This window comes from Bidens hawaiensis, unplaced genomic scaffold, assembly GCF_021521415.1.
Source record: "Bidens hawaiensis isolate Kalapana, Puna unplaced genomic scaffold, B.hawaiensis_p1.1 tig00008376_1, whole genome shotgun sequence".
NCBI lineage: Eukaryota > Viridiplantae > Streptophyta > Magnoliopsida > Asterales > Asteraceae > Bidens > Bidens hawaiensis.
Genome location: NW_027491594.1, coordinates 335119 through 479297, shown reverse-complemented (window position 1 = coordinate 479297; position 144179 = coordinate 335119). Strand labels below are relative to the sequence as shown.

The 144179-nt window shown below is 36.2% G+C and overlaps 12 protein-coding genes and 4 pseudogenes across 15 annotated transcripts; 9 read left to right on the top strand and 7 right to left on the bottom strand.

Annotated features, from left to right (window-relative positions):
• The first annotated feature begins 541 nt into the window (after positions 1-541).
• On the top strand, positions 542-2299 carry LOC143637710 (cytochrome P450 86A22 pseudogene; annotated as a pseudogene). The gene is made up of 2 exons (XR_013154482.1): positions 542-625; positions 697-2299. The product of XR_013154482.1 is annotated as a cytochrome P450 86A22 pseudogene (transcript).
• A 9854-nt stretch (positions 2300-12153) lies between these two features.
• On the bottom strand, positions 12154-13806 carry LOC143637718 (BTB/POZ domain-containing protein At5g41330 pseudogene; annotated as a pseudogene).
• A 2006-nt stretch (positions 13807-15812) lies between these two features.
• LOC143637709 (uncharacterized) lies at positions 15813-16790 on the top strand. Its single transcript, XM_077105035.1, has 2 exons — positions 15813-16268; positions 16371-16790. Exons 1-2 carry the CDS (start codon positions 15813-15815, stop codon positions 16788-16790), a joined length of 876 nt encoding a protein of 291 aa, XP_076961150.1.
• Positions 16791-20794: 4004 nt separating this feature from the next.
• Positions 20795-22400, bottom strand: LOC143637719 (ubiquitin-conjugating enzyme E2 5-like). The gene is made up of 6 exons (XM_077105040.1): positions 22349-22400; positions 22183-22262; positions 21708-21822; positions 21582-21634; positions 21118-21246; positions 20795-21052 (listed from the first exon to the last, which is right to left on the bottom strand). Exons 1-6 carry the CDS (start codon positions 22390-22392, stop codon positions 20919-20921), a joined length of 555 nt encoding a protein of 184 aa, XP_076961155.1. The 5' UTR covers positions 22393-22400; the 3' UTR covers positions 20795-20918.
• Positions 22401-28792: 6392 nt separating this feature from the next.
• LOC143637696 (formiminotransferase cyclodeaminase-like protein) lies at positions 28793-30337 on the top strand. The gene is made up of 2 exons (XM_077105026.1): positions 28793-29150; positions 29742-30337. Exons 1-2 carry the CDS (start codon positions 28793-28795, stop codon positions 30251-30253), a joined length of 870 nt encoding a protein of 289 aa, XP_076961141.1. The 3' UTR covers positions 30254-30337.
• A 3741-nt stretch (positions 30338-34078) lies between these two features.
• On the top strand, positions 34079-36143 carry LOC143637695 (formiminotransferase cyclodeaminase-like protein). The gene is made up of 2 exons (XM_077105025.1): positions 34079-34484; positions 35624-36143. Exons 1-2 carry the CDS (start codon positions 34088-34090, stop codon positions 36127-36129), a joined length of 903 nt encoding a protein of 300 aa, XP_076961140.1. The 5' UTR covers positions 34079-34087; the 3' UTR covers positions 36130-36143.
• Positions 36144-37244: 1101 nt separating this feature from the next.
• Positions 37245-39033, bottom strand: LOC143637708 (AT-rich interactive domain-containing protein 2-like). The gene is made up of 2 exons (XM_077105034.1): positions 38254-39033; positions 37245-38099 (listed from the first exon to the last, which is right to left on the bottom strand). Exons 1-2 carry the CDS (start codon positions 39031-39033, stop codon positions 37245-37247), a joined length of 1635 nt encoding a protein of 544 aa, XP_076961149.1.
• A 7518-nt stretch (positions 39034-46551) lies between these two features.
• Positions 46552-49390, bottom strand: LOC143637694 (putative E3 ubiquitin-protein ligase RHB1A). 2 transcript variants are annotated; one of them, XM_077105023.1, is made up of 5 exons: positions 49285-49390; positions 47633-47786; positions 47183-47552; positions 47003-47112; positions 46552-46712 (listed from the first exon to the last, which is right to left on the bottom strand). In XM_077105023.1, exons 2-5 carry the CDS (start codon positions 47690-47692, stop codon positions 46680-46682), a joined length of 573 nt encoding a protein of 190 aa, XP_076961138.1. In that variant the 5' UTR covers positions 47693-47786; positions 49285-49390; the 3' UTR covers positions 46552-46679. The 2 variants fall into 2 exon arrangements, with proteins under 2 accessions (XP_076961138.1, XP_076961139.1); XM_077105024.1 differs by lacking the exon at positions 49285-49390 and adding an exon at positions 49150-49227.
• Positions 49391-55823: 6433 nt separating this feature from the next.
• LOC143637693 (uncharacterized) lies at positions 55824-58925 on the top strand. The gene is made up of 6 exons (XM_077105022.1): positions 55824-56279; positions 57839-57971; positions 58062-58183; positions 58354-58416; positions 58516-58584; positions 58701-58925. Exons 1-6 carry the CDS (start codon positions 56088-56090, stop codon positions 58776-58778), a joined length of 657 nt encoding a protein of 218 aa, XP_076961137.1. The 5' UTR covers positions 55824-56087; the 3' UTR covers positions 58779-58925.
• A 184-nt stretch (positions 58926-59109) lies between these two features.
• Positions 59110-63653, bottom strand: LOC143637717 (ethylene receptor 1-like). The gene is made up of 7 exons (XM_077105039.1): positions 62704-63653; positions 61279-61647; positions 60939-61205; positions 60725-60852; positions 59694-59888; positions 59186-59606; positions 59110-59137 (listed from the first exon to the last, which is right to left on the bottom strand). Exons 1-6 carry the CDS (start codon positions 63604-63606, stop codon positions 59249-59251), a joined length of 2220 nt encoding a protein of 739 aa, XP_076961154.1. The 5' UTR covers positions 63607-63653; the 3' UTR covers positions 59110-59137; positions 59186-59248.
• An 11779-nt stretch (positions 63654-75432) lies between these two features.
• LOC143637715 (general transcription and DNA repair factor IIH helicase/translocase subunit XPB1-like) lies at positions 75433-81975 on the top strand (annotated as a pseudogene). Its single transcript, XR_013154484.1, has 20 exons — positions 75433-75457; positions 75550-75596; positions 75897-75974; positions 76672-76840; positions 76923-77145; positions 77250-77306; positions 77418-77552; positions 77649-77729; positions 77803-77890; positions 77956-78293; positions 78372-78452; positions 78547-78735; positions 79595-79758; positions 79839-79911; positions 79989-80102; positions 80203-80283; positions 81295-81354; positions 81446-81529; positions 81606-81754; positions 81851-81975. The product of XR_013154484.1 is annotated as a general transcription and DNA repair factor IIH helicase/translocase subunit XPB1-like (transcript).
• Positions 81976-87204: 5229 nt separating this feature from the next.
• On the bottom strand, positions 87205-89110 carry LOC143637692 (uncharacterized). The gene is made up of 5 exons (XM_077105021.1): positions 88982-89110; positions 88161-88582; positions 87946-88080; positions 87716-87871; positions 87205-87642 (listed from the first exon to the last, which is right to left on the bottom strand). Exons 2-5 carry the CDS (start codon positions 88578-88580, stop codon positions 87289-87291), a joined length of 1065 nt encoding a protein of 354 aa, XP_076961136.1. The 5' UTR covers positions 88581-88582; positions 88982-89110; the 3' UTR covers positions 87205-87288.
• A 2280-nt stretch (positions 89111-91390) lies between these two features.
• Positions 91391-94044, top strand: LOC143637707 (uncharacterized). The gene is made up of 8 exons (XM_077105033.1): positions 91391-91463; positions 91540-91561; positions 92600-92656; positions 92750-92831; positions 92910-93005; positions 93090-93214; positions 93527-93545; positions 93664-94044. Exons 1-8 carry the CDS (start codon positions 91391-91393, stop codon positions 94042-94044), a joined length of 855 nt encoding a protein of 284 aa, XP_076961148.1.
• Positions 94045-108020: 13976 nt separating this feature from the next.
• Positions 108021-108530, bottom strand: LOC143637706 (brassinosteroid-responsive RING protein 1 pseudogene; annotated as a pseudogene).
• A 19701-nt stretch (positions 108531-128231) lies between these two features.
• On the top strand, positions 128232-130493 carry LOC143637691 (BTB/POZ domain-containing protein At1g63850-like). Its single transcript, XM_077105020.1, has 2 exons — positions 128232-129200; positions 129497-130493. The coding sequence occupies exons 1-2, from the start codon at positions 128232-128234 to the stop codon at positions 130421-130423; spliced, it is 1896 nt and encodes a 631-aa protein (XP_076961135.1). The 3' UTR covers positions 130424-130493.
• Positions 130494-135336: 4843 nt separating this feature from the next.
• On the top strand, positions 135337-139468 carry LOC143637705 (uncharacterized). The gene is made up of 4 exons (XM_077105031.1): positions 135337-135357; positions 135959-136160; positions 136272-138364; positions 138448-139468. The coding sequence occupies exons 2-4, from the start codon at positions 136116-136118 to the stop codon at positions 139466-139468; spliced, it is 3159 nt and encodes a 1052-aa protein (XP_076961146.1). The 5' UTR covers positions 135337-135357; positions 135959-136115.
• Positions 139469-144179: the final 4711 nt, after the last annotated feature.

Sequence of the window (144179 nt, the reverse complement as noted above, 5' to 3'; positions counted from 1 at the left end):
AAACCAATTTTCGACGGACCTTCTGTGTGTTCGAGGTTAATGTGGTTAAAATTTGGAGGTTTACGACTATACTAGCGTTTGCTGATTCTAAATTGCCTTTTGTATTTGTTGTGTTCTTATACTACTGATCTTACTTATTTTTCAATATATTTTTTCTTATCATTTTGATATATGCTTGACTTAATTAGATATAATCAAGCATGTTTAACCTATTCCTTATTAGAGACGATTAACCGTGAATCAAGAACCTCATGCATATATTAACTTAACTATGATATATATATATTGTATACCACTACGCAATATGTATACCAGACTTATAGTCTCTCTCCAACTATATCTTTTATGCACCGTATACAAATCTTTTAAGACTTTAGTCGTCTGTCAAATTAACTTTATATAAATATATATAAGTGGCATATACAGGAGGTACAAGTAAATATAATATAATGTTGTTTATAGAAGGTGTTGGCTGCCTCATTTTAATAGCCTCCTTTCTCTTTGCTATCATATATATAGATCGGTCCTCCTTATATAAATCACTCATCTTCTAACTTCCCTCTATATCTTCTTCTTTACCCTCTTGGTTTCCCATACCAATATACTCATCTCCAACCACTCATTGGTAAGAATACAAATTTAATTCATTCCTTCAACATTCTTTACGTTGTAACTTTGAATGATTTATTTTTACAGGTGATATTGCCATTGCGATTTGTGTTAGATGGATTCGTCTACTTGGTGGATTGTTTTGTCACTTATTATAGGTTACATGATTTGGTTTAAGTCAATCACATGGTCATTAAGCGGTCCACGTGTATGGCCCTTATTGGGCAGTTTACCCGGGTTAATCCAAAATGCTAATCGCATGCACGACTGGATCTCCGACAACCTCCGTACGTGTGGAGGCACGTACCAAACCTGCATCTCCCCAATCCCCTTCCTCGCACGAAAACAAGGTCTCGTGACCGTCACGTGCGACCCTAAGAACCTTGAGCACATTCTCAAGGCTAAATTCGACAATTACCCCAAGGGCCCCACTTGGCAAGCTGTCTTCCATGATTTACTTGGTGAAGGCATCTTTAACTCCGATGGTGACACGTGGCTGTTCCAGCGCAAGACTGCTGCGCTGGAATTCACCACCCGGACCCTCAGACAAGCCATGGCTCGGTGGGTCAGCCGAGCCATCAAGCTTAGGTTTTGCCCTATTTTAAAAACGGCTCAGCTTGAGGGTAAGCTAGTTGATTTACAAGACCTCTTGCTTCGCCTCACTTTCGACAACATATGTGGCCTGGCTTTCGGAAAAGACCCACAAACGTTAGCCCCAGGTTTACCCGATAACACCTTCGCCTCGGCTTTCGACCGAGCCACTGAAGCGACCCTACAACGCTTCATTCTACCCGAAACAATATGGAAACTAAAGAAATGTCTTGGGCTCGGGATGGAAGTCGAGCTAAGCCAGAGCCTGAGCCACGTGGACCAGTACCTAACTGCTGTCATAAATACCCGTAAGCTCGAACTTCTAAACAAGGGGTCGTCGGCCCCACACGACGACCTCCTCTCCCGGTTCATGAAGAAAAAAGAATCCTACTCGGACACATTCCTCCAACACGTGGCACTCAACTTCATTCTAGCTGGACGTGACACGTCATCCGTCGCGCTGAGCTGGTTTTTCTACCTCGTGATTAAAAACCCAAGAGTGGAGTCCAAAATCCTAAAAGAAATTTGCTCAGTTTTACACCAGACACGTGGCAGTGACACGTGTAAATGGTTAGACGAGCCTTTAATATTTGAAGAAGTTGACCAGTTGACTTATTTAAAAGCCGCATTATCGGAAACCCTCCGGTTATATCCGTCGGTGCCGGAGGACTCAAAACACGTCGCCGGAGATGACGTGTTACCGGACGGAACATTTGTTCCGGCCGGTTCATCGATCACGTATTCAATCTACTCAACCGGCCGGATGAAGTTTATATGGGGTGAAGACGTGCTTGAATTCCGGCCGGAACGGTGGTTGTCCGGTGCCGGAAAATTTGAAGTGAAGGATCAGTTCCGATTTGTGTCGTTTAACGCCGGACCCAGAATTTGTTTGGGGAAAGATTTGGCGTACTTGCAAATGAAGTCGATTGCGGCGGCGGTGTTGCTCCGGCACCGGCTGACGGTGGTTTCCGGCCACCGTGTGGAGCAGAAGATGTCGTTGACGTTGTTTATGAAATATGGGCTTTTGGTGGACCTTCACCCACGGGATTTGGGCCCTTTTGTGGATGACGTTGGGAAAACGCGTGGCGTGAGTGTTTGAACAATTGTGAATAATAATAATAATAATAATAATAATAATAATAATGGTGAAATGATAATATATAAGGAAAATGGCAAAGTAGATTGTGACTATACTAAGTGTTCCACAAGTTATTACTTTTTTTTTTTGGGAATAAGTAATCACACATGTAAGAATGTTGTGTTTATTGTTTATAATATTTATTTTTATATTAAAAGCATTTTCAGCTGCTCCTTTATAATATGAGTTGGTATTATGTTTTTTAAAGTGTTGTTATAAGTAATTGTAAGTAAGAGGGATAAAATGTTACTGTTTATGAGTATATTTGAAGAAAAACTATTCATATTCTGTATTTTTATAATATTTGTTGAAATCGGTGTGAGTGAAAGGTAAAAATATTATTTAATCAAAAAGAAAAAAAATATAGTAATCTTTAATTTAATTGTTGAAATGGAAATAGAAGACATGTCGGGAATGCTCTAACAATTGATTATGCTTGTAGATCATTTAAATAATTAATTATATGATTATAAGAATCTTAAAATGTACGTATATACATCTTTGCTTTGTGGATATAATATGAGAAATAAACAAATATTTACGGCTTTTAACTTGAAGCGTAGTAAACCCAAGTTAATTACCTTAATTAAGTCATATGTTACTTGTTTTTTATTTATATGAATAATTACAAACTAAACAAGTTAGCTTCTTCTTTTATATATATATATATATATATATATATATATATATTAAGATGCAATTAGCAAGATGCTAGTTGCAACAATAAACACCAAAAGGTTCATAGAATCACAGTACTAACCATGTATGTCAACTTTGATGAATAAGTCATTTTCTCTCTCAGTTTAATGTTTTTCAATAAAATCTTCTGCTATTCAGAAAGAAACTATGTATGTACATCTAACCTGAACTGGAAATAATGGGGATTATGACAGGTTAACTTTAAAGTTTAAAGTATTTACTATAGACTTTAACATTATTGTGAATTTGTGATTGAAAAAAATACAAGTTAGGTAATTTTCAAAAAAGTAAAATAAGATGACAATTGAAGTATGTAGGTGACACTTTGATTTGTTAATGGTTAGCACCTACCAAATAGGCCATTTATTGTGTGCTATAAATGCCCCTACAATAAGTGTTCATGTGCAAGTCTACTTTTTTAGATATCTAAAAGTTGTTTTGTTTATATATAAACAGGATTTTCCAAATATATTACTTCGTAAACTGTTTTATCTTTTTTTAGTTTTTATACGCTTAAAAGGTTGCATGCGTACCAATAACTATAAGGCAATAACTAGTATTCTAAACTATGTGTTATGCCATATTATAATAGTATAAGTATTCTAATCAAAGGTTAGGCTAAAATTCAAAATAAGACAACAATACGAGAATGATTTGTGGCCTCAAAATAAAACTATAAAAAAATTCAATAAAAGTAATAAAAAAATTCACTTAAAATATAAATAAAAAACAAATAAAATAAATAAACTAAAATGTTCCTCTTTTGTTCTTATTAAAAAAAAAGACACTCATAAAAGAAAATCTCGCAATAGTAGGACCCTACTATGGACATCCACCACACCCATTAATACGCTGTTTATAGAGCTATACGCGGCGTATTAGTTGGTTTTTTAGAAAACCCAACCAAATTTGTCATATTGTGTTTTTTTTTTCTTTGTTTTCTTTTCTTTTGTTATTATTATTGTTATTTATCATTATTATTATTAACATTATTTATTTATTTATTATTTATTATTATTCAAAATTTGGCAAAGGGCGTTCGTTCCAGGCTTCCATACTTCGACACGGCTAGACCGGTGCCGCCGAATCGTTGGTTCGGCGTACCCACTCATGGGCACCTAGTTGCTGAAACATACGGTGTGTGTTAGTTGTCACACCCCAACCTAAGGCAGAAATGCCGGGGCGTGATTCGATTGCTCACAACTCGAAGATACTATCATATATAAAATGTGACAATATCTAATTAATTATTTTATTCGAATAATACACACATTATCCAAATATAACAACAATTTACAAATATGAATATAAGCTCAATTAATATTTATCTTGATTATATCCTAAGGTCTTGTCTACGTGTTCAAACTTCAATCTTCAATACAAGCAATCTGCATATGCGTATAAAATGGAGTTTGCAAATATAAAGTTGAGTGAGAATATCACCAGTTTTTGACACAACAATATAAATAAGCATAACGTGATAAGTGCGGTAAATATAATCAAACCATAAACAAGTATGTAGACCGTTGCCAAGCGAATCGGGCGTTGGTCACTATCAGGAACACCCACTATATGATTGACTAAATAGTAATCCCAATATGCGATTGATTGAATGGTAACACAAGTAAGCAAGCAGCACGTATGTTTGATTAAATCGCTCACAATAACACGTATGCATTTGTTTGAATATATATATAGTATGAAATACGAATACGTACGCATATGTCCCAAAAACGTTAGAAAACAGTATATAAAAAGGGGAATGATAAACTCACCTTAGATTAAAGACAAATGAATATAAATATGAATAAGCGAGCTAACAAATAAACGAGTCGTCCACTACACGTCAAACGATATAAACAATTCAGAATCTAAGACTTTAGGATATGGTAATATAAGTAAAAACGAACTCGTTTCCGCTGGAACCAATCCAAACGGATGTTTAGAATTTAAGTTATGTTTGTTATAAGATTTAAGCGAGCTGGTACTGACCAGAATCTGAACAGTGATTCGGGATTCGGGTTTTGGTAAGTAGCCTTAAAATTTCGTTACAAGAATAAAAGTCTTCTGGACCGAACGTTGAATCCGACCAGAAGTATGAGAAATTGACTAGTTAAAGATGTTGACTATTATGCCCTTAAACGGGTTTGAGTCCAATTGACCATCGAGACTCCCTCAATCAGCAAAATTGATTGAGGGCTTTTGTTATACAGATAAATATCTACAATATTGAAGAAGACAATTTACCCGAACGATGAATGGAACAAGAGATAATCAAGGTCAAAGGGTCATGAAGCTTGAAAGTCAACGAAGCAATACGAACTTGATGAATTCTTGAAGAAACCGACAATGGGGAAAGGAATTTCGTGGGATATAGGGATGTTGGCTGGTATTGAAGTAATAATTTAGGGTTTTATGATATGCCTTTTTTAAATATTAAGGGTTAAGACTTGTTTATTAGAAAATATCTATTTTAGGAAACCGAATAATCAATAAATGACATAATCGGGCATAATAACATAGAGATTTCGACTTGGACCACAAGAAAACGTCTTGTGATCTGTAATAACATTTATTGGAGTTTAAGTTTCGTTAATTTAATCAAAAATAGGGAAGAATTGACAAAATTAGTCCATGCAGTTCCCGAAAATACGATTTTTAGTCGTTTTAAGCCATTTTAAAGGCTGTTAAGGGTTATTTAGCATAAATGAAAGTTTAAAATTATAAAATAAGTTAAACTAAGTTTAATATTAATAAATACAAGTTTTAAATAGTTCAAATGATCCGAATTACATTCTCGAATCGGTTTAAACAAATATGAAAAATCATAGATGTTACATTAGTCAACCTACACGGTAGTGACACCGAATCTTATTTCCTGTTAAGAATCGATCCTGACTTGATTTCGAATCCTATGGGTATATGCATCACTAATTGGGGAGGTGATCACTGGATATATATTAAACTGGAAGGGGATTTTCCCAATGCCGACGCCGGACCGTAATTGGGAAAGAAACGCGGACCAACAGCGTTTGAACGAGTAAAAACAGATAAGCCAGTCTTGGTTCAAGACAGCCCCTATGATACATCTAGATACCTCGTCGTAATATTATTTGTATCAACGTATATGTATAGACACACACACAAATTTATACAAGACAATGTATCAATGTATATATATATATATTTGCACACACATATACATTGAAATTTGCTTGACAATGTTGGTTTGAGAATAATACAAATAATGACGCTTTTCTCCTCTCATGCTGTCAATTTTCCCAAATAATAATAATAATATTAATTATTATTATTATTATTGTAATAGTAAGTAAGTAAGCAGCAGCAGTAGTAATAATAATAATAATAATAACTAGTAATAATAATAAATAATAACTAATACTACTAATAATAATAAATAGTAATAACTAATAATAATAATAATAATAAATAATGATAATAACTAATAACAATGATAAATAAATAATAATAATAATATTTAGGCCCCTTAGGGGCAGACGCCTCCTTATAAGGGGCCTAATACGTATTAGGCCCCTTATAAGGAGGCGTCTGCGCCCCTATTATTGTTATTATTTTTAAATTTCAAACACCCCTTTCGAACATCAACTCTATCGATAGATATTTAAACTTGTTGGATTGTTGGGATGATGGTCACTTACTATTTTCCTTCACTTTCGTCTTCAACACGCCACTAATAATCGGAAAACAAAACGCCGCCGTTTTACTGGATCCAGTCTGCGCACATGCCATCAAGTCACGTCCAATCAACACCACCGAAATCACGTACGTGTCAAAGAAATTGAATGTTGGTTTGACAATGTTTAAGAAAATATGTAGAGAGCTTAACATAAAGAGATGACCTTATAGAAAGTTTAAGAGCATTAAGTCACTAATTCAAAATGTTGAGGTAAGTTGCTATAATAGTATTATACATATATTGAAAGTTCGTTTGGCAATGTTAATTTTCCCAAATAAGCCCTGCAACTTAACGCTACCGTTAGCGGAAACCACGGATCCGAGATATTCAAACTCATCAAACTAATATCTCAATCTGGTGCTAGTTATGTTGGAGCAATGATCGAATTTCAATTTCACTGTTCAAGTTATGGACTCCATTATCGCTACCGTTAGCAGGTACCACGGATCCGAGAGATTCAAACTCATCAAACTAATATCTCAATCTTGTGCTAGTTATGTTGGAGCAATGATCGAAATCATATCTTATGTCTAAATGCATATATTATCAAAAATATATTGATTTGACATTTTGTTTTCTAGTTACTTATTTACATTTGTGTTGCTATAGTTCCCTACATGCTCTACTTTTACTAGCCATCACTAAAAAACTTCTCGTTTGAATCTTCCTCAAGAAGCTTTCATTCCTTCACCGACCATCACAAAACAAAAAAAATAAACAAACGGTCGTGATATTGTTTTATATTGTTCAATATGAAGCATTTTAGGCTCTTCTCAATTTTTCAACTTACTCGATATGAACCGAGTGTACTCACTACTTAAACAAGACAAAACTTTCAGGTTTCCACGTACTTACACCGATTCTTAATATTATCATTCAACACCGAACCTACAAAACCCCCATCTAAACATAAAAATAATACTAAACTTAAGCTTAAGCGTAGTGACAATGAATATGTGTTGAAGTGAAGACAACTATGGTTGGTGGTGGTGGCCGACGGTCAAGACAGTTGGAGTTTAAAGAAATCGAGAGGAGTTTTGAGATGCCGATAACGAAAGCAGTCAAGAAATTGAATGTTCGTTTTGGCAATGTCAATTTTCCCAAATAAGCCCTGCAACTGATTCAAGATGCCGATATCGAAAGCAGCCAAGAAATTGAAAGTTCGTTTGGAAATGCCAATTTTCCCAAACAAGCCCTGTAACTGAACGCCATTTGCCAAATTTTGAATAATTATAAATAATAAATAAATAAATAATGTTAATAATAATAATGATAAATAACAATAATAATAACAAAAGAAAAGAAAAAAAGAAAAAAAACATAATAAGACAAATTTGATGGGTTTTTCTAGAAAAACGCACCAATACGCCGCGCATAGCTCTATACGTGGTGTATCAGTCGTTTTTTTAGCAATTTGGGGGGTGGTTGTAGAAAACCCTTTTTTTAATAAGGACGACAGGAGAAATATTTTAGTTTTTTATTTTTTTTATTTTCGATTTATATTGTGAGTTATGATTTTATTATTATTATTTATTTGAATTTTTTAAGAATTTTTTTTTTCTAGCTATAAATTCTTCTCATTTTTTTTTCTCTTTTTTAATTAAAATAAGTAAAAGAAAAAAAGAAGCTACATATATGTGAATACTTCATACAAAATGATAAAAGTCAAAACTTCACTTAACATAAATATTTTTAAAACTCCTATTTTCATCTTTTTAATTTTCTTCACAAGTGATTAACTTGCTTCCCACTACTATTCTCCAGTCATCCTCATCGTCCCCTCTTAGTCTTCTTCGGTCACCATCTAACAACAAATCAAAGAAGAAATGATCATATCCAACGAGGACAGTCCATCAACCGACGAAATCGTCACTTTCCATCCCCTCACTACCCTTGCCTCCTCGACAACAACCGCCGCCACCGTCACGAATTAGTCCGTTTTATGTTCGTTAAATTAAACGAACGAACATGAACACATGTTCTGTTCATTCATTAATGCATGTGAACATTGGCTTATTTATTTATGCATGCTTACATATAAATAAAGAATAATTATATATTATCTTCAAGAGTTATCTACTTAATAGTTTTATACTTGTTCATTTAAGTGTTATTCATTTATGTATGTTTGTGTTCATTTACATTTCTTCATGCATGTTTGTTTATTTTGTTACGTTATGCTTGTTTATGCTCATGAATCGTTCGCTTATAATTTAAACAAACTAACACAAACAAGCAAGAATACAAAATATCTGTTTGATTAAGTGTTTATTTTCGTTAGAATATACATATGTAGTAAAACCTCATGATTTCTTTACACGTGGTAATACAATGATATAGAGAGACTTTAATTTATTTGGTGGTCGATACTTTTTCTCCAACTTTTATATGTCAAATCGATATCACCTTTCTTGCGAGCAATACCAGGCCATGCACACCACCAAACCACTAGCTAGCTTCTTGTATGCTTCCATATTCATGGTAAACAACTTAATCTTTAAAAGCTTTTTCTTTTTTTTAAAACGACTATACGGATGGTATTTTAGTTAATTTGAACATTTCTTTTTAAAGACGATGTATTTAGTTTCTACGTTCAATTATATTGTAGCATGTTTGATCACTAACACTTATAAATGTTAAAAATAAAAGCTATATTTTTTTTGAAATACTTATTTGATCCTTTTAATAATTATTGGTAGTGTTTTTGAATGATATATGTAAGCTATACCTCTATCCTGGAGGATAGAAGGACATAAAAAATTAAAAACGTGTGGTTTTACGTAAAACATCAAAACACATAATCTTATTATATACAATTATCACCCTTGCATTCGCTTATGTGAATGGGGGGGCATAAACGACCCCCAACATGAAATGTTTATATAGGCCAATTCAAATGGTCAAAAGGACATGTTGGACCCATAATAGGATGTTCGCATGTTATGTGTTACAAGTGAAACTTGTCACTAAATCTTAAACATGTGTGAGTATTTAATTTCAACAAAAATTAGTTTCCTAATCTTACCTTTGACCAAAATAAAGTTTCTCAAACATTGAAACACATGATATCATTTTATTATGTGTTTTTTATCGAATCAATCACCAAAATACAGAAATAGAACTTAAAATTCATTCAAATAAGGAAAGCGAAGCAGTCATACATCTAATTTCGGAAAGAGAGAAAAAATCAGGACGGGTAATGGAATGGACATTCATGCATGAAATTAGTTTTATAGGTTTGGGAAGGGTATGGTATTATATAATTATACCCAAGCCTGTATACATGAGCATATTATAAATTACATGATTATAAAAGTATGTTGTAAAGAGTAGGTGTTAGAAGTTAGAACCGAGAGGAGAGTGGTGAATATGTTCTTTTTGATTTATAAAACGTTGGAAGGATTTATTTGAAGATAATAATAATATCAAGTGAATATAATAAAGTGTAGAAAATAGAAAGATAGTGGTTCTAGGAAAGTAAAAACTCCGGTTTACGTCTACTACTTGATCACAGATCAAGAGACAAGAGTTATCTACTTATCTTCACTATCAAAAATTTGGTATATCGTTGTTACAAGTATCTTTTGGCAAATATATTTATATAATTATATTTTCAAAATTATAGAATTATTATAAATGAATTTAATTAATATAATATATTTCAAGTTAGTTTTTTTAGGTGAGATGGACATCCCCGTGTATTTTTCTTTTAACCACATAAGACGATAAATAGGTATACCCTAAACATGGACGCAACCTATGTGTGTGAGGAATGCAAACTAACGAATATGGAAAAAGCATAAGACAATTTTTAATGAAATACAAAACTATCAATTACGGGCCATAAACAGTCTTCCCATTTACAATCCCTAAATTTCTCTTTCTCAATTTAAGTTTTGGGTTTGGTATCGAAGTAGTTGAAAATCATACTTCCTTCAAAACAAATACCCAATTGTCCGTTTATTTAGTGAGGGAGAAAACCTCGAAGAGCTAAATCGGAAAATTTGAAATTCAAAACGTTTGCAATGGGTGATATGATGAGCATTATGTACTGGACCGGGCAAGAGAATAATTGTTAAAATATATAGCGGGGATGATATTAGGTGTATCCGTACAATTACCAGAAACAATCTCATATCTCAATATCCGTATAAAATTGAATATACCAATATATTATATAATACAAAAATACAAATATAATAAAGTATTTTGAAATTCTTAAGTATTTGATTTTGTTTTCTAACTAATTATTAATATTATCTTTTATCATTTATATATAATTGCTATTACTAGAGGTGCACACTGTAACCGGTTAATCGGTTTTTAACCGGATCCTTAATCGGTTAGTATCAGTAAATCTATAACCGCTTAGTACCCGAAAATAACTGTCAGTTTTTCATTTTGGCCTCATAACCGGTTAATAACTAGTTAACCGAAACATGTTTTAGGTTTTTAATTAATTTTTTTAAACCGTTTTTTTCTCCGGTTATTTACCAGTTAACCGAGTCGGTTATAACCAAAATGCCAAAACCGGTTATACCAGTTTGGGTTTTTTTTTACCCGACCCGATACCGGTCTAACCGGTTAACTGACCTTTAATCACTAATCAGTTATTAAATTAGCTGGTTTTTGAATAATCGGTTAACCAGTTTGTGTATGTCTAGCTAAGTAGCTATTAGTCTATTACTAACTTAAATATACTTTTACATATATCAGACCAGTGGACATGATATTGCAACCCTGTCTTGGGCCTCATATATGGGCTCTGATCCAAGTGTTTGGCCCTTGGCTAAGGCCTACACCCTCACCTTTTAATAGAGAACCACAAACCGGATTTTTCACGAAACCAAATCGGTTTTGAATCTTTTTGGTTTTGGTCAAGGGAAGATAAAACCGGTTTAGGCCGGTTCAAATTGAAGCCGGTTTCTTAAAGGGAAATGATCTAGACTGATTGGAAACAATTCGGCTCGGATCATGTTAAACCAGTTTGAAAAACCGGCAACTTTTTATAATTTGGAACTGTTTTCAAATCTCTCACTACTCAAAAACACTCTCAAAGTAATGACATCTGAATGTGGTCAATCATAATCTTCCATTGGTCCGGTTATTTACACCTACCCGACATGAAACGGGTACAAAACGCTTCACTTTTTTAAAGTAATTTCAAAAGAAAAAATCGATTTTCTCAAACCAGTTGCTACCAAACCGCATCCAAATCAGTTTCAACATTAATATTCTCAAACCATCAAACCGGCGGACGAATAGGGACCCTTTTTTTTATCGGTTTTAGTCATCTATGCCATCTATTATATCCTCTCCCATTCATAGATACATATTATATACATGCATATATTTACACAAGACATGTTTATTTGATAAGTTACTAACTTGTGTCATCGGTCCAGGCCAGTCACCTTATAACGAGTCCTCTACACGCTGAAGCTTAGATCTTAACTCGAAAAACCTAGAACCGGTACAACCTGACAACATAACAAGGCAAGACTAAAATATACAACATATGACATCAAGATTCAAGAACACCAACCTACTGATATCAGACACTTATCTATGCAAAAAAAAAAAAAAACAAAAAAAAAAAAGTTATGTATACAAGCAAGCAAGCAAGCAAGCAAACAACAAAACAATAAATATGAAACTTCATGATCAGCTTCTTCTTACAGAGCTTTGCCAAACCTCAACACTCTGCTGATCTTTCCTAGTAACAAACATCTTGTTCCCACCAAACCCTAAATTCGTGATCCGGTTTCCGCCAACATCCTTCGACCGACCCAAAACATTTTTCTTAAAGATTCTTTCTTCTTTACCACTTATTGATGAGCCCATTAACACCTCAGACCAAAGCTCCAACTCACCTTCTTTACTGCAAAACACTTGATTCCCACGGCTTTCGATCTTGCAGCCAATCCCTTGTTTCTTCGCATTCATCGCTTTTCGTGAATCACCAAGACAATTCCAAGAATCATCAGCTGAAATGTACCTTAAATCAATGTACGAAACCTCGCCCGAGTTTAACCCAATCTTGAAAACAGCCGAAAGGGTGTCGGAAACCGTAATATCCGAAAAGCAATCGCCTTTTTCTTTAATTTCCGAAACAAGATTCCCGGACCGTACATCCCAAAACTTTACATTTCCTGTAACCCCAGACGGACCGCTGTGTGACCCAGATGCCATTAAAAGATTAACACTCGGAATCCAATTCAATTTTGTCGATGGAATCGCGGAATCAAGATCAGCACCAAAGATTTCATTATGCGCGATTTCGGACACAACTCTAAAACCGTCATTCAAATCATATACCAAAATCGTGTTCGAATTTCTACGACTCGACTCGAAACTAGTGAATAACCAATCAGGCGAAGCCCCAATCGCTTGAACAGTCGAGCCCGATTTCGTCACATTTTCCCAATTTAAAGTCTTTCTTACAAACCCCATTTCAAGATCAATAATTTGCAACCCACAAAAGTCAGTAGCACCAGCAGCAACAATATTAGATGATAAAGATACCAAAGAATCAATAGCAGTGAACTGGGTCAAAGTGGTTGACTTTCTTTGCAAAGACCAGTCAAAAGATGTAATCTTGCTGCCATGTGAGACATGAACAGACCCATCGGGAGTTGCAGCAATTGCAGAAGGTGAGTCTCTGCCTGCAAGTGGCAAAACAATCGCCTTTTCGAGATCGAAAGGCTCGAATTGAGCCGGGTTTGATTGGGATTGGACAAGCAGGTGTTCCACCCCATAAAACTTTGCTTCAAAGACAATATCTTGGATTTCAAAGGCTTTGGCTTTTGATGGCAAATTCCCAGTTCTGAGAAGTGATAATATGATGGAAAACAGTTCAGGGTCTCTGTCAAGAAATGGGGTTTTGGTTTCTTGGATTGAATTGAAGGAATTGAAGAGATTTGAAAACAGGGTGTTGGAGCCAGCTAGGGTTAGGGTTTGTAAGGTGGTTTGGAAGAGTTGACCACCAACATCAATTGTGATAATGTTTGGGTTGGTGAAAGGTTGGGGCTTTAGTGAAATTGGTGGCATGGTTTTGGTTTTCAAGAATTGGGTGAAAAGATGAAGGAAATGATGGGTCAATTAGGGTTTGGAATCAAGTGGGATGATGATGAAACAGAGGTTGGATTCATTGGTGTAATGGTTCAAGTCGTGATATAAAATAAAGGGTATTGGTCCACGTGTATAAATGTAAATCTGAAAATTTAACTTTTTTTTACCGATCTCGAAAATCAGCATCCTGAAATTTAGAAATATTTGGTACAACTATTGAAATGTCTGGTTTGATACCAATATTTTGTACAAAATTCGGGAAATATTAGTACCGAAAACTCAAAGCTTTGTACCGAGGATACCAGTCGGTACTAGTACCGAAAACGCTTATCTCTGCTTTTTTTGTGTGTTAGGCCTCCATACTCTTCAAATTAGAGAGCCACACTACCCCACTCTAACCAGACTATATTGTCTTGACCGGGCCATGCTGGCTTCAGAGTTTAGCTTAGGCGTTCTCCCAAGAAAGTGAAACTCGTGTTTAACATGTTAGAGATGGCACGATTAATACAAGTATTAGATATGAAAGCAACTTGTTTAACATTTGGCTTTGGTGATTTAAGTGTGCCGGTTATATGTTCCAACATCAAGAATCAAGAAGAAGAAATGATGAACTTTAGCATACTAATTTTAATTATTTTTAAAAGAGTATAAAATACACGGTGTACTTTTGTGCTAAATAGGTCTTATCATGTACTAAATATGAACCCAATTGTCAGCCCTACGTAAAACCATACCGTAACTTACCACTTAACAGTCATTGTGTCCTAATTTGTTTAATGATTTGTTGGTATTTTTAAATATGTTAATCTTTATTTAGTTGTACTAACTATTTGTTTATAACTTTATATAAACATGTGAAAATCATAAGCCCTTGATTTATTTACATGAAAAACTAAGTAGATTAAAAGTTGAAAAATTGGTGGGTGATCCAAGAAGTCTTCTTGAGACAGTGTGTTTATAAACATTAAACAATACAACTTATTGAAACTTCAAAACGAAGCAAGTCGAGTGGTTTGCATTTCACACGATTTAGTATTGAGTCTATTGACAGTATAAACTGAATCAGTGATTTAATCTTTATTATTTTTATATTTTCTTTCATATTTTTAAATACATAGTTGTGTATATGTATCGTAGTCATTAATCATATTTTACCATTTCAAGTTTTTTGAATATAAACTAAGCATTTTGCAAGGAAAAAAATTAGTTCAAAGCACCAAACAGTTTTAAATGACGTGTTGAATTGCCAAACTAGTAATTAATCAGTCGATTCACTTAGTCCTCTCTAAAACCTTTCTAAAACTCTAGTACAAGACTACAAGCTTTTGGTCAAAATCAACTGAATCAAACAATTAACACCCTTATATATGATAATGCGAAGGAATAAGGTATGACCAAGTTCGGTCTTGAGGTTGCTAGCGCATCAGACCACTCATGAGTTTTACATGGATACGTCATACATCGCAAGTGTTTAACTTTATATTATATGGCAGCCACCATGTATTGCTTATATGCTATGGACTTAATAGGGGAGTGGTCCTTAACTCCCAACTAATTGTACACCTATAAAAGAAATAAATAAAAAATAAAGGAGCACACACTTATGGTATACAACTTAATAGGGAGTCTTATATTTGTTGGTTTTGATAGATTGTATTTTGTATAAGTGCAGGGACTTGTTTGGATAATTCCATAAGTTTAGGGTAGAAAGTGAAACTTCTATTGTTAGTTTGTTAGTATTAAATAGGTAGTCGTTAAAGTGTTGTATTCGTTCACTTTTAATAAAAAAACGAGTTTACCCTTTTTCATCTCTGTAACACTAATTCCCGAATTAGTTAAATCCGCCATTGTTGTTCTTTGTGTTTTCTGGTACCTTTGCTTCAATTGGTATCAGAGCAAAGGTTTCAATCGATTGTTTACTTCAATTGATCCAACGAATTGGATCTGGAGAATCGTTTTCGTCAGCAATACGCCAAAAGAAACACCATGGGAACGCTGGCACCGCCTCATCCGAGAGAGAACTACGTCTCGATTCCGATTCAATGCCCGATGTTAAGCGAGACAAATTACACCATATGGGCTGTCAAATTGAAAGCAATCTTCAATTTGCATGGTTTATGGGAGGTAATTGAGCCAACTGATCCGGCACCAGCGAATCCCGATGTAAAGAAGAATAACGCAGCTATAGCATATCTCTATCAATCCATGCCGGAAGAGATGGTTCTTCAGGTTGCAAATCTTGCAACAGCGAGAGAAATTTGGGCATCTATTCGTACAAGATTTGTCGGAGTAGATAGGGTTAAGAAGGCACGTTTGGCTACGCTCAAGAATGAATTTGAACGACTAAAGATGCCTGAAGGTGATAGTATAGATGAGTTCGCTGCAAAAATAACAGCAATTCAATCTAAGGCTAATGATCTTGGAGAACCATACGAAGAGAAGGTTTTGGTTAAGAAGATTCTCAATTCTATCCCCGAGAAATTCATTCATATTGTTGCTTCAATTGAACAATTTGTTGATCTTGACACAATGTTGTTTTAACAGGCAATTGGGCGTTTGAAAACATTTGAGGAAAGAACAAGTTTAAAGGCCAAACAAGCAATACCTAAAGATGACCAGTTATTGCTTACATACTCTGAGTGGCAATCCAGAAAGAGGGATCAAGATTCAAAGAAAAAGAAGTGGAGTACGAAATCTGGTCAGAAGGGAAAAGACTCAAGTAATGTGAATTCAAAGGATAAAAAGGTAAGTGATCGTCCAAGAAGAGATAAGTCAACAATTAAATGTTTCAAATGTGAACAAATGGGACCTTATGCAAGTGAATGTTCTGGTGTTAAGATCATGAATCAAGAAGCCAATGTAACAAAGACTCAAGAAGAAAGTGTTGGTCAAGGGGAGACTGGACCAGCCTTGTTTATGGCTCAAGTAGTTCAAACAGAAAACAGAAGAGAATTAGTTTTCTAGAATGAGCACAAGGTAGATCCTTCAAAGTATGAGTCCGAAGAAGGAAAAGAGTTGGTATGGTATCTTGATAATGGTGCCTCTAATCACATGACTAGTAACATTTCATTATTCTCACAAATTAATAAGAATGTAGGAGGTAATGTGAGATTTGGAAATGGGTCATGTGTAGAAATAAAAGGGAAGGGTTCAATTGTTTTGGAAGGAAAGAACAATGAACATAGATTGCTTACTAATGTGTATTTTATTCCACATCTGAAAAACAATATTTTAAGTCTTGGCCAGGCTATAGAAGGAGGGTGTGAGGTTAAGATGAAAGGGGATTTTTTATGGATGTATGAGGAATGTGGGAGGCTGCTTATGAAGGTTCCAAAGTCTGCAAATAGATTGTATAAGATCAGCTTGAAGATAGGTTCACCAATGTGTTTTCATGCAAAGATTGATAGCTCACCTGGGATATGGCATGGAAGACTTGGTCATGTCAATTTTGAGTCATCAAGAATAATGACTAGTAAGCAAATGGTGAAAGGTGTTCCTCTGATTTCTCATCCATCACAGATTTGTGAAGCATGTCTTGCTGGTAAACATACTAGAGATTCATTTCCTAGTCAGTCAAAGTATAGAGCTGATAAGCCTCTTTTAATGGTCTCAATTGATCTTTGTGGTCCTATACAACCTGCAACACGGGCTGGTAATAGATACTTTATGCTTATACTAGATGATTACACTAAGTTTATGTGGTGTTACATGCTGAAGAGCAAAGATCAAGCATATAGTGTTTTCAAAATGTTTTAAGCAAAGGTTGAAAATGAGTATGATCTGAAGATCAAGACATTGAGATCTGATAGAGGAGGAGAGTTTACTTCTCAAGAGTTTAAGATGTTTTGTGAAAAAGAAGGTATCATGAGACTATTGACTGCTCCCTATTCCCCTCAACAGAATGGGGTAGTAGAGAGAAGGAATAGATCAGTTCTTAATATGACAAGAAGTATGTTGAAGGCTATGCATATGCCTCAAGATTTTTAGGCAGAAGGGGTTAGACATGCAGTATATTTGTTGAATAGACTTCAAACAAAGTCATTACCAGATTAGACACCATATGAAGTTTTAAAAGTTAAGAAGCCTGATCTGCATCATTTAAGAATATTTGATTGTGTAGGTCATGTGAAAGTGACACAACCAAGTCTTAAGAAACTTGATGATAGAAGTTCACCAATGGTTTATTTGGGAATAGAGGTTGGTACTAAGGCAAATAGAATGTATGATCCAGTAAAGAAGAAAGTGGTAGTAAGTAGAGATGTAAAATTTGAAGAGAATAGAGAATGGGATTGGCCAGGTTATCTAAAGGAAGTTAGTAATGATGATCCTAGTTGGGTGGAGTTTTATGTTCCAAATGATGAAATTGAATATGAGGTTGATCAAGGTTATGGTGTGGGTTCAAGTAATGAACCTGAATTTACTCAGCAGGCTGAGTATGGTGAAACATCTAGTACAAGCCATGATGGAGCTGAGGAGACAGTAGTAAGAAGGTCAAGTAGGATCTCTAGTTTACCTTCTAGATTTGAATATTATGTTCTTGATGGCAATGTGAGATATGGTTTGTCTAGAGAAGAAGAAGCAAGCTCATTGTATTGAGTTTCTCCTTGTTCAAAAGGGTGAACTGGTATCTTATCAAGAAGCTGCAAAAGAAGAAGTATGGAGAATGGCAATGGATGAAGAGATAAAAGCCATAGAAAAGAATAGAACTTGGGTTCTAACAGATCCTCCTTTAAATAGCAATCCAATAGGGTTGAAGTGGGTATTTAAAGTGAAAAAGGATGCTTTGGGTAAAGTTACACGGCATAAAGCCAGATTGGTAGCAAAAGGGTATGTACAACAATATGGAGTTGATTTTGAGGAAGCTTTTGCTCCTGTAGCCAGAATTGAAACTATAAGATTGATATTGGCATTATCAGCTAAGATGGGCTGGAATGTTTATCATATGGATGTTAAAGCAGCCTTTTTACATGGGGATTTAAAGGAAGATGTGTATGTTAAGCAACCAGAAGGGTATGTTAAGAAAGGGTCTGAGTTGAAAGTGTTTAAATTGGTAAAAGCACTTTATGGGTTAAGACAGGCTCCAAGAGCATGGAACATTAAGTTGGATACGGTATTAAAGGAACTGGGTTTCAAAAGATGTCAGCATGAACAGGCAGTGTATGTTAAGTCAGCCAAAGATTTCTTATTGGTGGTTGGAGTATATGTAGATGATTTACTGGTAACAGGTAGTAGTCAACAAGAGGTTGAAAGTTTTAAACTCCAAATGAAGTCCAAGTTTGAGATGACAGACCTTGGATTATTGTGTTATTATCTTGGTATCGAGGTAGAACAAAAGAAAAAAGGGATCTTTGTCAAACAAAATGGTTATGCAAAGAAGATTTTGCAGTTAGCAGAACTAGAAGATTGCAATGCAACTAAGATACCCATGGAAGCTGGTTTGAAATTGTATAAAGATGAAGGAGGTGATGATGTTGATCCAACAGTTTATAGGAAGTTGGTTGGTTCACTAAGGTACTTAACTCAACTAGGCCTGATATATGTTATGCAGTTGGGTGTGTTAGTAGATTCATGCAGTGTCCAAAAGAAGCTCATATGAAAGCAGTTAAGTATTTGCTAAGATATGTGAAAGGTACTCTTGATTATGGCATAAAGTATGGGAGGCATGTTGGTGGTGGTTTGGTGGGTTTTAGTGATAGCAATCATCTAACAGATAATGATGATGGAAAGAGTACTAGCGGTAATGTGTTTTACTTCAATGATTGTTTAGTGTCTTGGCATTCACAAAAGCAACAAACAGTTGCATTGTCCTCTTGTGAAGCAGAGTTCATGGCTGCAACTTCTGCAGCATGTGAAGCTCTTTGGTTACAAGGATTAATTCAAGATATCACAGGAAAGAAACAAGAAGCTGTGGTGATTTGGCTTGATAATAAGTCTACAATAGCTTTAATGAAAAACCCTGTTTTTCATGGTAGAAGCAAACATATCAACACGAGATATCATTTCATAAGAGAATGCATTGATAAAGGTCAAATTAAGGTTGACTTTGTTAGTGGGAATTTACAAAAGGCTGACATTTTAACCAAAGCTTTGCCAAGGTTAAAGTTTGCAGAACTGAGATATATGTTGGGTGTAGATGAAGCAAACTGGCTGGAATAACTTCTGGAATTAGAGGCTGAGATATATGTTGCCAAGGTTAAAGAGCCATTTAATAAACGAGTCGACCCTTTAAAGCTTAAGTTCTTCCTAAAAATTCGTATTCAATTTTTTTCAGAAAAAAATCATTTAAAATAACATTTAAAGTTTAGTACCTTATTATTTAGTTTCTTCTCTGACTATTTATTTTTAGAAATGAAATAAATTTTCCAACTTAACCCCGTCGCTTGGAAAGAAAAAGGTAGCACCGAAGAAAGGAAAGAGCGAGATGTTGGTTTTTGTTGTTCCCACGAAGCGAGGATGATTTGACCAGCTAATGATGTGGGTCAACTTTTTGTCTTCGGCCAAAAACTTTTTATTGCAGGTCGAGCTTTCGACAAAAAAAAAAAGCGAAACGCATTCTCTTATCTAAGCTTCTTCCATGTACATGAGCTCCCCCCCATTGTAGATGGTTCAACCACGCCTGGTTCCACGAAATGATTGAGAACTACGACAGGGTCGAAATGCATTTGGTTCTAACTTTTCACCAACTCATCATTTTCATCAAGCTTATTTTTGGTAATTTAACCAACCATATAGGGAGGAATGCCACTATATTCATACCTCGATACCACTAGGCTAAAAGTCCCTTTAGCAGTGAACAACTATATTCATTACTATCAACTATCCGTTCAAGACTATAAGTGTGCCCGACTAAGGGCTTGGGTCTCCGAAACAATAAATATACAGGTCGTGTTTTGGCTCACCCTTCAAACCGTCATCTGAGACGGTTAAGGCCTATTACTACTATTACATTTGACACCAAACTTTGGGAATAAATGACATATAAACAACAGAAGTTATAAAAGAAACAAGTTTTTACAAGAATTATTGAAGCACAGAATGTTTATAACTTGAGGATACTAGTTTTGATGTACATGAATAAAAGTGCGCACTTATTTAAGGATCAGCTTTTCCAGCAACTTCTTCATCACTGGAGCCATATTCAGCTTCACTCACTTCATCATCATCACTAGACTTTTCTTCAGGCACAGCCCCTGCATCCTCTGGTTTTGCATACCTCTCGCAGTACTCTGTCAGCGGCTCGGTTTTGTCAGTTTTAACCTTTTTTTTCCAAAATTATTTTTACTAAACTTACCTTTGACTTTTTGCTCATACGCAGCTCGGTCTCGCATCATGAGTGATGCAGCATCTCCATTCAACGGATCAGACGGGTTCGGATACAAAAGAAGCTGCGGAAGGAACACTTCAAACACGTTCACAAGATCTACAAATCCAACATATCAAACAACAATACCCCTGTTAGGATTAACGCGCACACAAAACCGAACACAAACACGAGGATTTAACGTCGTTCGGTCTAAACGGGCCTACGTCCACGAGTGACAAAAGACTAATCTAGGGTTTGTATCTAATTAAACAAGAAATCTAACTGGGGTGGGCTTGGGCCTGACCGCCGCACCCGTCTCCTCTTTTGACTTCATATAATAAACCGGGCCAAACAAAAGGCCTATGAACCCAACCACCCCATCAATCCGCCACAAAAGATTTATTAAAACCAAAACAAAAAACCAAATACTATAGAAGGTAAAGATGATCTACCAAACATCGGACTCCATGTCTGATTGATAACATCCAAGCAAACCGACCCCGACCTGCAACAAACCCATACGTGTTCTCGATTAAACAATACTTATACGTTAACTGTAACTATGCTAAAAAACTCACATTTCATCCACATTCGGGTGGTAAATCTTGTTTATAAATCCAATCGAAGGCGACTTATACGGATATGCATCCGGCAGCTCCACCCGAATTCTCCAAACACCTCCGTAATACGGGCCTGCCTCACCAAACCAAGATTATGCAGCATTAGAACCGATCTCACAATATCACACAATGTTCACATGACTCAACAAACACCCGCGATATTCACATGGTTCAACAGCTTGCTTCTGACATTTAGATCCATCATCCAAATAATACTAACTCTAAAACAAATCAAAAAAGAACCCATTTTTCACAATATAAACCCTAATTCCTAAATGGATTGAATTGGGTAAAACTTAACCTAACATAAAAACACAAACTTTATGGTAATTTGAGAACAACAAAGGTATAAAAAGCAATAAACTTTAGGATCATCAAATACCCAGAAAGATAATAATAATAATAATAATAATAATAATAATAAGGAACGTACTGTCTTTAGGACCATGAAACTGGACATAAAACTCTTGCATACCATCGTTGATCATCTCCACTTTATAGTCACCCATCATCCTAATTTGATACAAAATCAACCACAAGATTATTATTATTATTGATCAAAGCTTAATTAATAATAATAATAATAATAATAATATTACAGCTTCATCAAATCCATCTCTCTGCGTTTGCTAGGGGAAGACATTGTTGCTTTTGCTTGTTGCTTGCAGATGGTTGTTTGTGGGTATGAATGGATGGATGGTTGAGTTGCAGGAGTAGTAGTAGATAGGTGGGTGGGTGGGTGGCGTGCGCGTAAAGGAGATGAGGATTCTTTAAGGCGGTTCAATGACTCACTCACTCACTCACTCACTCACTCTATTTCTTTCTTTAAGAGTTTTCCCTGGATCGAAAAGCGAGTGTATCTTGAAGTGGTGAATTTAACAAGTAACTCATTTGGAGGATTTGTTGGTTGTGCAAAAATATATATATGTGTGATTATGTGTTAAAGCATTTTTAACAAGGTAACGTAAAGGAAACACGTGGAGCGGTGTGGAAAAGAGAAGGAGAATGGAAGGCGGGTGTGGGGATGTGGTGAGAAAAAAGGAATGGTGAAATTAGTGAGAACGAACTATTTGAGACAATAAAGTTTAATTAGAGAATTAGTTGGCCTGCTCAGTTTAAAGTTGGTGATATTGAATGGTACCGATGGAAGTGGGGTAGTAGGAGCACCGGCCACCCCCTTTGTAGTGATGAAAATGTCACATGCCTAAGTAGTACTTCATGACTTGTTTTGTTGGACAACGGCTATATAGCCGTCACAATTTGACCGTTGGACTTGTGAAATATATTATCAACAAGTTCAATCGACTCATCGTCTAGTTACAAGTATTTGTACCTAACAATTTCTCTATGCAAGTTGCTCATGATCGACATGTGCAAGATTACTTTGTTGGATATCTGTTACTGGGCGATGTGTTCAAAAGAAGGTTTTGGATGAGAAAACTACTTTCGTGAATACTTGGTGATATGGAGAGAAACTTTGAATATTTTCAAACTACTTGAGAAGCTATAAAGAAAAGAAGTTTTGCGATACTAAAAAAATGTACACCTGCAATACGTCAACTAACACACAAAAATGTTTCTAATAGATATGATGGGTACTTGCACATGCCTTAAAGAACCCACAACATACCCAACTTAGATGATAATGGAATTGTAGTGCTAAGAAACCCATGACACCCTTTGAGTTGATCTCTTGAAGCCTATTTCACATACTAACGTACCCAATCTAACAACTAGTTTTAATTTTTGTATTTTTTTAAATTTAATCTTGTAATACTTTTTTTGATTTATACACTTGCATTTTATATATTTTTTTTATTAATTTATATTAGTGTTTATGTATTCAATAAAATAATAAAAAAATGGTTTACGAATGAACAAAGATGGATACATGTGTTTAGGTTTAGAGAAGAGACAATGAAAGTCTAATGTGACGCTTATTTGGATGATAGAAAGTTTAGAGGTGTTCGAAGAATAAAAGATGGATTTCCTTAACCTTGATGAGCTCGGGTTATGAACTTATAATCCATAATCCATATTGTGATTATCAAGTTGATTCTATGATTATAAGTCCATTGACCAAATTATGTTACATGCATTCTCATTGTGAGAACTGAGAAGGGTCATTTGGGCGTATCTAAACAGAGACCATGTTTATATATGAATGCAACATAACTTATTTAGATGCTATGCTTACATTTGAATCCAACGTAACTTACATCGACAGTGATACTAAAACACAAATATTTTAATATAATAAATTGGTAAAATTAAACGTAAAATATGTATTATTTTTCAGGTTTTGTATACAAGACAAATTTTACGTGTCACCCAGCTATCACAAATTCATTATTTCAAGAAACAAAAATAGTGTTCACTAACGGACATATCATATAGGCTGTCATACAAATGACCACATATTTTTCATTTTTTACGTACGAGCTTCAAGATTTCTGAATGTCGATCTTGAAATTTTTAAACTTAGAAAAAATAAATCTATACAAGTTGTATTTGAAAGAAAAAGTGAAAGGCACAAAATTAATACCAAATTCAGTTAAATATTTAGGTTATTATTTCTATACGGTTATCGAATGGTGCATTAAATTTTTGTTATCATGATTGCAAATTACAACGACAAGTTATCATTATTTATTTATTTATTCACGTGACAAGAAAATTGGATGTTTGTCATGTTAACAATTTATTTTATTTACAAACGCTGAGTGTTGTAAACTCAAAAGGCCAAAGCTAACCGGTTAACCGATTGCTAACCGAAGCTAGAGATGCACAAGCTAACCGGTTAGTAACTGATCCACCACTAACCGGTTTATACCCAGTTCTACCACCTGCTAGAAACCGGTTTATATTATTGATTTACAAAACCAGTTAACTGATTTTTTTATTAAAATTTTATAAAAAACTGTTTTTTTTCGGTTATTTACCGGTTAACAGGTTTGGTTATACCCGAAACCAGTTATATCAGGTCGGGGTTTCTTGTCTCAAAACTGGTTAGTACCTGACCTGATTAATCGGTCTAACCGGTTATTTCCCACCAAATAATTAACGGTTAGAAAATTAACCGGTTATCGATTAACCGGTTAACCGGAATGTGCACCTCTGGGCCGAAATGACGCTGGGTCTTTATTTAGTGGGTTCAGCAATAAGCCCAATCGCTTGTTCATTTAAACCCAAAATGACTGAGCCCATTTAGATGTAAACCCAAAATGATTCAACGATAATTTGACTTTCATATATTTTTTCTTTTTATCATGCATTTGTGATTTGTTCTGTTTGACTTTTATTTTGAAGCGAAATATATTAGAAAACCAAAGAAAACTACTTAAAAGAGGCTAATAGCCTGCATACAATGGAAAATAAAAAGAAAAAAACTAAATAACAAAATAGCAGAGGCAAGCGACGACCCATTATATTGGGAAGTTAACGAAATTGAACCTACACCACCTCTCACAATCTAAGTCTGGCCTCTTGCTCCTTTGTTTAACCCATAAGAAAGACGCCAATTTGATCTCAAGAGCCATCTTAGACATTGAGAAGGAGACGATGTTAAAAGTTATATCATTCCTCGACAACTATATCAACCGACATTTTGACATGCTGTTATCAAAATAGACTGAACCGCCAAATAAGTTTCATTGTACTTGATGATTTTACTTGGAAATTCCATGATTTCTTCAAATGACTCAAAATTCGTTCGCACAGGAAGCTTCACCCAATCAAAGATAATTGCCCAAATATCCGATTTAATTAAGTTTTATTATGAAATCTACAACAAATAAAAAGAAAAAAAGCTAATAATAATATCTTTTATAAACATACTAGCTTGGCTAGCTAGAAACTGTGTACACAGATTTTCTAAAATATACCATTTTTCATTTGGATTATTAGATGACATGTAATATTGTCAGAAACATGTAATCAAAAGCTTCTTCCAATAATCACACTAAAACAAACTAATACAAATGAAGAGAAAACAAAAGGGACGAAACCCTAAGAACAGCGAAGAAGATTAGAGACTACATTGTTGATAAATCAATCATCTGATCAGCATGATGTGAAGGGTGATTATCAATCACTTGTCCGAGTATATTAGGCAATGATCAATCAACCAATTAGCAGTCATGTACTCCAACGGATTCATTCCATCTTCAACAAGAACTGTGTTGGAATGTATTCATCAGAGAAGGTGAACTAAGAGGAAATCTGGACCATAAAGAGACCTAGATGGGCTTCAATAAGATGCCTCAAGACAGGCCTAATATCCAGGAAGCCAATATGCAACAAAACAAGAAATAACATTAATTAGAACAAATAGAATGAGAAAGGATTATTAAATTGGATTACATAATTTAACAAATACACTGAAGCAATTTAAGAGTTAGTCCGTTCGGGTTCAGTTATCTTTTCTATGAGCATTATTTGCTACAATGCTGGTAACAGATGGGACCTCAACACGTTTTTACAAAATAATGAAAAAGACTACCAGCTAACATTTCTTACAAACGTCTTTTAAATTCTCCTGATATAATAAAGTTTTTATCGGGACTTTATTTGTTAAGAAACATGCTCTATCACATTTTTAATGTTAATATGTACATCAATAATTCTATACTCGTATTGTCTCCACTGTCATCTCATATTGAATTAGTGATTCTTTAAAAGAATATAAAAAAACATGCAAGAAAAATAATGATACTAACAACACCCTTTAAAATTTAAAGTTTTAAACTTTACTTAAGTACAAGATAATGAAACGCAATTAGCGCATACGTTGGATAAAGTGTTCATTAACCTCCCCAAAACCATGTGCCCATCAAAACTACTTTTCCTTTATAAGATTACAACAATATTTTTTAAATTAGCGAGTTAGAAAAATCAATGTTTTAAAAACCGCTTCAAACTGATTGATATTACTAGTTGTACAGGCTATTGAAGACATTGATCAAACCGATCAGTATTATTGGTTGAACCGTCCGATACAACCGGTTGAACTGTTTCTGAGCCAGACCCCGGCACGGTATAAAATCTGATTTTTAAAACATTGGATTTTCTAGGTAACATAAAATAAGCTATAGATGATAACATAAAGGGTATGTTTGGATGAAGGTAATGGAATGAAGGGGGAATGGAATGGGAGAAGGAATGGAATGGACAAAGGAATGGAATGGATCATCACATTCCTTTGTCTTGTTTGGTTCTATGAGAATGAAATGAATTATTACTTTATGTTATTTAGTATTCAAAAAAAATTGTATAAATGATATAGAAATAATATCAACACTCCTATCTAAAAAAAATATATATATATATAATAGCGACGGTGGTAGCTCCGACGACGAAAATGGTGGCGGCGACGATGGTGGTGGTGGTGGCGGTGGTCATGCGGTGGTAGCATTGGTAGTGATGGCAATCGTATGGTGGTGGTGGTCAGACAATGACGGTGGTGGTGGCGGTGACGGTCAAGAAACGACGGTGACAACGATTGCGGTGGTTACGGCGACGTTGTTGGCAGCGGCGGCGGCGGCGGTAACGTTGGTGGTGGTGATGGCGGCGACGATGGAAGTGGTGGTGGTGCCGATGGTAGTTGTGGTGGTGGTTGTTAGGTGGTGGTGTTGAGAAAGTAGGGTGAAGAAGGAATGGAATGAAAAAAAAGAAGGGGGGTGGAAATGAATGGTTTTGATGGAATAAGATTCTATGTGTAATAGATGATTCTATTCCATTGAGCAACCAAACACCAATTTTTTTATTCCCACATAATAAGTCATTCCATTCTCTCTGTCATTTCTTGCGTATCAAACACTATCAAAATGTTTGTTTTGAGTGTGATGTAGATAAGGTCTTCATACATGACGTGTATAAACTTATAAAAAGTGATGTTGATGTTTTGTTTGTTATTGCTATTTGTTGTGTGTGCAATAATTAGTTTCACACGTGAATTGTGTGTGCAAATTTATCCTTTCATCTAACTTTTTACTTGTTTGCTTTACTATATGTGAAATAATAATTCATTTCTGTTGGGTGTCAAATTGAGATTAGATAAAACTTGATTTGTGAACACTAATAGTTGTTGAGTGTTAAATAATACTTGCGCACGCTTGTATCTAATACTTGCGCATGCTTAGATACAAGAGCTGGCAGTGATGCGTGGTGGCATTGATGATGGTCAGATGGTGACATTGACGAGTAGTAGGTAATGATGGGAGATGCTGATGATGGGTGGTGGACGGGTGGCGACTCATTTGGATCATTTTTGGTTTATAAGTTTTACATAATAAAATGCTATTATTATATAATTTAAGTAGATTGTAACAAATTACCCAATCAACCCATTAATTATCATGTGTAGCCAAAGATAATTATAGTAACTTGGAAAAACTAAGAAAATCTAGTTATAAAATAAAGAATATTTTAAAAGAGTTTATTTCACGTGAACAATCAAAATAATTGTTAATTTAGAGCTGTAAATGAATCAGGCTGAGCTGAGTTATGGTGAGCTCAAACTCAACTTTTTTTTTATCTTAACAAGCTGGAATGTTGAGTTGAGCTTCGCTCATTAAAATCTAAAGCCAACTCTTGTATTTGAAAGTAAATTTATTTTACAAAATTAATTATAAACTACATAATTTATGATTTATATATATCAAAATTCGGGTAATAACTTATACATATATTAAAAAATTGGGCTTTAGCTTTAGCCTAAGCTAGCCAAACGATCCAACTAACAAGCAACCTTATTTTATTCAATACTCGACTATTTTATAACAAGCCATTTTCAAGCAAGCTTTAGACGAGCCTCGAGCAGTGAGTTTTCTCATGACCTAGTTTGCTACCAAGGGGCGAAGGGCATGTTAGCTCTTGCTATATCTCTGAGTTAAATAGTTGGTGTGAAAATAAAAATAAATAAAATAAAATAAATTCTAATATTGAAAATTAGGTATATAGAGGCCATATATATCAATGATCCCACTCACCAAAACAACCCATCATACACAAAACTTCATAGTACCAAACATACGTCTGCTTCAATGCTTTATTGTGGCAAAGTTTACATCTCCGGTGCACGAAACAAGCCGGCTCTCGGTTCGATTGAGCGAGCCGCTAAAATGTTTCCCGATACCGCAATTGTTAACAAGTTTGAAGATGAGACATACAATAGAGTTGGCTACACTCTTGTCTCCAAATCATCTGATTCTTTGAAGAATGCGGTTTTCTCGATGGTCAACGCAGCTTACGAAGCCATTTACTTTGACCAACATAGTGGAACTCACCCTCGTCTTGGTGTCGTTGATCATGTTTGTTTTCATCCTTTAGGTTCCACAAGTGTTCAACAAGTTGCATTGATTGCTAGAGCTTTAGCTAAGGATGTTGGTTCTATACTTAAAGGTTTGATTATTTATATAACTTTGTCTAATAATAATTGTTATTATTTTGAACGGCATTATTATTACTATTACTGTTGTTATTATTATTATTTTGAATGGTGTTATTTTTAATATTAATATTATCATTACTACTACTTTGAATGACATTATTATTATTATTACAAATTATTATTACTAAGCATTATTATTACTACAATTGTTGTTGCTTGTTATTATTATTTTGATCGGTACTATTATTATTATTATTAGTATTATTATTGTAACTGCTACTACTGCTACAAATTATTACTACTACTACTACTTTGAACGGCATTATTATTACTATTATTGTTGTTGCTTATTATTATTTTGATTGGTATTATTATTATTATTATTGCTACTAATACTGCTACAAATTATTATTACTACTATTGTTGTTGCTTATTATTATTTTGATCGGTATTATTATTATTACTACTGCTACTAATACTACTACAAATTATTATTACTACTGCTACTGCTACTTTGAACGACATTATTATTACTACTATTGTTGTTTGTTATTATTATTTTGATCGGTATTATTATTATTATTAATTAATGTTTATTGTAGTCCCTTGCTACACATATGGAGCTGCTCACAAAGAGCAAAGATTGTTGGATGCGGTCCGGAGGGAACTCGGCTACTTCAAGCCGAATGCGACAGGACAAAAGTGGTCAGGTGGGCTAGAGTCAGAGGTTCTACCACTCGAACCAGATGAAGGTCCAACACAAGTGGTTAAAGCCAAGGGTGTGGTGGTCATAGGAGCAAGTGGATGGGTGGTTAACTACAACGTGCCAGTGTATTGCAAGGACCTTGGTGTGGTTCGCAGGATTGCGAGTAGAGTGAGTGGAAGAGGCGGTGGGCTTGCATCGGTTCAGTCGATGGCTTTGGTTCATGATGATGTTATTGAGGTGGCTTGTAATTTGGTGGAACCGAGTCAGGTTGGTGGTGATCAAGTTCAGGGTGCGGTTGAACAGCTAGGAGCCGAGGCGTGTGTGACCGTTGGGAAAGGATATTTCACTGATCTATCGCCCAATGACATTATTCAAACCTACTTTAAGATGATTTCTTCTGGACAATGAAACAATTTCATTGAATTAATCTTGATCTTTATGGAGTTAAATTGGATAATTAAGTGGATTAACAATATCCACATGTGTGCATGTAAATAAAATTTGTAGTTTGATATGCATCAATTTTAAGACATAAAAGATCAAGTTGATTTTGATACGCATTCTTGTTCATGAGAAATTCAAAATCACTATATTGTCCTCGCTAATTATTCAAGATAGATATTAAAAACCATATTGAAGAAATCCTAGCTCAACCCAAAGGTTAAACCTTAATCAAACCTAAGGGGTAAATTTATGTCTCAACCGGGCTTAGGGTCAAATCTGATCTTCAGGCGTTTTTATCCGTCAAACCTTTAAAACACGACATTGTGAGGTCATTATCGTAACCATCCTCCGACGTGTTAATCAGTACAAATTCTTAGAGAATAATCGTAAGAGTGAGAATCCTTTAACTGTTGATTTGAGTGTGGTATTTATAGCCAGTGGAGGTGGAGAAGGATTGACCAAGCTATCACTATCAGTAGAACCTTCTATTTTTGTGGGGGAGAGTTTTATGGACATGGCAACTGGTTATGGGAGATACAGTGTTGGTGTTTTGTTATTGGTGCATTGTGCAATCGTGGTTGTCCTTCGTCCTTGAGGAATCTTGAACTGTGATTGTGTAACATCCGGCCCCTCGCATCACCAATATTGTCCGCTTTGCCCACGAAGAGCTTATGGATTTGTTTTTGTTTGCCCAGATGGAGACTTCCTACGAGGTCACTCATCCTGCTACTACTCCCATCTGAGCACGCTTAACTGTGGAGCTCTCCTCTCGTTCACTACCATTAAGCCCAAAACGCGTTAGTGATTTAAGAGGCGGGACATTTACTTATGAACCAAAGATCTCTCCTGTCCACGGCCGATGTGGGATTTGCTTCGGGTCTTACAACCCCCCCCCCCCTTTGGACTCATCGTCCTTGATGAGGTTTGCCCCACCATCCAATCCAGGATGTGGGATTCACCTAAGGTGTACCTTGCGACACCCCCGGGGACTCACCGTCTCTGATGAGATTTGCCCCACCATCCCGAACGGCACAAGAGTGGATCTGATACCACTTGTAACATCCGGCCCCTCGCATCACCAATATTGTCCATTTTGCCACGAAGAACTCACTAACTTGTTTTTGGTTGCCCAGGTGGAGACTTCCCAGGAGGTCACCCATCCTGCTACTACTACCATCTGAGCATGCTTAACTGTGAAGCTCTCCTCTCATCCACTACCGTTAAGCCCAAAACGCATTGGTGATTTAAGAGGCAGGACATTTATTTATGAACCAAGGATCTCTCCTGTCCACAGCCGATGTGTGATTTGTCTAGTGTGTTACAGATTGACTATTGGACTTCCCTGTATGCATTGTTTGTCTCTTGCCCGCGGGCTTCTTGTAAGTTGACAAGGGCGGATCCATGGGTGGTAAGGGTTGTTTCTCGGACACGTGGGAGATATCCAAGACCATCTCATGGTGGATTTGGATCCGCGAATGAGTTTAAAACCCTATCTCTTCCGATATAAATTAGCCCAAAATGTCCCCACCCCCTCAAACAGACTCTTAATGTGACTTCTTTGTCACCAACCAGAAATAATTAAATAAAAAAAAAACACTCCAAAACATCATTTCATCAAGAGCAATTTTGTCATGATACTCAACATCATTCATGCATAAAGAATATGAAAAATGAAAGTAGAAATAATGAAAGGGTTATAGGTCAACATCATTGGCCGTATCATCAAATTCACGGGTTGCTTATCTAGTCAGACCAACATGCATGTATTATCTAATATGTATAAGCCGACGAAAGAGTACATATGAAGTGGTACATTATGATATTTTGACATAATATATCTTTTACATTATTTAGTGAAATATAATCAAATGTGTTGTTCATAGGTGTACAATGAAACAAAAAGATGATAATAATAATAATAATAATAATAATAATAATAATAATAATAATAATAATGTGGGCAAAAGAAGGGCAATTCAATCAATCATACTCACGGCATGTTGGTGTTTATGAAAAGCGATAAATGAAACTCTGCTTAATGGTTGATCAAGGGAGTCGATTAACAGATTCAAAGATGACAAAATTAAAATGATTATCGTTTTTATGGGTCAATTACATGGAAGAAATGGTGGGGGCTAGATTGGGAGAAGTGATGTTCATTTACGTTTTGAATAATCTTAATGTAATTCAGTGTTACGGTTGTATTCACCTATTTGGATGTAAACTTGGTGGTTACTAGTGACTTACTAGTCGCAATGCTTAAATAAAAGTTGCCCGTTAAAAAAACGTAACTCATATCCTTTTTCATGTGTATATATATATTTTTAAATCAAATGATTTATATTCATCTTCGTCAATTATACTGAATTCATTAATCAAAGAAAAAGTCCACTGTATTTTCTCGAAAAATCTACTTAAATTTTACAACTCAATTATCTTAATTGGTGTGTTATCCAACATTTAATTATGTGACACATTTAATTGTCACATTAAAACAATGTCCTTTACCCTCTGGCATGTTTCATTTCATATTAAAACTGGCATCCTTGTCAACATATAACCTAGGTATAGGTACCACCAATCTCATCAATACCCAAAATGAAGCATACACTATTACACCCATTAATCACCCTTTATCACAATTTATTATTTTCGCCATACACGTAATTCACACAACATACAAGTCATAAAAATCCACACATGATTCACCAACACCATTCCTGTGATCAAAACCCTTGTGAATCAATATCAAATCATAATGGGCCAACACACTTTTCATTCCCATTTATAATTGGACACGTCCTGTAGCATATGTAAGACTATGTGTTGTCATTGAAGTCATCCCCTGAATTCATCCAGTATTATTGTGCCATGTAGTGCTGATTGAACGTTGATTGTACACTCGTTGAAGTCACTGGAGCCTGTTGTGGTTCAAACGAACGGGGGCTTCAACGAATTTTCTGTTTTTTTTTTCTAAAAGTTTAAGACAAAAATGTAAATTAAAAAATAAATTTTACAATAAAAGATATAAATATATAAATAATTTTATTTATTTATTAAACCATCTAAAAACAAATAACTTACTAAATTGGGAAAAAATACACAATAACTTAATAATTTGGGCCAATAAATAAGAATGAACAGATTATAGAAAAAACAAAGCCTAAAAAACAAAAGCCCACAAAAAAATACATCAAAACACCTTGTCCAATAAAAGCCTTTCACTAGATAACTCTTTCTTTCTTTGTAACTTAGAACCTCTCCATGTAAAGGATATACAAAATTACACTTGTAACGCATTGAATAATTTTCTTTAATCAAGTCGGCATTCTATAGAACTATTCGAACCCTAGTAACTTTCTTAACTCAAACATTTAGAATTCCAAACACAACCCTTCGTACTCATCTCAATCACCAGAGGTGATCACTACCTCGATTAAGTTGACGTATGAGATGATCACTAACAGCACCAGTAAGCCGATTACTGGTGACCACTTTCAACTTGTAACACATAAGAAACAGTGCCGGCTATGAGGAATGGCGGCTTGGTCGACCGTCCCTGGCCAATCACCCAAGTAGTGCCGGATTTTATTTAAAAAAAAAAAGTTTATATATATTTTTTAAAAATAATATGTATTCCTAATGTTTATTTATTAATGTTAAAAAAAGAAAAAACAATTGTTATAATTCCCAAAATATTTGTAAGGTCAAATTCATTTTAGGGAATAGGTATGGATAACAAAATATCTATCAATCAATCTTCACACTTCCAATCCGTCACAATTGATGGTATCACAAATGCTCAAATCGACGCTATCTTGTTGCAAAATTTACATCTCCGAAACACGAAACAAATCCGCACTAGCATCAATCGAACGAGCCGCCAAACTATATCCCGATGCCGCCGCAATTGTTAACAAGTTCGAAGACCAGACTTACAACAGAGTTGGTTACACACTCGTCGCTAAATCGACGTTAACACCAGATGATGATGATTCAAGTTCTTTGAAGTGTGTCGTTTTCTCAATGGTGAAAGCAGCTTTTGAAACCGTTGACTTTGACCACCATAGTGGAAGTCATCCTCGTCTTGGTGTCGTTGACCATGTTTGTTTTCATCCGTTAGGTTCAACTTCTGTTCAACGAGTTGCGGTTACTGCGAAAGCTTTAGCCAAGGATGTTGGCTCCATACTTAAAGGTTTGGTTAGTACGGATTTAGTCAAACGAGCCAGGTTCGGGTTGACTTGTTTAACCGTTTTATAATTGTTTTTAAAAAATACGTGTTTTATTTTATAACTTAAATAGGTGGTCATATTTGAGTTGACCTGTTTAATTTTATATAATGTGTTATGTTATAACGTAAATAGGTCGGTAAGAGTAAACTGTAATTTTGGTCCCTGTGATTTGGTGAGAATTGCAACTTTGATCATTTTTTTAGGCAATGTTACGCTTTCCATAACTTAGCGGTTTAGCTATTCTATTAGTTTGAAGAATATTTTAGTCTTTTGGCATAGTACAAGATATTTAACTTTTTGTTTGACGTGTAAACCTTGTATCTTTTGCATTGATATCTTGTACTCTGCTGAAAAACTAAAATACCCTTTAAGTAACAGAAAATTTAGATGGAGTTAGTACGCTGAATAGAAATGACAAGTTCTAGAAAGGACAATGTGTCATTGGCAAAAAAAATAAAAAAAAAGGATCAATATTGCAATCACACCAAGCCACAGGGATGAAAAAGCGCGGTTTATGCTATAATTAAGTAGGTTGTTTGTCTTAAAAAGAGAAAGGATTACTAAGTTTTATAGTTTAAACCAATGTTTTCATAACTGGATTGGACAGCGAACCGAACAGGCGACCGGTTCCCGAACAACTTTGGTAGAAAAACGACGGGTAGGGCTGGAAAAAAGATTTTTCAAAAAAAATATTTTTTTCATAGTAAACCGATTCAACCAGTCAGGTTTTCCGTCAGACCAGTGGAACCTCGGACTGGCCGGTTCTCTGGGACCCGAGCGAACTACGCAGAACCGGACCGGTTAGTGGACCGAAACCCGGTCGGACCTGTTCGGTTTCAACAACATTGGTTTAAACACAATTGTTTAATATACATTTATAATTTTAGGGGTAAATTTGTAGTTTTAGAGTATTAAAATGTAAGGAAAAAAAAATCGGATTGAACGGGTTGCCTTTATTTAAATCCGTCAAAAAGGTGTCGTTCGGATTACTATGTCTGATATGATTTTCAGGTTTGTGTATGTTCACGTCTATTTGACCCACCAGCCCATAAACACGACCCATTTGACAACCTACATTTAAGTTCATAAACATGCCTTGCAGTCCCTACATACACATATGGAGCTGCTCACAAAGAGCAAAGATCATTGGATGCACTCAGGAGGGAGCTCGGCTACTTCAAGCCGAATGCAGCCGGACATCATTGGTCAGGCGGGCTAGAGTCAGCGGTTCTACCACTCGAACCAGACGAAGGTCCGGTCCAAGTGGTCAAAACCAAGGGTGTGGTGGTCATAGGTGCAACCAAATGGGTTGATAACTACAATGTGCCAGTGTATAGCAATGACATTGGTACGGTCCGCAGGATTGCAAAGAGGGTGAGTGGGAGAGGCGGTGGGCTTGCGTCGGTTCAGTCAATGGCTCTAGTTCATGATGGTGTTATTGAGGTGGCTTGTAATCTGCTTGAACCGAGTGTGGTTGGTGCTGATCAGGTTCAGAGCGAGGTTGAAAGGTTAGGAACCGAGGCCGTTGTGACAGTTGGGAAAGGGTATTTTACTGATTTATCTCAGGATGAGATTGTTAAAACTTACTTGAAGTTGACTTCTGCTTGACAAGTTCCTGTCACTTATGGGTTGTTTATTTTTGAATCTTGACACTTGTAGTTAAATAACATGTTCATATGTAATTTGTTATAAAAAACTATGCATGTTAACATAAAATGTAGAAACCGGTAAGAAAATCAGTGTTTTGAATGATGGACCGGACGTACGGTCAATTCGAATAGGTAGATTGGACTGTTTTGTTTCGTTTTGTAATGTTTTAAAAAGATGTAACTAACAAAACAACGTAATTATATTAAATATTTAATTATACTATATAACAAATAACAAGTTTGGTGCTGCAGGTGTCCTGTTGGGCCACTTGGTTGCACCGAACTGGCCTGCAAATTTTGTTTTTGTGGGTGGTGGACGGTGGTGGCGGCTAATGGTGGGTGGTGGTGGTGGTGGTGGCGAACGGTGGGTGGGTGGTCGATGGTGGTGGTGGTGAACGGGGGTGATGGATAGTGGTTGTTGGTAGGGTGGTGTTTTAGCCCTCTGTAGACCTTAAAAGATCTAAGAAGTGGATGGGCCAAGTCTGCACCAAGAAGAGCTTGCGCAGACGTTTTTTAATTAAACGTCTTTGAGAAAACAAACAGTCTGCAGATGTCGATGCCTGCGCGTAATCTGTGCGGCGCGGCGCAGACAAAAGAGTACGTAGACCTTTTTCAGAAAACAACACCTAAGAGGTAGCAATAGCATAGTGTCTCCATTCGGTAACTATATGTATATATTTATAATGGTCCTTATAAAAGTATATAGTGGTATACGTATGCTATATACCTGCATAACATATGATTGATAAATTGATGTGATGGCTGAACTGTCCCCTCAAAATGGTTGTTCTTTTTGGATGACCCTTGAATATGCAAGGTTTTAGCAAAAAAAAAAGCCATAAGCACAAGCTAGAAAACGAAGTTTCTTAAAATGGTTAGACATCATTGAACCACAAACAAACCAAAACAATCACACTTCATGGTACCTAGTACCGCGGTCTTTCATAACATTTTCAAAGTTACGATTCTACACGAAACAAAATTGGTTAACACCGGTTTGCAAATATGCACTCAACCCACTTATCAAGTTTCAAGATCAGGTAAAGCATGGATCTTTTCGTACTAAAAAACATTTCAAACACACCCCAAGTCATGTTCGTCAAGATTCATGCAGTGTGCGTTCTTGATAGATAAAGCATCGATCTTTTCATGCCCCACGTCCTGTTCATCGTCGTCACTGTCTATATTCTCAGGCATAACGCGATTCTGGAAACTTCGTCGTCTAAGCATAAAAACATTGAAGTAATACCTCAATAATAAATCTTTTGTTTTACAAGGTATCGACTCGGAAGCCCTTGTCCAAAAGTTGCTCATGATTTCATGCCTTGACTTGCTTTTATCAGCCAACTCTTGTCTTGCTTTCGCCACCAAACTTTTAAACTCGCTTTCCTCTTTTACGCTCCACGAAGAAACCGCGGCTTCTTCACCCATATGATGAAACTTCCATTTATAGAAAAGTTGACCGAGTTCACGTTTGACTTTCGTTCTACTTTCACCAATGTGAACCCTCACACAGTCAGCAGACCCGCGAACCAGACACGTACACGAACTTTTCCTTCCTTTCCCAACCACTCCAAAACCCGCGTCACATTTTCCATTTTTGAACTCGGGTGGGGGCCACATCCGAGTACCGAGCCACTTAAGGTCACTCTCGGAAACAAAGCCTGTCCACTCGGGTACTTCTGCTCTTACATCAACACTTTCTGTTTCTTCATCTTCACACGTCTCGTCTTGTATCTCAACTGTTGGCAAGATTTGAGGGGTCTTTTTGACACGTTTGGTTCGAGAAGATGAGCACGATGTACAGCCGGGACATGAGCATGATTTTATCGAACTGACCCTCTGGCTGCACCTCATTCTTTTTGAAGATAAGTGAACGGGAATTTTATCGTCTTCATACATAGACGGATGCATCATGTGTCTTTTCTTCTGCATATTTCAAAACACCAAGTTTGTTTCGTGAATTTATCGAATTTCTAAAGTCAAAATGATAATATAACATAACAGTTAACACTGCAACTAATTCTCTTTCATTTGAGTAAAGATTTTAACTAAAAATAAACAAACCAAAAGAAAGTTATACCTGCGGGCCATACACTTTATTGCCCGAATTGACATTCAGTTTTGCAAAAAGTTTCTCTTTTACACATAAAACCTGCTTCCACACTTCATTTCCCTTATACTTCTTCCACTTGGAACTATTTGGTATGCTTCCGACATCGTGCGGATTTCTTGCAGCATTTGCTACCCAATTTAGCATTTTTGACAACGATAAAGATTCCGCCTGTTTCCTCTTCTGAGAACTAACTACATTATTGTTATAGTCATTGTTACTGTCATTGTCACTTGTATTCTTGAGCTCTATTTTTTTCTCATCTAAACCCCTTAATTTTTCATCTTTTTCGGTTTTCGCGACATCAAGATCCAATTTTTCGTTAAACCCCTCATTGCCCACATTACCTTGAACCCCTTTCAACTCGCGAAACAACGAATCCAACTTCTCGAGCACACCAAGATCCCCATTATCCAACTTCATATCCCTAAACCCTCCATGGGTCAACCACTGATCCAACTCTTTCAAATACTTAATATAAATGAGCTTCAACGACGCCACGTGGGCGGTACCCAACCCGCATTCCTCGGCAACAAACTCCCACAACTCATTCTTGGAAACCAACTCATAATCCCCTATCTTCCTCACTACCCAAAACAAAGTGAACAAGTCAGCCTCCACACCATCACTAAGCCTAGGTGGAAACCCCCAAATTACATCCTTATTAATAGACCAAAGAACTTGATCAAACAAAGATCTTAGCCTATCAGTTTTGACTAACTTATCTTGAAATTCAGTAAAATGGGCCATCTTTTACAGTCAAGATTCTAACTTTATTACAAGGAAGCACAAGAAACACAAGATAACATAAACCCTTATGAGATATTAAGCAAAATGGTCATAAAAATTGAATCTTGAACAATCTTGCAGAATCTTGGATAAGTAAAGATTTTACCTTGTACAAGTTTTAATTGCTAGAAAGTGAGATGAGTGAGATGGATGTTGAAATGATTCTACATTAAATATGTAAAAGAGGGTCGACAAGTGCCAGAACAAGAAATAGCCAGGTAAACATTCATTCTTGGAAAATATGAAACAAAAAAAGAGGAATGATATTGAAATGGGTCAATAATCAAACAACAACAATAATAATAATAATAATAAGTAAAGTCATTAAAAGTTAACCATTTATGAGGGATTTATGCGAAGAAAGAGGGGTACATGGGTTTGTGATGATGATGTGGGTGTACCAAATAAGCCCACGCTTATATATTTCTATTTTTATAATAAAACCTAAAATTTAGTCCTTTCACTCATTGTGTAATGTAGGTATACAAACGAGCCAAGTCGAGCCCGAGTTCGATAAGACTCGTTTAATTTATACAAAGCTTGAGCTCGGCTCATTTCGAGCTATATTTTCAAAGCCCGAGCTCGGCTCGTGAGTAGATTTTAAAGCTCAAGCTCGACTAGTTTTTATTTATCATTTATTTTTATATAATTATAATTATTTTTATTATTTTTTCTATTAAAATTTATGCATAAAATAGTATATATTATTTAGTTGTTTTAATTAATTTTGTCATAACATTATATATATTAATTAGTAATTATTAAATATATATTTTAAAAAATATATAAAAAAAGGCTCGTTTAGGCTTGCGGCTCGAGCTCGATAAGTGAAGCTTGGGCTCGGGCTCGTTTATTAAACGAGCTTACTTTTAGGCTCGGGCTCGGGCTCGATCGAGCTTTTTAACAAGCCGTCTCAAGTAGCTCACGAGTGAGCTCGGCTCGTTTGTACACTTAATTGTGTGTGTAGGTTTTTCCTTTCTTTTAAAACGACGACTTTCTTGTAGGCTACCACACTTTGTAAATTTGAAGAGCTTTGTTACCCCACTCTGACTAGAATATGTTGTTTTAGCCAGGCTCACGCTGGTTTCAGACAGGCCGGCCCATGGGTGTGGCTGGGTGGTCGACGGCTACAGGCCCGACACCCCGCTAGGCCCGATTTTTTTTTTTTTTGAAAAAAATTATATGTATTTTTATTAAAAACAATATGTATATTTAATGTTTAAACACAATTACATAACCACTAGCTTAGTCTAGTGGCAAATGGGTATTGCTCATAATCAAGAGGTTACGGGTTCTATCTTCACTTGAGACACGTTTAATTTTTTTTTATACAAAAGTTTTTTACACAACCTAAATTATAACCAAGTAAGCATATATAAAAATTAAACTGTTTAAACCCAACAAAATACTCTTTTTACTTAAGGCCCAAAAAAATTTTCGCCTTCGGCCCAAAAATTTTTTTGCTTTGTCGGAGCCGGCCCTGGTTTCAGAGTTTGGCTTGGATGTTCCCCAGAAAACTATACCGTCAGCTGCCACATAACAGTTGTTGGTGCCGTCACAAAAAGCATAACGCACAGTTAGACGAAAACTTGGGTGGGCTCGGGATTCGACTGACAATCTCATTAGGCCTAGCCTCTTTAAATATACCTAGCATATTATTTTTTCAGTTTTCTAATACATAATTAGTTTTAAGTTAATAACTATGTGAATTGTATGAACTATTATCTTTCGTTTAAATGTGATACATAAAGGTTTATTTTGTTATATTCGGAAAAAGGAGTTGATTTATTGGCGTAAAGCATAATAGAAATAAATTTGTTAAAAGAATTAAATGTTGCACACAAATATAAGTGTTTATATGTGCTCAATTATGCTTATGCTTTTTTAAGTTTGTTTTATATAAACATTTACTTAAAGGCAGAAAAGGTAGAAAAAGTTGGAACTACGAATAAGCAACTTTTTTGGTGGTCAGTATCAAGTCCACTTTAAGTTCATATGGTAAGAGAGGTGTGTGTGGTGTGTGTCTTTAAATATGTATAATTTTTTGTTGTATTCATTTTTGGTACAAACCTATTTAGAAAATGGAACCGGTTATATATATTATTACAGGGTTATGTTCAAATAAAAAGTTTGATTGTCCTAAGAAGGCTAGAAAGGAGGGTATTTTTATCTTAACACTTTTATATCAAAACTCACTTACTTTAATCTCAAAACCCACTTACATTAATTTCCAAAACTCACTTACATAAAACTCACTAACATTTTCACTCATCTCCTACATCCACCACCACTCCACCGCCCACCGCCACCACACCCGTCACCCACCGCCACCACCTCGCCGGAAAAGTCCGAAAAAACACAATGGAAAACACTATGAAAAACACAATGGAAAACAACACTATGAAAAAAAACACAATAATAAAAACACAATAAAAAACACAATTGCATGACACAATGTAAAAAACACAATGAAAAAAAAAACACAATGAAAAATACTATTGTATAACACAATTTGTAAAAAACCCACTATTTTTTTTAATTTTTATATTACAATATGGTACTCATATTAAAGATAAAAAACCACTTGTTATTATGGTGAATTTGTTTTTCAATAAAAACGTAGTAAAAAAAAAATTATGGACGTTTTAAAATGATGGGGAAATTTGACATGTGTTTTGCATGTAGAGAGAAAATCAACAAATGTGTTATTCCTTTTATACCATTCCCCTTATGTTCATACTTGATTTCCCCCTAAACTAATCTCAACCCTCCATGTTAAATATCAATGACCAAGATTACTTCTTATCCTTCCTATAAAAACTATACATTCTATTATAACCTAACCCTATTATTATATTTGGTTGCACCGGTTGAATTTGACTAAAAACAGATAACGTAATAATTACTTTTAAAAAATCTTTTATATGCTTCTTTTGAAATTTAAATATTTATTGTTTTTATTTTAAGGAATTTAAATAAATAAACGAACATTTTTGTAGTTTAGTTTGAAACCATTCAAGTTTGTAATCTATAATAATAATTTTTATTTTAAACTAGCTCAATTGTCACCACCTGTCATAAACTTGCCAATCCAATTATCAATTTACCTCTTGCCAAGTGAACCAGCTAATTACAAGTGTTGATACACCACCCTCACGATTCTATACGGCTCGTATAGACCATACATGACTAATAAATGTACGGAGATGACACAAAACACAGCTTTTTGCAGCCAATATAAGCCGTATAAACGAAAAGTGATATGTGAAGATCTATGATTGTGTATGAAGATATCATGCCATACAAATTCTCATCCATATCCAAAATTTGAGTAAATATTATATATTGTTATTATAATTAATAACCACTTATGTAAATTAGAACTTTGGTGTCGCAAGTGTCCCATTAGGCCACTTGATGGCACAAGTCCATGAATTTTGTTTTTTCTTTATTTTATTTTATTTTATATTGGGTTTTCACCCTTAAACTTTACCAACGATGTCTATACCCTAACGAACTTAACTGATACTAATCGAATTCGCGTTGAATCTTCGTCGTAACGCTCGGGTTTTACCAACGTCCGGTTTTCAACGCTAGAGTTTTGCTATCTGCCTCAGCACAACGCGCATGGTAAAAGAACTATAACATAATAATGCTAACTTGTACAAAAATCATATTGTTTAACTGTCAAATCACAAATTTAACTAAATCAAAAGATTACAAAACTCAACCCCTAATAATTAATTAAATATTATTATTATGTTTTTTTTATTAATTACATTAAAACTTAAAATACACTTTGAAAGTGAACAAAGACAGAACTTAATCTCTTCCACCATCTTCTTCAGAGTGTAGTTCCATTGGTTTTTAATAACGTTTCTGGTCTGACTTGTCAAAAGACGAGCAATTGCCCGGTCCTCTTCGGGTGTGAATGCTTGGTGGTCCACCTGCGACGACAGCTGGTCAAACCACCGTTTCTTATATATTTGGCGGTTCTATCAGGGGCAAGGTACGCCTTGGCTGATAAGTGGCCAATTCATCTTCCTCTGGTATCCAATGAGATCTGACCCGACCAACATCATTATTTATTACCTGCCATAATAATAATATTAAAAATAATAATAATAATAATAACAAAATACAAAAATTTGTTGATTTTGAGTGAGCTTAACAAGGTTGTTGTTAATTATGCGACATAAAAAAATAAAGTCCTTAATTTTGTTACCTTTTCAAATGATAATCATCGATATGCTGTAAACAATCAGCATGTTATTATGCCCTCCAAATTGACTAACCAAATTTGACTGTAATGTGAGATGTGCAACATCAAACCTAGCATTCAAAAAAGCCAAACATGTTAAATCCCCAAGCATACCAAGTATGGAACCAAAAAAGATAGTGCAATTACAAATTAATTATGCTTCAGTTGTTTGCGATCTATGTCACAACATGTTTGTAGTAAAGCAAAATTCCCCAAATGTTCAATAAAATGTATATAATAATAATTTACTTCATTTCTCAGACATAAGTAAATATGTTACATTAACACCAACAAAATCAATGGATATATGTCCATAAAAATACCAAAACTAAAAATTCCTAAATCCGTAATTTTCAAAACAAGTTTTGATTTTGAATCATGTAAAGAACGATTATGAGGCAAATACGATTTGGTAAAACATAATTAAAAGCGCTTACATTGATCTCTGAATAAGAGATGTCGTCTTTGGATTCGGCATCTCGATGTGAAGGATGCGGCGCTAAGTAAATGGTTATAATGGAGATGAAATCTCATTAGTTTATATATAGAAAGTCTGTGTAACCCTAATCCAGATTTGCTAAAGCTACCCACGACAGCCCACATTCGAGAAAAGATTTTGGATAGGGCCCAAAACTTTTAGCCCACATAGAAGTTGTTTCATAAATACATGAACTGACTTTCAGGGAAACAAAAGGGTTTCAAAATATATGGAAATGTAAATTTATCAACAGATATAATATAGGCTCATTTAAATACTCATGTTCCATTTGATGCATCATTCTCTAAGTTAACCAGAGGAGCGACTAATTGTTAGAATTTATTTAGAGAATAAACACACTTTTTAAGTTTACACAAGCACAATTACTTATAATAGTTCCTCCACGGAAGCTAAATGCAACCTCTTCAATACTAACAAGATTAAACCATAACAAGTTAAATGCATACTAATAATTTGATAACTGACCTTTTCATATATATTCCGTTAAAAATAACAAATATTCTTATAATGCTAGGTGTAAAGAAAACCATACATGTAAAAAAAAAAAAAAAAAAAAAACCTATCATCATTCAGTCTCAATAGGAAAAAAAAAATGACCATGGTTGAATGCGATGATTAATAGCAATTGAAAGGAGCAATGAAGTCAGTAGAGTGAAATGGAGGTCGCCAGACAGTGGCCGGCATGTATGAGTTATAAATAAATATAAGGGCGTCTCATGGGGATTGGGTTAAATTACCTTATTGTCTATCCAACATGCTTTGCAAGTTAAATATAGATTAAACAAAAACTATTAAGGTGGACAACCAATGTCAAACGATGTTTTATAATTTGAATCGTGAAAACACTTTGAAAAATAACTAATCTTGACTTGTGAAAATAATTACAACAAGGAATGACCACTTTGGTTTATTAGATTCTTCAAATATTATGACTCGGTCACGTTTAATGGGACGCCCTTAACATGGACTCTACGTGTAGCTCAACATCAAGTGATGATTAAGCAACCCAACTTAATTGGTTCTATTAACAAAATCACCAATCCAATTGAAATAGAAAAAAACTAGTTTAAGATATTTATGCTAAAAATGATATATTCTGTATCTAAAGGTAAGCTAGTTAATTATTAAAAAGGAAATTGGAACTAAAAAAACTTTATATATATATATATATATATATATATATATATATATATATATATATATATATATATATATATTAATTATATCTTAAATATATATAAACAAAACATTTAAAAACTCTCTGGTGCTCCCTACATTCTCTCAAGCCACGGCCACCAGATTGCTCTATTTATAAATGGAGGAATTTCATGTATTTGACCCTAATTCACGGGTATGAGTCTCACCAAACCCATATAGTCCTTAAACGAGTTATAACATCTTATTAAATTAAAAATTAATCTCACCAAATAGTTGATATGAAAATCCTATAAAATAGGGATATAGTAAAAATTAATATCTTTTTAAAAAAAGATATTATAATGATTAAGAAATAATTTTATAGTAAAAAAATAAGCGGGTCATGGGTCTCACCAAACCCAGATAGTTTTTAAACCAGGTTATAACATCTTATTTATTTGTGAACTCTTTTATCATCAAATCCTAAGTATATTATTAACTATCTTACAATAAATAAAATTAAAATTCAAAAAAATATATAAACATTAGAAACAATTAATGTAAAACAACCCCTTAGTTATGTATAATGTGAATATGCAATTAAGATGCTTCATGCTAGTGTTTTTCTAGTTTTAAATCTGGTTTAAACATACAGTCCTTTACAAGTCTTGTTTAATTCTAAAGTATACAAATTAACTACACCGAATCCTTTAAAATAACTGAGATGCATTTATAGCATAACCTATTTCAATTAATTACTTTATTTATAAAACTAAATATATAAATTTGCCGTTCAAAAAAAATTTATAAAACTAAATACATATTTTATCATTACTTATTTCAATTGACAAGTGATAATCTAGAATAAGAACCTAAAATTCGTTGTGTTTTTTTCTCTACAAAACCATGGAGGCATGAACCAAGAGACTTAACAGAAATCAGAATCAATGGCTTGAATTTGAACCGAACAAATGCCACGCAGCCCACATGCGTGCTTATAAACAGTTGAAAAGTTTCACAAATAAATGAGATCCAAACGGCTTAACTCACAGGCCAGTAATCATAGTTTAGCCGCTTTAACGACTCAGTCCCATTTGAAAAATGAAACCCGCAGTTTAAACTTGTATCATTTATTCATTTATATACTTTTGTCGCTTTTAGAATGTGTAGTTTATGTATATGTATTATAATCACGAACCATCTCATCATTATAAAAATTTTAATGCCAAGCAATGTCTAGCAAAAAACCGTCAAACCATCAATCAAACCGCAAAACCAGCCGTGAAGTATCCCTACTTCACATCTCCTAAATATTCACACACACACACACCAAAAAAAACAAAAAAAAAAAAACAACTTGCAATTTACAATCCTACAAATGAATCAATTCATCAAGTTTCTATAAAATAGTGTAAAGAGACTAAACTGAAGACTCTTGAATATAAATAAAATAAAATAAAAAGAACAAACAAAAGGACCAGTTCCAACCATCCACAACTTCATTTTGAACCCATGTTGTCTTTGAACCAGTAAGCCAATGATCCTGAAGGTTCAGTTTCTATTTGCAGTATTACTTCTTTCATATTTTTTAGTTTCTATTTCAAATTTGATATGTAAAAAACACTCTGCATTAAAAAATTAAAAAAGGAAATAAGACCTAACTATACTTGATATTGATGATAGCAGCCATTCCATTTGACAGTTATGCAGCTAGTTATCGACCGGAATGCTGACTTCCATTACCTGCCCACAGAATACAACCCAAAATTAGTACAAAAGTAAAAATAATACCAAAATATTCTTTAAACTGTTACAAATAGAAAGACTATTGATTAATATGGGTTCTCAAATTTCTCTTATTTGGTCTTTGCAGAAGGATATTATTATTATTATTATTCTAGATATATGTCACATAGTCAAACAATATTCTTAAACCATTAAAGTTCAAAGTTCAAAATTTCATACCAAGAAGCATTACTTTGAAAAGTTCACATTTTTCATATAGAATTGTTCAAACTGAAATTTAAACCAACCTGATCACACATGGGGCAAGTTTCACTCCTTTCCATCCATTCAAGAATGCACGACAAATGAAAATGATGATCGCATTTAGTAATTATTTTTGGATTTTCTTCATCGTATTCTGCACAATAAGAAAAAGTTAGTAAATTTAACAATTAAAACGGATCAAAAGAGGTTAACGAATCACTAACCTTCAAGGCACGTAGGACACTCCTCAGGAGCAACAAAAGGCGTGTTTGATTTTTTTATTTCATCATCAAATTCTTCTGTTATAACAGATTCAACTGCTTCTTTAGCTACATTTTCACCACCGCCACTAACTTTTGTTTCGGGTTCAGAATCATTTGTTTGCACAGGAAGATTATTCTTGTTGGCTGAGTCTTCTCGGTTGTTTGGTGGACCTTGAGGATTTGCATCATATGGTATTGGTGCTGGTGGGAGCCTATAGGTGTCGGGTATAGACGTATCTAGATTTGTATCAACTAACAATCCTGTTGGAATAACTGCAGCAGCACTACTCCGGGCTGGTAACAGCTGGCGCTCTGTAGATGCTACTGGATACTGCATAATCAAGAGTTTGAAATGTTAACAGTTAAACTAAGAAACTATTACTGAGTTGAAAGCAAAACAAGTTCACTAACATGATGCAGTCTGGATGAATCGTTCCATTCTACTCGGTTTGAAGAGCAGCAGCAGCCCATATATACTGATTTGTGTATTTTATTCAACTGAAGCTATTAAAAATAATCTCATTTGTTTCTCTTAGGCGATTATTTCATGTCATACTCATTTAATCTGAACATTCAAAACAAATTTGATATTCAGATCATAGTGTTAACAAATTTGATCAGTAATCCATATGTAAACGAACGAATGCTAAAAAAACACATGCATCATCATTCAGATCACATCATTAATCTAAATATTGAATATCCTAAAATCCTAATCATCATACAGCATCTGATTACTCTTATCAGCAGGAAAAACTGAAGATGTAGACTCATAACAATAAACCTTCAAAATCAACATTCAATTCAATATATCAGTATATCACCTATCCATAGTATGCACTTAACTCAATTCACAAAGCACGATTACTATAATCGATAGATGTCAACATCAATATACACCGGCTCGATGCAAAACTGTAAATCCTTCATGATTACACATCGTGTGAGCATAAACAATAACCAAAACCTAAATTCAGTCTCTAGAACAACCTGACTGTTGCAATCAAATTAAACTACTACTGCAACTTCATAATCATACTTGATTCTCTCTTAATAACACATCACCTATCCATAGCATACACTTTACTCAAATTCACAAAGCATGATTATTATAATCTGTATATGTCAACATCAATACACGCCGACTCGAAGCAAACTCGTAAATCCTCCACAATTGCACATCATGTGAGCACAAACAACAATTAAAACCTAAATCCAGACTCTAGAACAACTTCACTGCTGCAATCAAATTAAACTACCGCAACTTCATAATCATACCTAATAACAAACACATCACGAAACATTACGAAACAAATCGAAGTTAATCAAAACCTAATTCCAGACTCTAGAACAGCAAATTAAGCTACCGGTAGGAGTGTGAAAGAAACAGAAAAAACCAATCTGAAACCGAAAAAACCGAAACAAAAACCATCGGTTTGGTCTTATGTTTCTGTAGAAACCGAGCTAGCAGTTCGGTTTTGGTTTTGAATGTAATAGAAACCAAAAAATCCGAACCGAACCGAACCGAATTTGTAGATTTTTCTTTTTTTATTTTAAGTAATTTCAAAGAATTTAATAAATATGCAACACAAATACTTTTGGCCAAATGTATAATAGTCTATTAGTTAACAATTAACAATATTATTTATAACTAAATTCATTAATCATTATCTCCGGCCAGCTTTCCTTGCGGCCTAAAATTTTCAAGCTCATGGACAAAAACCGAAACCGAACCGAAACCGAAAACACCGAATTTTTGTTTTCGGTTTGGTTTTAGCCGAAAACCGCACCGAACCGCACCACGCACACCCCTAGGCGTGCGGCTACCTCAAAATCAGGCAAACATAACAAATGAAATCGAATATAATGAAAACCTATACCTAAATCTACAACAGCTGCACGTTTGCAATCAATTAAGCTACGGCTACCTGAAAACCAGACCTAATTTCTATAAATAACAGATGACGGAAACAATAGATAGCAATTAAGCTTCGTAAACTACAGGACGAATAAACACATAGTGAAATAATAGTAGGTATGTATGTATGTGTGTGTGTGTATACCTTCAATGGAGTCGTGTACGTTCAGTTCAACCGAATGATGTGTATTCAGTTCCGTGTGATCGAAGGATTTCAAAGGAATAATAATAATAATAATAATAATAATAATAATAATAATAAAATTAAATATAATATAATATAATGCTTTATTATTATAATGAAAAAAAGTATGAAATTGTTATGAATTACCATTTTATTATTTGGATGACACCAATTATTTGACCTCACCGACAAACCTTTTACATGCACCAATTATGTGTTTTTTGTCCCCTCCCAAATAGTGTATATACAGTTGATTTTGTACTATAAATACGAGGTGATTGTAACGAAGATTTGCATCCCAGTAAGACTAATAATTCTTACTTTTCTTATTCTCTTGTCTCTTGTTAACTCCAAAGTTCATATATTATTCTAATAAGCTTGTTATAATTAGAGCTAATATTATAACAGAAATTAAATTATAATAACTAATAAGGCTCGTCTTATGAGGTGATGACGCGTGTCAATTCTGTTGAATTTTGAAAAATCAAAGGCTTAGTTGGGTGACTGACTTTTAACAACCTCTATCTCCACGCGCTTCTCTGGGGCCCACAATTATTTATTCGAGGCTTTGGATCCTTATGGTCTTAGCCTTAGGTTTGAAGTCTGACTCAAAAAATTTTAGTTTTTTTTTTATTGTGGGTTTTTTAATTGATGGTGTTAGAAAAGCTCGTTAGGGTATTTAAGGGTGGTTTCAAACGATATTCAGAAAATATCAAGGGTGGCCTCTACAACAATGTCAATTGATTTATAGGAGAAATCATTATGAATTAAACGTTCTTTATACGTGTGAAATGATTGATATGATATAGCGAGAGGTATATATCTAGTAAAAAAATAATTTTGGGCGTTTTCTGTTAACAGGGTTGAATTTTCTTTATAGTTACGTAACTTCCGTTAGAATGTGAGGAAACAAGTTTAAGGGCTAAAACTAAGAATTTTATTAAACTACAAGGATGAGAGATATAATTAATCTTATTTTATAAAGAGATTTTAAAATTTATTTATAGGAATTTTATATTTCTTAATTAGTTACTTTGTTACAATATTGTTCTATTAAAACAACCTAAAAATGTGCTTAATGATATCAAATTCTTATTCGTGTGGGTGATATGATCGTCTTTGTTCGACTTTTGCGTATGGATTAGTGTATTCGCATTAGTATTTACTTTCAATGCTTGAGATTAGTAAGATTTTTATTTTTTTAAAACACAATAATTGCAGTGGATAAAAGTTAAAGCATACGGATCATCTTTGTATTAATATTGAAATTTTGATTTTAAAAGTTTTAAGAGATTAATACTAATAATGCACATTAAATCAAAATATTGTGTATCATGACATCAAATAAAAAAGGTTTTGAGTATTAAAATCATGGCTTGCCTAAAACTTACAGCTTATAGAGATGTAAAAGTTGAGAAAGTCAAGTGACATTAGGGTGTTCGGGGCCAAGGCCGTTCCAAATCGGGTACATGTGAACCAATTTGGTTTAAGTCCCTATCATTTCGGGTTCTGTTTTCATAGGCAATTCTCCATTGCATTTTGCCATTTTTGGTTCATCAAACGGAAAGGAAAGAGCGAGGAAGTGGGGATAAAAGAGAGAGAATAAGAAGTGTGAACCGGTGTGAACCAATTATTAAAGCTTTGGTTTCAAACTTTAGATCGTTGATGTTAATCTGTTTTCCTTTTACTGATTAACTCACATACCCATTACCCTCTAATAAATAGTGAAGACTTTTGTCTTTGGTTTTCGGTTATATGTGTTTCACTATGTAAAATTTTTTTTATGTAAATCCATTAATTTAACTAGTTATAAGTTCATAACAATGCATTTTATTTTCATTAAGTAGTTAGATTATTTTGTGATTATAGTAACTAGTAAAAAGTTATTATTCTTCATAAATTTTAAAGCATGTTAGAAATTATGAAAAAAATGTAAGTAGAAAATAGTAGTATGTTCATTGGAATGGATTTCTGGCGGCACCATGAGGAAAAACAATGTCTTTTTATCATTCCGATTCTTTTGATTTCTCGAATTGCCTCACATAAAATTTCATTATGATCGTGATGAAAATCCTGACTGTCACACCCCAATATAAGGCGGAAATGCCGGCGTGAGCCGATTGTTCACAGTTTGAAGATCCTATCATAAACAAGAATGTGGCAATATCTATTAAATTAATTATTTCAAATAACAGTGCACAAATATTCATAACACAAACAAATAATAACAAATAATCCAAACAAAGTTTAAATAAAGATCATCTCCATTAAGTTCCCTGTGGTCGTTTCTAGATGTTCTTCACGTCAAACGTCAATTCAAAAGGCAACCTGTATATGCGTAGAAAATAAAAGAGTTTGTCAACAACACATGTTGAGTGAGATGATCACCAAATTTTGGCACTAACAATAATATATGATAATAAATAATAAATGATAAATGTTAAATGCACAAACAATCATATGTGAGTAATAAACTAATAATCAATCAAACCATAAACAAACCATAGACATGCTAGTGTGCCATTTAACCGTTGCCATGCAAATGGGCATTGGTTGCAATGATTGACTGAGATTGTCGGTTTACCATCGCCAAGCGAATCGGGCTCCGGTTACTAAGATGACGTATGATCATACTGACATGCTAGACTTCAAATGGACCTCTACGAAACATGATAGAATGTAAACACATAAGCAAATAGCAAATATCATTTAATTGATATGCACGCAATAATTATCTTTACGAGTTTGTGTGTGTGTATATGATAGAAAATATGAATAGGTACGCATATGTCCCCAAAACGTTTAAAAAACAGTAAAATAAAGGGGAATGATCAAACTCACCTTAAATCGAAGGCAAGTGAATAATAATAATGATAAACGAGTTAAGGATTAAATGGATCGTCTTCTAATGCGTCGAATGAAATAAACCAACTGAACATCAAAACGTTTAAAAAACAGTAAAATAAAGGGGAATGATCAAACTCACCTTAAATCGAAGGCACGTGAATAATAATAATGATAAACGAGTTAAGGATTAAATGGATCGTCTTCTAATGCGTCGAATGAAATAAGCTAACTGAACATGAAACTTTGAGATAAGACAATATGAGTAAAAACAAACTTTTTGCCGCTGGAATCGTTCCAAACGGACGTCTAGAACTCCAGTTATGATAGATTAAAGTATTAAACGTTTAAGTGAGCTGGTACTGACTAGAACCCGAACAACGATTCGGAAGTCAGGTTTTGGTCAGTAGCTTTAAATTATCATTACGAAAAAAAAAAAGTCTTCTGGACCAAAAGTCGGTTCCAACCAGAAGCATGAGAAATTGACTAGTCAAAGATGTTGACTATTATGCCCTTAAATGGGTTTGAGTCCAATTGACCACCTAGACTTCCTCAATCGGCAAAATTGATTGAGGGCTTTTGTTCTAAAGATAAAAATCTATAATATTGAAGAAAATAACTTACCCGAAAGATGAATGGAACAAGAGATAATCGAGGTCAAAGGGTCTTGAAGCTTGAAAGTCAACGTAGGCTTGAAGAACTTGAAAAAACTAAAGAAACCGACAATGGAGTAAGAAGAATTTCTTGGGATATAGATATGGGGCTGGTATTGAAGTAATAATTTAGGGTTTTATGATATACCTTGCTTAAATGTTAAGGGTTAAGGCTTGTTTATTAGGAAATAGCTATTTTAGGAAACCGAATAATCAATGAATGACAAAATCGGATATAATAAAATAGAGATTTTGACTTGGACAGCAAGAAAACGTCTTGGGATCTGTAATAGCATGTCTTGGAGTTTAATTTTCGTTAATTTAATCGAAAATATGAAAGAATTGGTAAAATTAATCCTTGTAGTTCCCGAAAATGCGATTTTTAACCGTTTTAAGCGATTTTAAAGGTAACTAAGGACTATTTGGCATGAATGCATGATTAAAAGTTATGACATTATAACATAAGTTAAACAACGTTAAATACCAATAAATACAAGTTTTAAATAGTTCGGGAGATCCGAATTACATTCCCGAATCGGTTTAAACATAAACGAATACAAATACAAAAAATCCGAGATGTTACACTGACCATTCAGATCTCAATTTTGAAGAAAACTGAAAACTCAGACCGTGTAACGGAATTATTATGCTAGTTAACTACTATCATATTATAATAGTCAAATAACGTTTTCACAACCAATTATATCCATGGTTTTAACTTTTTAGGTTATTCCTTATTCTAATCAATTATAATGCAACTGGATATAATGTTTTATCAACCAATTACTACAATTGTATGTCTCTCTCTCCTTGTTTGATTTGATGTTACTAGTTTTATTAAACATGTATGTGATGTTTTGCCAACCATTAAATGTTGCGTGTCTAACTTTTTATGTTTAATATGATATCATAATGAGCTTTTAACACTGCATATAACAATTCTTCTAACTAAATAAGGTTATATATATTATACTCTAATACATTTAGCTGTTTTCATTGTGACGGGATGCTAACATGATTAATGTGTGAAATCAAAATTTATGGATTCAATGCATGTAAATGTAGCATTTTGTTGTTAAAAAAATATATTATAATACATTTGGGAGACATTGTAAGAATTTTTCTTTTATTTTAGTAGTTTTATAAGTTTTGATATATAGTAGAGCACTTGATGTATTCATTTTAAGTAATAACATTTTTTTAAAGGATAAATTGTATTTTATAAGCACTTACAATTCGTATAACACTAAGTACATATAATATTACAAATTTAATAAAAATAGTCATTATTATTATTTAAACAATGATAACACTCAAATATAATCAGTGTTTAAGGTAAGTCGGGTTAGATTTAACTTTTAGGTTGTGCATTGACGCATTGTGGTTTAACTAACAAATGATAGTTAAAACGTCGCATCAACACCATGTCAACCCCCAAAGACATTGAGGCTTTCATCAACCCACCCTTTAATAAACGCATTACAAGTTAACTAGGTTTAACTACTTAAAAAAAAGTTAAATGGGTGTTAGTGAGGGGTGGACCCCACCTTTTTGAGCCTTTGGGGGGATATCCGGAAAGGGGGGAACGGGGCATGATGGTGTTGGCCCAGACGGATTAAACAATCAGATCAAACAAACAAACAAGCGAACAAACGAACACAAGATATTTGGGTTGATAACCCTCGACTCTTTTCATATAATCAAACAAACTTATCAAACGAACATAACTTCATAAACATAACAAACTTACATGGAGAAGAGACTCCTCTTAACCCTCTCTAATAAAACTAATAATCTAGACATTATTTATAAACCTACTAAAGTTGCTCTCAAAGACAAACCTAATTTGGAAAATAAGGCAAATTTATTCTAGAATATTCCTAATTAAAATAAACTTACAAAACAAACCCTCAACTTTATTAATAATTCAAGATTATTCTTCGGATGGTGGAATGGTAATTAGCGTACGCACAACAATGAGACTTAAGAATTCGCTGTAAAATGCGGGCTACCCACCAGTATAACAACCATATATACCGTTAAATCATACTTTATCGACCGATAAGAATCCATATTTAAAATATGACTTCAAATTGTGCATTTCAAATTTGTAACCGAGAAATAGAAAAAGACAAAAAGATGAAACCGGTAATAGCAGGTAAACTACCGGTGACCCAATAAGCAAGATTGTGTGTGATTGACCGTACAATGTCTTATTCATTTGCAGGTTGTTTTCCAATGGCAGTTGGTAAGCATTTAGTGTATGTATAATAATATATTAATATATGAACACACACACTCTCTCTATCTCTATCTGCATTCCATGCTCTCTAAATTCCAACAACAAAATCTTACTTGATATACATTTACACTCTGCTTTGCTCAAATTCAGTGTTATTTTTATATCAGGTAACAAGTTATAATATACTTATGTTATTTTTTCAATGCACTTTAATTTATTTAGCTTAAAGTTTTTATATTGAATTAAAGTTTTTTCATTAATATTTTGTGATTGCATAATTTCTGATTTCAGTGAAATTAATTTGGGATTTATTTTTATATCTTTTAAAAGGTTTCTTATTTTTAAATGGTAAAAGAGGGTTAAAGTTAAACTGAAGTTGAGCTGCTTAAAGATCCAGTGGTAAAACTGGGATTCAGTATGCAAATTGCTTATATTTATATTATATTATGGTTATCGTGTTATATTATGTATTATATTATTAATTTATTATAATTATACCCATTTTGTTTGATTCATTTATTGGTTTCAAATTGAATCCGTGAAGGGTAGGCTTTGTGGGTCATTATGCATTCAACATTCTCTTTAAAAGTTTGCTGTCAGATGTTAAAGATTCAATTTTTAAAGCTGAATTATTTAAAAAGACTCTTGATTCTTGGTGGGTTATTCTTGATATTGTAATCCCATATCAAGAATTGTAAAAGTTTAACTAAATTTTGAATCTTGAGCTGATAAAGATTCAATTTTTAAAATTGAGTTCTTCAAAAAGACTCTTGATTCTTAGTGGGTTGTTCTTGATATTACAATCCCATATCAAGAATTGTAAGAATTCAACTAAAGTTTGAATCTTGAGCTGATAATTGTAGTCTTTTTGTGTTTCTTGATCAGGAATTGAGTTGATCAATATTCCCATTTGGGTTCATTCAGTTTCTTGCTCAATGTAATGGATTAGAAATTTAGAATCTTGGATAGAAGTAGTGGATAAACATTGAGACAGAGATTCATAATTGTGGTCCAAAATAAGATTAATGATGGAAACCGAGTTATATTCTTCTCGGGTTTTTTCACCTTTTCGTGACGAAAGTGGGGATGAAGAGCTTTCTATTCTTCCTAGGCATACAAAAGTAATTGTGACAGGGAACAATCGAACAAAATCGGTTTTGGTGGGACTGCAAGGTGTTGTGAAGAAGGCTGTTGGTCTTGGTGGATGGCATTGGCTGGTATAGTTTTCTTTATTCTTTTTATTGCTTTTGTTTACAACTTTGTTACTTTGAATCTTTTGGTCACTAATTGAAGAGAAAAAGGAGGGAAAATAGCATGCCAAAAAGATGAATATTGTACATGATGGGGCCATCAAAGTTTGGTTTTGTTCTAATAACGTTGTTAGTAGTAGTGGTGGTTTTATGTTGCAATTTTTTTAATAAGTATAGTGATGATTGTTTGTAACTAAAATTGGTTGACTCTCTGTTTTTATTTGAATTGTAACAAATTATGGTCACATGCCATGAAAAATTGTAACTTTTTGTTTATTCTGGTATCAAGATGAAAATGACACATTTGCCCCTCATCACTACTACAGATTGTTGTATGAAAATTGCAACAATTTTTTTCTCCACTCCCTTGTATCAAGTTAAAAAGACTTATTTGCCCTTTGTCACTACAAGTTGTTGATTATGTTAATTATAGTCAACTAGAATATGTTATAGGTATCAAGTCATCAAGAAACTGAAGTTCTTTTTCTTGAGATTTTGGGTTATATGTTTTATTAATTCAAAATTTTAAACTAATTATTATTATTATTACTACAGTAGAAACTCGATAAATTAATACTCGATTATTTAATAAACTCTCTAAGATAATATTTTTTGCCGGTCCCGACTCGGGGATAGGGTGCTAAATTAATAATTCGCTAAAATTATAAGATAATACATTTTTGATAATTTATTTAGACCCCATATAAAATATAAATTAATAATTCCTTATATATAGCATATTACATGAATGATTTATGAAGGTTTCTTGAAAAATGACTCAATTGTCTTTTGTGTTTTGTTGAAATAAATTTCCCCTTGAATCTCGTCTCTAATTTTCCTTAGCATGGTAAGAACTTCTGGTGTTGTTTTCTCATAGCTCAACAAGAAATTGTTCAATGTGATTGCCGCTTTAATAGCTTCGTTTCGCGAAGGGGGCTCCATTGTAGAACTTTCATCATCTTCTTCATCGATATCATCTTTATTAATTCCAATAACGCTTTCAATAATTTCTTCATCAGTCAACAACTGTGCAACTACATTTTCTTCTGGGTGAGTCAGAACATTATACTATAAATTAATAAAATATTCATTAATAATTATTAATTTATCGATTAATTAATAACTCTTTTAATTAATAAATTTTGGTGGTCCTAAGTGTATTATTTTATAGAGTTTCTACTGTATTATTCATAAGTATGGTAAAGTTTGTATACACCCGTTGTCCAGCTAACATTTGCAATAATTTCCATTATCGGGTGTCGAACGACATCAAACCAGGACCACTTATCTTTTTGGTAAACTGTCATGTGTATCGATATATTTATTCATCATTACCGTTAAATGTTAAAATTCACGTCAATATTCATTATGAGATGTAAAAGTTGCAACCTTTTCTTTTCTTGGAAAACTTGAAGCTAATATGTCTTATTTTCCCATTGTACTAATTACATACTTGTATTTTATGATTATTAGAGCTATTTTACAATTTTAAGTATTTGACTGATAAATAGTCAAACTTTGACTAGGTTCTGAAAAATGGGATTGAAGTGAAGCTGCAAAGGAATGCTTTGAGTGTTCTTGAACCACCAACTGGTCTTGAAGAAGATGATGAGTACGAATTAGATATTTCAAGCAGTGACTCTGATGTTAATGAGTTCAGTAAGTTTATACAAAGTCAAAACCTTGTGAATTTCCCAAAATACCCCTAAAAACGGTTCGGTTATAAGTTGGTTTGTTCTTCATTGACAGCCACCCCTAATGAGTTTAGCAAACTAAGCAAGCCCAAAGTTCGGTACACAAGACCGTGGGGCCCATCTCCATCTATGAAGTCTGGTAGTCAAACTGAATCCAATATGCACACGCGTTATCCTGTAAGTTGACTTTTCTGGTCAAAATAAGCATATTTGTAGCTTCAAATTCATTGTGATGAATTAAGTTATTAAGCTTTTGAGATAATTTGATTTTGACATCATACATTGTAAGACATTAGTCTGTTTGACCTGAATATTTGACCTGCATATCCAAATATGTGAATGAACAGAAAGTTAACTTCTCGAAGCTGGGAACCAACACGCTATGGCGATATTACAGTACATTTAACCTCGTGAGTCTCGTATATACAAACTATCTACACACTTGTCTTTCTTGTTTGGTATTATTCGTATAGTTCCTTTTATTTTATGATTTTTTGTTCCTGTTTTAGGGAAATAATCACTCTGATCCAACAAAGGAACAGCTGGTTAATGCAGTTCACAAACACTTTGCTTCCCAGGTCCTATTATTATTATATACAAACGGGTCGGCCTGTGTCAAAAGCACAAATTCAACCTGTTAACTTGCCAATTTTGTGACCTTTTACTGATGACAGTGATGTTTTATTTGGCACAGAAAGTAAGTGAAATGGAAGCCATAATTGAGTTCATCAATGCAGCCAAGAGGCGAAATGGAAGAAAACATAGATGTTGATCTTGATCAGCTATTTGTGTGCGCGTGCATGTTATTTGTGTGTACATACTAGTATTATCCTAATCAATTAGCGTGACTCTTAGTTGTAGACAACTTAACCAGAGATAGAAAAGCTTGTTTCTAGCTTTCGGTTATATATAATCGTTTCTTGTTTCCGTCCATGTGTAGATTTGCTCAGTTTGAGTTTTCAAGTTATGAGCATAAGATAGTGGTGGTAGTATGCATAATTGAAAGAGTATCAAAATAATATACATAATAAATTCAATGCAAATGTATATATTGATTTAAGTGATCATTATTTATAAAAACTAAAAAGTTAATTCATCATGTTAAAGCTCATTTCAAACAACAGTATCATACTGTATCATCCTGTATACATATTGCCAATAAAATACAACAGCATGCACTACAAAAGTACCAATATGTACAAGTCACTGAAGCTGTCAAAAAACCATCCTTTTGGTAGGTTATTATGCTTCATGTACATCCCTTTTATGCTCTAAAAGCTCAGACAAAGCAATCCTCATCTTCTCGACAGAAACCGGTTTCAACACAACTCCATCCATACCAACTCTCAATAAGTTCTCTTTTGCAGATTTATCCGTGTTGCCCGTAAGTGCAATTATGAGCGGTTTTTCATTGCGTTTTGGGAATTTATCTTGCACAAGTCTTGCAACATTGTAACTTTCGGTTCCAGGTAACACCACATCCATGATAACCACCTTGTGGTCTTTGGTTATAACCTGTAAGCACTCTTCACCTGAGCTAACCACGGTTACATCACAACCGAGGTGCACCAGAAGCCCCTTGGTGGCTGTTCGGCTAACCCTGCATATGTAAAGTTTAAATATGTATGTAATGTAATGTATGGATGGATGTATCAAGTATCAAGATTTGAGATATGACATGACTAACCCGTTATCATCGATGACTATAACTTTGAGTCCTTGAAAACTTGTTTGACCAGGTTTTGGCTGAAGTCTCAAATGAGGGAGTCGGGATTCGTTTAAACGTGCGGGAAATCCAAGTTTTACATAAAAGATAGCGGTAGATCCTTTCCCGATACCTTCACTTTCAATCCATATGTTACCTTCCATAAGATTCACGAATCTGTAACAACCATAACACATAATATATTTATTCTTAAAAAAGCTAAAATATATTTTTTTACAACTACAAGTAAAAACTGTATACCTGTAACTAATTAACTAACTACATATAACATGAAAAGTAGGCGTATTTGTGTAACTCACGAATACAAACGGGGGCATGTTCGTGTTCGTTCGTTTATTTTTAACCGAACAAACGATCAAAAACAAACAATTAAACAAAGTTTTATTGTTTGTGTTCGTTTGTTAAGAAAGCAAGTGTGTTCGTGTTCTTTATGTTAGCTTGTTAATAGTATAAAAGAATGGTTCACGAACGAACATAGTTGAACATAACCGAGCGAACGCCAACTAAAAGTAAAAGTGAACCTCAATATGTTGGGCTAAATTTTAATAAAACTAGACTGTATTGTAAAAGGTGATATTTAAATTTCATAAAACTAAACTAAACTAAACTGTAACGGGTCTGTATATTTTAAATAAATATATAGATGAACGAAAACGAACGAACATAAACAGGCATAAATGAACATTCATATACGAACGTTCATGAACATAGATAATGAGCGAGACATGTTTTCATATTCGTTCGTATAACAAAATGACCAAAAAAAATGTGTTCATGCTCGCTTGTTTATTAAATACACAAGCATACACGAACTTCCCGCCGAGGGGTTCATGTTCGAGTCATTTACAGGCCTGATGAAAAAACTTATTCATAGAAAGAATTTAAACTGTTGAAACATACTTCTACTACTTTTTATACATCAAATATATTTTTTTTAATTTGAATAATAATTTATTTATATTTTAGAATATTTACATCTAAAAAATAATTACCTTTTACAAATGGCAAGGCCAAGACCATTGCCACCTGCATTTTTACTTGCTGGTGATTTGCTTTCTGTAAATTTCGTGAATAACTTAGGAATGTCTTGTTGGCTGATTCCAATTCCCGTGTCTTTCACCTACATGAGACGAGTGCAGTTAATAACCGAACCCAAGACGTTAAACATGATAACCAAATCTTTAAGGTTCTTATGAAAAAACGAACCTGAACACGCATATAGAAATTATTATCACCAGGAAGCGGAAAGAAGTCGGGAGCTCGTGGGTCCCTCAAAGAATCTGGTTTTGCCATGATAGCAGAAATCGAAACGCTGCCCTCTTTCGAGAATTTAACAGCATTCCCAATAATATTTAGAATTATTTGCATAAGTCTCTTCTCATCACCAACTGCATATTCTGGTAAATCTGAAGATAGACTCAATGTTACAAACAACCTTTTCACTGATGCAACCGGCTTTATCAAGTTTAGAACCTGAGAAAATAAGTACAGATGTTAGTTATCTGATTAATTATAATCAATATCAAACAGCACAAATAAGCAATACCTCTTTGAAGAGAGAATGAAGGTTAAAAGTTGTTAAATCAAGTTCAAGGCTACCATCTTCCAGTCTGGAAAGATCTAGAACATCGTTTATTAAGGTGGCGAGTAGATTACTACTCTTGAGGATGGTTTCAACCATGAGGCGTTGCTCAGGGGTCAACTCGGTTTCTTGTAGTAATGATGAAAGTGCAATAATTGCATGCATAGGTGTTCTCATTTCATGGTTCATAACTGCAAGGAAATCATTGCGTGCACGCACTGCTGTCTCGGCTTCTCGTCTTGCATGATCGAGTGCCACGTTTTGCTCCATGAGCAAATCACGGGCTCGCATGGATTCTTCTAGAATTGCAGCATGTGAAAGAGCCACGGCCACCTAAATGATAGAACAGTTAATGATGGCATGGCAGTTGATGTGTATTAACTTTGACTGACTCTACATTTTTCCTCAATTTTGGCAACCAACTTTAACAATGGGCAAGTCAATTTTCGGCTTAAATTTCCAAAATTGTTTACATGACAATGACGTCTTATTTTTCATTTTAGTATATATGTGCATGCTATGTCGAATTATATAACATAAGTAAAAAAAAAGATCAGTTTTCATGCTTGTAAATAATTCCATATAAAAAGACACCCACTTCTTTGCATATGTGGGCATCAGACGTGGCAGTTGACATGGCGCTAACGTGTGCAAGATCATTATATTATAGGTAAGTTAGTTATAAATTATGTCAGTTCCTAAATAAGAAAATAAATTGTTAGTTGGTTTCTATTTTGCACCTAATTCGAAGTTGGTTTCTAAAACGGGAAAAGAAATTGATTGGCCTGTTTCCATTTGGTGCTGTTTTCCCTAAAATAAACCCAAAATATCTGGGTCCGGTTTGGTCGATTTTAGGCTCAAACCATACCAAAACACGGTTTTTGGGTTTTTGAAACTGTTAGGTTTCGTTTTTTCGGCTTCCGGTCTTCACAACAGTTTCGGTTTTGCCATTTGGGCTTAAAATTTTCGGGCCGAAAAATGACCCCAAAAAATGAATTCAGGCCTGAAACTTTGGGGCTAAGTTTATTGTTAACTATCGATTACTTTATTATTACATATTTGGGCCTACAAATTTTTGCTTGTACCATTTATTATCAATAAAACAATAACAAAAGCCAGCTATTTCGGTTCTTACACGTTTGGATCAATTTTTAGTACATGCAAAAGCGAAACCGAACTGGAAATTTGGTTTTTTGAAATACATAAAACCAAACTGTTGGTTTGGGGTTGGGTTAGTCATTTCAGTTCAGTTATGTCAGTTATGTTAGTCACGGATCAGTTTCTTCGGTTTCATGCACACCCAAGTGAGCGATTGACCTACTAAATACCAAATTAGAAACAAATCAAACAACACCAGCTTGAAAAAAAAAGAACAGAAGTGTTGCAAACCTGATCAGCAACAACTTCAACAAGCTCCAACTCATGAACATGCCACTGTCTTGCACTATCAGACGGAAGCATCAAAACCATTAACGCGTAACGTTTGGTCGTAAGTTCAGGCCAATCATAAATCTGAAAATTATTAAGATGCAGAAGTGGGACCCGCACAGCAACAACCTCTCCAAGAACATATCTACCAGAAGACGGACGTAACCGAGCAACAGGACTATTTGGAGAAATTTTAACCGCACGATTCGTACTAAAAACTTGATTAATTGCAGGAGACTGAATCGGAACTGTAAACCCAACGGGGTTTTGATGGTGAAGAGTGTATGACAGCTGAAGTTCTAAACCGCTTCGTGTTGGCATCCAAAGAGCACACTCTTCTAACCCTAACGTTCTCCCCAATTCAACAAGTGTAGTTTTTAAAATAGTGTGTCGGTTAAGCGTGCTTCTGATTTCATGAGTCAGCATTCTAACATGTCTCCCTGTTTCTTCTTGTGTTCTAATGATTCCCATTTCACGGTCCAGCTCAGCAGCTTTGTTTTTCAAGAATAACTCTCTAGTTTTCACACTAAGTAGATCGGGAATAATGTGAACCAACATAAGTGCAGTTGCACATGAGACTGCAGCGGTTAAGACTTTGGCAGTTGTCATAACGATACCTACTGTTCTTGTGTGAGTATTAAAGGTCCACAAGTTAATAAGATGTGTAGCTCCACATAGAACAATAAAAGCACCAAACTGAACAAGCACCCATCTATATGGAAACACTGCTGATTTCTTAACAAAATATATTAACTCTAGTGGGATTGAGAAATAAGCAAGTGCAATGAAGAAATCTGATATGTACTGGTATTTCATTAAGAGTTCATCAGCTGGCCATTGTGGCTCTATGCAATTGCAATCCATTGTAAATGGATAACTTGTGTTAGAAGTAAGCTAATTACAGTTATGAGTTATCTGCATAAGAAAAAAGAAAACAATATAAATGATAACCGTATTAATATCTATTAATACTCCACATATCAAATGCATACTGATAATAATAATAATAAAGCAGCTAGTTCTCTGTAACCATCACTAACGAACAAGTTTTTTTACTTTTTTTGGAGCGGCGACTTTCTTATGTTTAGACCACCGCATTCCCCAAACTGGAGAGCCTGTTGCCCAACTCTGGCAACGGGTTTAGGTCAAACTCAAGTAGTATAAACATTTTGGCCATCACTAACCAACTAGTATAAACATTTTGCCCTAACTAACTAAATTAGGTCAAACTGAGCACAAATTCCTAATTAAATTGCAGTCATGTAGCATAACAGTAACTAATTAGACTAGAGTCAACAATTAGGGCACCAATTCCTCACAAATTGACATAGACGAATAGTCTGATCTGGATGAAGTCAACGCAAATTAGGTCAAACAAGCGAATATGACAAGTACCTTCAAGTAGAGGTAATGAAAATGTGAAGATTTGGTGGTTGGTTGAGTAAAGACGACTGCGTGGGCTGGCTTTCATACAACTACAACTACCATATCTATATATGTCTTCTTTGGTAGTTCGGTTAATCAGACCACAAACTGGACCACGTCGAACGAACCAGCCAACCCCTCTGTTATTTATATTTATGAATGGACGGCAGGCAACTAACCAAGCTTGCTTTCGCCCACACCTTATTGATTGATTGGACATAACGCCACCTATGCCGCTTTTAATATTATTTATTAATATTACTAATTTTTATCCATGTATTACGGGATTGTTTTATATTTTTTTTCATATGTAATATTTATATGTTTTTTTCCGGATTTTAATTTTATTTATTATAATGAAGATAATAATATACTTAAAGTTTGATGATAAAAGGGTTTCATAAATAAATGAGATGTTATAACCCGTTTAAAAGTTATCTAGATTTGGTGACCCATGACCCGCTTATGTTCTTTTACTATTAAATTGTTTATTAATTACAAATAATATATTTTTCTTTTTAAATTGGATATTAAATTTTAGTATATCCCTATTTTATAGAATTTTCATATCAAATAATTGGTTAGATTAATTTTTAATTTAATGAAATGTATAACCCATTTAAGAGCTATCTGGTTTTGGTAAGACCCATACCCATGAATTTGGGTAAATCAATGAGAGGCCTCCATTTAAAAATCAAGAAATCTGGTGGCTTTCATAAAAGGGGGAGCGACCACATCACGACACATAGGATTTTTAGGGTTTTCGTTTATATATATTATAGATATTCTTTTTAAAAAAATGGATATTAATTTTTAGTAATTCCTATTTTATAGGATTTTCATATCAAATATTTGATGAGATTAATTTTTAATATATTGAGACATTAAAACACGTTTAAGGGCTATCTGGGTTTGATGAGACCCGTACCCGTGAATTCGGGTCAAATATATGAGAAGCCTCTATTTACAAATAAAATCATCAAGTAGCTTGAGAAAAAGTAAGAAACAATTAGGAAACTTTTAAAGATTTCATTTATATATATTTAAGATTAAGATACACTATGGGAATTGAACAAACATTAGGAAAGATCGATGTTATGTGAAGTTTTCTCTTAAAAAGTAAATATGATCCGAAAGACTGTTGTAAAAGGATATACCAGTCTCTTTTGTAAATATCATAATATTATTATCTATAACAATTTACAAGTTTGGTGTCGTAAAGTCTTTGTTGGGCCACTTTACGGCACCGAATTGGTGGTATTTTTTTATTTTTTTTTTCTTTTTTGTTTTATTTTAGTTTCAGCATGTAATGAATGTAATGAAAACGGATCGAATGCCAATATTGTTTTTGTTCTTTTTTTTCTAATTTTGTTTTAGTTAGTACCGTGACAAACGCGACGGAAATCAACCGAATTTGCCTAGACTCACCGTGTTTTGTTTTAGTTCTATTACCGTAATGAAAACCGATCGAATGTTGATGTTGTTTTTTTCAGTTCTAGTACCATAATAAACATGACGAAAACCGTCCGAATTCGCGTAGGCTCACCACCTCAACGTCCGGGATCGATAACGGGGCTTTACCAATAACCGTGTTTTACTGACCGAAACCACACCATTGGTCCACCCCAATTTTTATAATTTTTTGTTTTATTATTATTTTTTTTTTGTCTTAGTTCCGGTACAATAACACACGTAACTGAAAACGGCCGAATTCGTGTCGATTTACCGCATTAAAGCCTAGATTTTACCATCGCTCGGGTTTTACCGACCTGCTCAGCGCAACGTGCCGGGATGAACACTAGTTATTGATAAAAAAAGTTATTATTGTGTATACGGTAAAGATTGATGTGATATAAAATTTTGTAAACAAGAGAAGTCCTAAATGTTTGACTGATAAAAAATATAAGCCTTCGGTGTTGATTTTTTTTAATTAGTTTATCATTTGCTTAAAAGTTAAAACTTAAATAGCTTAATCGTACTTAAATAGATAAATTTATTTTATTATATTTAATATGACTATGACATTGGTATATGATTAAAAAAATGTTTCTAAAAATTTAGTATGCATTGAACTTATAACGACGCCTCTAAACTATTTAAACAATGAATCACTTCACTACGAATACGTAAAAGCCACTGCAATGATAGTAAAAATCACTACGAAGGCACGTAAAACCACTACAACAATACTAAAAACACGACAATAATTGTAATAACGTATAAAACCTACTTAAAAAACGAATAAATGTAAATCTTAAAATACACGTTTTGCAACCTAAATACTTCATATACTTTGCATTCATTTCCACTTATAAATAAAACGACTCACTCATAAATTTATGCTATCTTAAAACATATAGCATGATTCACAAAACTTACCCATTAGTATTACTTCTCCATGAAGGCATGAACAATAATATATTATCTAGCTAGAGCATGTAACAAGCTAAAGATTTTGTTTAACTTCCCACGTGGTTAGTTTTGTCAGGTCTTGCATCATATAAATTGAAAGTGAAAACAAAAAAGAGTTTTATAACAAAAGAATTATATTTGGTTTATGATACGTTTTTTATTTTGTTTATCTCTATCCCTAATTAGAGTTTATCTTTTATCTTTTTATTTTCTTTTAATACGAGGTATAGTTCAATAGTAATTAGGTATGTATATGTATTTGTATATTTCACCACTAGGATAGTGACATGTATTACACACAGGTGAAAAATATTTCAAACATAATAAGTATGTAGATATCATAAGATTAATGAAATGCAAATGTCATGTTTATAACTAAAAATAACACATACTAAATGATATAGTGAAATCAACATCCAAATTATCTTGTCTCATACTTACTAAAATCAACATTCAAAACATAGAAATATTATAAAAAAAAATTAACTTTTACGGTAACATAAAAAGTAAATACTTAAGAGAAAAACTTGCAATCTTTAAGGAATACTTGGTACTATATAAAAGTGTGCGTACAAAAGTTTTTAAAAATTTACCGATGTTAATTATGGTGGTAGATTTGATACTTGGTGCTATAGATAGAGATACAATCTATTTACCAAATTGTGATCGTGTAACATTGTTTGATGCAAGAATATCTGGCGGTGTGTTGAAGATCCAATTTACTATTATGTTTAGATTATTAGAAATTCAACTATAACAACAAATGTAAAAATGTAAAACGGGCATACTAGGGACACAATGGGTGAATGAAGAATATGTTGAATGCCTACTTAAATTTGGAATATGAGAAACACCAAACATATTATATTCATAAGTGTCACCGATTATATTAGTATAACTTACAAATGTGAATGTGAAAGCAACACACTTAAATTATATTCACAATGTAAGGAATAAACAAAATACATACATGGGACGATAACGCCAACAATAAGATATGACATGTAGTTATATGTATACCCATCATAACACATATTTGGTGTATTCTGATAAGTCATTGAGTTTGTATTATTTGAAACATCAGACGATGGAATCATTTGAGTTTGAACTACATTTGAAAGCATATTCTGTTATTAAATGTATACATACATAATAATATTAAAAATTTGAAAAACACGATTAAAATAAAGATATATTATGGAATAGGATTATACAATTTCAAATTGAAATACATACCATTTGGATTGTAGTTGTTATGAGAAGATGTAGATCCTACCGGCTTCCGCTTCTTTTACGATGTAGACATCTTTAACAAACATCAACTAAATTGAAAACTTGAAAAAACATGGTGATTTATTTATCTAGAATAATGATTCTACTTTTAAGTATGTAACATTAACTATAATTGTACTAATATTAGAAATATAATTATACGAACCCGAAACCCGACCCTATTAATAATTCGGGTCAACCCGAATAACCCGATTAACACTTTTTTGTCATATTTAACCCGACCCTAATAAGTTTATTCGGGCGGGTCAGTTAATCGGATTCGAGTATTTTAAACACCCCTATGTCTATATATGCTGGTCATGTCATGACTTTATTTATAAGTTACATAAGGCAACTTTTGTGTAACTAACCATCGTAAATAAACTTTTTTATTTTGTAATATACATAACTTTTACCGAACAGATCGATACCACCAAACATCGATGTTGATATTTATTTTTATAGTTTTTGGTTTCAATACGAGTCGGTTTTAGTAGTTTTTTTTTCACTAAAAGTACACAAGCAACTTTGTAACTCGCAACTTCATGTTTATAATAAAATATAGACAGAATTACAAATTTTGTCCTTTAAAAAAAGCCAAATTACGGTTCGTGTCCTTTTCTAAGTTTCTTTGCAGGCGGTGTACTTTAAACTTTTTTTTTCTACAAGTTATGTCCTTTACGCTAACTGGGTTAGAAAAACTCTGTTAAATCCCATCACGTGAGAAGCATGTGAGGGTAGTTTTGTCTTTTTGCCTACCTGCTTCTTCTTCTTCTGTTTCTGTGCTGCCTCATCTCACTTCTCTCTCTATGTTCCTCAAACACCATCACCACCGCCACCATAGCTCCGCCACCAGCCACCGCTCCATCTCCGATTCCCTCATCCACAATCGTCCTCAATTCTGATTCGTTTGGAATTAGGGTTCTATCACAAAACACCTGTTTTTAGGGTTTTAATTTCTGATTCGTAATCGTTGGTGGTGGGTCCGATTCGTAACCGTTGGTGGTGGCGATGGCAGCTGTCTGTTATAGTTGTCTGTTATGGTTGCTGATTATTGATCGTCTATAATTGAGTTGAGCGGACGGTGATTGTGTGAGTGTTTTGCAAGCTGATTTACGGCCTGCTTAGGGTTTTGCAAGCTGATCCTTTCTCCGATGATGACGTGGCACTGATCAATCCATCTTGACCGTCACCTTCATCGTCATCATTGTTGACCATATTTTCCTCCTCTTGCGGCGGCGCGTGAGCTACTTCCTCCACAACACTCGGCGGCGCGTGAGAAGAATCTGGAGTTGGAGAAACTTTATTCTTCTTTCTATCCTTCTTATTCTTTTTGTTACTATTATTATTATTGTTGTTAATCAATCCATCCTCATAAGCATCAATGATTTCATGAATCAGCTGGCGGTTTGGTGAGCCATCCCACCGGACCCAGTAACTAGTGTAACATGAAAAGCAGTAGCAGTTGAACCTCGGAGGGTGGCTTCCGCCGGCTCCGGTGTCGCCGGATGACGATGAAGGTGTTGATGATGGGATTGTTGGTTTGAAGTGATGTTGATGTTTGGTGGCCGGAAATGGATGCCGGAGCTCCGACGAGTTTTCCGGCGGGATGTTTCTGCCCTTGTGATGAAGAAGAAGCAGGGTAGGCAAAAAGACAAAACTACCCTCACATGCTTCTCACGTGATGGGATTTAACAGAGTTATTCTAACCCAGTTAGCGTAAAGGACATAACTTGTAGGAAAAAAAAGTTTAAAGTACACCGCCTGCAAGGAAACTTAGAAAAGGACACGAACCGTAATTTGGCTTTTTTTAAAGGACAAAATTTGTAATTCTGTCTAAAATATATAAATTTAAAAGAAGAATCTGGGATTTAACAGTTTAAAAAAATAGTTGGACAAACTTTTAGAAAGATGTGACCTCTCAATAGATAAAAACAATAACATCAATGTTACTAGGGATTTAACTGTTTAAAAAATAGCTAGACAAGCTTTTAGGCACTTTCTAAAGGAAGTAATAAAATATTGCCACATAGAGCCAAATTATAGCTGTCAATGACTCGAAAGAAGGGCAAAAGCTTAGGACAAATTCGTAGGGGTGACAAAAATGGAACGTGAACAACCAAAACATATATAAAAAGTCGCTAGTGAAATTAATCCATTTGTCAAATTATCAAACGGAATTCAATTAATTTCATAATCTTATACCTTGTGAGTTTGCGATTATTTAGTACACTTGGGAATTAAGTGGCTTAACCTTCTTAACTAACCGGTCGTTAAGAAGGTTGAGCATTTACATATGATCAACGCCTCTTAACTCCTTGCAGGCTAACAATTGCTATTAGATGGTTTAGACTCATAACTTAGTCCTAGTATATGTGTACTTTAACGATGCTTTCTCAATCAAGCAAGAGTTCTTCATCTCAAGAACTACAACAAACAACGCAATGAAAGTCATCAAGACAAGCTAACGAATTAACAACTCAAAACAATGCTATCAACAAATTGAATTTGAGCGGCAACCAGAGTTTCTCCTCCATCGACTATTAGCATATAATCGTACCAATATAATATACTTTTGAGTTGCAATACTTGTAAGACTTCAATTGTCATATTGGAATCACATGACATACATGTTGACGCCTTGTCTGCGGTGCACGCATATAATGTATATATGTGTGGGCCTTTGGGTGGGCAAAAGTGAAATTGCACTAATTTTGACGTTATTTTACTAATTTCGTGAAAATAGCGTTAAAAGTGGCGGAAGGTTAATCAGGCATCATGTGATGGCGCTGAAAGCCGGAAGACAATGATACATGCACCATTCGGCTGAGGTCCTGATGGTTGAGTGTTATGTACCTTATGTCCAAGGCTTGATGCAAAACCACTATCGAGCCGGGGGGTCTCACTGGAAGCAGCCTCTTTGTTCCTATGGAGTAGAGGTAAGGTTGTCTACATCTTACCCTCCTCAGACCCTACCATAGCTTTGCTATTGGTGGGATATACTTAGTACGATGATGATGATATAAAAATGTTGTGCAGTGCGTGAAGTTATGGGAACAGAGTGGCTCTTAAAATAGCTTATTCCCTAGCTGACCACATCTTATTCGCAAAGTATTACCGTAACAGAAATAGAGAAATGATGCTCTTTACCGGAGACGACAAGTAACATATTTACTGTTCTCACAAATAAGTATCATAAAATCATTTTTAATAATTTAGTTTTTATTTCATATAGTTGTTTTTATTTTGATTTAAGTCTATTATGGTGGTTATGATGACCAAAACCATCTTTCACCCTCCACAACATTCACATGAGAGTGAAGGGGTCATCATTATTGACTATTGAGGATCCAACGGGTTCACGGACCCAAATTCCAACCTAAAATGCTTTTGAATCTCTTTGTTAGTGTAACTAAAAGAGTTTGGTTACCATATGAGAGAAAAAAAAGGAACGATAAATTAAAGCATTTTATCTATATTTTTATAGTAAACAAGCATTAAGCATCCACGACAAAGAGATTCAAAAGCATTTAAAAACGTGTTTAGGGTTAATAATTTCAAACAGTTATGTGACAAGTGTGATATTAAATGATGTCTTGGCTGATTATTTGAAATATGCATACCTGTTTACCTAAGTATTAGGCCCCTGGGTTTTACCTAAAGTTGAGAGTAAGACTATGTATGGCGGATGGCTAAAACATTGGGGCGGGGGGGGGGGATTATTTTCGCCACGTCAATAGATGGACTATTTTCATTTTAGGGGTGTAGTGGCTTGTAGCCCAAAAATCTCCCCCAACTAATTTTATTATTATTTTCAACAAGCAACCTTAACATAGGTATGCCACCCTCTCCACAAATCAACCTTTTGTCGCTGAGGGAGGCGGTGTTGTCACCCGAAGTCCATCCCTTTTGTCGCGCACTTCGCATGGCCTAAGAGCATCCACAACAACAAACTAACACAAACTGCCACATCATCGCAACATCACACTCCAAACTTTTCTCAAAAACCCAAATTTCTTCCACAACAACAAACCTACACATACCCCATTAAGTAATATTAAACGTTGTGTATATATATGTGTGTGTGTGGGAGAGAGAGAGAGAGGGGGGGAGGGAGGTTACCACATCATTAATTTGTTGCAAGTTTGCAGCAACAAACTTCCCAAGGCAGACTTGGCTCCACAACGGTGGGGCTTGTGATGTTGTTGTCTGTTGCAGTGCCACCTCATCCGGACCTCGGAAAGTAGTGCGGCTGGTGCCTGTTGTGGATGATCTAAGAGCCTGTAGAAGTCGACTTGATTTAAAATAATATTCATGCATACCATTCAATCAGAAATCCTAAGACCTTTAAGGCTATGTGTCGTTGGCCAACTAAAAGGTGCATATCGCTCCGTTAGGCAGACAATAAGTTTTAACTAACACACTTTAACGCCCTTTTTGCTTGGAGCGAGGTGGTGTTTCATACGCTAACATGACATTAAACGCCTTGGGCGTCTTTCAACAAAAAAAAGTTGCCTAATAGGGTTACAACCGTCCCTAAGAAGAGGAAAATGAGGCAACATGCTAAGTGAACTACCAAACGAAAACATCTAAGAATGGTGACGTAAGGAAGACAAGCATGAGGACATGGCTTGGATGCTTCTATGAAGTATGAAGCACAATAAAAACATTTTCTTATTCTATGAAGTAAGAAGCACAATAAAAACATATTTACTGTTCTCACAAATAAGTATCATAAAATCATTTTTAATAATTTAGTTTTTATTTTATATAGTTGTTTTTATTTTGATTTAAGTCTATTATGGTGGTTATGATGACCAAAACCATCTTTCACCCTCCACAACATTCACATGAGAGTGAAGGGGTCATCATTATTGACTATTGAGGATCCAACGGGTTCACGGACCCAAATTCCAACCTAAAATGCTTTTGAATCTCTTTGTTAGTGTAACTAAAAGAGTTTGGTTACCATATGAGAGAAAAAAAAGGAACGATAAATTAAAGCATTTTATCTATATTTTTATAGTAAACAAGCATTAAGCATCCACGACAAAGAGATTCAAAAGCATTTAAAAACGTGTTTAGGGTTAATAATTTCAAACAGTTATGTGACAAGTGTGATATTAAATGATGCCTTGGCTGATTATTTGAAATATGCATACCTGTTTACCTGAGTATTAGGCCCCTGGGTTTTACCTAAAGTTGAGAGTAAGACTATGTATGGCGGATGGCTAAAACATTGGGGCGGGGGGGGGGGGGGGGATTATTTTCGCCACGTCAATAGATGGACTATTTTCATTTTAGGGGTGTAGTGGCTTGTAGCCCAAAAATCTCCCCCAACTAATTTTATTATTATTTTCAACAAGCAACCTTAACATAGGTATGCCACCCTCTCCACAAATCGACCTTTTGTCGCTGAGGGAGGCGGTGTTGTCACCCGAAGTCCATCCCTTTTGTCGCGCACTTCGCATGGCCTAAGAGCATCCACAACAACAAACTAACACAAACTGCCACATCATCGCAACATCACACTCCAAACTTTTCTCAAAAACCCAAATTTCTTCCACAACAACAAACCTACACATACCCCATTAAGTAATATTAAACGTTGTGTATATATATGTGTGTGTGTGTGAGAGAGAGAGAGAGAGAGAGAGAGGGGGAGGGAGGTTACCACATCATTAATTTGTTGCAAGTTTGCAGCAACAAACTTCCCAAGGCAGACTTGGCTCCACAACGGTGGGGCTTGTGATGTTGTTGTCTGTTGCAGTGCCACCTCATCCGGACCTCGGAAAGTAGTGCGGCTGGTGCCTGTTGTGGATGATCTAAGAGCCTGTAGAAGTCGACTTGATTTAAAATAATATTCATGCATACCATTCAATCAGAAATCCTAAGACCTTTAAGGCTATGTGTCGTTGGCCAACTAAAAGGTGCATATCGCTCCGTTAGGCAGACAATAAGTTTTAACTAACACACTTTAACGCCCTTTTTGCTTGGAGCGAGGTGGTGTTTCATACGCTAACATGACATTAAACGCCTTGGGCGTCTTTCAACAAAAAAAAGTTGCCTAATAGGGTTACAACCGTCCCTAAGAAGAGGAAAATGAGGCAACATGCTAAGTGAACTACCAAACGAAAACATCTAAGAATGGTGACGTAAGGAAGACAAGCATGAGGACATGGCTTGGATGCTTCTATGAAGTATGAAGCACAATAAAAACATTTTCTTTTTCTTTGTTTTTGGGTAGTACAATAATATTCCAATTTACTAAATTTTTAGTCTTTATATTTCTAATTTCTTTAGTTGAAAAAGATATATAAATTAAAATATACTAACTTGCAGAGTATAGTGTTTTCGTTCGTATGGTTTGCTTAGTTTTGCCATTTCGTCCAAAAAGAATTTTTTACTGTCATTATTGTCCTTGTGGTTTATCTTCTTGTCATTTTGGTCAAATTCACTAACTCCATTAGTTGACTTCTGTTAAGTTAGTGTAAAATTACCATAATACCCATACTAATAAAAAATTATTTATCTATTTTTGAATTTAAAACTAGCAGTAGGCCCTGCTTGTTCAACACAAAATCATATCAAGATTTGTGTCATGTTGAACATTGCCGCTAATGACGGTCTTGTCTTCCCGACTAGAATATGTGGTGTAATCGAAATGATAATCTCACCTTCCCTACCAAATAACTATTTTGTTTGATTACCATCTCTGCTTGATTACACCGCGCATTTTCGATTACCATCGTCAAGCGGACACCAAATCAATCGACTACCATCACAAGTTTGACATGACACAAATCTTGATATGATTTTGTAATCATCGGTGGTGTGATGGTAGTCGATTGATTTGGTGGCCGGTTGACGATGATAATTGAAAATATGCGGTGTAATCAAGCAAAGATGGTAATCAAACAAAATAGTCATTTGACAGTCGGAAAAACAATCTCCAGCAGGTGGCTGACAGGTGATGGTGGTGCTTTTAAGATTTTGATGAAGATGATTATCGGGTGGGTCCCATATATATATATATACACATATATTTTTTTATTGTATAACGTAATCTAATCTATAAATGGGGTTAAAAATTAATACACCTAAAAAGACATACATATCCTCATTTAACAGAAGTCAATCAACGGAGTTAGTTAATTGGACTAAAATGACAAGAAAATTAAACCACAAGGACATAAAAGACAAGAAAATTATTTTGGACGAAAACGGCAAAACTAAGCAAACCACTGGGACGAAAATCCCACTTTACTCTAATATGTATTTAGAAACCGTAACAAAAGCTTTTAGTAGTAGGAGACTGGGGTTAGTGACATTTTGGGCAGATATTGACACAGAAGGATTTAAGTTAGGCTTGCGAGGTTGTCGGTTCGGGTTTTGTACACAACCACCGTAGTAACGCACAAGTCAAGCAACACCGACTCAAGCGAGTCTATATGTATGCATATAAAGAAAATCCAGTCTAGTATTCTTGTAATTAATCTATCTGCGATACCATTTTAACTTATTAACAAAATCTTCATCATCTTCTTCTTCGATTATATACACACGTATTGTCGGATTCAGTCCACAGATCCGATCATGGGACACGGTATATATACCCCCAATTTGATTATTATTACTATGATCAAATTGCAAAACGAACGATTGTATGTAAATGTTTATGTGATTGATTGTTGACAGGTGAACACAGTGGGAGACCTAATAAGAGGAACAAACCATCATCCAAGGTTATTATTATTATTATTATTCACAACAAACCCTTGTAGTAAATTAGGTTAATTATTGTATACCAGTGACTGTTAAATCAATTAGGCCAAATAATATGGATTGCTTAATTAATTGTAGTTTCTCAAATTAGGGTTCAAACGGAATGTGAATACAATATAGGATAAGTTGGCAAAAGGGTCGGGCCGGGTTGAAACAGTTAGGGTCGGAACGGGTCAATTAAAGAAAGGGTTCTTTTGGTTTCGGTCGGGTCGGAACAGAAATTAGGGCTCAATTGAATGGATACGTGTGTTATTATGCAGGAGGACCATAGGGCTCAAGCTTTTGAGGATGAAGATGCTATTATATTGAAGAAGGCTTCAATGACGATGACCGCGATGGTACTTGTTTTAACTAATTAGGAAACAGTATGGGCTGTGTGTTAATAGGGTTCTAAACGAAATGAATCTTACCGAAAGAAGCCTTGTTCGTGTTGGTTCGTTTAAAGTTAAACTTGTTCACGAATGCTAACCGAATGGAAAGTCTTGGTTGGGTTTGTTCGTTAGGGAATTGAACTTGTTCATGAACATCTGTTGTTTAAGAAAAAGAAGCAACATTCTTAATCCAAAACATTAGACATAATCACCTTAATTAAATATAAAGTTAAGGACTTGTGATAATCATCATAAACATAATCATCCCCCATCGGCGGTTTTATTCTGATATTGTAAACGAAACACAAGTTAGATTTGCTGTTAGTTAAAGCAAACTTTAAAAAGTAAACAATTAACGAAACAAACTGAACATAAACAATAGCATTATAAGTTTGAAATATTAGGTTGTTTATTACAAATAAAATATTTTAAAAATGTGAAACAAACCTCTAACTAACGAATGCAAACGAACATAAATGAACGAACACAACCTCTGCTCATGTCTGTTCATTTATCTAACAAACAAAGGTAAACGGACTTCCCGGCGAATGATTAACGAACTGTTCACTGAACATTTGGTTCGTTTACAGCCCTACGTGTGTATATATGTTTCTTAGTTTTGACTTTTGAGTTGACCGAATGAACGCTTTTGGATTTATTTAAGGTGACGGAGAGGGAAAGAAGAGAGATTTTACTAAGCTGGTGCTTAAACCCAACCACGCCAATCGACCGTTATGGGCCTGTGCAGACGGTCGAATCTTTCTTGAAACTTTCTCGCCATTGTATAAACAAGCATATGATTTTCTTATTGCTATAGCAGAACCTGTCTGCAGGTATACATGCACATCTTAGTGGTAGTTAATAACATAATATTGAATTTGTTAATATACAATGTGAGATGCTTTGTGCTTGCAGGCCTGAATCAATGCATGAATACAACCTCACTCCACATTCACTTTATGCTGCTGTTTCCGTGGGTCTAGAGACTGAAACAATCATTGCTGTTTTGAACAAGCTTTCAAAAACCAAGCTTCCGAAAGAGATGATTGACTTTATTCACGAGTCTACAGCAAATTATGGAAAAGTAAAACTGGTACTTAAGAAGAATCGGTATCTAGTTGAATCTCCTTTCCCCGAGGCAAGATAGCTCAACCTTTCTTTCACTTTCATTTGCTCCTTTTTGGTATTAAATAACAGCTATTGATATCTGATTATTAATTTCTTGTTTGATTTTGTTTACAGGTATTGAAAAGGTTGTTAAGTGATGAAGTGATATCACGAGCGAGGGTTTTCAATGAGGTATGTCTTTATGTTTCAGGGGAATTAGTTGCCAAATGTTAAAAAGTTTCCATTTTTTTAGTTCGTCCAGTGTTTTATGGCGTTGATGTTGATCTAAGTTTTCACATTCAGGGAGGAGATGGATTCACTGTTAGTAGATCAACCGGCGAGCTTGAAGGTACACATGATGAGTTGCTAAATGAAGCACAGCTGGCAGCTGCAGCTGAAGAGAAAGAAGCTCATTCATTTGAAATTGATTCTGCTCAGGTATACTTTCTCATCTGCTTTACTTTAGGACTCTGACCCGTCTTTTGGTGACATCTGTTTAATATTTAAAGTTGATTCAACAAACTTACTTGATAGGTGGAAAATGTAAAGCAGAGATGCTTGCCAAATGCTTTAAACTATCCCATGTTGGAAGAATATGATTTTCGCAATGATACTGTAAGTTTTCATTTGAGCTGACTATTGACATGGCTTGTTATTGACATACTATTGGTTGAACCTTACATTGCAGATCAATCCAGACCTTGATATGGAATTGAAACCCCAAGCACAACCACGACCTTATCAAGAGAAGAGTCTTAGCAAGATGTTTGGAAATGGTATTGCAATAATATCCTAACCTTTGAATCCATTTGACCCGTTAATTCGTTTGACCCATATGCAGGCAGAGCAAGATCTGGCATCATTGTCTTACCCTGTGGTGCTGGAAAGTCATTAGTGGGAGTTTCTGCAGCCTGCAGAATATAGAAAAGTTGCCTCTGCTTAGCAACAAATGCTGTTTCGGTTGACCAATGGGCTTTTCAATTCAAGCTTTGGTCAAACATACGGGACGAACACATTTGTCGGTTTACATCCGATAGCAAAGAAAGATTTCGTGGAAACGCTGGAGTCGTGGTAACAACTTACAACATGGTTGCTTTTGGCGGGAAACGATCAGAAGAATCTGAAAAGATCATTGAGGAAATAAGAAACCAGGAATGGGGTTTGCTACTCATGGATGAGGCATGAAAATTTCATGTGTGCTTTATCATCTTAACCATGTGAAACCGGACTGCTAATTTGGTTGTGTCGGTTGTTCAGGTGCACGTGGTCCCTGCACACATGTTTCGTAAAGTCATTAGCATCACTAAATCTCATTGCAAGCTTGGACTTACTGGTATGCTTTTCAATTGTTTAATAAGCTGTATATATGAAATTCTTTTATTATTTTTTGTCTGATGTGGAAATTAATAACTATTTAATCTTTCAGCTACACTTGTTAAGAGAGGATGAAAGAATTACAGATTTAAATTTTCTAATCGGTCCAAAGTTGTATGAAGCAAATTGGTTGGATTTGGTCAAAGGTGGATTTATTGCAAATGTACAATGTGCTGAAGTGTGGTGCCCGATGACCAAAGAGTTTTTTGCTGAATATTTAAAGAAGGAAAATTCTAAGAAGAAACAGGTATTATGTTTTACAAAGTGTATTGTTGTTATGTTTATGTTTGAATTTAATCCGATTTGCCAGTTTAAAATCGGTTTGAGATCGATTAAAATGAACCAGACTGGATTGAAATCGGTTTTAAAACGGAGATTATTTTTCTTTAGTGGCAGGTTTTTTAGTCCTTAATGCTTGGAATGAGTCATTTTTGATTTTCTTTCTCCCAAAATCCAGTTTTGTACAACCTCTAAACTATAGATTATGTGTGTCCAATTCTTTGATATAATCATAATTAAAGCTCTAAAACTATTGATTATTAGAGAAAGTTATGAAAACTAATCATTTTGATATCTTTGTAGTCATGCTAAAAAAACTATGCTAGAGTTATAAATTCGGGCATGTGTGTACTTTACTTTGCTCATTGCATGTTTATATCCCATGAGTATGATCTTAAACATTATCTATGCGAGTGATACATACGTGACACGTGTCGCATGCGTCATGACTTTGCTTGTCATATTTTCCTCACATGCTACAAGTCTAAAATTAATAGTCTCTATTACTAGCCAAGTAGCCATTATATTAATATGCTTTTTTTAACAACTAAAATTTTGCACTTTATAGGGTTTGAACCGATGACCTCCTATTTCACACCTTAACCACCTTACTACCCCACCAAAATGGGAGTGGCATATTAATATATATTTTCTTAAGAGTAAAAGTATACTAATTTCAAACGAAACTTAAAACACAAATCTCACTTTCCTTCTACAAATTAATAAGTAAAACACAATGTCCAAGTGAAACAAAACTTCCTTCACCCTAAACCCGTCTGTGACTGCAAAAGATCTCAACAATTGTTTATGTTTTTCCTTGACTGCAGGCACTATATGTGATGAACCCTAACAAGTTTAGAGCTTGCGAGTTTCTTATTCGGTTTCATGAGCAGCAACGTGGCGATAAGATTATTGGTTTTGCTGACAATCTTTTTGCACTCACTGAATATGCAATGAAACTTCGCAAGCCGATGATTTATGGTGCCACAAGGTTCTTTCCGGCTTTTAGTTAAAAAAATAAAAATAGTTATTCGTCTTACGTATGCTTTACGTATTGTATTTTGTTTGCAGCCATGTTGAAAGAACAAAGATATTAGAGGCTTTCAAAACCAGCAAGGATGTCAATACTGTGTTCCTCTCAAAGGTACAGCTTCTAAAAAGCCATTTTGGTAAAGAAACATGTATTACAACATTATTTGCGTGTATTATTAAATGCTGTAGGTTGGTGATAATTCGATTGATATACCTGAAGCAAATGTGATTATTCAAATTTCATCACATGCTGGTTCGAGGCGTCAAGAAGCCCAACGTCTTGGACGTATTCTCAGGGCAAAGGTACTTTTAAGTTATTATCATGCCTAACAATTTACATGTTTTTCTATTTTTTGTGAAAACTAATAATAAAGGACCTTTTTATTCTGTTTTTGGAGTACAGGGTCGTCTACAGGATAGAATGGCCGGAGGAAAAGAGGAATACAACGCCTTTTTCTACTCTCTAGTATCTACAGATACACAGGTAATATTATATTATTATTAAGTGCTAACTAGGTTAGATATCCGTGTGATACAAGGGTTGGATAATTATAATTATATAAGTTATAACTCTATAAATGAAAAAAGATTGATAGATAAAGTTGTGTATTACATTAAATAAGTACAAAATGAAATTACAATTATAATTTACAAACTTAAAACGGTAAAAATATCAACTATCACATGTCTATATAATGATCTCATGTTGTACAATATAACTTAAAGTGCACGTATGTCGGTATGCGTTTATATATAAAAAAGGGAGGAACCTCCATTTGTCTATATAGTTATTTCTTCACTTAGTATGTTTTTCGTGACCAGTCGTGACCCGAACTCGTACCAACCAAACCCGTTCTTAGTTATTGCAGTGGCCGACACAAACCAACCTGACCTATATATTTTGCCTGCTATTAGAGAACATTAGTATCAATTCGGGCACGCTTACTTATAAACAGGGCAAATACTCAAAATACATCTTTTTGCTAAAAGTAACAGGTAAAATGGGTAAAACGGGTTGTGAATAGCTAAAGTTTGTTACTAGTTAAAAAAAAACTAATTTTCTAAATTGTTTTATGATTTAGAAAATTTTTATTATGGTATTACTTTATTAATTTTCTATAAATCGTTTTATGATCTAGTGTCTTAGGTAAGGTTATTGTGGCTGTGTAACATAATCTGTTTGGAGTGGCATATTAGTGGGTCAAAAATTGATTTAAGTAAATAATTTTTTACATGTTTGAACGAAAATCCCAACTTCAAAAACCAATACAATTAAATAAATTTGACATTATTACGTCTTTCAAATATCACTTAACTATTTATGTAAAGTGAAAAGTTAATAGTTACATAGTAATTTTATCATTCAGCAGTTTTTCTATCAAGATATAATTTTAAAGAAGTTTATGATTCTTTAAAATGGGCCAAGTAAGTGCCATGTGGCACAACTATTGATTTTGTTTATTATATTAAGGATTAATTAACCTTGTTAACGCAGGAAATGTATTACTCAACGAAGCGGCAGCAATTTCTAATCGATCAAGGTTATAGTTTTAAGGTAATAATAATAATATTTCATAGTTACTATTATGAATAGACCCACAAGATGGCAATAAAAATGGGAGTTGGTTCTTTTTTGTGATTAACAGGTGATTACAGGCCTGCCTCCACCGGATGCAGGGTCAGAGTTGAGCTATCATCGTCTAGAAGATCAACTTTCTCTCCTCGGGAAGGTTTTGTGTCTTTCTCTCCTTTTATAATGGGTGTGTACGGGTCAAAACAGGTACTGACTGATTGGTTTTATGATAGGTGTTAAGTGCTGGAGATGATGCAGTAGGTTTGGAAATACTTGAAGAAGATACCGATGACATAGCACTTCAAAAGGCCCAAGCACGTCGCCGCTTGGGGTCTATGAGTGCCATGTCAGGAGCTAAAGGGATGGTTTATCACGAGTTCAGGTATGTGACGTATGTCTTCAAATTGGGATCGATGATAACTTATTATTGCAATTGAGCGTAGAAATGGTAACGTTGTTGACGTGTTGTTTTTGACAGGACCGGGCAAAAAGGAATGGTTGGAAAGAGCAAGCCTAAGGATCCAGCAAAACGACATCAACTGTTCAAGAAACGTTTTGTATGAGCAGGGTACGATTGAATATGTCACAAGGCTTGTTTAGTTTCTTGCGTTGGCATGGCGTGTCTTCATGAATGGTATGCTCTACAAAGGCGGTTTATTTGAGTTCAAACATACATAAAAATGAAACTTATACGCGTGTAACGGTTCTGTGGTTTTTCGTTTCCGACACATGTAACAAGTACAATATGTACCCAGACTGGGATTTCAAAGAACTTTAATTATCAAAACTCTATATTGAATATATGTATTATGGATTTATGGGTAAAAAAGACTTTGCCATTGATTTATCCAGGTTAACTCAAATTATACTTATACAATGGGTCAACACAGGTTACTGATAAAGCTTTTGCTATTTTAAAATGGGTTCAAACAAATCAACGCCACCCCCAAAGCCAAGACCGCGGCCACCCACCATCATAGTCGCCTCCACTGCCAACACCATGGCACACCCACTGCCTTGCCTCATTGCCGCTGTCCCGACTATTCTTCACAGTTGTCAATGCCTCTGCGACCACCGAAACTAATTTCCAGTTTATATCGTTTTTATAAAAACACTACACGTATATTTCTAAAATACTCTGTGAAAAGTGAAAATACTAGCTAAAGAAATAAATATTTTTGAAATAGTTTTTGAATTTTTATAGAGAAAGCCTTTTAAAGTTTTTTTTCTTACTGAAAAATGTGTATTTATTTATTTTTAAATTACATTTTTTTTATCATTTTTCTAAAAATAATTGTTTTTGATCTTTTTTCTAAAAAGAAAACCATACTAAAAATACAAATTTTTTCAAAAGGTTGAATATGAGAAGTTTTAATTTAACTTTAATTAAGTGAGTACGTTTCGCCTTACCATTTTTTATTGTGCCAATTCAAAGAATTTATTTCCCCCTCAAAGAAACACGATTATTTTAAGCGATTTGACATTCATTCCTTTAGTAACGCTATCACCATAGTCGCCACGACCTCTATCGCCCTCTCCTTCACCACAAATTGTTATCATCTTTCCCACTACCACCATCGCAATACCGCCACCATTGTCTCCAGTAGTGAAGCTTGGGTGAGTTTGTTAGGGGGGGGACTCAAAATGTATTAAAAATGCATAAACAAGGGGGTCAGGCTCATATTTTTGGTCAAGAACGGGTAAATTTACACTACATATACAAATTTTTGAACGAAAACAAGTAAATTTACATCATTACGCAAAAAAAAAACTGGGGGGCGCCCACCCCGGGCCCTCCCTAAGCTTCGCCAATGATTGCCGCCACTCGCACCCCTCTACCACCTCCCCTTGGTACCCGCAATGGAAAAAACTATCAGACAAACTCATTTCAACCGAAGTCCATTCTGGTCATAACCCATTCCGACCAAAGAAATTACTTCCAAAAATTAAAAAAACGATCTATTTTAATAGCATCTCAATTCGCTTAAAACTAAAAAAACATAAACTGGTTTTTACCCATCACCCGAACCCCCCCTGTAACTCTACTTGCTTGCTAGTTCTAACTTATAAAACATTAAAATAACACCGATGTTATAAATACACCATTATTACAGTATCAACAACCAAAATATAATAACTTCTTCCCCAAGTTTTCCTATCCTATAAATATCACACCACCACCATCATGTATATATTAATTTGTATAATCCAATATCCCGCCTCTTTCTTTCACCACACTTAACTAAATAAATGGGACACGGTATCTACACTCCCAATTTTATTAAATAAATCAACGTTCAATTATTATTATTATTATTATTATTATTATTATTCTGACTGTTGACAGGTGAGACCAGCAGCAGACCTAACAAGAGGATCAAATCCTCATCAAAGGTTATTATTATTATTATTATTATTATTATTATTATTATTCACAATAAACCCTAGCATTGTTTAAATGTTATTTGCTAACTGTACGAATCAAGTAGCGTAATTATATATACAACATAGCGTAATTATATTCACATAGTTGGCACATTTTCTTAGTTTGTACGTTACCTTTCCCTACAGGAAGACCGTACGGCTCAAGCTTCTGATGATGAAGGCGGCTTCAATGACGATGACCGTGATGGTACTTGCATAACTGGTTAGGAAATATTACGGGCCACGCGTGTACAGGGGCGGACCCACGTAGTGTAGAACGGGGTCCCGGGACACCAATGTTTTTTAGAAATTTTCTAGAGGCGGTATATTAAATTGTTTATGGATCTCATAAAAATTAAGAGTTGGAACCCATGCTATCAATACTAATGTGGTGTGGTGGTAAATTCTTGGTTTTGTATCCCAAAGGTCACTAGTTCAAGTCTTCCAACCCTCCATTTTCTATGATTTTTTCATCCTTTTTTAAATCCTACTCAATATTAGTTACTAGTTAGAGCTTTAAAATAACCAACATTCGGACACAGAGATAGAAGACCATAAGTAGAACAAGTGGAGTTTACCTTTTGTTGGATCCAGCATAGGAGCTTTGGAGTTTACCCTTTTTTTTCATTTAGAGCTCGTTTTTTGTCATTGTATTATTAACTTGCTATTTGCTAAAGGAGTTTTGGAGTTTAGAAAGATTAAAAGTGGCAGATATTGAAGGTTGGTCATAAGCAGACTTTCATATAGCATTTATCAATTGAAATGTCTACGTATATATGGGTCTATGAAGCTGCAATAGTTGTATGGCTTTACACAGTTTTAGATCGACAAAACAAATCTCGAAGTGGTTACGCAAACATAACGTAAAGTTGTGAATATAATAGGCACTAACATCCATATCCTAAGGGATGATTTTGATTCAAAAAGAAGTATATCAAAGCTCATTCTTTGACTATTTATGTTTGTTATTTGTAGAATGTAACATGGACTTTTTGTTAATAATTTCACATTGATTTTGAAGTTATCTACATTGTATTTTGTTGATAATTTTGTGTGTATTCTAATGAGGACCGATCGTATTTCATCATATTGTTTTATTTATGTTCATCGCCTCGACCCGAACCAAACGACGGCCGACCCGAACAACAACTGACCCGAAAAATCTAAACACCGAAAAAACGGGACCCCATTGGCCAAAATTCCTGGATCCGCCACTGCGCGTGTATATGTTTCTTAGTTTTGACGTTTACTTGACCGAATGAACGTTTTTGGATTTATTTAAGGTGATGGAGAGGGAAAGGGAAAGAAGAGAGATTATACTAAGCTGGAACTTAAACCCGACCACGCCAATTGACCGTTATGGGCCTGCGCAGACGGTCGCATCTTTCTAGAGACTTTCTCCCCGTTGTATAGACAAGCGTATGATTTTCTTATTGCTATTGCAGAACCGGTCTGCAGGTATATAATGCTCACAGAATAATAATAATAATAATAATAATAATAATAACTTAATATTTCATTTGTTGAATTGTTGTTAATAACTTAATATAAGATATGTGATCGTTTTGTACTTGCAGGCCTGCAGCAATGCATGAATACGACCTCACTGCGCATTCGCTGTACGCTGCTGTTTCCGTGGGCCTAGAAACTGAAACAATCATTTCTGTTTTGAGCAAGTTGTCAAAAACCAAGCTTCCGAAAGAGATGATTGATTTTATTCATGAGTCTACTGCAAATTATGGAAAAGTAAAACTTGTGCTTAAGAAGAATCGGGTATCTGGTTGAGTCTCCTTTTCCCGAGGCAAGATAGTTAAAATTTTCTTTTATCGAAATAACAGACGTTCGTTGATATTTTAATATTTGATTATTAATCTCTTTTTTGATGCTTGTTTTCAGGTATTGAAGAGATTGTTAGATGATCCAGTGATATCACGAGCGAGAATTTTAAACGAGGTATGTGTTTATGTTTCATGGTGGATTAATTGCCAAATGTTTGAATTACATGCATGTAGGGGTGGCAAATGTGACCCATGGGTTGAATGGTTTGTATTAAAATGTATATAATGGGTCAAACTAAAAAAAGAAAAAGGATTGAAACGGGTTGACATTTTTTGATTTTTTTTATGGAACGAGAAAAACGGAGGTAACTTTTTAGTTTTTTTACTTTTTTAGTTTTAGATTTATATTTCGAGTTATGATTTTTTAATTATTTTTTTTGAATTTTTTAATGAGAGGTTTTTGAAATAGGTCAAAATGGGTTGAGATTTCAAAAACCCCTCATTAAAATATTCAAAAAAATTAATTAAAAAATCATAACTCGAAATATAAATCAAAAACTAAAAAATGAAAAGTTTCCTCTGTTTTTCTTGTTCCATAAAAAAAATCAAGAAATGTCAACCCGTTTTGACCCGTTTCAATTCTCTTCTTTTTTTAGTTTGACCCATTCTGACCCATTATATACATTTTAATACAACCCATGGATCACATTTGCCACCCCTACATGCTTGATTATAAAGTTTAAATTTTTTATATCGTTCAGGGAGGAGACGGTTTCACTGTTAGTAGATCAGTTGGTGAGCTTGAAGGTACACATGATGAGCTGCTAAATGAAGCACAGCTGGCGGCTGCAGCCGAAGAGAAAGAAGCTCATTCATTTGAAATTGATTCGGCTCAGGTATACTTTCTCATCTGTTTGACTTTGGGACTTTGATCCGTCTTTTAAAGACGTCTGTTCAATCTGTAAAGTTGATTTAACAAGCTTACTTGACAGGTGGAAAGTGTAAAGCAACAATGCTTGCCAAGTGTTCTAAACTATCCGATGTTGGAAGAATATGATTTTCGGAATGATACCGTAAGTCTTCATTTGAGGTGATTGCTGACATGGCTTTTTATTGACATACTATTTGGTTGAATAATATGTTGCAGATCAATCCAGACCTTGAGATGGAACTAAAACCGCAAGCACAACCACGACCTTATCAAGAAAAGAGTCTCAGCAAGATGTTTGGAAACGGTATTGCAATGATATCCAAACCTTTGAGCCCGTTTGACCCGTTAACTCATTTGGCCCGTTTGCAGGCAGAGCAAGATCTGGCATCATTGTCTTACCCTGTGGTGCCGGAAAGTCATTAGTGGGAGTTTCTGTAGCCTGCATCATTGTCTTACCTGTTCAAGCAACGCTATGTATGAACATAGTACCTAAATCAAAAGCAACCATTGAAAAACAACTATGTAATCGCATAGTCACCGCTATTTTCTCCAATGAGTTTTGGTCATAAGTTGCTTGTGCAGTTTTCATAGATCATAATTCTAATTGACTTTGTATTGAAAATGCAGCTACATGAATATTACACAAAGCTTCTCACAAGTTTCCAGCATATAAATCCACAAATTATAAGCATAAAATCAATTCTAAACAATATCAGTTCCATATTGAGAAACAATCAGTTTAAGAATAGGTTTAAATATGACAATTCAGTTCACCAACGATCCCTAGCTACTCGTGTTTTGTGTTATAGTGGCATTGGATGAATCCTTCTTATTATCTCTCCAAACCGCCCACACTTCATCAGTTCTAAACCTCTGAGTAAAAGTCGATTCTTCAAACGGAGTCGTATTTCCATGAGCATATTCAAGAAGACCCGTATATGCAATCATGGCTCCGTTATCAATACAATACCTATCATCAGTTGCAAACAATTTCCCACCCCTTTCACCACACATAACTTTCATCATCTCTTGCAACCGCACATTGCACCCGACACCACCAACAATCAACACATCTTTCTTGTCACAGTGAGCCATCGCTCGTTCTGTAATCTCAACAAGCATAGCAAATAACGTTTCCTAAAACCAAAGGTTAAATTAACTCATGAACATTATATCATAGTTTGTGTAGCCATATAGATTATTGGTTTACCTGCAACGAGTAGCATAAATCCGCAGGGGTACACCCGTCATTTTTAAGCTTTTGTTCAGCCTCTGCTTCAATATAGCTTAATATTCCACTAAAAGACACATCCATTCCTTTTACGACATAAGGAAGATCTATAAACTTTTCTCCTTTTTTCGCAAGCTGAATAAATTAAAATTTATCTTCAATACATAAATCTAAACAAGAGTTAATATGTTGAATACACAAACTCGTACCTGCTCGATGTTGTACCCTGGACTCGGATCATTTGACAACATTAAAACCCTAGCAAATCGGTCCAAGCAGTTACCAATTGCTATATCAATCGTCTCCCCAAAAATTCGGTATCTGCCCTCGCTGTATGCAATTACCTAATTATAAAAAACAAAAAAAAAATCAATAACGATAATAACAGTAATATAAATAATAATAACAATAGTTGTGAAGTTACCTGCGTGTTTCCACCACTAACATAAAGAACAACAGGATCATCAGTGCCAGTGACAACCCGTCCCATTTCAATATGAGCAACACAGTGATTCACGCCCACAATAGGAATCTTCCATAACTGCGAAAGAACGCGTACAACAATGGCAGCAACCTGCAACGGCGCACCCATTCCAGGACCTTTGGTGTAACAAAGACAGTTAACATCTTTCAGCGTGATTTGAGCGGTTTCAAGAGCTTCTTTGACTAACGGAAGAACGTGTTCTAGATGGTGATGTGCGGTTTCCCGAGGGAGGAATCCCTGACCGGGAGGGGTGATGTAAGTGTGACGTGGGTTCGATAATATCGTACCGTCTAGAGTCACGACACCGACACCGATCTTGTTGGCTGATCCTTCAAACCCTAATGCTATCATTCTCTTCATCTCTATAAAAAAATTATCAAAAAAAAAAAAAAAAAACCGGGTCGGTCAAATTCTATGAAAATAAGCATAAAAATCCAATCTTGTACAGGTATGAGTTAATATTCAACAGAAAAACATGTGTTTTCTCATTGTGGCATTTTATCAAACACTTGGTGTGCACCTTGAGTTTTGCCTACAGTTAATTGTAAAAGGGTTTTTAATTTCCACCAGGTGTGATGTGGGTAATTACGGTTGGATTTTAACTTCAAATAATATGATTTTGCTTGTGAAAAACAGGTTAAAATCCCTAGGGTTTGGATGCAAGTAGGGTATGAAGTAAACAAGCAATTAGTGACATAATATTGTGAATAATTGAATAATATGAAGCTGGGATAAAGAAGCTAAGAAGTAGAAGGAAGTACCTGAACAGTTTCCGGCGAAGAACAGCTCGCCGGCGGGATGACTGGCGGCGGGATTAATGGCAGTTGAAAGAAAGAGAGAATATGTGACAAGAAGCTCGCCAGTCAGCCCTGGAATCCTACATTTTAAAATACTTTATAAAACTAAGTCAGGACGACTATTTTAGATTAATAAATTACAAGAACGAGAAGATGGGCATTTTTTATGTATAACTTTTAAAATATAAAATTTTACAAAATTTCAAATACATTATACATCGTGAAGATGTGTGTTTTTTCTTTATCTACGTACAAATATAAATTTTATTAAAAACCGAGTTACTCAAATTTTTATCGAGGTGTTTTTTACTTGTTTGGTTTTGAATAAGTTTTTTTTCTTTATCTTCTTCTCATCCCGTCTCTGAGTTTCTGATTTCCCATCCCCGTTCTTGTAACTTGTTAATCTCAACTTATATTGTAATCAATTTTGAATTGAATGAAAATTTATCGTCTTCGATGTTGGCCCAGACGGATCAAACAATCAGATCAAACGAACTTATCAAACAAACGAACACAGGATATTTGGGGTGACAACCCTCGACTCTTTTCATATAATCAAACGAACTTAACAAACGAACATCACGAACTTATCAAACTTATATGGAGAAGAGACTCCTCTTGAGTCTTGACTCTCACACATAAAACTAATAATCTAGACCATATTTATAGATATATTGAACTTCTTTTCCAAGTCAAACCTAACTTGTTAAACAAGACAACCTTATTCTAGAATAATCTATATTAAAATAAACTTACAAAACAAACCCTCAACTTTCTTCATTGGATTAATGACTGTTTATGGCATATCACTTAGTTATTAATTCAAAAAAATATCTACTTTCAAAATTGCAAAATACATAACCCCTACTTTTAAATGAAGGCCCTATAAGACTAGAGGTATAAAGCCGTGATCTGATTTGACTTACCTTCTCTCGTGTATACACCAAGAAGTTGGCAACCATAACTCAGCTTCCTTAAGCCCAATTAATACCAACAAGCTACAATCTTAGCCCACAACCGAACATCCAGCCCAAAGCCATTATTCTAATTTCTCAATACAATATGAAACATAAAAAAAAAATAATAATAATAATAAATAAATAAATAAATAAAACAAAACAAGTTAACTAACAAAGAAAGAAACGTATATAATATATGTTTTCTCGTTTAGATATTGAATTGGAATCATCCATGTATTTCAAAGGTTCTAATGCGTATTATAGATATCGTTGGTCGCTAGTCGGACAGTGAAGTAGGGACTAACGATTAATTTGTATTAGTCGTGATTAATTGGATCAAACTTTAATGTAAAATTTTAAGTTTTATATATACACGAGCACATTTTTATGTGATTTTCAGTTTATATATACATAAACACATTTTTGCTGAAAATTGTCTAGAATCTTACTTGAAATCGCTGATTTTAGCCGGAACCTCGTCAGAAAACACCGACTAAGTCTGATTAATCCTTATTTTGGCAAGATTTGACCATTACCCGATTAACTAGCATATTAGCCCAAAATTAATCATTGGGGTGAGGACTAGTGATTAATCGGCGCTTGGTTGAGATTTTTAGTGTTTTACAACACTGGTTCTAATAGCCACCTTCGCAACGTGCGACTTGAAGGACACGATCCGTTGTGGATTCTTATTCTTACATCCACCATTTTATATAGGAATGAAGGTGCTCTTGGCTCGACGTCGTTTTTCTATTCTACCATAACCTTTTTTTTTTATTGGGTTGTAATTGTAATGTAAATAGTTTGCGATGGAGCTAGAGTAGAAAGTAATGATTAATTTCTCAGGGGCAACAATCTAGGGTTAATGCCAATCAATAAATTGGAACAAGGGTGAATCTATTTTGGTATTTATTCTTCCAGTACGACTAATTTCAAAAGACGACACTTTAACCAGAAATCGTTTTAACACGATTAAAATATGACAGATTTGACTAAAACTCATTTTGCTTAGCACCCGTCACCCATGTTGAATACTGATCCAATCTTGTTCTGACCCGAACCCCTTACAAATTTTTGTTAACAATGTACACGGCATACCAAAAAGAAATTAGTAAAAGGTCTACTTTGAAATATGAGAATAATGCAGGGGGCATCTTTGCAAATTCCAAATTTCCAAATTCATGCATTCATTTCATTCTCATTTCCTCAATCAACAATTTCCAATTAATTACCATTTTCAAAACGAATCGTGAAATCGAAATCAGGAGCTAATAACACCTTTCCAATTCTATAGAAACCGTAATTTATCGAACGATTTGATTCGTTTTGTTTCGGTTAGGTTTTGATCATTGGATTTGTACGTACGTAACAACTCGATACAATGAGTAAGGCCGCTCAGGATCAAGTGGACAAAATGAAGTGCCGGCAGCGCTACCGCAACGTATGGCACACCGATCTCATGAGCACCATGGCTGCCGATACTCCTTGTAATTAATATCGCCTTCTTCGAAGATATTTTGTTTCATTTGATTCTAATTTTTCGTATTGTGTTTATCGTTGTAGATTGCTGCTTCGCGTTCTTCTGGTAATTAAGCGCCTTCGTGATATTCCATCGGTTTGATTCAGATCGAAAGAAAATGAAATTAATTAACCTAACATGGTTCTAACGGAAGCTAACTGAATTTCGAACTAATAGTGTTACTATTTAGTCCCTATACTATCTTACTATGTCAAATACACACTAGTCATCAGTTTGGTTTCACGGTTGATTTCTTTTATCTTTTATTTTCACTTGCTCACATATAATGTATATATTGGTGGGCACTCGGGTGGGTAAAAGTGAAATGGAACTAATTTTGACGTTATTTTACTGATTTCGTGAAAATAACGTTAAAAGTGGCGGAAAGTTAATTATGCATCATGTGGTGGCGTTGATAGCCGGAAGACATGCATGCACCAATCAGGCAGGGTCCCGATGGTTGAGTGTTACATGCCTTATGTCCAAGGCTTAATGCAAAACTATTATCGAGCCAGGGGGTACAGATAAGGCTGTTTACATCTTACCCTCCTCAGACCCTACCATAGCTTTGCTATTGGTGGGATTTACTGAGTATAAAATGATGATGATTTTCACTTGGTCGGATTAGGACTATTCAAAGCGTACCGAATGGTTTGGTTACATTTCATACTCGAAACTGGTCGGAAAAAACTTGATAACTGGACTGCAAGCTGATCTTTTTAAGTTATTTGAAGACTATACAACATAGCAACACAACACAGTTCAGTTTTGATTTTTAACAATCGAAACATTATCGTTTATTTATTTTTATTATATATTTTAGGTTAACTTTTTTTAATTATTATAAAGCCCAAATCATGAAAGCGAACGAAGTAAAATCAATGGTTTAGTTTTGTTAGATTTTAATTATCAATGATTTGATTTTCGTTACTAGTGATTTGGCTCACGATTTGATCTAAAAACAGCCAAAACCAGACTATGAACACTCGTTTGCGTAATGCTTATGGTTCTAAGCTCATCTTGTTATTTGTTAATGCTTGTGATGACAATTCTTGGCTAGACTTTTCCTTAGGCAACTAATTTCCTAAGCATATCATGATGCAGCGGACCATGCGCATCGTACATGCTTCGTAAGCGAGCCCTCTATGGTGACATGTCAAGGTAAATTACTAATTTTTAACCATCATTCAAAGATCAATAATTATGGAGATTGTTCATATCAAACAGAAAAACATTATTAATCTTCTGATATAGGTATACATGCTGCGGTGGATATATGCCCTGCAGCGGAAAGTGTGGAGAGCGAAAATGCCCTACATTTTGCCTTTGCACAGAGGTACATAATATAATTGCTGTTAAAAGAACATACATAAGCTATAATCATTTTATTTTATGTTTATTATGTAATTCTTAGGTGTTCTTCTGCTTTGGAAACTCGGTAGCATCCACACGATTCATGCTGCAAGACGAGTTCAACATACAAACAACAAAATGCGATAACTGTATCATTGTAAATCTCTTGTGAAGCCTTTCTTTGGTCCTTTTCATTATAAGTTGACCAATATCTTGACCATCTTGATTATATTGCATTTAGGGATTCATGGTTTGCCTCCAACAACTCGCGTGCATATTCTCCATTATCGCTTGCATTGTTGGAAGTGACGAGCTCAATGAAGCTTCCCAGTTGCTGAATTGCTTGGCTGATCTGGTTTTTTGCTCGTAAGTGGATTTTTACTTTTATATCTAGTTAAAACAAATAAGGGTGGGATTCAGTACAAATGAAATTAGCCTACTAAACGTGCAAATAACCAGAGTGATGATTATTTTAAACTGGAGTAATTGCGGTTCAAAAAATAAGTAGAGTAGTTATAAACTTATAATTACTCTAGTTAAAAAAACTGTAGAGTAACAATAATTACTCTAGCTATTTATACGTTTTTCACGTTTTAAAATTGTTTTTTCCTAACAAAGCAAATAATAAGTTATACGGAATGTACTAAATGTTGTCACTATTGTGATTTGCTTTTGTAGGGTCTGCAGTTGCATGCAGGTATGCTAGTATGTTGTTCTCTATTGGATTATTATTATTATTATTATTATTATTATTATTATTATTATAAATAAGTGTATGAACTTATTATATACATTTGATAATAATAATTTTACAGACACAACACAAAGTTGAGATGGACAAACGAGATGGGAAATTTCAAATCCGTCCAATGGATGTGCCACCTGTCCAAGAAATGTCAAGGGTTGACCAGTCATATCATGGCGGACCGCCACATATGCAATATGGTCAACCACAATATGGCCAAGGGTACCCGCCTGCCGGCTATCATCAACAACCTCAAGGATACCCTCCAATGTATCCTCCGGCAGGGTACCCACCTGGCGCCTATCCGCCACAACATCAAGGGTACCCTCCAGTGGTGTATCCTCCACCACATCAAGGGTACCCTTCTCCAGCATATCATTCTCAACCTCCTCCCCCTCGTGATGGTCAAGGCCACCCGCCACCACCACCACCACAAGAGCACCAAAAATAAATTGTTACGATGCCGTTATCCTGCATGAAAAAATGGTAATTTTTTTTTGTTGATATTTCTGCTTACTTAATTTCTTAACTAGTGAGATTATGTTGATCTTTTATAAGGTGAGCATATGCATTTTATGTAGCATGTTAGTCGAATTCAACGTTGTTCGTTTAGTATGAGAGATATTGGTTAGTATCATTAAAGTGTTTTGGGTGTTTGTGGTTGTAGATGAGAGAAGAATTGCACCGTGAGTTGTGTTTGGGTGAGAGATATCTAATGATGAGCAACGCTATGGAAAATTTCCGTTCACGGCGACCAAAAATAAAATTTTAAGAGTTATTGATGAATAAAACAATCAATATTGATTGTTACAAGAGATTAGATGTTATACATTGGTTGTAAGTTCTTCATATTTGATGATTATTACTATTCTGAATAATATATCCTAGTTATTACAGTGATATATTTGTCAATAAGATGATAAACATAAGGGGAGATAAAACTATATAACAAATAACAATTAATTAAAGACTAGAATATTAGTGGCATGGCATGTACCCATAAGCAATTCAGTACATATATAGCCATTGGGAGCTGTTATATTAAGGCATCCATATGAGTTTAAAAAGAGGTGTGTAAGAGAGAAAACATGTGTAAAAAGAGTGTCTGGATGGCCAGTTTCATAAAGTTTTTTTTAGAAAACAAATAGTTCTTATAACCGAATCTGTACATTTGAAAAAAGTATAGCTAAACCTTTACAAAGTTTATAAAACATGATTAATTCGTGTAATCAATTTGAATGTAATAATTGTTATATGACTATATGAGTTACCGACATGGCTAGCCTAACCATTTTGATGGCCTAAAGCGAAGGTTAAATTTGAGACCCTTAATGAGTCATAGAGAGATCATATTATATAACTTTTATTTTAAGAATTTATCAAGCTATTTTCATGTTCATATATAACGTACACTTAAATCTTCCAAAAAAAAGCTTAATCTGTAGATGAATTATAAAGTTTAAAATTTTTATTTTAAGAAATGAATGTGATTTGTGTATAATGCATATTCAAGGTATACATATTATTGGGAAAGAAAAACTTAAAATAGGGTATACATATTCGGAGAGGGGGGGGGGGGGGGGGGGGGACGGGGACTTAAAACAAGGTGAATAAAGAGTAATCTTGAAAAACTACTGAATAAGTGTAACCAACGAGAATTGAACATGGGTGGGGGACAATTGAGGATGAAAGCATGCGCTACCAGTTGGACAAGAAATTATACTGTATAGCATACCATATATTGTGTTTTTTACATGTATTTCTGTATATATATATAAACACTTGAAAAATATTTGCATGCTTAACAAAGTTGGAGACCCAAGGCGATGGTCTGACTTAGTTGGCACATGGGTCGGGCCTGGTTACCAGGTAATCATGTAATCAAAAGAAAAACATAAATAACAATCATTGGCTTATATGTAAATATTGTCACAAATTTGTAGGTTGATATCAAGTGGATACCGATATACGTATGCTTAATTAGGGTAAAGTTAAAATACAAATGAATACAAAAATGAGGGGGGGACGGGGACTTAAAACAAGGTGAATAAAGAGTAATCTTGAAAAACTACTGAATAAGTGTAACCAACGAGAATTGAACATGGGTGGGGGACAATTGAGGATGAAAGCATGCGCTACCAGTTGGACAAGAAATTATACTGTATAGCATACCATATATTGTGTTTTTTACATGTATTTCTGTATATATATATAAACACTTGAAAAATATTTGCATGCTTAACAAAGTTGGAGACCCAAGGCGATGGTCTGACTTAGTTGGCACATGGGTCGGGCCTGGTTACCAGGTAATCATGTAATCAAAAGAAAAACATAAATAACAATCATTGGCTTATATGTAAATATTGTCACAAATTTGTAGGTTGATATCAAGTGGATACCGATATACGTATGCTTAATTAGGGTAAAGTTAAAATACAAATGAATACAAAAATGAGAAGTGTGAGAAGGATTTGTTACCGCACAAAAAATCCCAAAAATAATTTGAAAAAAAAATAAAAAAATCAATACTCAAAATAAAAAAAACGAAAATAAAAAAAAAACTAAAATGTTTCCCCCATTATTCCCATAAAAAAACCGACGAAAAAATGACGAAAATGAACAAAGACACAATTGTAACTAAAAAAGACACAATAGATCGCAAAATATAACACAATGTTGAGTAATATAACACAATATCAAGAAAAAAAGACACAATGTCAAATAAGTCAATGTCGAAAATAAATACAAAACACAATGATAAACAAAAATACATAATAATGTTTTTCACTCAACATTGTGTTTTCTTTTTCTTTGAACACGAGAAAGACAGTGGAAACATTTTTGTGTTTTCACTTTTTTTTTCATTTTTTTATTAAATTTTGAGTTCTAGTTATTTTTTATTATTGTTTTTTAATTTTTTAGGAGTTTTTTTGTATGCCTACAAATTTTTCTCATCTTTCTTATTTTTGTCCTCATTTGTATAATAACTTGACCCTGCTTAATTATTCATACTTTTTTGTTCTTTTTTTTTTTCTTTAAAATTTAAGCTATTTTTTTATTCACTCGTTCTACTTCTTAGTATACATATTTAATCATTGTTCATATGTAAAATAAAGATTATATCATTAAGTTGAAAGTTGATTATTGATGGTAGTATTAAGAACAATAAAACCAATATAGGGATCGTTATTATGGGAATTCCAGACTGGACCATTTCACACAGGGAACCTTCAAACGTGTGACACCTTAAAAAAACTAATGCTTTTACTTTTTAACTATCTAGTTTCTTTCTTTCTTTCAAAAACTGAAAAATTGAATAACCAAAATACAACACTTCTAGAATGACAGCTAATAGAACATTGGAACATCAAAGTAAACCATAGGCCGACTGAAGAGGTAGGTCCCAGCAGAGGTGGTTAGGACCCGCAAGACTCCCTTAGAAGGAGACGTCTGCGCAGTTGAACACGCAAGACTCCTTAAACGGACGTCTGCGCAGTTGAACTCGCAGACTTCACCATAGGGACGTCTGCGCCGCGACCTACCAAACCCGCAGGACCCACCACGCTCAGAGTTGTGACGACCTCACATGCGGTACGCAAGCTGGTCCCGCAGGAAATGTCTCCCTATGGTTTCCAAGTATCCGCCTGTTCCCGCAGGTGCGGATACCCGCCATTAGGGACTGGCCACCCGCGCAGCATGGCTACACGCATAAGGCTCAAACTCGTAATAATTCAGTAGTCACCTGAAGAAGGAATGAGCAAAGCCGGGAACATTCCCGCATAAAGGCGGGAGGGAGAAAACTCCCGCCCAAATGAGCCAGTCCGTATAATAATGGAGGATCTTTTGTGTGATACCTGACGAGGTATGGACAAAAGATCTGACCAACGATACGACAGCAGCATGGCAGACAACACGCCACAGCACTGTGACCAATAGCCGCCGCCTGCTCACCAACTCCTGCCATACCACGTGCCTAGCCTGTAGTTGGTGGAAAAGGAAAAGTGAACAGCACGCCTGGTCACTGTCAGCCGCTGCCTATCCACCAATTACCAGCAGAGCACGTGTGTAGGCCACAGTTGGCAGAGTAGTAGGCCGGCTAAACCTCCTTGGAAACCCACCTTCGGCTATAAAAGACATCAAATGGTATTATCATTTCATCATCTAATATCTTGTATAATTTACCTGATAACTGCTCAAGTATTAATAATATACTTTTATATTCAAAGAGTAATATAGACTGATTCTCACGCCGGAGGGTGGTCACAAGGAGGAACCCCCCCCCCCCCTTTCTTAGTGACGAGCTCACGGTGTCTGTTTTGCAGGTTATCGGAAGAACCATCTTGCCGGAATTAACCCCTCGTGGGAAACGTCTATCTAACCCTCAGGTTACTCGTAATCTGTCGGGGTTCGACTGGTGTTTCTTCATTGGCGCCATCCGTGCATAAAGCTAGAACTTTATTTTTCTCCAGTTTTTTCAAAATTTCTGGAAAGATGGTTAAGGATACTCCGGTCCCAAAACCGAGTAACCAAGAGACTCCGGTAATTATGACCCCAGCTATAAGGGGGAATACCGAGTACACAAACTTTACGAACACTACCCCAGCTACCCAAGCCGGGGCAAGTGAAGTAAATAATCAGACACTGGGATTCACCGATACCCAGTTAGAAAATCAAAAGACGAGGCTCCCCTGCCAAACACTCGATGAGGTTAAAGCGTGGGCCGAAGCACGTCAAAAAGAGTTCCAAGCTGAGTTGGATGAACGTTTACGTTCACTCCAACAAGTGGAAGAATTCGAATACGACGATGCTTCGGAGGAATCCGAGGAAGACGCGAACCCTCGTCATAGGGCGAAAAAGAAGCGTAAAGAAACGGATTCCCAACCGAGAAGGCGTTTTGGAGAAGCATTCAGTCCAATAAACGTGGGCAACAGCCCACGGGACTTCTCCAAAACATTCACGCCAACTGCGGCAAGGGCGGGAACGTCCAAATTCGCAAGGGACATTGCGGAAGCAATCGCCCCAAGAAGTGCCAAACAAATGTCCAACATAGGCACGTACGATGGTATTTCTGACCCTGACGATCACTTGAACAGATTCATCGCGGGGGCGACCGTCAGTAACTGGACGGAACCCACGTGGTGTTATATGTTCCAAATGACGCTGGTCGGGGCAGCTAGAGCGTGGTTCGACCGTCTGCCGGTCCACCACATCTACGATTGGGCAGACTTCCAACAGAAGTTCAGCCAACACTTTAGTCAGCAAAGAAAGTACACTGAGGAGCAGTGGACAATCCTCAAGTGCGTCCGAGAGGAGGAAGAATCTTTGCCTGACTTCATCACTCGCTTCAACTCGAAGAAGCTAAGCCTGGGCAACGTTAGCGAGGATCTCGTTCGCGCCGCTTTCATCCAGGGCGCAAACGACCCGGAACTCATCCGCACCCTGACGGGCAAAGATGGCATGCCATCCACATGGGATGCCATCATGACCGCAGCTAAACGCTTTGCGGAAACCGAGAGGCAACTGGGTAGAGATCTTCCACAGAGCACGAACCTCTACACCCAGAAGACGAGGGAAAACAACGTCCTTACCGCCCGATTAAACAAAAAGCGGAAGCTGGGCATTTGGCAGTCAAGGGTAAACTTTGACACCCCGTCCGGTTTCCAACATCGGTTGGGCGGAAGAGATAACGTGAAACCGGAGAAGAACTCCAGGTGGACGCCACTCACAAAGAGTGTGACCGAGATATTCGCCACGGAGGAGCTCCCGTGGCCAAAGGCTCCGTTTATCCGGCATCGCCACAACGCTGATCGGAGAAAGTATTGTGATTTTCACAAAACCAAAGGCCACAACACTGAAGAATGCTTAGACGTAAAGGACTTAGTCGAAGCATTTGTCAAGGATGGGACACTCGCGCACCTTGTGGCGAAGTGAGCGTCGAGCAGGCTGATGCGTGAACCCCAGCTGGGGAAACGCACGAATAAAAATCGCAGCTTCAACGGAGACTACATACTGCGTAAACAACGAGATCCCGAACAAGATACATGTCGGCTCGATGGTGCTCCCATCCAAGCCACGCCTAATGGGAGCTCAATTACACAGTTTGTATGTAGATCAATTCCAAATTTGTAAAGAAAAGGCCTAGAGCCACTTCTAATGGAAACGATTCTCCTTCAAATTGAAGCTGATGATTTTACATTTATATTTTATGAACTTTGCACATGGAGATGCTGGTATCCGCCGCATCAAGTGAAGAATCGTTGCGCAGGGAAGGCGGCAAAACCCGCACAAACCCAAAAGCATCAAACCTTCACGCAGGTCAGTTAAAGGGGAAAGATTCAGCCATCCCACTATGTGAAAGTGCCGGTATATCCGCATGAATCCTGGTAGAGGAAGCTGAACACTAACCTATTAACAACCACGCGTTGAACGGTCGATTCGAACACTAATGCCGGTAGTCATCGCATCAAGAAGAGTCATTGCGTGGGGAAGGCGGCAAAACCCGCATAAACCCAAAAAACGACAGAACCTTCACGCAGGTCAGTTAAAGGGGAAAGGTTCAGCCATCCCACTATGTGAAAGTGCCGGTATATCCGCATGAATCCTGGTAGAGGAAGCTGAACACTAACCTATTAACAACCACGCGTTGAACGGTCGAGTCGAACACTAATGCCGGTATTCACCGCATCAAGTGAAGAATCGTTGCGTGGGGAAGGCGGCAAAACCCGCATGAACCCAGAAAATGACAAGACCTTCACGCAAGACAGTTAAAGGGGAAGAGTTTAGCCATCCTACCAAGTGCAAGTGCCGGTCCTATCCGCACACTCACAAAGGGGGAAGCAAAACTTCAACCTACTGTCAACCACATTCAAGGTTAACTCATTCTAAACACTTGGGAAATCGCTAATTTAAACTAAGTATGCAAGTCATATAAGGTTTATAAAGCAATGAACCCAAAGGAAATAACAGTCTTATCCACAAAAAGATTTGTATTTCACAAAAGATATATTACAAGAATGGCCGGGTAACTACCCGCCTACAAAACAAAATCTAGTCTATCCTAGCAGCGGGAAGGGATCTTCAGAATCAAGCTTCAGGACCACTTCCACTTGGACCCGCCCCATCAGTAGAGCGTGGCGGTTCAAGGAAAGCCTTGAGGATAGCAAGTCCATCATCAGCAGCAGCGACTTCCTTCACCTTCTCCACCACCGGATGCGGGAAGGCGGCATATTGGTTCACCGCTTGGTCATATGCAGCTTCGGTGTCCACATCGAACAAAGGGAAGTTGGAAGGCGGGACGCCTTTCTCAACGAACCCTAGACCAAGCAGGAAGCCGGCCTTTTCCCCATCCTCATGAGAAGCGTTGAGGGCTGCGCTCATGGCATCATCGTAAGTAGTCTCTGAGAAGACCCGATGCACAACCTACAAAGAAAATACAAGTGTCAAACACCTTTTCTATGTACAAAGGAAAGCGTGAAGACGTAAAGCTAAACATACCTGAGACAACGCTTCTCGAAGAAGCCATTCCTTGGCAACCAGAGCTTCTTGAAGGGCGGCTTGAGCTTGGGTGCAGGCGCGTTCAGCTTCGCTTTTGTTAAGGTTGGCAAGTAGCACTTCCTTTGCGGCAGCCTCTTCGACGCCCTTAAGCTTCCGCTCGGTATGGTCAAGCACGCCCCTCTGGTCCAAGATCTCCTGGAGCTTCTTGGCATCTTCCATCGCCAAGGCATCATGAGCACGTTGGAGAGCCTCTAATTTGGCCTTGAGCTCCTCATTCTCCACGCGTAAAGGCTCAGCAACGGCTTCAGCCTAGGTGGCCCTCTCGGTTGCGTTCCTCGCAGTCTCCTTAGCCAGGCGAAGCTGTTCGTTAACAGCTTGGGCAGCCTTGGAGCGGGCCTCGAGTCGCGCTTGAACCTCAACCTCGAGGACCTTGAAGGCCTTCTCCTTCTCCGCAGCAGCTGCGGACAGCTGTTGGTTCTCCTCCCGAAGAGCCCGCGCTTGATATACTTCCTTGGCGCGAGCTTCTTTCAACTTGTCGTTTTCACGACAAAGCAGCTCGACGCGCGGCTGCATCCGGGCCTGGAGAACCCGAAGCTCATTGGTTAGCCTACCCTCCTGGTAGCTAGCCATGGCTTCCCCCAACGCACCATGGGGAGCAGTGTGGCGAGCCCATTCCACGCACTCCACAGGGGTACGAAGGGTTGTTCCTCGGCGGATGTTCCATCGCGGAACATACACTTCATTGGAATCCGACACTGCGAAAGAAACAAATCAGTTAAGAAAAAGATGAAGAGATATATAAGAAAGGCCAAAAGAACCCTACGCACTTGTAGGGTCGATCACAGGCCGATAGCCACCAAACCCATCGCCTGAACCTAAGGGAAATCCATCCAAAAGGTCGGGCAGATGGGAAGGTGACAAAGATTGGCGAGAAGCCCCGCGCGTACCTGATGGGCCGGCCGTCGTTGCCGGTGGCGGAGGCATAGTAGCGGCCGCCGTGGTCGCCGCAGTGGTCGCCGCCGCGGAATCCGCAGCAATTGTAACCGCCGGCTCGGTGAAAGATGCTGTAAACATCGCACTCACCGCCGGCGGTGACGTCATCTCAGCTGAAACAGTCGACTCAAAGGAGTGAGCAACTGATCCAGCGGAAGCAGGCGCAGGCGCCTGGGTCGACGCCTCGGGTAGGCTGACCGAGCCTACCGTCATTGGCGGAGAGGTACTCCTCTGCGCTCCACCCTGGAATGCGTCAACATCCACGCCTGCACAAGAAGATAAGTGTTTCAATAAATTGATGAAGTATGATAAATCTACAAAGATAAGAAGGATGTTCGTACTTACGGGTTTTCTTGAGCCTGAACGTACGGACGGGCGGGGACGAACCCGATGGAGCCGGTCTCTTGATGCCGGTCACCGTCGTCGTCATCGGTTCTCCGGAGGTAAGAGTCGTAGCCTCCGGAGCAGTGGTCTTCTCACCACCGGGGTTCCCCGCCACCTCTTCATTATCTGACTCAGTGTCAGATAGGAGCACTGGATCGGCTGTGGAGGCCGCCTTCTCCTTCCCTTTTCCGCCGGCAGCCTTCTTCTTCCGCACCAACGGAGGACCATCTGCGGATTCCTCAGAAGAAGACGGAATGTCAGGAATTCCAGCAGCAGGTACAACATTGAGGGGTGGAGGATAGAATAACGCCTTACCTGGCCGCCGGTGGCTCAGGATCTCGTGGCCCAGCGGATAGACCTCCACAAACCGATCCGCCGTTTGTTCCAGGATGGGCAACTCGTTCTCGTCTAGAGCACGAGTACCCACCCGCACGGGACCGTCAGCTTCCCGCGGGTACAGGAGCGACTCCAAATCGTTCCCCTCTGAAAGAAAAGAAACAGTTAGAAGACAAACTCATATCAGCAAGAAAGACAAGACATACCATAAGGAATAGAGTTCAAACCGTATTCGAGAAGGATGGGAAACCGAGACGCCTCCTTACATACCCGGCTCATCCCCAGCATCACCATCCCGGACTCCGGAAACCGGTAAACCGGAGATTGGACCCGAGATATCTTCGCGAACCATTCCGCCTCCTGGTAGTTGGAAGCGTGAAGGCTCGGAAGCGCTTGCCCCTTCTTAAACTTCATGGCAATGGGGATGGCGCGGGCAGAAATGTAGAAGAACTCCCGCTTCCACGATCGGAGACTGCGCTCGGTCTCGCAAATCTTCAAACCCTTGATCTAGGTTGTCAGGGTGTACCACCCCTGGATGCACCTCCAAGTATAGAAGGTCATCAGGCGGTCCACTTAGGGCTCAATGCCCAGAATTCGGCACACCCACTCGAAGTGCCGAATCTTGGCAATCGCCATCGGATGCACCTCGGTCAGGTGCACACCGTGCCTCTCCAGGACACGGTACACAAACTTTGTCAATGGGAACCTAAGGTTCCCATAAACAAAGAATGCAGCATATACCCCGATCTTGCCGCTGGGGGCTTCGTACACAGTCTGCTGGGGTTCAGGAAACTCAGGCTCAAGAGACTCAAGCATGAATTTCCTGACGACGTACTGGTACAGATCGACAGGTAGAGCACACTGGCACTCGCCAGCAGTACTCCTATCGTCGGCTACAGCTTCAGCATCATGGGAAGACATATTGCAGAGGAAGAAGAAACGATTTCGGAGGAATGCTCAACTGAATAAGGGAGTATTCACCAGAAATCGCCTTAGAGATGAAGAGAAGAAGTGAATGTGTGAATTACAAAGGACCCTCTTCCCCTTTATATAGTGATCGCAATTAATGCGATGAATTTAATGCGGAGGAGAGAGAAATTGAAGGTGCAATGAAACCGTGACATGTGGCACCAGGCAAGCTGGCAACAGCTGTTGAAAGGACGAGTGCCATTAATTTTGCGGCCACGCGCCCGAAAAATCGCGCCCACGCGCCGTAAAAAGCGTCTGGAATGACCATATAATGTCACGTCGCCATAACTCCCAGCACGTCCTGACACAGTCAGAAGAAACCGTCGCACGACGACTGTTCTTATCCTTTCACCAACTTTTCAAATTTCAAAGATTCAAAAAGATTCGAAAAGTAAGCGGGAAAAACCCCTTACCCTGGCTATCCAGTTGACCGTAAGACGGCTGCGGGTACAGTGTTAAGGCAAAACCCTTCACATACCTAGCACCCGCAGGGAACAGAGGCCAAGAATACCCAACTATGAAGTCGGGTGCGGGTACAGTGTTAAGGCAAAACCCTTCACATACCTAGCACCCGCAGGGCACGGAAACCGGAAAAACCCAACTATGAAGTCGGGTGCGGGTACAGTGTTAAGGCAAAACCCTTCACATACCTAGCACCCGCAGGACACGGAAACCGGAAAAAACCCGACTATAAAGCCGGGTGCGGGTACAGTGTTAAGGCAAAACCCTTCACATACCTAGCACCCACAGGGAAGTGAAGCCGAGAAAATCTTGGCATTCCACCCAACTACAAAACGGGCACAGGTACAGTGTTAAGGCAAAACCCTCCACATACCTAACACCCGTAAAAAGTCATACCTCGGCACCCAATTGTAAGTCGGGCGCGGGTACAGTGTTAAGGCAAAACCCTTCACATACCTAGCGCCCGCAGGGGATTAAACGCCAGGAACACCTCGGCAACCATAAGTCAGGTGCGGGTACAGTGTTAAGGCAAAACCCTTCACGCACCTAGCCCTGCAGGGATTTAACGCCAGGGATACCTTGGGAGTAAAGTAACTAATAAGACGAAGTGCGGGTACAGCGTCAAGGCAAAACCCTTCGCATACCGAGCACTCCATGGGAATTGAAACCAAGAAGGATCTTCTGGGCCATGCTTGCAGAAACGGGATTAACATCCCCGCATAGCGGGAACGTCAAGAACTAAATTGTTTGAAACTTCAGGATGGAATTGGTGGTTATAACATGATTGATCACTATGTTCAAAACCACCAAGACCTCATGGAGAATCTACACAAAAGGTTCTAAACGCTCCTGACTTGCGGGGAGGTTACAGACCTATCCGCATCATCCCAGAGATCAAGCAGAACATTGGGAAATTCTGCGTGACATTGGGAAACCCGTGGGTAAGACTTCCCGCGGAAAACCCATAAAACTAAACCCTTTTCAAAAACCCCTTGCTTAAGTCCAAAAGTTCACCTCACTTTATTAAACATTCATGAGAAGAACATTGGACTGGGGGGACTTGAAGAGGTAGGTCCCAGCAGAGGTGGTTAGGACCCGCAAGACTCCCTTAAAAGGAGACGTCTGCGCAGTTGAACACGCAAGACTCCTTAAACGGACGTCTGCGCAGTTGAACTCGCAAACTTCACCATAGGGACGTCTGCGCCGCGACCTACCAAACCCGCAGGACCCACCACGCTCAGAGTTGTGACGACCTCACATGCGGTACGCAAGCTGGTCCCGCAGGAAATGCCTCCCTATGGTTTCCAAGTATCCGCCTGTTCCCGCAGGTGCGGATACCCGCCATTAGGGACTGGCCACCCGCGCAGCATGGCTACACGCATAAGGCTCAAACTCGTAATAATTCAGTAGTCACCTGAAGAAGGAATGAGCAAAGCCGGGAACATTCCCGCATAAAGGCGGGAGGGGGAAAACTCCCGCCTAAATGAGCCAGTCCGTATAATAATGGAGGATCTTTTGTGTGATACCTGACGAGGTATGGACAAAAGATCTGACCAACGATACGACAGCTCACTGACAGCAGCATGGCAGACAACACGCCACAGCACTGTGACCAATAGCCGCCGCCTGCTCACCAACTCCTGCCATACCACGTGCCTAGCCTGTAGTTGGTGGAAAAGGAAAAGTGAACAGCACGCCTGGTCACTGTCAGCCGCTGCCTATCCACCAATTACCAGCAGAGCACGTGTGTAGGCCACAGTTGGCAGAGTAGTAGGCCGGCTAAACCTCCTTGGAAACCCACCTTCGGCTATAAAAGACATCAAATGGTATTATCATTTCATCATCTAATATCTTGTATAATTTACCTGATAACTGCTCTAGTATTAATAATATACTTTTATATTCAAAGAGTAATATAGACTGATTCTCACGCCGGAGGGTGGTCACAAGGAGGAACCCCCCCCCCTTTCTTAGTGACGAGCTCACGGTGTCTGTTTTGCAGGTTATCGGAAGAACCATCTTGCCGGAATTAACCCCTCGTGGGAAACGTCTATCTAACCCTCAGGTTACTCGTAATCTGTCGGGGTTCGACTAGTGTTTCTTCACCGACTCTTCTTTATTACAATAAATAAATGCTTTTGCTTTAGACCAAAAGGTTTTTGAGGGTATCTTAACTTTTTCAATGATTAGGATTTTCGTTTTGTTCTTGTGTGCAACATTAAACATTGGGAGGTGCTAGCGACTGCTGACTAGTGTTTTGGCTTCGTTTATGATATGAAAATTGCTTCTTTAATTTCAAGGGTATATGATCGATTTGCATCTAACGATCTTTCCTTTCGTTGGAAGCTCCATCTTGTCAATAACTGACAATGTAACGACTTTGATTTATTCATTTGCTTGTAGTTCATATAGTCGGTAATTTTTAATCAATCTTTACGTACGAATCATATTCGTCATTTGGTGTAACTAATACGACTTAGTGAAAACCTGCTTTGTGTATGAAGGCAAGATGTAAAACAAATGACTTGATGACATTAACTAGTTTACAATAAGATGTATTTGTGTTACAAGAGCAACATATTTCACTAACATAATAATTTGTTTCAATGCATAACTAAAGTGACCTACATTTTAACACGCTAATGCATATTTGCTAATAACCAAATATTTTTTTTTTAAAAAGATACCTTATTAGTTCACACTTACATAACTATATTTGAGCAAAGCTTCATGATGTCACATGATGACATCTAACCGGATTAAAACAACGCATTCTTAAACTCTCTCACACAAAGATGTAACTAATCAATTTTTTTTCCTCAAGAGAAACTACACTTGCATGTCTATATTTGAGCAAAGTTTCATGAAGTCACATGATAACATTTAACCAGATTAAAATAACACATTCTTAAGCTCTCTCTCTCTCTCACGCAAACATGTAGATCACCATGTTTTTGGGAATTTTTTTAACAGAATCGGGAGATTGGATTTTATTGAAATGATTTTATAGAAAAATTTTAATATAACACTAAATATAAGACACTAATAACTAACAATTTCCTAAATAACATTTAGGTGATCTATCTACATGTGAAATAACTATATGATTCAAATCGATTTTCTTCAATAAATTCATTAATGAAAATAGTTAAAGTGAAACTAAATTCAAGTTGACGTTTATTTCAAGTTACATCTATAAAAATCATCCAGCTCGTTTTACTATTTTAATTATTAATAGCTCGACTCAAGGGATATTCAATTATTCATCGGTTACCATAGTAATGGACTAATGGGTTCTACTTGATGTTTCTCGATGAGTTAGGTCATCAACGTCATAATCAATATTGATATTGACATCTTTCCTCAAAGACTCATTTAGTACAAATGCTACATGTAGCATTCGAAGTACATAAAATTATACCAAATAACCTTGTCCAATACAAACTGAGTAGGTTTACAATCCTTGTTTGCCCGCACCAAAATGATCATCACCTTGGCTTTTAAATGTTCAGACTTCCGAACCTGAATTCTTGTTAGCTACCTTCAGGGGCGGATGTAATGTGTCAACAGGATTATGATAACACCTGCCACCCCTTAACTTCTCGTTTTTTCAAAAAGCTATTAAAAAAATAATAGTAAGAAATAATGGATTTGTTTTTCATTTACTTGTTGCTACTAAAATATATAAACACTATATACAAATCTATATAATAAAATATCATCATTCATCACTAGTCTTTCTATACTAAAAAGTAAAAATAAATAAATAATAATAATATTCCAATCCCACTACTCAATGTTTCAAGTACCCACCGGAGACTCGCCGTAATAATCTCCGATGCCGGAAGCAGCCCACAGCCGTTCATTAAACGACTCCTGTAACTCATCACCAACAAACGGCGTCCGGCACAGCGGACACGTCTTCATACTATGGTCCATCCACCGGTCCACACAACTCCGGTGAAACACATGCCGGCAATTCATCAGCTGCCGGACCTCATCTCCGGCGACAAATTCGTACAAACAGACAGCACAATTCTCCGGCGGGTCTTCAATCTCTTCGTATTTCACCACCGGAAGAAGCTCACGGATGAGTAGAGTAGACACCGACTGGAACCGGTTGATCAGTTCGGATCGGGTCGGGTCGGGTGAGGCTTCCGGGTCAAGCAAATCACCGATACCCAGTAGCCGGAAAATGACGGAATTGAGGCTGCGAATGAAACCCAGAAGTGTTAATACGTGGGTTAAGATATTGGGTACGAAGAAGTCTGTGTACCCGATTGGAAAACCCATGGGTTCAAGATTTTGATTTTGACCCGGATTACCAAATTGAGTTTGAATTTATAGAAATTGAATGTGTGGGTGTCGAAATTGAGGTGAAATTGAGGTCAAATTGAGGTTCAATTTGACGGAATTGAGGTCAGAGTATTGTGTATATATAGGGGATGAAGAAGAAGGGGTGGAAGTGAAGAAAGTGAAAGATGAGGGGGTGAAATGGTAATTATGGGAAAGTAATCAAAGTATTGTTTTGTGATTGGTCCACTGCCACGTAGGCTGAAAGATTGATAACACGCTATGTTGATAATTATTTATAAAAATATCGTGATATGATTAAAAAAATCTATTAAATTTGTCTTGTGTGTTGTTGTGACACAAGTTGATTTTAAATGTGTTAAATAAATGTGATGTTTTGGTTGTAACTCGTAAGGTTGTGGGTCATAACTTCATGTGCATAGAACGTTAGGTATGTGGGTAACCGAATATATAACGATCTGTTTAAAGTTTTATTGAGAGGTAAGTAAAAGACGACTGTGTTATTTAATAAATAATTAGCTTCTTTATGCGTATCAAGACGGGAGTTACGAGACTTAAGCTTAGGGACGGATGAAGCTTCTAAAACTTAATTAAAATCGTGTATTAGTTTATGTAACGGGGTATTTGAGTAGCTTTCTCTCTAAATACCACATATTTGTTTATGGGACGAGATGTAAAGACGCATACATGAGCCCGATCTGCCACCTTTCGGCTTTATGGATCAACAAGACCTTAGCCTTATTCTGCGCAACCAATGTCTGAAGACGGACCTCAAACAAAGAAAGACGTGAATAATAAAAGCATTTAATGGCAGTAACAACTATAATCTTCCACTATAATTCTATAAACGTGCCACAAGATCCACGTAAATGACATTCAATTTTCGTCCTTAATTAGTTACTTTTCGTCCTTAATTAGTTACTATCTGCATGCTTATTATGTCATGAGTTAGCTATAGATACACGAGTAACATATTTAACGAGTGTGACAAAACTTAGCTATGGATCCAAGATATTATATTCTGAGATCTACATATTTATAAAGCGCTTTCTAATAATGAACAATTAACTGCACGACGTTTTAATATGGTAGCACTCATGTTTCACTAAGTCACACAAACAACACCACAAGTTTTTAATATGGTACAAACCAATACCATAACAAGCCGACTGATACACGCTGAGTTCTCGTCAAATCTGGCCGCAACATACAAGTTTAAAGCAATTGGTTTATCGTTAAAATGGTTTGTTTTTATTTAGTTAAATAGTGAGTTGATATGGGCCAAAGCAAAGTGATGGCAATTTGCAACCTAAAATGGTATTTCAGTTAGTGTTTTTATTTTTTATTTTTTGATGGTTTAATATAACGGGTTCCGATCAAACTAGACGAAGCCGGAAAAGTATTTACATCAAAACAAGAGGGTTTTTAAGCCACTCATGTAAAGTAAAACTACTTTTACGATTTTTACTAGTGATTCAGATATTTTTTCAGGATCTCATTTTCCAAATATAATAAATTGTCCTATAAAATTGTTCGACATACAATATTTTCAAAGAATATGAAAATTGTATGATTACAAAAGCAAATGAAATCTGGTGTAAGATGAGACTTATTAAAATATTTAGTTTTCAAGACCAACAAAATCAATTACGTAATGTTTGTTATGTTTTGTCATGTTTAAAACATGTGTTTCTAAGATGTTTCAATTATTATGGTGAAGCATACAACATGACAACGAAGTTTTTTTTTTCCTACTTTAAGATCACCGGACAAACATTTATTTGAAAAAAAAAATAAATAAAAATTGTCATGTTAGAAGTAAAAATAATATAGGCTAGTTGAGGCACTCATGAGTTATTTTACAAGTTTCAATTTGACTCGGATTCAACTCGTTTGTTCTTTAGTATTAGAACAATTTAATAAATGTCAAGATTAAGAATAAGTTGATATGTGACTCATGACTCAATACCGGCCCAACAATAAATCCCTTAATTATACGTACAAACATAAAAAAAATTCCGATTCATGTTCGTCACTATACAAAAACCATGATCACCTATCACATGCGTGTAAGTCGATATTGCTAAAAGATTTCTGAATACCGAGTAGAAGTGTATAGTCAAAAAACGGTTTCATGGATGTATGTTTGAGTAAAGATGTTCTTAAGTAATTTTAGATTTAGAATATGCTATTTTAATTATTTTTCTTCTTAAAATTAAATGCTTATGGTCCCATTTGGTGCTTTGATACAATGACACTATCATCATATTTATTAACGAGCAATCTAAATCTAAATTCCGTTGCAAGTCTTCTTTTACATTTCTTGGAACCATTTTTGTGAAACTTCTATATTTGTTTGTTAGTACCTAATCTAAAATCCTTTATTAAATTTAAAAGTTGACTATTTTAAGGATAAAAATAACGGTTTGTAATATGTTTTATGATGTTCTCACTAAAAGAGGCCGATGAAACATTCTTAACGGTATGTTTCTTGTGATGTGAACTCCCTTGATTGCTACAAGTTCCAACTTCCAATAGGTAACTTGCGGACAAATCCGTCTTGACCGACGCGTTTTAAACCAAATCCGTCTTCAGACAACTTTTGAACTAAATATATCAGCTCAGACAACTTTCAGACCAAAGCTGTTGGATCCGACAACTTTTAAATAAAAACCGTCGTTTTTGAAATCCGTGTTTTTAAAATCCAATGATTTTGAAATTTTGTTTTTTCTTAATATTATATTATTATAATTAATTTACTCATATTTAGTTTTTCCTTTATAACTTTTAAAGTATAAAGTTTTATAAAATTTCGAATATACCATTGAGACGAATTTATTTTTATTTACGTGCCGATATAAATTTTACTTAAAACCAAGTGATTTCAAATTTATGTCGAAATGTTCAATAAAAACTTGACCCGACTCGGTTTTAAATAAAATTTACGTCGGCACGTAAATAAAATAAGCTCGTCTCAACGGCATACTCGAAATTTTATAAAACTTTATATTTCAAAAGTTATAAAATAAAAACAAAATATAAATAAAATTAATTATACTAATTAAATAATAAAACAAAAGTTAAAACAAATTTAGGTGCAAACAACTAGGACAATGATTTTTTTTTCTAAATTCACGATCCGACAGATTTTGGTACAAAGTTTATGGGTGTTGTCGGACATTAAACACATGATATAATCCTATTAGATAGCGAAAACTATCGACACGAACCTAAATGTGTTGGCTCTGACGGTTTTGCATGAGACATTTATAGAAGTTTAAAAAATTTTGGGCCAAATTTGGTTTCTCACTTTTAAAAATAACTATTTTGGGAATTTTTCCATTTAAAAAGTATATAAGTGTTCAAACATAGATCCAAGGATGTACTTTAGAATGAGGTTACGACTTACTACTCACTTAAAATAATTGGTAAAGAATTTGAGATTATGTAATTTATTACTTTTTAACAAAATAAGCTTAAGATCAATATGTTTATTATTACTTTTGGTTAGTATTATATTGATATTTTTTTTAGAAGAAAGACACTGTATTTTAAAATGTTTAATAAAAAAATGTTTTTAAACCGGTTACAACAAAAAGTCTAAATTTTACAATTTACAATTTATCGTTCAAATAGTTACAATTGTGGGTTGAAACTAGTTATAACATGTCTAAACTAGTTACTCGTTGTGTTTTACATTATAGTGTAGCGCCTAACGATCTGAAGAGGTAGGTCCCAGCAGAGACCAGTTGGTCCCGCAAGACTCACCTTGAACAGGGACGTCTGCGCAAAGGCCATCTGCTCCCGCAGGACCCACCATGCTCATAGAATCTTACGCGCAGTACGCAAGCTGTACACGCAGGGGAAAGCCTCCCAATGGTGAAGTACCCCGCCTGTTCCCGCAGTTGCGGATACAAGCCATCAGGGAAGGCTACCCGCAGACAGCAGGGTTACACGCACAAGACAAGCTACTTCAGTAGTCACATGAAGGAATGAGCAAGGCGGGAACAATCCCGCCTAAATGAGCCAGTCTGATTCTGAAAGATCTTTTGTACTATACCTACCAAGGTATGGATAGGACAGACGATCTGACCAGAACAGCCCATGAGCCAATCACAGGGTGACAGCTCACCGACAACAGTGCGAGGAGGAGCACCCTCTAGTACTGTTTCACTATTAGCCGCTGCCTACTCACCAACCCTTACTGTGGAGCATGCGCAGCCTACAGCTGGTGGAATAGTGTTACTGTTGGCCGTAACCTATTCACCAACCAGCATGGCCTGCGTACAATCCACAGTAAGTGGGACGTGCATAGTCTACAGTTGGTGGAATAGTGCAGCCGACTTTGTTACTGTTGGCCGTAACCTACCCACCAACCAGTATGGCCTGTGCGTAATCCACTGTTGGTTGAACAGGAATACTATTCAGCCGGCTGTACCTTCTAGAAAACCTACCTTCGGCTATAAATACTCCAATATCTTGGAATGGTAAGATCATCTGCTATCCAGTTATCTAGCAATCTCTTAATATACACATATTCAGAGCAACCTAGTCTGATTCTCACGCCGGAGGGTGGTCACAAGGAGGAACCCCCCCCCCTTCTCAGTGACGAGCTTACGGTGTTTGTTTTGCAGGTCTCCTGAAGAACAGCCTTCTCAGCTAGACCTCATTCGTGGGAAACATTACTTAACCCCCAGATTATCTATAATCTGTACCGGGTCACTTAGTGTTTCTTCATTGGCGCCATCCGTGCATAAAAGCTAGAACTATTTTAGTTTTTTCACAATTTCTGAAGAAATGGTTAACGTTACTCCGGTCCAAAGGCCTGTAACCGACCAAGAGACCCCGGCAACAACCCCATCAACTGGGGGGAACACCGGCGGTTATACAATCCTTACGAACACTACCCCGACTACCTAAGCCGGGGCAAGTGGAGTAAATATTCCATTGGGGTTCACCGATACCCAACTGGAAAAACGAACGAAGGTCCCTCGCCAAACACTAGATCAAGTGAAGGCGTGGGCCGAAGCACGGCAAAGAGAATTCCAAGCCGAATTGGATGAACGCTTGCGTTCAGTTCAACAGGCTGACGAATTCACCAGTACTCGCCAACACCTCAATATGAGCAGTGACTGCGAGTACTCAGAAGACGAGTTGGAGTCCGATACCGACGCGAACCCTCGCCATAAGGCGAAAGGGAAGCGTAAGGACACGGACGTCCAACCAAAAAGGAATTTTGGGGAAGCTTTTAAACCAATCGCGGAGAGAAACCCGCGTGACTTCTCCAAAACCTTTAGACCAACTGCTACAAATGCAGGAAGGTCAAAATTCGCAAGAGACATTGCGGAGGCAATCGCCCCAAGAAGCGCCAAACAAATGTCAAACATTGGCACTTATGATGGTCTATCCGACCCAGACGACCATCTGAACAGGTTCATTGCGGGGGCTACCGTCAGCAACTGGACGGAACCTACGTGGTGCTACATGTTCCAGATGACTCTGGTCGGAGCAGCCAGGGCATGGTTCGATCGTTTACCGATCCACCACATATATGACTGGGCGGACTTTCAGAACAAGTTCAGCCAACACTTCAGCCAACAGAGGAAGTACACTGAAGAGCAGTGGACGATCCTCAACTGCGTGAGAGAGGAGGATGAATCTTTACTAGACTTCATCACTCGCTTCAACTCCAAAAAGCTTAGTCTCGGCAACATAAGTGAGGATCTGGTTCGCGCCGCCTTCATCCAAGGCGCCGAATACCCAGAACTTATCCGCACGTTGACGGGTAAGGATGGCATGCCATCAACTTGGGATGCCATCATGACGGCGGCAAAGCGCTTTGCCGAGACGGAAAAGCAGCTGGGAAGGGACCTTCCCCAGAGTACGCACCTCTACACGCAGAGGACAAGAGAGAACAATGTCCGGATCGCCCGGCAGAACAAAAAGAGGAGGCTAGGTATTTGGCAGTCAAGGGTAAACTTTGACACCTCATCCAGCTCTCGCCCTCTTGTTGGCGGAAGGGACAACACACACCCTTCAAATCGAAAACACCGGTGGACGCCACTCACAAAGAGCGTCACAGAGATATTTTCCACGGAAAAATTGCCATGGCCCAAAGCCCCATCGATCCGGCAGAAACCTAATGCGGATCAAAGCAAATCCTGTGATTTCCACGGGACAAAGGGTCATGGTACTGAAGAGTGCACATCCTTGAAGGATATTATTGAAACATTTGTCAAGGATGGAAGGCTTGCACATCTCGTGGCATCGATCAGGAAGGGAGGAAGGAATGACAACCGGTACAGAGGTAACGGACGAAAGCCCGTCGACATCAGCATCAACATGGTTCATGGCAAGGTCAGAGGAAGAAAAAGACGGGTGGCAGAACCATGCGCGTGGAAGGAAGCTGAAGTACGCTTCCCGCGAGTGCCAGGAGGCCCCAGCAAAGAAGGCCCCATCGTCATCAGAAGCCAGCTGGGGCACTACATCACTTCCCGCACTCTTGCTGACAACGGCGCTTCGTCGACAGTGATGTACAGGCAGTTCTTTGATAAGCTGGATGATGAAGACAAAGAACGCTTGGAGACGGTCTACGCTTCAATGGAAGGGTTTGATGGCAGTACAGAAACACCCCTGGGTATCCTATCTTTCCCCGTTACTCTTACTGATGGGAATCATTCACGCACAGAAGACGTGGATTTTGTCGTGATGAAAAAGCCACACCACACATACGACATCCTATTCGGAAGAGACGGGATGGCAAGATTCAACGCCGTGGTATCTTCAGTCCACGGCATGATGGGATGGCCAACAGCTGAGGGTGTAGCAATGATCTCTGGCATTCCCCAGGTATGCATCGCATCTGTCTCATCTAAACCCAAACCGAAGAAGGCTAAACCAACCATCACCGAACCGGAAAAATGGGCCTTCAATGGCAAATACCCTGACCAGGCCGTTACCATTGGACCAACAATTGTTGATCCCACCCGCACCTTACTCAAGCGCTTACTGCAGAAAAACGCTGACATCTTTGCGTGGACACCAGCTGACATGACTGGTGTACCCCGAAGTAAGGCGGAGCATAAGCTCAAATGCGATCCGGCTGTTACGCCAATCGTACAAAAGCGCAGGGTAATGGGGCCTGAACAAACTAACGCGTGTAGAACCCAAGTCAAGGAACTCCTTGACGCAGGCATCGTACGCGTTAGTAGATATCAAACATGGGTTGCAAATCCCGTAATGGTACCGAAGAATGACAAACAATGGCGCATGTGCATAGATTTCAAAGACTTGAACAAAGCATGCCCCAAAGATTGTTATCCGTTACCAGAAATTGATCTCAAAGTGGATTCGTTGGCACCATTTCGCCTTAAATGCTTCTTGGATGCGTATAAGGGGTACCACCAAATCCACATGGCCATTGATGACCAGGACAAAACCGCATTTCGGACGCCCGATGGTACATTTTGTTATAAAATGATGCCATTCGGACTTAAGAATGCAGGGTCCACGTACCAACGACTAATGGACAAAGAGTTTCATGCCCAAATCGGGAGAAACTTGGAAGTCTATATGGATGATTTGGTCATCAAAAGCCTCGAGCCTGAGGCGATGTTGAAAGACATTGAAGAAACTTTCAACACGCTCCGAAAGATAAACATGAAGCTCAACCCGAGCAAGTGTTCGTTTGGGATGGAAGAAGGGAAGTTCTTGGGAGTCATTGTTACTAAAGATGGCTTTAGAGCGAACCCTGAAAAGGTCGAAGCCATTGTTAAAATGGAATCACCTACCACCATCAAACAGGCTCAGACACTGAATGGGCGACTGGTCGCACTTAATCGCTTCTTGGCAAACCATGCGGATAAGTCGTTTCCTTTCGTGTCAACACTGAGAAATTGCTTGAAGAAAACGCACTTCCGCTGGACACCAGAAGCGGAAGCAGCTTTTCAGGAGATTCGGTCACGCCTGATCGAACTCCCAACACTTACAGCACCACAAGCGGGAGAGGAGTTAATCCTATACCTTTCCGCAACAGATAGAGCAACCGGGGCAGTCTTACTAGTAGAACGTAAGGGCATCCAGATGCCAATCTATTATGTTAGCCGTGTACTAACAGACGTAGAAACCCGGTACTCTACCCTCGAAAAATTGGTCTTAGCACTTATACACGCTTCACGCAGGTTAAGACGATATTTCCAGGGTCACCCAATCACCATTCTCACCAACTTCAAACTCTCAAATGTTCTAGGCAAACCCGAATTATCGGGACGTCTAGCCAAATGGGCAATTGAATTGGGAGAATATGCAATTAACTACAAGCCAAGACCAGCGATAAAAGGCCAGGTCTTGGCCGATTTTATTGCAGAAGTCCCCGTTTCGCGGGAAAAAGAGTGCCAGGAGGAGGCTCAACCCTCCCCAGCACAGGACGTCAATGATGTCTGGCGACTCTACACTGATGGAGCAGCCAGTAACGAGGGTTCAGGCGCAGGGTTAAAACTAACCAACCCAGCGGGCCAAGAATATACTTACGCTATTCGGCTGGACTTTCCAAGTACGAATAACGAAGCCGAATATGAAGCATTCTTGGCCGGTTTGAGAATTGCGCGTAAGATGGGAGTGAAAAATTTGGAAGCCCACGTGGATTCCATGCTGGTGGCCAACCAAATAAATGGAACATACACGGCTGTGAATGACACCATGGCCCTGTACCTCGCCCAGGCAAAAACCCTTATGCGTGATTTTAGTGATTGTAGTCATACACGTCAAGCGCAGCGAAAACAAATCTGCGGATGCGTTAAGCAAGCTTGCATCACTAGCCTTCACCCACTTGGGAAAGGACATCCGCATTGAACTCCTCGAAGCACCATCAGTCCCGCACAAGGAAATTTGTGTCATCCAGACCAGTACAGAAACGTGGATGACACCAATAATAAATTACCTTGCAACAGGAATACTACCAGAGTCAAAAACACAGGCAAGAAAACTACGCTGTAAAGCACTGAATTATCAACTCGTCAATAACATCCTTTACAGACGTAACTTTCTTGGCCCACTCTTGAGATGCGTGGACAACCAAGATGCCGATTACCTCCTAAGGGAAGTACACGAAGGCATCTGTGGGGTACACGCAGGCCCCCGCGCTGTTGTAGCCAAGCTAAACAACGCGGGATACTTTTGGCCGGGGATGCATACGGATGCACTGGCATACATCAGAAAATGCAGGTCTTGCCAGCTTTACGCACCTAACACGCATCGCCCCAAAAACGAACTGGTTCCAGTCACTTCTTCGTGGCCATTTCAGAAGTGGGCCATCGATGTGACAGGCCCATTTCCTACAGCAGCAGGAAATGTTCAGTTCCTAGTGGTAGCCATCGACTACTTCACCAAGTGGATAGAAGCAAAACCTTTAGCCCAAACAACCGCAAAGCATATCAAAAAATTTATTTGGGAATTTATAATTTGTCGTTTTGGACTTCCACAGAATTTGGTGAGCGATAACGGCACCAACTTTGCTGACAAGAAGCTACAACAGTGGCTGAAAGAACTTCAAATCACCCACACCTTTACCTCAGTGGCACACCCGCAAGGTAATGGTGAGGTGGAAAGAGCAAACAAGAGCATCGTCGAAGGCATCAAGAAAAGACTTTTGAAACACAGATCCGGCTGGGTGGATGAGCTTCCGCACGTCCTTTGGGCAAACAGAACGCTGAAGAAGGCCAGTACGGGGGAAACCCCGTTCAGCCTCACTCATGGCACGGAAGCCATGGTCCCGGTCGAAATTGGTCTACCCTCACCAAGGGTCTTGAGTCAGCCAGAAGACAATGATGCGGAAAGACGGTTGGATCTTATGCTAACCGAGGAACGCAGAGACTTAGCCGCAGTGCGTGAAGAGAATTACAAACGACAAATGCAAAAGTACTACAACACGCGGGTAAAACTCTGCAACTTCAAGGAAGGAGACTACATACTGCGTAACAACGAGGCTTCGAACCAAGAACGTCCAGGAAAGTTGGCCCCAGTCTGGGAAGGGCCATATGTTATCAAACAAGTTCTGGGAAAGGGCGCATACCGGCTCGAAAGGCTCGATGGCACTCCCATCCCAAGAACATGGAATGGAGCTCAATTACGCAAATGTTATATGTAGATAAATTCCAAAACTTGTAAAGAAAAGGCCAAGAGCCACTTCTAATGGAAATGATTCTCCTTTCATAATGTGTTTACCTTTATTCTTATGAACTCCCCACTGGTGCCGGTGTTTACCACATAAAGGGGGAGAAGTAAGTCGTTACGTTCAACAGGAACGCCGGTCGTATGAGACCAAGTGGCAGTGACGATTTGGCGGTTTATAATTTCACTGTCGAAGAGTGGAAGCAGGAGTGCCTGCGGAGGTATGGGACGGTGAAGACGTGGGACGATGTAAAGGTGTGGGAGAGGTTGAGAAGGTGTGGGTTGAGCTGGTGGCGCCGGACCTTGATGCGGAAGTAGGGCCGAAACGGACTAAAACTAGTTCGTCTGGAGCGTATAGCACTTCCGCCGGGTCGGATTGCCGGGTTGGATTCGACCTAAACGTTGCGGGGGAGGAAACGTCTTCACCGCCGAGGAGGCGGCCATTGGGAAGGGACGCTAGGGGGAAAAAACCGGCTGAGGGGGAAGCCGTAAACATCACCGATCTTGTTGAATCCCTCAATAAATTCAACAAAACCATGGAGGTGGTCTCTAATGACAAAAAGGAAAAAAAAAAAGAATGAGAGATTTGGACTTCCTTACAAGAGACTTTAGTAACCTAAATCCGGTCGACCAAATGCTGATGGAAAAACAAAAGGAACGCATCCGGAAGAGGTTGATCGAAGAAGACCAAGCCGAAAAATAAGAATAATGTTTTTTTTAGTACTTTAATTTTTTTTTTAGATATTAATGTGTTGTTTAATTAATGTGTGTTTTTTTAAATAATTTATGAGTTTTTTTAATAATACGTTTTTTTAATACATTTATAAAAAAATAAAAAAAAAACCGCTCGCGCCCCCTCTCGCGCCCCTCCACACCAGGGCCCGGGGCGCGAGCACCACAACCAACACTCATCTTATCAAGTTTCTCTCTCTGTCACACGTCACAATATTATTGGCTGGAGCCCCCACTCACGCCCCCTCTCGCGCCCCCCACACCCCTCAGCCTAATATTACTATGTTATAAATTGTGATTCAAATATGTTACTACACTATGCCGCGTCTAAACTATAAAAAATTGATTTACAGCATTATCTCTCTCTGAAAACAAATATCTATGAGTTCATTGGGCTTGATTTATGAATTTATGAAGTAATTGTCTAATTGAGCTTTTAAAGGCCCATATTTGAAACTTGAAAACGCCTTTTTAATGTGCACTCACGGGTAGAGGTGCACAAAAAACCGGAACCCGGAACCGGACCCGAAGAAAATACCCGGAAACGGTTTTTTTATACCTGGGTTTTTAATACCCGTACCCAACCCTACCCGTAGGGTACGGATAGGGTATGCATTTTAGTACCAAAACCCGTACCCGAAACCCGGAACCGGGTTTTTCCAATACCCGAAATTGGGTTTTTCAAATACCCGATCTATACCCGAAATTACCCAAAAAGTACGTGAAAAATACTCGAAAATACCCCTAAAAATTGTAATCCCTTAAAAAAAATCAAATCTATACCCGAAAAAACCCGGAGAAAACCCAAAAATAGGGTTTTTCAATACCCGGAAAGAGGGTATTCAAATAACCGGTTTTAGAATACCCGGTTCTATACCCGACCCGAACCCGATGCATAGGGTACGGATTTTAGAGACAATACCCGGACCCGAACCCTACCCGGGTATTACCAATACCCGATTTTTCAATACCCGGTCATACCCGAACCCGGTTCCATACCCGAACCCGGGTATTTGAAAACTCCGATTTGTGCACCTCTACTCACGGGAGAGTTTAGAAGTTAGAAGTCACCTTATTGGGGTTTAGAAGCCCAACATTGTTTTTAGCGGACAAATAGGAAACACTATTTGGGAAAGTTAACGTACAAATGAAATTAACATACTAATTGTGAGAATCAAGTATAATAATTATATATACAAGTAGAGTAATTATGTAATTACATCATATAATAATTATATATAATAATTATATAAGTACTCTATGATGTAATTACATAATTACTCTACATGTATATATAATTATTCTATTTGATTCTCACAACTAGCACGTCAATTTCATTTGTATTTGATCCGAACCTAACATTATTCAACTATTTTTTTTTCTTTTATAACTGGTTTTAACGGTGGAGTTCCCAACCTTATCACAAATCCACGATCGGGTTTAGTTCCTAGCAATTATTGTTGAACCGGTTTTGGTTTCGGAACCGGTTTTCTTAGAGCATTCGCATCGCATTCCCTTTCATAACCCCATTTTTAAATCCACATTTCAATTTCAATTTCAATTTCAATTCATTTGATAACCAATAGATTGAAAATTTAAATCCAATAGTAATATTTAATTATGTGAACTGAACACACTAAAAGAGAGGATTTAAGTTCCAATACCATCGTATTCTTTTAAATTCTGTGATTCACACGCCCTTAGTAAACTAATATGTAGTTATGTACCATATCTTCGAACCATTTCTTTGATGCCTGCATTTAAATTTATTCCTTCATCTCATTTTAGGGCTACGAAAGACAGAATAGAGATATGTGGGATTGTCTAAATAAGAGGAGGATAGAGCATTTCCAGCCTATCCCTTACCATATATTCATATATATAACTTCACTAAAAAACACTGTATTTTTTCTTTAATATTCAATTAAATAATACTTTTTATACATTTATCATTATCTTTTCTCTCTCCTTCACTCACAACCACTTTCAGAAAAATTAAAAAATTATACGACGTGAACAGTAAACCCCAAATTTAACTTTCTCATATAACATTTTCTCTCCCATCTACTCACAACCACTCCTAAGCATGCCATCTAATTTATAAAACCCCGTCACAAAAATATAGTGTATATGTTGAGAATGTTCATAGAGAAGAAAATGACATATTGTTTTATTTATTGGAAAATGAAGAAAGAAAGAGACATGCGAGTGAAGTGTGAATGAAGTAAAGGCCACTGCTGACTGCTACATGGTCTTAAAAAGAATTTTATCTCATTAGAAAAACATTGCTACAAATAAATAAAAGAGTAAATTGCATTTTTGTCATAGCACTTTGCGTCTTTCTTGTTTAATTTAAATTGCTTGAGCCTGTCTGTTTTCTAGGCGGGATCACTATAAGTCCCTCCCTCTAATTTCCGTCCGTAAAAGCAAAAAAAGTCCTTTTAAGTGGTTTTTGGACGAAAAATAGGCGAATGGACTCATATGATCCTGCTCAAAATAACAAATGTACTTAAGCAGTTCAAATTTTACGAGAGCGGCCTTGGTAGTTTTATAATGGACTTATGAAATTAAATTGAGTCGAATTTCTAGTTTTCTAATCCGAATCAAATTCTGAACACAAGCACCCCTAGCCTTGGGTTCAATAAAATACAAATATACAATAGTGTAACATTTTTGGTTGCAAGAAAACAACAAACCACAATTAATATTTATTTGAAAAAAAAAGAAAGAAAACAACTTAAGGTTGATTTTAACGTCAACTTGCTTAATTTGATTATTTATACACATGTTTAACATAACCGAACAATAAAAATCATTTATTAGAAAACCATAACCGAATCATACAATAAGCGATCATAAGAATTGTGAAATTCGTCAATTTCGTGTCTTGTTTGTATTCGTTTTTGTATTTGTTTATTATGTAAACCGACCCGATTTGTAAACCAAAGCTTATGTTATAATCAAAATGATGGATTTATGTTACAATATTGTTTCACACTTGTTGGGTCTTGAAAACATCATATTTTTATTTTTATTTATTTATTATTTATTTTTCTTTTTTTGTTTTGTGTTTTTGTCTTGATCCATTTTGCATGAAAACTCTTGTGTCTCACACCCAAATTTGACCACCAACATTACCTTATATATACACCACCTTTCCTCTTCATTTTCCCTTGCTACAACTCGAAAAAAAAAAAAAAACTCTCTCAAACATCAAATATTCAAGGTTATCTTCTTAAGTGTTCTTGAAGGATTTTGGTCTTTCATCTTAATTAGTTTATGTAGCCTTATTAATACTTGTTTATGGTTGTGCAACATATATATAATATACACCCCTTGTTTACCTTTGGTAGTTACTTCTCCGATTCCGGTCGGTGAGGTTTCGGACCCCATAAGGCAAGGCTTCATAGAGGACTTCGTGTCCTTGATATATATACATCTACATAACTTGTTCACACATATTAATCTTGCTTATTTTAGTTTGTTGGTCATGTTTACAAGTTCCATGGTTATGGGTTTTTAAGAGTCTATGCTTCGGTTTAACCGTAAATAGCTCTAAACCGTAAACCGAATTTTGTTACTAGTTTTTGTTTGTTTAAACATACTTAGTGTTAGATCTTAAAATCATTTTTACAAATTCTATGGTTATGGGTTTGTAGAATCTTACCTCGATCTTAACCCGAAACACGATCCGAACCGAAAATCGAACTTTTGTTTAAAGACTTTATTGTTAACTTTTGGTATTTTTTTTATTTGTACATTATTATACAAGTTCTTTAGTGTTTGGACATGTGGAAACCATCTATGAACTTGTTGTGAGATGGAAACCGAACCAAACCGATTCTTGCTCGCTTAAGACACACAAGTGTGTTTTTTTTAGCCATCAAGACTTGTATGTTTCTTTAAAAATAGTTACAAATTGATTTTTAAATATTTTCTTAAGTACTTGGAAATGTTGGATCCAACTTGATCTCATAACAAAGTTTGGACCGACAAAACCGAAAACTCGCTTAACGTGCGTTGTTAGTTCTAAAACAATGGAACTACATACTTGGTTAAGTCTTATTAAATTTTATTGAGTTATCTCATAACATTCAATATTTTGGAAAGTTTACTTTGGGTTTGACCAATTATCAAGACCCGAACCGACAACCCGAACACTTGATAAAAAAAACCTGTTTTAGTATCTTTATTCCAAAGGGATTTGCAATCTTGCATTTTACCCACCTTATTACTTAACATAGGTTGAGTAAATATTAAGGTTAGATACTTTAACCCAGTTTCGAGCAAACTTACATTTTTAAAGAGTTATTATTATAAATTCTTAAATAGTCACATTTTAAACCTTGAACTTTAATTATTTACATTTCTCAACATTTATTTTGTTTAAAGACCTTCAAGACAACCTTTCTAAATTCAAGACTTCTTTTCTTTTTAGGCATTGTGCGTTAAACTCGTCGTTCCGACAAATCTCCAAATTATCATCTTTCAAGTTTACTACTTGAAGGTGAGTACTTCATACCCCATTTTCCATCTTTTATTTTGGGGGTGACATTTCATACTTATTCAACAAAATGCTTTATATTTGAATCTTAAACCACAAACGTAGTTGTATACTTTACCTAAATAATTGCTCGATTTGGTGTTCTATGCTTATATGCCTATGTGTTTATCGCTTTTGGTTGGTGGAACCATAAAATCCTAGACTATTTGGCATCCCCTTATAGCAATGTGTCGTTAACGTAATGCAATTAACGATAACTATAAAATCCTAGACTATTTGGCATCCCCTTATAGCTAGGTGTCGCTAATGTGTTTAGCGATATCTATTTATCTAAATTACCACTTTTATTTATCGTTTCGTATGCAAGTTTTGTGGTTATCTTTATTATATACTAATATGATAAACTTATGAATTGCTCACCGACCTTTGTGTTGACAAACTTTATTTTATGAAATGTTGCAGGTTTACATCTTGGTTGATTTATGATTATGAAGAAAACGACATCAAAGACCTTTGGATATTAGTAAAAATGAACAATATCAATTTGCCATATTTTGTGATATCTTGTTTATGGATAATTGTTATGTAACATTTTCGATGTTGTGAAATGAAATGAGTTTATTAAATACTGTCACTTTAATTAGTGTCATGTGCTTATTGACAATCGTTACACCTCGGCATGTTCCGCCGCCTTTAGTCGGGGTGTGACAAGAATCATAACTAAACCATCTGAATCATCGCTTTTCAGTTGGTTTGTCATTTTAATCCAGTGTTTTTGATTTTCAGCTGTTTCGTTATGTTAAGTAATCAATTCAGTTTCTCAAAGTCACATTTTATTTGAAAATAATTATAATGTTGTAAATAATTCATAAGCCAATTATTGTGTGGAAATGGACTAAATAAACAATTTTCCAACGTGACCTGACAAGATTTAAGAATAAAAAAAAACTAGATAAACAGTATTATTAATAGCCCTACATGAGACTTGGAACCTTAATCGTAGGGGCTAATATAATAGTCCTTCCAAAATATAAATCAATACATCACATGTCCACCATGACATGATAAAGACATGTTGGCAAGATTCATGGCCTTTAACTCATCTATTAATCATTACATGTAAACCTTCATAAAATAGTGTTATTGATTATAGGAAAAAAATATATTATTTGAAAAAACTATGTTCAAGTAAGGGGTGCTATTATGGACACCCATACACAATCTATACGTTTTGTAAAGATTTATGTCCCGTATAGAACTATACGGGGGTATATGGGACCCTATACGTCCCGTATAGTCCTATACGGGACGTATTGATGTTTTTTTTAATAGCAAAATGGGGCGGTATCCATAGAATTCCCTTTAAGTAAATCAATTCATTTTTTTTGTTCAATCATGGGAGCTAGACGGTTCGGATGAATTCTCGGTGAGAAGCTTGAAAGGGAAAATGAGTGAGTTATCCTATTCGGTTCCGACTTGTTCTTATAGTGGAACAATGGGGTACCTAAGAAAGTTGTTTGGTGGTAGTTTTATTTGTAAATTTACTCTTATTTTGGGTTTCTCTAAACTTGCGTGTTGACCCATTTTCTTTTAACAAATTGGCCCTTAAAATTAGAAGAAAAAAAAGAAAAAAGAAAAAGAAACAAAGGTTAGCATTTTAGCGGGTAGGGCGAAGTTGGACCGCCTTCCATCGTTGTTTGAGTTGGCTAGAGTAATATTATCATTGGTTTGGTAATGTGTCTGGTGCGTGGCCAAAGTAATGAACATTTATTTGTCTCTTCTGGTTGCCCACAACACGTGGCAAATGATTTCGTTATGGTGCAAGGCCACGTCGATTTATACATTTAGCGTGAGGGATATATTGAAACTATACAAGTTCACTAGATTCTTCAAGGAAAAAGTCAAAGCGTTCTATGTCATTCGCCTCAATGCATTGTGGTGTTTGTGGAAGCTTGGAATGATGAGGTCCAAACATTTGACCATATTTTGTTCTTTTGACGAAAAGATTAAACACAGCCTCCTCTCTATTCTTTGAAGTTCATGTGATCCTATCTTCCAAGAAAATCAATTCACCATCTCCTTAATCAGAACCGGCCACCAGTCGTCATCCCTGACTGGCCACTAGTCGCCATCCCTGACTGGCCACTTTTTGAGCACCAAATACAACCAAGCCTAACTGCTACCGTTTATCAAAAACACCACACATGCCCTCTCTACTTTTTTCCTGCGACTACACACTATATCTAAATCGCTCCTCCGACCCCATAAGCAACAAAGAAACCTCCATATTCTTCTTTTCAGATATGTTTAATATAAAGGACAAATGGTGTAGCATTTGAAAACGTAAAGTACAAATCATGTCAATTTTAAAAATAAAGGACAAGCAATGAAATTTGATATAAACATAAATGACAATCTCTATAATTTTGTCGTGTTGTTTTTATATATAAATGGAATTTAACCATGTATGAAAAAGTTTTATAATGGTGAAACAATATGGTTATTATTATTATTATGTGTGAATGGTAAAATTTTATTAAGCTCCAACTAGAAAGATACTAGCCGGACAAGTAAAAAAAATTCAACTACTCCATCTAGTTTAGTTTAACTATTTATAAAAGATATGATCACAATTAAATAATACTGAAATTTGAGTAAAAGGAGTTTAAGAATTGTTTAAGCAACTTTATTGAAAGTGTTTTTTTAAGATATCAAGAAATTCAAACACGAAAATATTATGTAGTCGGGTTTAAGCATATTTGTAATGATTTCGCTAAAAAGTGTAAACGTCTTCACTATGTCACTGCCACGTAAATTTCACTTGAAAAATGTCCCGAACTTCCAATGAGTGTGATGGTTTCAATAGGTTTCATTTTATTTATTAATAAAGGAATATGAGATGATGGTTTATTTATTAGTTCGTGGTATAAAATAAACAATTAAACACACTCCTTTGCACCCAACACCTGTTTTTCGTTCCACCCTTGTGCAGTTGTGCCCTTCACGCCTCAAAAACATCCACCCGAAACAATGTGCGGGGGCGTTACTCGAGTAGTTGATAGGGGCGTTCCCCATTATTAATGGCCTAATAACTATTTAAAGTACTTTCTCATTAACTATTTGTTTTCTTTTACTATTCAATATTTGAAATTAGTAAGTAATAATTAAGCATATTTAACTTTTCATTGCTTAAAAGAAAAAAGTTGATATGATGATATTCCTAAGAACATGCAAGGTAGTAGGTATGGAAAAAGTGTGCCAACTATCTTCTTACTTTTTGAAACGGCGTTTATTGTTTTATTCTTCACTTTCTAGTAAGTTGCGTTATGTTATGATAAAATGTTGAACTAAATATAAATTGGATTGGATATGTCAATTGTGTTAGACTAGTGGGTTGAAAATTTTCTAGTTGGCAGGCTGACGAGTTAAACAGGTGATTCGAACATAGCCTATATATTTATTCATGCCGTGTTTCGAATCAAATATCCTAATGTTGATATGCAAGTATGGGTAAGATTCACTTTATAGTTATTTAATCAATTTGACTACAATCATACTCAATGAACCATTTTATGTAAATAATGTCTTCGTAAATCTTAATTATTTTTCTTTCTCTTATTTCCATCTAATAAATTTCGATTTATATATTTAGCTTCAAATTAGATGAATCAAATGAAAAACATTGAAAAAACAGGAAGGCGTGAGGATGTGTAATTGGGACTAATATATAAGGTCGCTGGTAATTAGAAGTTGGTGAAGAGTTTAAGAGAAATAACTTTTCTTTTTAAAATCAGTAACCAAGTCACAATCTCAATTTAATCTTAACCATTTTCAAACCAATCCGGTTTTTTCTTTTTATAAACCTGTCTCTAATCTGATCCGCTTTTGACTTTCTTTGACTCTACCTTGGATCGTTGTTGTTACAATATTACAATGTATATCATAAATGAAAGAAGTAACCGTTGAAATGGTCCACACATGGTCAAACTTATTATTAATCTTGTAAAAAGGTTAGATCAAAACGGATATGGACGGTATTATTGTTGATGATGACAACATGTATGTATATATTGTATGTATATATGTATGGTAACTATGACCTGTCTGCCTGTCTGCCAGTTTCTCTCTTTCACACATAACATAACAACACACACTTTCTTGTATCAACCGCCATTAACAAACAACAACTACATTTCTTTATCTTACGTGGTACACCTTAGATGCCAAATTAACCAAAAAGACAACAATATACCACCCACTCATCCTTCCATATTCATATTCTTATGGCAGCAGCCACCACTGCCTCCTCACACCCCAAAAAAAAAACCATCACCACCAACAGATTCCGCCGCCGCCGTGTTATCAAAGAAACCACCATCTCCTCCTCCGCCGCCGCCGTCGCCGCCGCCTCTCACCACCACCCCGCCGCCGTCTCTCCGGAAAACACCTCCTGGTGCTGCCCTCCCGCCGTATCTTCCCACAAACCCACTTCCATTCCGCCACCGCCTCCGCCGGAAAAGTCGCCGGAATATTTTTCCGGCGAAAAGTTTAAACCTTTAGATTCAGAAACAAATCTTGGAAAATCCCAGAAGACACCCACAATGCCCACCACCACCGCCGCCGCCGTCGCCGGCGGTGGCGTACACGGCGGCGCCGGTCACTACCAAGATACATTGTTGCCATCTTTTACCCAATTCAACTCAGCACTCACTGCTGGGCTTTTGAACCAGATATCGTCACCGCCACCGACCCGATCCAGCCCGACTGTATTCGAAATGATGGCGAATGAACTCGATTCGAAGATCACCAACAATGGCCCAATTACAACCCTTAAAAGACCTAGTAATGGTCATGTGATCGGTCATGTGACCCCACCAGCTATGCAACAAAGGTTGTTGGACATATTGTCTTGTGGGAGCCCTGGGAGTATGTTTAATGACCCGGTTTCGAGTGATGTGAGGCTTACTTTGAGCTCTAAAGATGGGTTGAGTGTTTGTATGAATGTGCATAGGCAGATCTTGGTGGATCATAGTCGGTTTTTTGCGGATAAGTTGTTGGATAATCGACGAAAAATTGGGCAACAAGGGCAGCAATTAAGAGGGTTGATTGATAATAGTAATCCTTACATTGTTGAGATTGCTGATTGTGATGATATTGAGGTTTATATCGAGTCGATTCGGTTGATGTATTGTCAAGATTTGAAGAGGAAGCTTATGAAAGATGATGTTCCTAAGGTTCTTGGTATTTTGAAGGTAATATTACTTCAATTTTCGAATAGTCGGTTTTAACTTAATTGTGTAAATAAACTTGAAACAAACACCATAGAAACCTAACTCGGGCTGGTATGCTATACACGATTAAATCGTAATGCTAATTATCTAAAATACGTTTAACATATACCTTACTATTAGGGCTACAAACGAACCGAACGAACACTAATAAGGCCTTGTTCATGTTCGTTTGTTAAGGAAATAATGTGTTCACGAAAGGTTTGTTTTGGATAATATTTATAACATGTAAAGGGTCTTTACTTTGTAATATAACATAGGTGTCGACAGCAATCGGGTTTGATGCGGGGGTTTTATCTTGTTTGGAGTATTTAGAGGCGGCTCCATGGGCCGAGGACGACGAAGAAAAGGTTTCATCTTTATTATCCGAGTTACAACTTGAAGGGGTTAACGCGGGTGAAGTTTTAAAACGCGTATCACATGATGTTACACATGGGGGTGATGATAATAGTAGTAATAATAATCAAGAAATACTTCTTAAGCTTTTACATGTAGTTCTTGAAGGAAAGGATGAGAAAGCAAGACGCGATATGAAGGTTTTGGTCTCGAAAATGCTTCATGAGAATTCATCTAAAGACGATTTAAAGAAAGAGTCTTTATACTCCGCGTGTGACAAATGTTTAGATTTGTTGCAATGTCATTTTTTGAAAGCTTCTAAAGGAGACTTGCAAGATGTGGATCAAATCACACGGCAATCGGGTAATTTGCATTGGCTTCTTGATATTTTAATCGATAGACAGATGTCAGAGGATTTCTTGAAATTATGGGCGTCACAAACCGAGTTATCTGAAGTGCATTCTAAAGTGCCTGCGGTTCATAGATATGAAATTAGTCGAGTTACCGCAAGATTGTTTGTGGGTATTGGAAAAGGTCAACTTTTGGCTTCAAAAGAGTCCAAATGCTTACTTTTACAAACATGGTTGGAACCCTTTTATGATGATTTCACTTGGATGAGAAGAGGGTCAAGAGGGCTAGACCGTAATTTGGTCGAAGAAGGGTTGAGTAATACGATTTTGACTTTGCCTCTTGATTGGCAACAAGAAATCTTGATGTCTTGGTTTGACCGGTTTTTGAACTCGGGTGATGATTGCCCGAATATGCAAAAAGGGTTTCAAGTTTGGTGGAAACGGGCGTTTTGGAGAAATCCCGAGTTGCAAAAGGGGTTTGCGAATGGTGGGAACTCATGAGATTCGGGTATGCTGGCTTTGTTTCTTCTTTTATCATATAGTTTAGGTAAAATGATATTTGCATTTGCTAACTCAAACCTTCATATGGAGAGATGATTTGATGAATAAAAAAAGTCATTTTGGTCAAAGTCAAACCTTTTAAGCACTTTCCTTTTTGGGGATCTTTTGTTTCTTCATGATTTGTGGGCTAGAATTGTTATTTAACTTATTTTGGTGTGGATAGTTGTAAAACATACTTGATATTAAGTATGACACAATGGATTATGTATTTATTGGATATGTGGTTGCTCATGATACATAAAAATGTTAGGTTGTTATGGATAATGCCGAAAGTAGACTTTTCAACAAGTTCACAATAAATTTCCTTTTTGTTTTTTTTAATAATATATATTTAGCTTAAACTATGTACCGTGCCAATTCAAAAGGGACTACAAGGAAAAAAAAAGGAGCTTTGATAAAAGCATTGGCCAACGCCTGTGGTCCCTTAAGTTCTAATTATAAATATAAGTTTATTGCGTTTCCTTTTGGCCCATTCATCATGTATGTTACTAATGTTATGTCTACATTTAGGTATATTGGTTATTATTAATTTTAACTATCGTCTTTTAGTCAATACCGGTCCCAACTAACGAATTAGCTGCTGACGGTCTCAACTTTTAATGTATTTGTTCCTAACGGTCCACGACTAACAGAATCCCAACGTCGTTAGTTTCAGGTCGCTGGAAAAACGTTTTTGGCCGGAAAACTCAAATTCTTTTTCCGAAAACTCAACATTTTCGTCCCAAACATCTTGGTAACTTTGTATCAGACCTTTAGGAACCCTTTTCTAGTAAAAGCCCAATTATTAAGGTCGTTGAAAACCCCAAAACCATCGTCGGAATCGGTTGATGGTGCTCAAGTGGTGGTAGTTGGTTGGCGGTGAGTCAGTTGATGGAGGTTGCGGTGTTCAGATGGTGTTTCCGGCAACAAATATGACTTTTCCAGCCAAAAACGTTTTTCTGACGACCTGAAATTAATGACGTTAGGATTTCGTTAGTCGCGGACCATTAGGAACAAATACGTTAAAAGTTGAGACTATCAGTGGCCAATTCATTAGTTGGGACCGACAATAACCAAAAAATAATAGCTGCGATTAATAAAAACAATAAACCTGACATTTATAATGAACATGTGGGTTATTATTCAATTTGATTTTGATTTGAATTGTTTCATTTGGGCTCAAACTATTGTATGGAATAATGGTATTTATATTCATTTATTTAATAAGCAAGCCTTGCTTTTTTAATTGACACATACCCACCATATGTGCATTTTAATAGAAAAGAAATTCAGCTGAGGTGACCTAATTTGTTGCGCTATAAAACCTGTCCATGTCAAAACAAAATAAGTTGTTTACAGATGATATTCATATTTTTTATTTTTAAATTTTAAAAAATAAAATTTTACAACTACAGAGAAACTAGGCCATTTCTCTCTTGCATAATAGCCTTCTCCCTTATCAGTCATCACCCTCATGGGATCACTGCACATCACTCTCCAATCTCCATGTACTAACAACAAAACTGATTAGGCGATAACAAAGTTTAATCTGGGCAATTTAAGAATTTAGGGGGACGGGGTGGTATAATTGTACAAGTGATCGTCACTTAATCACTTATCTCCAATCAATCAAACTATGTCACCTCATCTCTAGTTCTATATTTTTCTTGAGTTCTAGTGATAAAATGGCTCATTCCAAATAAACTCCTCCATTACACTCGTGATCACCTTCATGAAAATCACCCATTAATTTATGTTAAAATAATAAGCTTAAAATGAAAGAGGTCGAAATAAACTACATTGAAAAGCATATAAACACTTAAATCAAGTTATTTAGAAATAGTTAGATAATTATTTGAACAATATAGCTTTATTCATAACAGGCTATAAGTTATTTTTTAAATTCTTTACAAAACTGGGGATATGATCATTTCATAAAGCTAAGTTATTGCGAGATCAAAAGAATTAACTAAAATCATTTAACTTTATGATCGGTGGTTCATAACTTCTTATTTTTAAAGTTTTGGATTTCTTACAACAAATGTGTGGTATGCGCGCAAAAAACCATCAAACTAGTGTTTTTTTCTTTTTTAGTTTTGTATCATGATTTACCTACATATTTGGAGGTATATGCACCTAACCTACACATATGTAGGTCATATAAATATAGTTCATAAGTAACTTTTTTTTCTTTTCAAAATACACGACCGAGAAACAATAAACATTACATCTAGATCATTATTAATGTCATTAAGAAAATAACAATTTTTCTTTGTTATATGTGCTCTCAAAACAAAAAGTATTATGTGTATACCTTTGATGGTTTAATGTGTCAACATAAGTGTGTTGTGTATATATTTCTTTCAAATTGTTGACCTTAAGAGTTTTTTTTATATATATATTATTATTTTCAGCATTTTAATTATCTACTTTTATTATAATTGCAATTCATTTAAAATACATTATCGTCCTATAATTCATTTTGGAATTTGAATTATTGAGTTCATTATATGCTTTGTAACCCATGAGTGAACCCAAAGGGTGTGTGGTTCAGACAAACTGAAAATGGTGGGCTCGTATTTTGTTGACCAACTCAAACTTTTGAATATTTAATGGATATAATATCGTCGTAGACTTTTATACAATCCTATTCCTATCAATCTTTTTAATATGACTTAATGGAAACTTTGAAAATAATGTGTTATATTAAAAAAACACAGCTGACTCAATGGTGGTGTAAAATTGTAAAAGCTGTATTTTTTTAAAAATAATTGCAAGCTAAAAATTGAAATATATAATATGGGTTTTTAATACTGGATATCATTTAATAAGTTTCTTTTTTTTTCCTTTTACTAGTTTATGATATGTATAATTGTCAAAACTTGTTTACCAACATCAGGATTGCAAGTATCCTTTTCTTTTTAATACCAACATAACATAAAACTGTTACTCAAACATTACGTTGCATATGAAATGTAAGCGGGCAACTTGTTGCGCCGTTACTCTTTTTTGATATGCAAAATCAAGTCTTTTAAAAACTATATTGATAGATTTTGAAGTCATAATATTACTATGAAGTAAACAATATATTTAAGTTTTTAGAGCTTTCAACATATATAATTGTTACTTGTTAGAGATGCAACTAATATTGAATAGTTTAAGTTGCTTTTCGATGGCCTTCAAATATGGCCGAACAAGCATCCCTAAAGTTAAATTGAAAAAAAAAACACGTTAAAAGGTTTTCAAAAAAGCAAATTGACGTGTTTAACAGTAATTTTGCATTCCTAAATTACATATAACCAAGTTTTGGAGAAGTAAATAATAATTGAATAATTTTCTTTTAGAACATTTAACTAGCAGCTATTCTTACTTGTAGATGTATATTAACCATCCTTATTAAAACACTACTATAAGACTTTAATCTTCATCCATATTAGAAGTTCTTTAAAATCAATAAATATTTTGATGCTGCTAGAAAAAAAATAATAATAATAAAAAAAAACAAATCAATAAAGGGATAATGATCAAAATGACCCTCTTTACCAATAACATTCCTTAACTAATCTCAAACCAAAAATACCTAAAATAGCCATTTTTCAAACTGTCAAAACCAACATATTAGAACCAACATCCGGCACCGTAACGTACCGTACCGGTCCCGAAAACTTAAAACTTTGGTACCGATTCGGTACCGACGGTATCAAATCGATACTGATTTTGGTACCGGTACCAATACCGATTTTGCTCATCCGTAGTACGACGTCAGATAGATCCATCGGATATCAGATTAATTTGTTAAATCCAAGTCACTATTATAATTATAAATTAATATAATTGAGAACTTTGGTGACACAAAGTTTTTTTAAGGCTATAAATTTTACTATTTATATGATTATTTTTAAGATTTATTCAAATGGTTGTGTTGGTTTGGTGGTTGATGAAATGTATCCTAATACTTGATGATATACTAAATGACCCAAGTTCAAGTACTATTTGTATCACATTTTCTTTTCTTTCTTTTATTTCTTTTCTTTTTTTTTCTTTTTTCTTTGTATCCATCTATGTATTGGCTGTTGTATTAGCTTTTTTTAATTATGTTTTATTTGTTTATTTCTTTTAAACAAGACCAAATTATTTTTTAGTTTTAGTTATCGTATATGTAACGAACCTAATTGATACCGATAGAATTCGCATCGAGTTGGCTTAATGCCAATGTATTTGTTTTAATCATGTAGACTTACCGCCCGGAATCAACAACGCTCGAGTTTTGCCAATGCTCGAGTTTTACCAACCGACGCCTCCCCATTGGTTCACCTCATTTTTATAACGTTTTGTTTTATATTTGGTTTTAATTCCGATACGATAATGCGTACCACCGAATTCACATTGACTTACCGGTTCAACGCTAGGGTTTTATCACTGTTTGGGTTTTACCAATTTACCTGGCGCAATCGCCCCGGGTTAAAAACTAGTGTTGAATATTTTTGGCTGGATTAAAAGGGTATTTTGATCAATAAATGCAGTTTACTTATTTCTAGGTTAAAGAGTTAATGCCGTTTGACTAGTAATAACACATAGTGGGGCCAAGTCAAACTCTTGGTAGTTGCGAGAACACATCGTAATTCAAAACCAACCCAAGGGCAAAACCGTCAAAGAAATAAAAAATTCAATGATGTGGTTATTGGCGAATACACGCTATAGCCTATAGATACAAAAACCACTGTGTGTGTGTATATATATATATATGCACATATAGCGATAAGCCTACTTTTATTCCCACCTCTCAATTGTTCGATTCTTTGCTTCAATTGTATCTCACTGATTAATAATATTATTATCATTATCATCAATCACTTTTGGTTTCATCGGTGTAATTGCTTTTGATTATCTTACAGGTATACAAAACCCTACCTTTCTATTGTGTTCATATAATTAATTACATGTGTTTGTGTTGTATCGGTTCGATTAATAGATCTGTAACGGTATAAGTGGCGGTTATGTGCTTCGGTTAACAGATAGTGCTCTGGATCTCGGATGATCCATGAAGCAACATGATGTTATGAGTTCAATAATTGTGGAATTTAATGTCTAATTATTAACCCTAGGTGACACAGTTAAGGACTTGCACCACAAGTTTGTGTAGGCTTTTATTTTATTTCTTACTCTCAGTATAAGTTAGGGTTTTCGGTCGAATGATTGTGTATGTGTAAGTCGTAAGTCGTAACTTGTAAGCTATTGGCCGCGCAGTGGAATTTTAAAATGTTAGGGTTTTTGGTCAAATGATTGTGTATGCGTAACTGCGTAAGTCGTAAGCCATCGACTGATCGACGGCCAAGTTGGATTCTATGTGTTTGACTTGGTATTTCTAGGGAAACAATGATATGAAGAGTTAAGAGTGTGGGAAATTGGATTGTCTAACTTAATTTGTTATGTTATTTTTTTGTGTTGTGTGGTGCTTTGAAGTTTGAACGACGGTTTTTTGATTTGAATTCGCAGATTGGCTTACGAAATTGTACTGGCGGTTGAAAGTTGAAGCGTTTAGAAGAATATTAATTTTGAACTATTAGTCGGTCGTTAAAAGGAGATAACTCTCTTGACTTGTACAAAAGTTTCAAAGGGTTATTATATAGGAGTTCATAAAGGAGGATTAATCATGGATTCAAAAGGGTTGAAACTGCCTGTTTCTGGATCTGACAAGGTGAACTGGTCCGACTAGTTTGGATGAAGGCCTGTTGATTATGTTGATGCTTTTGACCGAAAAGGTTGACTTTTAAACTTTTGTGATTTGTGTTATTTCTGTGAACTGCAGATGGAAGCTTCTGTTCTTGGATGTCGTTTAAGTGAGAAAGCGGAACATTTGCCAATCAAGAAAAGGAGATTCTTGTTCATGGATTCATCACCACCACATAACACCAATGGGACTGAAAGTGTTGTAGCATGTCTTCAATCTTCCGTTCAGGATGTTCATCCAAAACCAGATGACAATTGCCCATCTGCTGCGTCTTTGAAAGTTGCTGACTTGTTTCAAAGTGAGAGTAGTGATAGTAAACCGGATGTAAAGAAGCTTATTATGTATAGTAAGAAAACTGTTGAGAAAGAAGATATTGGTACTACATCTGTAACTCCTGGTACTTTAGAATTGAAAGCAAAGAATGTGAAGTTGGAGAATATATCTGCTAAAGAAACTGATTTCAGTATACCAACAGCTCCTGTTAAAGATGTCGCCTCCTCTTTGGTGGCTAATTCGACACTGAATGAATCTACATTGGATAGTTCTTGCCCACGTGCTCATTCTGAATCAGAATGTACCAAAAGGGATCAAGTAATAGGTAATACACAACAGTCTGCTGCTTTGGATGATAGATTAAGTTGGGATTTGAACACTGTAATGGCATGGGAAGAACAACAAGAATGTGAGTCTGGACATTATAAGCAAGGAAAGGAATGTGGAAGTGTTTCTGAAAATATACAAAATGAAACTGCACCTAATAAGTTGAAAAGTTTGATTCCTAAAGTTGAGCGATCAGAGCTGGAAGAGTGTAAACCGGTTGGAAAATTGTTGTCTCCTGTTGTTAATATTGATCATCTTGCTGTAATCAATAAAATAAGATCATTGCACAATCAACCTGCTGAAAGTTGTATTCCTGATGCTGTTTCTAGTGCCCTCACATTGGAGAATCCAGTGTCTAAAATTTCTGCAAACCTGGCGGGTGTAATGGCTGCTGGCACAGGTTTTACATTTATGCCCTCGGGTTTTGGTAATGGTATGAGCATACGAGAAAATGCTGTTTCATCTAAAACCGTTGGTTCTGGGAGTGATGTTAATAATCATACTCTTGCTAGCGTGCAAAGAACCGAGAACGATAAACTTAATTTGTCACTTGTTACTGCTTCCTCTCTTGAAGATGATAAAGCTAATGTCAAAAGACTAATAACTAGCAATAGCGTTGCTATGGAGAATATGGTTTACAGGGGGGCTGAATGTTCCCGAAATGTACTTATTTCATCTAAAAGTGTTGTTTCTGGGAATAATGTTAATCATGCTGTGCCAGCTGTACAAACAATTGAGAATGAGAAACTTAATCTATCACTTGTCACTTCAGCCTCTACAGATGTTGTAGCTCATCAACGTGGTAGTATGTTTGATGGTGAAGATGATAAATCTAAAGTCAAAAAAGAAATTACCAGCAAAGGGATCACTATGGAGAATCCACCTGCTGCAGTTTCTTCAATGCGTACTGTTGAAGTTCCACTTCAATCTGGAAAACCACGCACCGACATTCCCAATAATATTATAAGTAATAGCAAAGAGGCTTGTGATAATGAGAATTTTCCAAGCGACATTCAAGCAGGAAGTGAGGTTGATAATGTAGATGAAGTAGTCTCATTCAGTTATGAGGATTCACAATTTGAAGATGGAGAATTTAGGGAATCAAGCATACAAACATGGGAAAGGAACGAAAATAGAGAAACTGAACACGGTATTGAAAACAAGGATGCTTTTGGTACCCATGAAAACGGCTCCTTAAAATCCACTGATGTCGGGTCTCAAAAGGGAACAGATGAAAGTTCTAGTGTATTATTGCCTGAAAAACTTGACAGCAGTGACCAAATAAGTTCTGAACCAAATGTGACCGAAAACTGTACAACAGAAGTTAATATGAAAGATGCTAGCCAATCAGATCAATGGAAAATGAATGTATCAGGATCCGATCTCCAGCCTGAGAATCACAGCTCTTCAAGTAATATAACTAAAGTGAAAGATTTCAGCAGTATAAAATTATTGTCATCTAGGGTAACTGAAGATCTTGAAACAAAAGGTGAACTTCCAAGACTCTGTAGAAGAGAATCATCAACACGTGATGCATTTATTAGTAGGAGTAGATTCCGTATGCAAGGGAGGTAATTCAACTTAATATTAGTATAAATTATTAAATTATCTTGCTTAATAAATAATGACAAAGTCACTATTATTATGTGTGCAGTTGCAGCAACCCTGATGACTCAGCTTCCCAGTCTGTTAGGGACCCGTGTGTTGTAAGGTCCGCTAGACATGGTAAATACACACGTGGCGGCGGCACGTGGGACCGGTCCCCACCTTATCCCGGTTCATCTTTCCGTCGTTCTTTACCAGAAGATGATAATCTGACCGACAAAGTCGGTCTTCGTGTCAATCCAACTGTGACACGTGGATCTTTCAGAACCAGATTGACAGTGAATTCTGAAGAAGACGAGTTTCGTGCACGATTAGGGTTGAGGCCGGTTGGTGAAACGTGTCATAACCGGTTTGCAAATGTAGGACGGGGGAGATCGTTGAGATATGGTTCAAGGCATAATGATGTGGGTCCCAGGGACCGATACTATGGACATCCTGCAAACGATGAACCGCCAATGGAATATTCACATTCTTTTCCCACTAGACGCAGTTTCTTCCATTCTGGTTCAACATCTCCTCCAAGCTCCCGAACCCGCTCTCCAGTCGGTGAAGGTTTTAGAACCCGTAGCAGATCTCCTATGAGACCTGATACTAGAATCCGAAGGGAACCCGGTTATCGACAAGGTTTTGAATCAGACCATGTTGGTGGATACAATATGGAACAATCTAGAAACAATAATTCCCCTCCTAGTACAAGGTTTTTAAAGTACAAACGCTCTTTTGTTTTTAACAGATCACCGCCACCACCAAGTGGAGAACGAGAACGTGAACGACTTGGTTTCTATGAATCTTCTAGAAAAACAAAACTGAATGAAAACTATAGATCCTCACGGTTTTCTGAGATTCATGGTGGTGTGAGAGACAGTGATGGAATGGATCATGGGTATAGGCGGGGTGGGTTTGCTAGGCCGTATGACATGGGTCGGCCCGTTAAACATATTCAATATGAGGAAGACGGTTATGGTCCTCCGGTCTATGATTCCCGTGATAAAGAAGATTTGGAGTTTCATGGACGAGTGAACCTGAAACCTTACCCGAGGAGGGCTAGAGAAGACCGAGACAAGCGGTGAAATGACTCGAGTGAAATTTTATCTGGTTCTATAAAATTTGCTACTTCCTTTTTTCAGAATTCTGATTCATGTTACAAATAGATCTCTTTGGACTTTTGGAAACTGATGTTAGTCACCGAGTTTGGCAACTGGGTTATGACTCGACTCGACTTGACTCGTTTCGTCCAGTCCTGACTCCCTGACAACCATCTAAGGTTGGGTTTGGTTCAAACATGACCTCCACTTGGAGAGAATCACAAATATATTTATGACGCGCTGCACATCTTAATTAAATTTTATGTTGTCACATTCTTGATGATAGAATCTTCAGGACGAGGGACGAATGAAGAACTGAAAGCGTGTTCGTGTTCATGCTCGTTAAAGTTGATATTGAGGACCATCTAAAATGATGAATCATTTAAAGGACTAGTTTGGTAGTCTATTGGATGGTGGATGAAAGAAAGGTGATTGAACATAATGTGGTCCAGATCTTGAGGGGTCGGTTTGTCTCATTTGTCAATTTCCATGGGCTAAAGATGAACTGATTGTTCGTATTTATATATTTTCTCAAAAAAAAATAAAAAATGATGTGTGCTGCATTTTCTTTTTGATTTATTTAATTGCATTCTGTTTTATTACAAAGCTAGAAAAAAGCAAGTGGACTCATATCTATAATTACTTTTCAAAGTAGTAAAGATACACCAAATTATTTATGTTAGGTGAGTGTTTAAGCCTAATTCACAGTTATTAAACTTAAAAAACTTTTTGTTTAATTGAGAGAGACCAGTATGATTTTAGCATTGGGAATAGCATAAGTTTGAAAGTTAAAAGTCATGTGGTTAGTAGTTAATGATCTGCATGAGAGATCGTGTACGAACAAACAATGTTTAACTGCGAGGATATTTGATGTGCTTGAATTAATACATGGTTTTCATACATGGTTGGCCCATATTTTCAATTTTGCTGTAGATGTATTTATAGGTAAGTAATAGATTCTATAAGTGATTTATGGGTTTTGATAGACTAAGAGTAATGAACATCAATAATAATTTTATGATGAGTATGATTGCATGTCAGTATATTGTTCTGTTAAGTTGTGTGATTAGATCGACTTTTCAATGAAGTTATGCATTCTAGGTTATATTAACGTCTGTTAATATGGACTTGAGATCTTAACTGATAATAGACAACCTAGTAAGAATTGCTAAAACATGTGAGCTACCAATGAAAAGAACCAAATTAAAAGGATGTAGATTAATGCATGGTATCCTACCAATGTTATATTATATGATGATAGGTTCGTTTGTTTGTTACTTGTTCAATGTTTTAGGTCTTATAACCTATTTGAACGCGTCCTATCGAATATTAGTTTCACAATTTTTCTTCTTTTCATCTATAATATTGGTCACTAAATTTCATAAAAAAATATATTTTATGAGACTTATTTGAAATAATATAAAATAAAAAACACCAATCACATGGTGACAAATTTCTAAATATCCCAATAAATTTTTTATAGAATAAAGTCAAAACAATTAAAAGTGATTTGGACCCAACACCAAATGATGATAGCATTTTATTATAAGTGATTAAGTGATGGTTTCCCTTAACAAATGATCAACACATGAAAGTCCAATTACGGGACCCAAGTGAGTGTCTTTTCTTTCGGGAACTATCCTATAATACATCGAAATCACAAAAGTAAGACGAATTAAAACTAGTCATTTCGACAAGAAGTAGAGTCATGTAAAACGCAAAGTATACTAAAGACAGGGTGGTAAAAGCGTACTTTTTTATTCTTTTAAAAACGCAAAAATTGGATAAATATCCTAACGCGTTATTAGAGAAAAACCCCGGCACATTGTTATACGCAACACAATGCAACACGCTTTATTATTATTATTATTATTATTATTATTATTAATAAAACTATACTATACTCAAATTAAAGATAAAAAATTCAATTTTATAATGTAACTCTCAAAATATTATAATGTATAAAAGTTTTAGAAAAAATAAGTAACCTAATAAAAGTCGATAGACTTCTCATATTTTGCCCTCAATTATTTGAACTCGCTCATTATGTCCATGTGACACGCTCTCATCATCTCAACCATTTACTTGTTTTAATCAGACACCAAAATCTATTCTCACTTTTTTAATTTTTTTTTTTAATTTGATTCTCTCCCTATATATAGGATCAAATACAAAGCGATTTTATACTATAAAAATGTAGAAGGTGTGTCATATAGGAGAACTAAACCAAAATATTTTAATCCGTTGGTGTTTTAAAGGCTTTATCTTTATCACAAATGATTGAAACCTTAAAAATGAAGTCTTCACTGTTGAGTTATTTTCTCATTTAAATGTAGTTCTATTATTTTTATATATTATTTTAAAATTTATACCAAAGTATCAAAATTTTAACTATCTTTAATATGAGTCGTTAGTTGAAGATAACTAGTTAGCATCTTCTATTAATTTCATTTGGGGCTTAATGGTAAGAGGTTTGGGTTTTTCAGTAGAGTTCTAAGTTTGATCCTTTATGTCACTTTTGGTAGATTATGGCATTGAAGGATTTGGGCTAAGCCTTGCGAGGTTGTTAGTTTGAATCCCGAGGGCCGAGTCCACCTGGGTTTTTGTCCTACCGTGTGTTACACCAGAGAGTTTTGCTCTTGTGATGACATAACGACTATCAAGTGGCTTCTAGCGGTATGGTTACTCGGGGAAACGGCCATGCCAAAACTCTGAAGCTAGTGTGAGCCCGGTTAAGACAACATAGTCTGCCTGAAGTGAAACGGTATGACTCTCCAATTTAAAAAGTGTGGTAGTCTAAAAAAAAGAAAAATCACTGTTCAAAAAAAAAATAAATAAATAAACTTGGCATCTTCTATTAAAAACAAGGAAGCAACCTGTAGTAACTTTGAAAACACATTCAAAATTAAATAATTATCTTCAAAAGTACTTTCGATTCCGCAAATAGCAATTTTGCCAACATAATTTTATCACTTTTAGATTCATTCAGTCATACCCTAACCTACGATAAAAATACCGGGACATGAGTTGATTGTTCAAAGCTTAAAAGTACTATCATAAAATAAAAATAACAATATTTATTAAGTTAATTATTTTAAATTATGGTGCATAAATTATCCAAACAAGTAAAAATAATCCCAAACAAAATTTAAATAACCATAGTCTTCATTAATTTCCTAAGGTTTTTCTATATGTCCTTCACGTCAAGCTTTAAGTCAACTGAAAACCTGCATATGCGTAGAAAATACAATAGAGTTTGTCAACACTAAGTTGAGTGAGATTATTACCAGTTTTTCATGATATAATAATAATAATATAAATAAATAAGCAAAACGTAATAAATATGGTAATAAACAACCAAACCATGAGCAATTAATGTACCGGTTGACCATTGCCTAGCGAATCGGGCGTTGGCTACTATGACAGTCATATGATCATACTATAAATGAGAATATGATGGACCTCTCCGAATACGATAAAGAAAACACATAAGCATATAACAAGTATATTTGATCGATCACACACAATTACACGTTTGCTAGTTTGATGTATATATGTAATATGAAATAATGATTAGTACGCATATGTCCCAAAACTTATGAAAATCAGTAAAATAAAGAGGAATGATAAAACTCACCTTATTGCGTAGGCAAGCGAATAAAAATAAGAATAATCGGTAAATAAATGAATCGTACTCTAACGCGTCGAACAAAGTACATCAAATGAACCTGAAACTTTGAGATAAATAAATATGAGTAAAACCGGAATCATTGCCACTGGAATCGTTCCAAATGGATGTCTAGAACTCTGGTTATGATAATTTAAACGTTTAAGCGAGCTGGTACTGACCAGAATCCGAGCAGCGAGTCGGAAGTCGGGTTTTGGTCAATAACCTTAAAAACTTGATAAAAATAAAAATATTCTGGACCGAAAGCCGGTTCCAACCAGAAGCTTGAGAAACTGATTAGTCAAACTTGTTGACCAATATGCCCTTAAACGGTTTTAAGTCAAATTGATCAGTCGATATCTCTCAATCTCAGAAATTGATTTAAGGTTTATTGACTAAGGAATATACATGAACGATTTACAGTAAACAACTTACCCGGAAAGTGTATGAATCAACCGAAAAGTGAAGTCAAAGGTTGAAGTAACGGTAAAGTCAACCACCAAAGCTTGTTTATTCGAGTATTATGGCAAAACAAGCAAGAAAACGAAGGCCAGAGGAAAGTGACGGCTGGGATATATTATTTAGGTTTAGGGAAGATTGTGACAGGTGGAATAAGCCTTGTTTATATAATATGTGCAAGTATGAGTCAAATTTGGTTAATTTACTCGTTTAAGAAACCAAATAAAGCTTTAATGATCAAATCAACTACATATGCATCCAAATTTCGTTCTTGAGAAAGGGGTAATGTATGTGGACAAGTGCCTAGTCTAAGTTAGTTTTCTTGGAGCGTAAATCGCGCGATACGGTCTAAAATTAAGCGATTTAGTACCAAAAACGAACTAGGAAAGCAAAATAATCAAAAGGAATATGTACAGACACGCCATAGCGCCGCGCGACGGCTTTCTCCTCTCTTGGCCGCACGGCGCCCCGGGACTAGGGTGAAGGGTTTTGTTGTTTGGCATCTTTGGTCCCTGAACTTTCTAAAAAGGTTAATTTTTGATTATTTTAGAGTTTAAGCAAGAAATAAAC

Excerpts from the sequence above, each read along its gene's own strand:
- LOC143637709 (XM_077105035.1), top strand. The coding sequence starts at position 15,813 with ATGGGAACGCTGGCACCGCCTCATCCGAGAGAGAACTACGTCTCGATT. Across the intron at positions 16,269-16,370 it reads GAGAACCATACGAAGAGAAG|GCAATTGGGCGTTTGAAAAC; the intron begins GTTTTGGTTAAG and ends TTGTTTTAACAG.
- LOC143637719 (XM_077105040.1), bottom strand. The coding sequence starts at position 22,392 with ATGTCTTCCCCTAGCAAACGCAGAGAGATGGATTTGATGAAGCT. Across the intron at positions 22,263-22,348 it reads GAGATGGATTTGATGAAGCT|GATGATGGGTGACTATAAAG; the intron begins GTAATATTATTA and ends GTATCAAATTAG. Across the intron at positions 21,635-21,707 it reads CACCCGAATGTGGATGAAAT|GTCGGGGTCGGTTTGCTTGG; the intron begins GTGAGTTTTTTA and ends GGTTTGTTGCAG.
- LOC143637696 (XM_077105026.1), top strand. The coding sequence starts at position 28,793 with ATGCTTTATTGTGGCAAAGTTTACATCTCCGGTGCACGAAACAAGCCG. Across the intron at positions 29,151-29,741 it reads TGTTGGTTCTATACTTAAAG|TCCCTTGCTACACATATGGA; the intron begins GTTTGATTATTT and ends TGTTTATTGTAG.
- LOC143637695 (XM_077105025.1), top strand. The coding sequence starts at position 34,088 with ATGCTCAAATCGACGCTATCTTGTTGCAAAATTTACATCTCCGAAACA. Across the intron at positions 34,485-35,623 it reads TGTTGGCTCCATACTTAAAG|TCCCTACATACACATATGGA; the intron begins GTTTGGTTAGTA and ends CATGCCTTGCAG.
- LOC143637708 (XM_077105034.1), bottom strand. The coding sequence starts at position 39,033 with ATGGCCCATTTTACTGAATTTCAAGATAAGTTAGTCAAAACTGATAGG. Across the intron at positions 38,100-38,253 it reads ATAAAGTGTATGGCCCGCAG|AAGAAAAGACACATGATGCA; the intron begins GTATAACTTTCT and ends TGAAATATGCAG.
- LOC143637694 (XM_077105023.1), bottom strand. The coding sequence starts at position 47,692 with ATGGGCTGCTGCTGCTCTTCAAACCGAGTAGAATGGAACGATTCATCC. Across the intron at positions 47,553-47,632 it reads ATTCATCCAGACTGCATCAT|TATCCAGTAGCATCTACAGA; the intron begins GTTAGTGAACTT and ends TTGATTATGCAG. Across the intron at positions 47,113-47,182 it reads GTGTCCTACGTGCCTTGAAG|AATACGATGAAGAAAATCCA; the intron begins GTTAGTGATTCG and ends CTTATTGTGCAG.
- LOC143637693 (XM_077105022.1), top strand. The coding sequence starts at position 56,088 with ATGATGGAAACCGAGTTATATTCTTCTCGGGTTTTTTCACCTTTTCGT. Across the intron at positions 56,280-57,838 it reads TTGGTGGATGGCATTGGCTG|GTTCTGAAAAATGGGATTGA; the intron begins GTATAGTTTTCT and ends AACTTTGACTAG. Across the intron at positions 58,585-58,700 it reads ACAAACACTTTGCTTCCCAG|AAAGTAAGTGAAATGGAAGC; the intron begins GTCCTATTATTA and ends TATTTGGCACAG.
- LOC143637717 (XM_077105039.1), bottom strand. The coding sequence starts at position 63,606 with ATGGATTGCAATTGCATAGAGCCACAATGGCCAGCTGATGAACTCTTA. Across the intron at positions 61,206-61,278 it reads TTCATTCTCTCTTCAAAGAG|GTTCTAAACTTGATAAAGCC; the intron begins GTATTGCTTATT and ends TTATTTTCTCAG. Across the intron at positions 59,889-60,724 it reads GGCCTTGCCATTTGTAAAAG|ATTCGTGAATCTTATGGAAG; the intron begins GTAATTATTTTT and ends TGGTTGTTACAG.
- LOC143637692 (XM_077105021.1), bottom strand. The coding sequence starts at position 88,580 with ATGAAGAGAATGATAGCATTAGGGTTTGAAGGATCAGCCAACAAGATC. Across the intron at positions 88,081-88,160 it reads TTAGTGGTGGAAACACGCAG|GTAATTGCATACAGCGAGGG; the intron begins GTAACTTCACAA and ends TTTTATAATTAG. Across the intron at positions 87,643-87,715 it reads ATTTATGCTACTCGTTGCAG|GAAACGTTATTTGCTATGCT; the intron begins GTAAACCAATAA and ends CTTTGGTTTTAG.
- LOC143637707 (XM_077105033.1), top strand. The coding sequence starts at position 91,391 with ATGAAGTGCCGGCAGCGCTACCGCAACGTATGGCACACCGATCTCATG. Across the intron at positions 91,562-92,599 it reads TGCTGCTTCGCGTTCTTCTG|CGGACCATGCGCATCGTACA; the intron begins GTAATTAAGCGC and ends ATCATGATGCAG. Across the intron at positions 93,006-93,089 it reads AATGCGATAACTGTATCATT|GGATTCATGGTTTGCCTCCA; the intron begins GTAAATCTCTTG and ends TATTGCATTTAG.
- LOC143637691 (XM_077105020.1), top strand. The coding sequence starts at position 128,232 with ATGGCAGCAGCCACCACTGCCTCCTCACACCCCAAAAAAAAAACCATC. Across the intron at positions 129,201-129,496 it reads AGGTTCTTGGTATTTTGAAG|GTGTCGACAGCAATCGGGTT; the intron begins GTAATATTACTT and ends AATATAACATAG.
- LOC143637705 (XM_077105031.1), top strand. The coding sequence starts at position 136,116 with ATGGATTCAAAAGGGTTGAAACTGCCTGTTTCTGGATCTGACAAG. Across the intron at positions 136,161-136,271 it reads CTGTTTCTGGATCTGACAAG|ATGGAAGCTTCTGTTCTTGG; the intron begins GTGAACTGGTCC and ends TGTGAACTGCAG. Across the intron at positions 138,365-138,447 it reads AGATTCCGTATGCAAGGGAG|TTGCAGCAACCCTGATGACT; the intron begins GTAATTCAACTT and ends TTATGTGTGCAG.